The sequence below is a fragment of the Callospermophilus lateralis genome, chromosome 5, assembly GCF_048772815.1.
Source record: "Callospermophilus lateralis isolate mCalLat2 chromosome 5, mCalLat2.hap1, whole genome shotgun sequence".
Classification (NCBI taxonomy): Eukaryota; Metazoa; Chordata; class Mammalia; order Rodentia; family Sciuridae; genus Callospermophilus; species Callospermophilus lateralis.
In genome coordinates, this window is record NC_135309.1 from 56,265,614 (window position 1) to 56,409,792 (window position 144,179).

General features: G+C 34.4%; 1 protein-coding gene across 4 annotated transcripts; it reads right to left on the reverse strand.

The window, feature by feature from the left end:
• Positions 1-7,512: 7,512 nt before the first annotated feature.
• Positions 7,513-85,076, reverse strand: Cep120 (centrosomal protein 120). Of its 4 annotated transcripts, XM_076856677.1 has the most exons (21): positions 84,929-85,076; positions 84,598-84,674; positions 79,902-80,058; positions 77,276-77,390; positions 74,373-74,514; positions 58,977-59,125; positions 55,479-55,676; positions 53,016-53,243; positions 51,594-51,810; positions 50,011-50,188; positions 46,858-47,007; positions 45,835-46,017; positions 41,564-41,660; positions 41,317-41,469; positions 40,529-40,618; positions 33,270-33,362; positions 32,181-32,342; positions 28,712-28,834; positions 22,390-22,488; positions 14,218-14,363; positions 7,513-9,320 (listed from the first exon to the last, which is right to left on the reverse strand). In XM_076856677.1, exons 2-21 carry the CDS (start codon positions 84,644-84,646, stop codon positions 9,086-9,088), a joined length of 2,964 nt encoding a protein of 987 aa, XP_076712792.1. In that variant the 5' UTR covers positions 84,647-84,674; positions 84,929-85,076; the 3' UTR covers positions 7,513-9,085. The 4 variants fall into 4 exon arrangements, with proteins under 4 accessions (XP_076712792.1, XP_076712793.1, XP_076712794.1 ...); XM_076856678.1 differs by lacking the exons at positions 84,598-84,674; positions 84,929-85,076 and adding an exon at positions 84,259-84,321; XM_076856679.1 differs by lacking the exons at positions 84,598-84,674; positions 84,929-85,076 and adding an exon at positions 82,695-82,766.
• Between the last annotated feature and the right edge of the window lie 59,103 nt (positions 85,077-144,179).

Sequence of the window (144,179 nt, forward strand, 5' to 3'; positions counted from 1 at the left end):
GAAGATAGAAGTAAAAAATTAAAGTAAGAGTGAAAGATGGAATAATACAGTTTGGATGTTAGTGGAAGAAAATGAAGAGAATCAAGGGAAACAGGTAAGTGAGAAAAAATATATATATAAAGTAAATATTTTAAAAAATTAAAGATAGAAAACAGTAAAAATAAAAGAATACAAAAGAAAACAAATATACTATTCAGACAACTCAGTCCTGAATAAGCTGATGCTTGAAAAAAAATAATTGGTTACAAAAATGGTAGACGTGTAAGAGAAAAAAGAAAAAGAAAATAAATGATCTTGATGATAAATTGAACAATTGGTTCTGTTGTAGTTCAAAAGTTTCTTGCTTCCCTTCTTAGCAGTTAGGTGGAGTTGTCTGTAGTATGATGCTTGCTCCACCCTCAGGCTGGGGTTGCCAGGGTGAGAAGGTTAATCCTGGAGGTGGAAGGCAGGGTTTAGGCTTAGGTGGGCTCCAGTCTCTTTGCTAAATGCTAGTTGGTCTGGAGATTTTAAGTCAGCACACCTCCAGGGTCCAGCAAATTGGCTCCTGTAGCTGCCAGCCCCTGCACCACAGCTACAAAATGGTTCCTTCTGCTGTCTTCTGCACACCACCGGGAGAGATGGTGGCCTATTTTCCATATAAGGATATTGTGTAGCAAAGCTTACTGTTTAGTCTGATGGTGACTCGGATCTCTAAACTCTTGTACCCCAACATGCACACCTCAGTCCTCCTGAAAATGATGGTTCCTTTAATTCCTGTATTGCTTTACTGCATTCACAGAGGGACCATTCTTGGTTGTGCCTTCAGCCACTGCTGTGGCTATGGGGCTGGGGATATTTTTCCTTATTTTATTATATCCAATCCTCTGAGTCCACAATCTGTTTTTGAGTTCCCCGTATTAAATTCCAGTAAATTACCCCCTAATTCTTGTTCATTCACCCACCTTGCTGAAAATCTGCCTGTCTGCTTTTCTTGGTTTCATGCCACAGAGCCGCCAGGAAAGCGACCTCTCTATTCTGCCAGCTTCCTCCTACCTCTATGGATTATACTTTTGGTATCAGGTAAGAAATCTTTGTCTAGACCAAAATCACAAAGGTTTTTTTCTTACATCTTTCTAGAAGTTTTATAGTTCTAGATTTTACATTTAGACTTATGAACCATATTAAGTTAACTGTTGCATTATACTGTGTAGATCAAAGTTCAGTCTTTGACTTACGGATATCAAATTTTTCCAGAATGATTTGTCAAAGACAATCGTTTCTCTATCAAATTGCTTTTAAGTCTTTATAAGGAAAACCCAAAGAAACAAACAAAAAAAAACCACCCAAACTCCTGTCCATATGTTGTCTTGATTACTGCAGCTTCATAAATCTCAGTAAGGCATTTCTTTCTGAAGATGTTTTATATCTCAATGTAAATTTTAGAACTGGGTTTTTAATTTTTACAAAAAGACATGCTGGGATTTTGACAGGGATTACATTGAATCTATAGGTCAATTTGGGGAGAAGTGACACCTGAACAATGTTGACTTTTGACATACGAATATGGTATGCTTCTCTAGTTATTTAGGTTTTAAATTTTTCCTAGCAATGTTTCATAGGTTTAAATGCCTAGGTCTTACTAATTTGCATGTTTAAATGTTGCATATTTTTAATGCTATTGATTGTTGATAGTATATATAAATAGGTGATCTTTGTGTTATCTTTCACACTGGTCTTGTGTTCTTCAACTATGTTAAATTAACTTATTAGTTCTATTAACTTTTTATAGATTCCACTGGATTTTTTTTTTTTTTTAGACAGGTTTATCCTCCAAACAAAGTTTTATATTCCTGCTTTTACAATCTATATGCCTTTCATTTCCCCCCCCTCTTTTCAATGGTTATTAACTACCAATGAAATATTGAATATAGTGATACAGACACTCCTGTACCATTCAAGGTGCAATTAGCTGTAGGGTTTGTTTTTGTTTTCATAGCTATACCTTACCAGGATAAAGATAATCCCTTTTATTCTTAGTTTGGTGGGAAATTTTTATACAAGATGAATGTTGGATTTTGTCAAATGCTTTTTCTCACCTGACTAATATCACTTGTCTTAGAATAAAACGCCAGAGGCACACTTTTTCTCTTTTGTGGTGCTGGGGATTGAAACCAGGACCTCATGCATGCTAGACAAGCACTACCACTGAGCCAGTTACTGAGGAGGCTGAAGCAGAAGGATCACAAGTTTAAACCTGGCCTTGGCAACTTATTGATCTCCTATATCCAGACAAAAATTAGAAAAGGTTGGGAATATAGTTTAGTGGTAGACTGCCCTGGGGCTCCATCTCTAGAACTGGAAGAACAAAACTGAACAAAGCAAAACCAAATCAAATCAGAGGCTGAGTAGTATATAAACAAGATATAACTTATTTTTTAGAGTCCTAGAGATGAGCAAGACTTGGTGTCTGGTGAAGGCCCACTCTGCTCATAGATGGAAGCTTTTAGCTGAGTCCTTACATGGAAGAGAAGGAAACTTTTTGTGTGACAATTCTGTTCCTGAGGCTCCACCTTCATGATCTAAGCCTCTCCCAAAGGCCCCACCTCCTAATACCATCACACTGGTGATTAGATTTTAATGTAAGTCGGCAGACCCATTCAGACTATAGGGTCACTGCCACCCAAAGTGGCTATTGCCACCCTTATGGAATACACTGGCTCCTGTGGATTTTTGTTTCGCTTTGTTTTCTATTTTGAGACAAGGTCTCACTAAACTGCTAAGGCTGATCACACTTGTGATCCTCCTGCCTCAGTCTTCCAGTGGCTGGAATTACAGTCATGCTCTACTACGACTGGTTGGCTCCTATGAATTTTAAGGCCACTTTAGAGTCCAAGTGGGTTTGCCTATAGCCACCTCCTTCCCCACCAGTCTTTGCTAGTCAACCTTCTAGAAGCATAGGTTAATAAACTGTTCTTTTTTAAAATTCTCTCATATTTTACCTCTGCAGTTTCAGGGTGATTAGCAACTAAAGACACAAAAATTGTTTCTTTGGTACAAACAGATTTGACAACACTTTTATTCTCAAATTTAGTATCTAAATTTACTGAGTTTGTGAAAGTCTCTTGACATAAAATAGATAACATGAATAATAATAGCTTTTAGTAATACTGAGATTAAAACTGTTTTGTCTATGCTGCATCATAGCTGAAACTATCATTGGAAAGGTAGAACAATAAGTGTGGTTAACATGAGGAGAAGGAAAATGCAGATTATATGTTCTTTTATTCATTCTTGCCTGGTCAATAAGTGAAAGTCAAATTCTGGTTTTCATTTGTTTCTGGTAAATACTTAGGAATACAAATGCAATTTTTTACTGGCAAAAAGAAAAAAGGTCTGTGGGCTAAATTACTTCTGAAAACTATTTACATAATGATTTTCTATTTGATACCTTTATTTTCTTTGTGCAAATTTTACAAATTTTAGTTAGTTATTTAAACAAACTTCTGCCAGAAACCAAGACAAGATCGTTAATCTCATCTGCCAACAGGGAAGCAACATAAGAAATTGAAATTTCCCTTCTTAAGGCAACAGTCAGGTAAATACATTAAGCAGTCTGCTAAACCATCTTCTCCAATCTAAGCAGGACAACTAAAGATATTTGCTGAATTTTAATGTCTCAAATTCTTGTTTTGACATCCCATCTTCAGGGCATCATGTTTTGTAAACAGTCTGAACTCAAGTAATACATTATCTCTTTGAGATTTAGAATTTCTCTCAAGAAAACATGTAAATTTTAGTAGCCAGATCACTTTCATCTTTGCAGATTACAGAAGTAGAAATGAAGCTAGTGCTTTAATAATGCTTTTAATTATGTCCAATCTATTTACTAACGTGAGAATTTGCTGAAGAATTGAATAATATATTGCTACCTAATAGGCATAAACTTTTACTCTCTCACTATTGGATCAACATCCACTAAACCGTGCAATGATGTCAAAGTAGGATTTTGCAGCATATTTTGTTTGCCTTAGCCAACTTTTAATCTAAACTATTGGAGGAAAGTCAGCACTCATCCAATATGTCTGCATGCTTTTGACTAGTTAACATGTTAAGAAAGGGCTGTGTTGTCCAACTATTAGATAAGCTTTCTGGCAAAGAAAAAATATTTGTCTATGAATCTGTGGGTGAAATGTTTCCAAAAAGAAATTATAAATGGCTCCTATTTTAGGTCTCTTCTATTATGAATGACAGGTTTAACATTCTTAGAACCTTAAGAATATAATGACTACGTCTTTAAAAGCCTCTAGGGATTACTGTACATTAACGAATCAGAGTCAGTAAATTATCTACAAATTAATCTTTCTAAACAGATTTGCACCCTTTTCAATTTGAAAGCTAACTTCTGAGTCTCCACTTAAGCAACTCATATCTGAAGAGTCTACATCTGTAAAAACATTTCTAATGAAAACACTGACAACCCCCAGAGAAGCAAATAAAATGAGATTTAAGTATATAACAGCTTTTCCACAGTTACATTCCTAACAATAGTGGATTCTAATTTGATGCCAAACAGAGGTTATATAACAAAATCAGAGAGCATGAGCAATCTAGTTCTTTTGATCTCAGTGAAAAATTGAGGTACTTAAGTAGTTCTGTCTCTATTTTCCCATTTTCATCAAGATGGATGAGTTACATCTTTGTCTTCCAAATCATGGAAGCAGAGGGTCTACTGGTTACCAAGAAATATCACTGTTCTCTAGAGCAGGTAACAGAAAAAGAACACTGTAGAGTATGGGTTGCCAGGGCAATACTGTAACTGCCAAAATACAAATATCAAAGATGGATTTTAATTTTCATGTCACAATTAAAAATTACTCAACCCAGATTTCAGTCAACGTTCTCAAATACACTAACAATGCCACAACCAACAGTGGCACTACCTACCACCAACAAAAGATACTAAGCCTCATTTAATTTCAGACTTGGTTAAAGGTGCTACACACATGTAATGAAGCATCTTTGACACCATCTTCAGGTTGGCCTGACAGGCAACCCTTTGTACAGAAAATATTCAGCATGAAAATGCTGGGTAGGCAGAGTTGAGGCAAGGTTTAAATCGACTTTCTTTCCCATTGTGGTAAAACATACAATGTTAAAGTTATTTTTTAACCATGTTAAGTGTGTAATTCAGTGGCCTTAAGTACAAACAGTGTTTTGCAGCCAGTTCTATCCATAACCCAGAACATTTTCATCATCCCAGACAATCAGTACCCACTAAGCAGTAACTCCCCGACTCCTCACCCGCTGGTAACCTCTATTCCATTTTCTGTCTCTATGAATTTAAAGCAAAATGTTTGAAAAAAGCAAGATAATCTAACAGAACCCCTTACATTCAAAAAGATGTGACCAGTCATAACACAAATTCATAAACCTATCAGTGAGGCCAGGAAGTCTATTTGTCCTAGCACCCCAGTCATCAAAAATTTTTGTCTATTTTGACAGGCAAACCATAGATGATCTTTTATTTATTTCTTTATGAATTTACTAGATACTGTCATACCTGTTTGGGTTTTGCATACACTGATTCAACAGCGTCAGGATTAAAAATTGTCCAAAAGACATTGTGTCCATAATTGAATGTACATGCACTTTTTTCTTGTCATTATTCCTTAAATGATGCAGTATAACTATTTACATAGCATTTACACTGTATTAGGTATTATAAGTTTCTTTTTAAGAGATGACTTAAAATACATGGGAGGATGTAAGTTATATGAAAATACTGCATCATTTTATATAATGGACTTGATCATTTGTGGACTAATCCCCCATGAACACTGAGGGACAACTGTACTGAGTGCCTACACGTGGCAGGCACTATCTTAGTTCTAGCATACAGCACAAAGCAAGACTTGGTCTCTGCCCTCACAGGACTTGCGTTCTGGTCAACTGTTTCCTATTACCCACAAACTCTCTAAAATGTGGAAAAAGTATGCAATTTTGATAAGATACCAATGGCATGGCATTTGCTTTGTATCAGCAATACATTTCCAGCATCAGATGTCTCAGAAATGTTACAGCAGAAGCTTATCTACTTTTCACTATTATTTTTGACCAACACTTTTGTAGGTGATAGATAAAACAGTTGAGCCTATTTTTAATTGATGGTACATGTTATGACCTTATGTTGGCCTTGTGGATCTATTTAATTCAACATCTGAAAATCATATAAATTTAAAAATATGAAAAAGTTATATAAAATATTATATAGTATAGAAACTAGTAAAATTATACTTTTCTTTTGGATTCCTTTTTATATGAAATGTCTAAAATAGGCAAACCCATAGAGACAGAAAGTAGCTTAGTGGTTACTAGAAACAGAAGTAGGAAAAATGGGGAGTTACTGCTAATGAGTACAGAGGATTTATTTTGGGGTGATGAAAATATTTTAGTGGTAATAGTGATAATAGTGAACAACCTAGTGAACATACAAAAAAATGAAAGTATACAAAAATACTTAAAATAGTGATTTTAAGTGGTATATAAATTATAACAACTTTTTAAAAAAATCATATTAAGTAGCCAGTGAACTAGACATGATAGTAGTGAAACCATGTTTTTAAAGTCCACATATAAGCTACCAGATGGCCTGACCTATAGACTGTAAGAACCAGGTGAGTGCATTCTGAATTGGCTGCAGACAACTAATATGTACTAGAACGGTCTGTGAACTCAGATTCAGGCTGGGAAGTATCTGCATGGGGCAATATGTAGGGGAGAAAAATTGTCTCATTAGGCTAGACTGCCGCCTCCTCAGTTTATGCAGAGCCCCTATATATTTTTAAACCATACACAAACACCCACATCTGCTTGCAGCAACATTGAACTCAAATCCAGACAGAAATTGGTGGATATCCTGTAAAAGGAACTCTTAGTTTAATGTGGACATAGCACTGTTTACACTTTGCAGACATGATACACCTCCTCCCATGTAGTACATGCCAGCCTTAGATGTGGTAACTTACAGATTTTATTTATTTATTTTTATGTGGTGCTGAGGATCGAACCCAGGGCCTCCCATGTGCTAGGCGAGTGCTTTACCACTGAGCCACAATCCCAGCCCCAACTTACAGATTTTATACATGAAAAATAATCATTGAAATTTTAAAGGCGAATTTTATTTACCTTAAAATATATGATAAAAGGTCTCCTGTTACATGTAGTACTTAAGAAATTTGTTTACCACCTACCTATCCAGTGTGGGTCATACTTGTTAACACTCAGGCATTGACAGCAATTTGGTGTAAAATTGCAAAATGCCACTTACAACTAGAATGGCTATCGCTGGAAAACTGCAAAAGGTTTTTATAAATTTCAGACACTCCTAATTTTAAGACATATAATAAGTATCTGTAATGTAATTACTTAAGAATAAACAAAAATATAGTGAGTTGAAACAGGAACAGCTACGCACTTTTCCCAGTGTATTTAGAAACAAAATCAAGACTACTCAAGAGTTTAAAGGTGCATACAATTATGATTTTATTTGTTAAATTACAATAGCCAAAAGATGGCTTTACAGAAGGCAAAATAAACCACACGTACACTTTAGAAAAGTCCTTTTTGTTTCTTTAAAATCTAAGGCCCCCTCTAGTGTTTGAAAAGTTATAAGCATCACACAATACAAACGAAGGGTAAATATTCAACAGTATTTACCAAGACCTTTCAAAACAAAAAATACTTTTGTTCCATTTATGTGGCCCAAAAATCAATGAGAGAAAATATCTAACCATAATTAATATTTCAAATTCCTGCTATGATTAATTGATTCATTATTCTCTCATTCAGTAACTTCTTTTATTTATGGCTGGGTTGTTTTTAGAATATTAATACACTGTTAAAAAGGGGGAAAAATCTAATATGCATAGGGACTTTAATTTCTCAAACAAGAAATGTACTTTGTTGAAATCACAGAAAAGTAATGTTATCAAATGGCTGATTCTGCTTTTACTGAATATTGGTAAATAATATATACTTCCTAGAGTATATACTTATTATCTGACAATCAGAATTTTTAAACTACTTATTTTAAGACCCAACCTAATCTGTGAATTTGCTAGCAAATCTTTTCAGTACTGTGTAAAAGAAGGTGGACAGTGTTGCTTTGAGGACATATGTTGGCTCTGAAGAATATGATGTAAAGGAACTCTTAAAAATTTATACAGACATGACACTACATAAATCCAATGCCTTAATCTCATGTGCTTTTGAAAAACTGATTAAAATTAGAGGGAGTAAAAAATAGTTTAGTTTCACTGTTTTTATAGCTAAAATATTTGTGTCTGTTTCCATATTCTATTAGAGAAGACTTAACAGCTCATATTTCTATCCCTGGAAAATAAAATCTCTAACAAAAGAAAATAGTGCATTCTTAGCAGGAGACTGACAGAGAAAAAAACTATTACTTCATGTTCTTAGATGTTGAATACACTGAAAACTTGAAAATTCAATAGTTCAAACAAGTTTAATCGTTATTAACTGTATTTAAACAAATGAATAATGTCACCCAATATGTCATATGGTTTCTCGGCACTGATACCACTTGTTTTCAAATTTGTCATTTGCAGATATTACAAGTTAAGAAAAAATGGTCATCTAAAATGACCTACATTTACAAATGCCTCAACTTTTAAGATATTTACATTCAAATTGGAACAGGACACAGCATTGTTAAAGTGCAATGTATACTCTTTTGGCGCATTATGAAAAAATATATATATAAAACTGGAAATTACTGCAGTCATTTCTCCAAGAACAAACTTAGTGAAAAGCTGTTTTGAAAGTTAGCCATCAGATTATAAACTGAGAAACACTGAAAAGTCATTTAAAATGACTATATAAAATGCAATTACAAATAAAACCAGTGCGGGAGAGGTAGCATAAAGTTAGTTAAACCAAATAAATACTATACAGTAACATACAAAAATTATGCTTATAAAAATTGAAAATAGCATTTTAAAATACCAATTTTCCTCACTTTTGAGGATTTTACAATGAAATTAAAATTTAGAACTGGAGTCTATTTATAAAGATTTTCCAAATGTTATTAATTACTGGCATTGTTTTTAGCCAGAACCTCTCTGATCTGTCGGTCGAGTTCACTTATTATTCGATCTTCATGATTATACACACCTGTTCTCATCAAAGTATCCCTTTCTTCTATTAGACGAGTCAAATAATCATCCAAACCTTCTTCCAGCATAGAGCCATGTGGAACATCCATTTTTCCACTTGCAATCTCTTTGGAATCCTGGTACTGTTTTTGTTCTTGTTGTCTTAACCTGAGAAGTCAAGAACAAATGCTACTCTAGAAGGCAAAAAATAGTTTTGATTTCCTTAACAGCACTATTTAAAAACAAGATGATTCAATGATAAAGCTTTAGTAATAATTTTAGAAAGAAAACAAAAATCAATGTATCAGCCGGGGTGGAGGCGCATACCTATAATCCTATTGGTTTGGGAGGCTGAGGCAGGAGAATCTCAGGTTCAAAGCCAGCCTCAGCAAAAAGCAAGACGTTAAGCACTCAGTGAGACACTGTCTCTAAATAAAATACAAAACAGGGTTGGGGATGTGGCTCAGTGATCAAGTGCTCCTGAGTTCAATCCTCGGTATCAAAAAAAAAAAAAAAGAAAAGAAAAGAAAAAAAAAACCAATGTATCATTTGGCTAGTCAGAGTTAACATATTTATAAAAGGCAGTTTAAAAAAACAAGTTTTTTGAATTATAAAATACAAAATTCTAGAAATCTTACAGCTGTATAAAAAACAATCTGCAACAATCTCATCAAAAGATAATCAAAATAAGTAACATTTTTCTGTATTTTTACTTTTAAAAATGTACATATGTACTTTAAAAATGTTTTCTAAAAAATTAACAACATATATGCAATGATGTATACTATTTTCCCCTTATTTTTATAGTGAATGTTTTTCTACATCATTAAGTTTTCTTCTAAATGGCTTAATAATGTTCCATCATCTAGATGTACCTTTAATCATCCTTTATTATCTTTAGATTGTAATTAAAGCTTTGTTGTTTGAATATTAAATTTTTTTCTAAATCCAATCAACAAAGTTATTTATACCAAACAGTTTTGGTGGATACAGCCATGAATCAAGAAGAAAAGGCCATACTATCATTGAGCTTATATTTAATTACTCAGAAAGTTAAATTCTATAAATGTCAGATTCAAAGGACATATACACTTGAAAGTTCTATATGGATGTCTTCAAGTTATGTTTTTAATGACTTCATTTGGAGATGAGAACAGGAAGCAGATGCTGCTCTAGAATCTAGGTATTTCCAATAGAATACTGTTGATCACATTGCCTTGAAAATGGGGAGATAATTATAAACCAAATTTGGGTATGGGATATATTTTAATTTAGAATGTGTAGTTAAGATTTACTTTATAATTCTCTAATAATTGGCTACAGAAGGTTGTAATTTCAACTATTCCTAAAATCCATCTTGATAAGATAAAGCAGTTGAATTTAAGTCTCTGCTGTGATACGATCTTCAGAATAAATAAGCCTAAAAGAAGCAAACCCACTTCTGAATTTGCACAAGGGGTTGAGGGGAGGGAGGAAAAACCAGTGAGGAGTGAATTCTGCTCTAAAAGAGCAAGAAGACTGGACTCCAGAGGACATGACAATGGGCAACAACTCTGAAACATGCAAATCCTACAGTTCCTCAGGAAAGAAAAGGAAACTGAAGTATACAGTCCAAGGACACTAAATATCTTCATTTGTTCTCACAGAAAAAGTCTAAATAGGGAGAGGCACTGTTAATAAATGGTTAATGAGATACTGGTACTAATTTTTTTTCCACTGATTTTGAGCAATGCATGTGGATGGGTAAGGGTAGACATCTGAACAGTTGTTTCCTCTATCTGAATTCTTATAGCCACCTTTGAGAAAGGAGTTCTTTAGGCAAATTAACAACACCCAATGCCACACTATGTACCACAAAATTTAACCACTTAACACTTCTGTTTATGCATAAAGGACAAATGCAATTTTTACAAAACTGATAGATTATCTCTATCAAATATTACTACAATGAAAAAAAACACAAATCATCAGTCATGATCATAATGGAATTTTAGAACTTTGTAGCTCAAGAAACCATGAAAATTGGAAACTTGGATAACATTTCTGACAAATGTGCTATGTCTGGATTCCACTCACATACTTCCTGCCACAAAGAACCTTCTGCTTTGCAGACCTGCTCTGTTCGAAAGTTCCTTCTTGTATTGAACTTAGCATTTTCCTTTATACTTTTATTCTGCCCAAGAGGAAAATCCTACTTACCTCTTTCTAAATGGTAGCCTTCCAGATAATTGCCTAATAGTTCTCGTCTCCAAGTTCAGTACCCCTCACTCTTCTAACCAACTGGATGACATTACATGAAACTGCTTGCTACCCTGGCAACATTCCACTGGAAGATTTCTAGGTAGCTGATTTCCTTGAGAGTGTGTGTTACATTGGTAAACACCTTAAAGAGGATTTTTGCAGTGAATACTGAACACTATTTCTCTTACTGACCTTTGGCAGCCAAGTCACACTGTTAGTAGTGGCCACTTAAATCCCCCAGGCTTCCTCATATGAACTGTTTTACTGTCTTGCCTATCATTTAGGTGATTTTTCTTTTAATGTGTAAAAAGACTCAAGTCTCTAATATATTTAAATTGTTAATTTCCCTGTATCCAAATTTATGAAGACATTAGTAATATTTAATTTGTTATGATTTTCAAACTTGATAGGCAAAAATGATACCTTCATGTAAGCCATTAAAACAGTGCTTAGCACATAGCAGTTTTTTGGTTCCATATTATACATGACATTGAAGCTTTGGAAACAAGGATTATGTTATAGTTCATTAATCTACAGCATCTTCCAAGTCTACAACATTGTAGACACCAAATAAATATTTGTTAACAAATCTATGCCAAAGACCATTGCACTATTTTCCCCATGAACATAGCTGTATCAAATCTACTTAGCTCTCGTATTGCCATTCATAGCACTAACACTTTAAAATTATTTTTGTGTGACTATTTCAAGATTATTGCTAACATTGACTAAAAGGAGTTTTAAAATATAAGACATTTCCAATTTAATTATTAACATCAGTGATATAATAGCTCTTATTTATTGAGCACTTACTGTGTGTCAGGAGCTGTTTTAAGTGCTTTATGTATGCTTGTCTCACTTTTTAAATCTTTAAGACAATACTTCGAGGAATCTATAATCCCCATTAAAGATGAAAGAAAGTAAATACTTAAATAACCCTTTCAAGGTCATGAAGCTAGTAAATCTTAAAGCCAGAGTTCAAATCTTATTCAAGAGACAGTATTTTTAACTACTATTCTACACTGTTATTCTCTGTAGTATCATTTCATCTTAATCACAACTTTAACAGCATTTCATGTTTAAAAAAAAGTTACTTAGCAGCAGCACAAAAACTATTTACAGTAGCTACCCCTTATTCACTGTTTCAGCTATCCATGGTCAATAATAGTCGGAAAATATTAAATGCAAGAGCCCAGAAATAAGTAATTCATAAGTTTTAAACTGCATACTATTCTGAGTAGCATGATAAAATCTCAGGCTATCCAGTTCATCTTGTCTAGGGACATGAATCATCCCTTAGTTCAGTTTTATTTACTACCTGCATGTTACTATCCTTCCTAGCTGTCAGACCCACCATCATGGTAACCCAGTATCTATGTTCAGTGATTGCTACCACAGTTCTCATGCGATCTACCTCACTTCATCTCATCACGTAGGCACCGCGTCACCTCACATCATCACAAGAAGGATGAGTATAGTACAACAAGACACTTTGAGAATGAGATCACATTCACATAACTTTCATTATGGTATGCTATCACAATTGTTTTATTAGCTATTGTTAATCTCTTTACTAATTTATATACCTTACTGTAAATATGCATAGTACAAAACCCTACATATACTATTTTTTCTATCTGCTGCTTTAGGCATTTCCAGTGGGTGTGTCCTGGGATGTACATCACTTGGATAAGGGTACACTACTATATAGTCTCCCCTTCTACCCCATGTAGCTGTATAGTCAGTTTTTCTAGAGGGCAATTTGTGTAGGGGATGCGTTTTAGCTTAATCTATCTATCTATCTAGTACATTTATTTATTTATTTTAATATTTATTTTTTAGTTTTAGGTGGACACGATATCTTTTTTTAACGAGGTGCTGAGGATCGAACCCAGGGCCTCACGCATGCCAGGCGAGTGCGCTACCACTTGAGTGAGCCACATCCCGAGACCCATAGTGCATTTATGTTACAACACAGCACACTTTGTTGGCTTGGACTGCCAAAGCAAAATACCATTAGACTGAGTAGTGTCAAAAACAAATTTATTTTCTCATACTTCTAGACTAGAGTTTAGAAATCCAAGATCAAATTGTCAGCATGGTTAGTTTCTAGGGGGCCACTTTCTTGCTTTGTCTTCATATAATACCAGGAGAGGGGGAGAAAAAGATCAAGCAAGCTCTCTAGTGTCTCTTCTTATCAGAGCATTAATTCCATTATGAGAGCCCCATCTCTAAATTCCATCAAATAGGAGGCTTAGGGCTTCAACATGTGAATTTTGGGAGACACACTTATATACACATGTATTTGATAAAAAGTATCTATCCCATATCTTTACATGTAAAAAATGCAATCACTACAGAAGTGGGTTCAGGGGTTTATTCAGAAGATAAATGAATAAATATCAATTTCAAAGGGTGAACTCTAAGTGTCAAGCTTATAGGGCTCAATCTGAACCACTGTTGTTCTCTTTTATTCAACAAATATTTATTTGATGTCTACAATGTTATAGACTTGAAAGATGTAAAACATTTGTGAATTATAACACCATCCTTGCCTTCCAAAAATTTGCCACCATATATATCATTGAAACCAAAGAAATGCTATGTACTATACACTGTTTTGGTGACTTACCATTTTTGCGTGTCACTTTGAAGACCATACAAAATTTTATCTTACCAATGTCTTAATACACTTTATGTAGGATCTACTTTACTCTTGAGGAATCTAAAGTTATTTGTTTCCTGGACTGAATGACCCAATTAAAAAGTTATCCTATTAGAACTTTTGTTTTTGTAAGAGAAAAATAATCTTTTAATCATATACCTGTTCAATTCATTTCTTATATCCAACAATTCTTGTCGTTCAGTTTTTACCGTATCTTTTTCCTCAGCAGCCAGGTACCGCAGTCTCATCTGTTCCAATTCCTCTTGCTGTTTTTTAAGACGAGCCATTTGAGTTTCTTGTTCTCGCTTGAAAGAAACAAAGAAAGAAGCCAGACACCTAATATCAGGAATATATATATTTCATGTGACTTTCACTTGTGATTATAAACCAATTTGAGAATAATGCATGATGCAGTCATTCATTGCCAACTCTGAGTCATATACAATCTAGAAATGCTCAAGTTCTTTCTAAATACCCTTGTATTTCTTTTTGTTATCGTAATAATTCATGGCTCAGTTGGTGAATGAGGTTAGCTGAATATCATAAATAAACAGGAGTTGAATTGCTACAGGGACCAGTGGTAAGATCAGTATCTTAGAAATGGTTAATCATACAAAGATGTACCTAAAAAAATTTAATAACTGTCCCTGATCATTAATTCCAGTCCCATTTCAGTTAATATGGCTTTCTACTCTTTTCTCGAGGCTCATACGGAAATCTATATACATAGATTTTTTCTTTTTAAACAAAAATGGAATGAAACAATATAACTCATCTTGTATTTTTTTTAAAAAAATTAATAATTCTTCCAGATGACTAGATAAAATATTTAATAAATATGTAACATTCCACAGAATGGATAGTCCATGACTTATTCCACCCATCTCTTAATAACAAACTTTCAGTACTACAAAAAATGATGCAATAAAATACTCTATCATATAACATAGTTAGATCATAAACCTACATATTTCTTTAGAGACAAGTGCTTTTCCCTCTTAAATCTCAGGAAGGAGGGCTGGGTCAATAGGTATGGCTCATATATTTTTTAGAAAATTTATTTACTGAATTATAACAAAGAACAGCCAGAGCACAAGTGTATGTTTTGCTAATTTTTCACAAAATGAGCCACTCACAAAATCACCATCCAAATGAAGAGAAGGCCAGAAGTCCCTCTGTGGTTTTCCTCCCTGCAACTCATCTCTCACACCTTCCCAAAGATAATTACTACCTTAATGCTAACATCACAAGTTTTGACTGCTTTGAGTTTTATATTGAATTATACCATATATATTACTTTGTGTTGGGCTATTTTCACTTAACATTGTTTTAAATTCATTTCTATTGTTCAGTACAATTGATATTCACAGTATTATGTAGCATTCCATTGATTAAATATATAATTTATTCACTGTACTGCTTAAGGACATTTGGGAAGTTTCCAGTTTTGAATTACAAATAATACTGATGTGAAGATCACAATATGTGTTTTTTGATACACATGTTGTCTGCATTTCAGATTGGGTACATACCTAGATTCAAACTTGTGGGACAGAAGGCATGAAAATTTCAGCATTAGTGTATATTGCCACATTGTCTCCAAAGTAGTCATGCCAATTAATATTTTCTATGAATGTTCAGGTGCTCCCTACTTTTGCCAACACTTGGTAATGTCTCTCTCTCTCCTTTTTTTTTTTTTTTTTCCATTTATGTAGTGGTAGCTCACTGAGATTTTATCTTACATTTTTTCAAAGACCATTGAGATTGAACTCATTTTAGTAATTTTAATGGCATTTGAATATCTTTGTTTATAAAGTTCCTATACGAATGTCTGGCACTTTCCCTACTTGGTTGTCTATTTTGTGTTCTTTTCTGAGGCACTCGGGACAGAACTGAGAGCCTTGTACATTCTAGGCAAGTACTCCTAACACTAAGAATATACACTACTGGTGGAAATTGTTTTCCAAAATGGTTGAGCCAATTTTCAGTCAGCGAATATTAAGTGAAATTTAAAAAGTGAACATATGCTATTTCCAGCAATTTTTAAAAAATATAAACACTTTAACTCATATAAGAAATATTCAGTGTTGTCTTAATATAAAAAAGCCTAGAAACATGTGCATTAAAAGAAGGCTGAATGAAATGTAGTATAATTAAACAGAATGATTCCAGAAAGATTAAAAACATGCATAATTTTGCATCAGTTACAGTATACTTTTAATATGTCTTGTATTATAAAATTAAAGGCAGATTTATAGTAAATACTAAATTAAGGATAGTGGTCACCTCTGCAAAGGAAGAAGACACAGTTGAGAAAGGCAACAGAGAGCTTCCAAAACATTCATAATGCTCTCTTGCTTTAATTAGAAGGTTGGTGGGGGAGGGCATAAGAATCCTGTCTTTGGAATGTATTTCTCTTAAGAAGTTAATTATATGAAAAGAAAGGGGGCTGGGGATGTGGCTCAAGCAGTAATGCGCTCGCCTGGCATGTGCGGGGTACAGGGTTTGATCCTCAGCACCACATAAAAATAAAAAAAAGATGTTGTGTCCACCGAAAACTGAAAAATAAATATTAAAAAAATTCTCTCTCTCTCTCTAAAAAAAAAAAAAAAAGAAAGGAAAATATCTGGACAAATATACAAGAAATTATTATCTCTGTCTGAAGAGGAGATAAGAGTTTTGGTGACTTTTATTATGGTGCTGCAAAATTTATACTTTAAAAAATGAGCAAGAAGAATGACTGCAAGCAGCAAATGGAATAAAAGTCAATTATTTATAAAAATTTTTTTCACAAAACTTGAAGCATTTTTATTCTAATACGCACACACAAAAATCTTTCAAGTACCCTGAATTTTTAATCAGGTATACAGTATTAATAATCATAATACATGCAAAAATTAGAGGTTAGTGAAAGAAACCCTCTCCAGGTGCTCTGGGTTAAAGGCTCCTCAATCAAGTGAGTATAATCTTTATTTTGCCTTGGCTGCCTATAAATCCAGAAAAGAGATGTAAACATACATACACTAGACTAAACAGCGGCTAAAAAGTGGCCACTACTTGCTCTCCCACTCACACATACCATGTAAGTCTGTGGGAAAAAACTTACAACTAAACTAAGGAACTCAAGTAAAGTTTTCTGAAAATAACCCAGAGCTGACAAGTCAGTAGGAGGGCCTGGATGGTTTCAAGACACAGTTTTTAACCAAGACTTGGACCTCCAACTGTTTTCTTAAACAAAGATTTACATCCTATCCTTGGCTAAATTACTTATAAATTAATCAAATTAATTACTCTGAGTGGATAAGCAGGAGGCTGGACAAGATAGTGCTGATGTCAGTCGATGAAGTCTGTGTTGTTTTAACTAAATATATCAGCTTAGTTTTAAACAGATCTACTGTGCACAAATATGGTAAAAGACCCACATCCTACCCAAAATCTTAGTTCTGTTTTCTGTCCTGGAAACAAACATACCTAGTTTTAATATACCTGACATAATAAAAAATATTACATTTTCTACAACAACAAATTCATATTTTATAACAATGATTCGTTTATTTTAAAAAGTAGTGGCTATTATTCTGCTTACAAAACCATATATTAATGTATCAGAAATGTTTTTTAGGTTAATATGTAACTAGTTAGAATGTATGGACTAATGCAGATAATCAACTCAGGTATTTGTAGATCAATTTAAGCACTTGTTTGATTTTAAAATATTTCTAAGTCCATTTTTATAAAGAAAGAAAACTAAACTGCCCTCTAAATGTCTAACAAGTAGAATTTTAACTTGGTCGCAAGATACCACACCCAGAATGTAAGGATATCATTTCCTTGTTTTCTAAATCAGGACTTATTTTATGTTATACTTATTTATATTTTACAGCTGCTGCTGTTCCAGTTACAAAAGAAAAGCTTCACAAAGCTTACAACTTGGAAACACAGACTTTTATGGTTATGAATCAGAAGGAAAATTTTTTCTAAATGATTAGAAGGTCATGATTTTTTAATTCACAAATTGACTATACTAGGTCACCTTTGAGTAATGAAAATCTCTGTTTAACAAACATTCTTTTGGCAACGGGCATCAAGAATTAGATCTTATTTCCAAGCTTTACCAGCTGGGTTTTGTCATTAACATTTATTAACAATCTAAGATATAGCTTTCACCCTCTAATCCGTATTACACAAATGTTTTGTATGGCCCTCCAGAGGGTTTTGATGTGACAAATTACTGGCAGAGATTATAGCCCCGTGGCTGTTCACTAGAGGCAATGTAAAATTAACATGGTACTAATCCAATTTAAACAAAAAGTTACACAAACAGTTCTATGAACAAAAGCAGACAGACAATTCCAATTTTATATGCAAACACAATAAATGTATTTTAATACAAAATATCTAGGGAAAAATTTAAGTAATTTACACACATATGAAATGTGCCAATTTGATGAAGTTATTAATTTAATTTTCCAAAAGCAGAGGCAGTACACAATTCATTCTGGAAATCCTAAGGTGCATTACTTTTCTCCTTAAATTAATGAATCCTAGTGACCTAAACACTTGTTTACAATGTTGTTTCTAAAGCAGGAATTTTGTGGGATAAGGAATAAAACTGATCCTTCAATGAGAAAACAATTAAAAACATTGAACTCAAAGACTGAAACTGTTACTGTTATTTTCTTCCATGGAGTTCTGGTATAAGTTTTGGAGAACCACTAATTTACATTGTTTTCTTTCCTTAATATATTTATTGTAACTGAGGAGAAAGAGGACATCTGAATTTTTGTGACATCCTCTCTCATTAGGAGCAAATAGCTAAAAATTACCAGTGATTTTTGAGCTAGAGGGTAAAAAATAAATAGAACAAATAAATAAAAATTGGACTAAAGGGAAAGATCTAGAAGATAACAAAATGTATAAGGATGCATATGTCAGAAAGGAGTTTTTGGCAGGGAGCCTTTCATACTAAATTTCCTTTTAAGAGAGACTACTACCTCAGTATCCCAGTGTAAAGTAAGCAAAGAGCCATGAATTTCAGTGATTCTACTCAAACATTATTTACTTATATTTTCAAAACTACCGCAGTGGTGAAACCAGTGTAATCTATAATATGTACATGTGAACAAGATTTAAAAATCTATTAAAGTAAAAAATTCTTGCATTGATATTTCTTAATAAGAAATATCAAATTATGAATGAAATTGTTCAATACTATTAATGATTATTCATTTCTCCAAAGGAAATACCTTAACACCTAATACTATTCAAACTATTTTAGTAATGCCTTATAATTAATTACCATTGTATTAGTCCTTTATTCACTACTCAACTTCAATAGCAGAGACTATCTTCTGCATCTTCCCTATCCACTCTGTATTAAAATTAGAAATTATTTCCTATGGTAAGTATTATTTCAAACATCTTCTCCTTAAGATGTTTGTCTTTTAGGTTTGAGTGGCAAATGAAGGGATAACTTACTTGTTTTTAATCACACATGCTAACACCATCCTATTATATTCTTGTTAAATAACAATCCTTCCAGCAGAGCTTTAAGTTCCAAATGGGAGACAACAGCTATATCCATCACATCAAGCACTGTGCAAGGTCCATGTGAGACTCTCAATAAGCACTTGTTGAATAAATGATGGAAGGAAATGAACAAAGGAATTACCTATATTTGTTCTTTAGACTTAATATATAGCCTTCTACATTCAAACATCAGGAAGTTCACCTAATGACACTCTTGCATATCTACACATTTAGACCCCAACATGTGTTTTTCTTCTTAAGTTTTCTGTAGAACATCTATCAAAACTACCATCCAAACTACTGTTATTACTCAAACTATATCCTACCTCATTTTCTTATCATATTGTAAAGCAACACCCCCTGTTCTCCATACATAGTATTGTTAATGCCTATCATTTCTTTGAACAGCTACTTGATGACAAAGTCCTCTAATATTTGTTCTGTCCATCAATATCCAAAAGCTACCATGACTTAGGTCCCCATGGACTAAAAGCAAGACCACTGCAAAACAGATTTATGGCTCTCTCTTCTTTAACAATAATTACCATTTATTGAACCCATACTATGTTATCAAACACTGTATTAACTGTTTTTAAAGACTGCTAATTTAACTCTGTGAACAACCTATGAGAAAATTTCATTGAGGAGACTAATTAGAGACAATAAGTAATCTAAGTCACAGAGCTAGAAAGAGACAAAGCCATAGTTCACCCCAGCTCTGAACTCTAGGGCCATGTTTTTAACTACTATACATGCTGCTTCTGATAGATTTTGTATCCTGTTACTTTCACAGCTGTTCTCATCCTACATTACCTTGGTCCTAATTCCAAAAGGACTCCTCCTGATTATACTAGATGTGACCTAAATATCTTAGCATCATGACATTATACTAGCTTCTCCCTTAAACTCACTTCAGTTTTCACTATCAGAGCTAACAGTGGATACCATTTTCCTTGATAAGATATGCCAACTCATGACTACTTATGCTTCAATATTCTTGTCAGAAATCTGTCTTCCATGGCTCCTATAGACCAAGACATGATATTATGAAAGAGAAAGGGCCTAGATTCTAGTTAATGACTTCAATCCTAGCTCTATCACATAGTATCTGTGTGATCTTATATAATTCCAGGTCTCAGTTTCTTCATTTATAAAATCAGAATAATAGTACCTGCTACATAAATCTTTGTCGTGATTACATTTAACACAGAGCATGTAGCCCTTAATAAATAAATACTAAATGCTCTACCATCATTATATTTACTGTCTCTAATTGCTATATTCTTCATTAGCTTTCCATATTTCTCCTTATATTTATATCCTTCCCCCTACTTTTCTAAGTCACATTCAATTTCTCTATTTAAATCCTAGCTACTCATCTCTTCAGGTCTATCTTAAATATCTCCTTGTCTACGAAACCATTCCTAAAATAAAGTACATTTAAATAAATGTACTTTTACCTCCCTGAGTACTCTTTAAGATTTTTCTCAGGGATCTTACTATTGGGCTGTAATGTTATAATTGTTTCTTCCTTAATATTAAATTCCAAGCTCCCTGAGGGAAAGATCTATGTCTTAATTATATCTTTATATCTACTACTTATACCTTTATATATATGACTGCCTTTAATACAAAAGGTCTTCCGTACTACACACATAATGCCCATTTTTAGTCTTGTCAGCATTAAAATAATATATGTTGAGCACCCTAAATCTTTAAAAACCAAACTTCAACCTGAAAAATTTTCAGAACTGAGATAATGCAGCTTGACAGTACTATATCTATATCTATCTATCTCTCTCTCTCTCTCTCTCTCTCTCTCTCTCTCTATATATATATATATATATATATATATATATATATATATATATTTTGTAGTATTTGATAGTTATAGAGACGTATTAAGAAAAATACAAACCTGAAAAACATTATATACCAAATGTCATTCAGAATAAAGTTAACATTAAAGAACAACAAATTTAGAATAAATTAATTAGTACCGATCCTTTAAAGTTTTAAGTTAAGTAAACTTGATTCAAAGTAAAAATATTGCTCACATTTTCTTTAACCTTATGTATTTGAAGAAATTATGCCTAAAATTAAGAAATTAAGATTACTTTCTTATGAAGCTAACAGTACTTGTTGTCTATTAGCAGGAAGAAAATAGTATATAAGAATAATTTAGGAAACTACTACCAATTAAACCCTTAAAATTAGCAAAATTTCCCTATGATCCTGTTTCTTAACCAAAGTACTGTAGGACTGATATTTTAAATATCTTGTAAGATTTGCAAAAATATTAAATGTAAGTTATCTTAAGTTGTCCCCTTCCCAAAAGCACTCCCAGAGAAAACATTAGGTAGTACTAAGGAGGAGTAAATCGAACTAAAAAAAGTATTCCCAATTTCTTCTGGAGATAAGCATAGTTGGCAATTAAAAATAAATAAGATTTAAAAGTTTCAGTTTATAGGCTTTTTCTTCCTTTGGAGATGACTCACATTCTCCCTTGAATGTGTATTCCTAGCTTCACCCTAAAAGCTTCTCTCTCTTGAAAGAGCCCACACTCTCCCTTGAAATGTGCCTCTGCTTTCCTAAATAAATCTCTATGTCTCTGAGGGGGAGGGGGGAGCTTCAGTTTTTAGTTATTGAGCACTTTAAATAAAAAAGCCCCCAATCTCAAAAAAAATAGTACTAGATATTCAAATGCAGACATCTGAACATAAAAGATGTTGCCAAACATACAAACTTGTAAAGAAATGAGAGGGAAAAAGACATAAAAAGAATAGGCTATAAACTACATACCTGTTTAAGTCTGGCAAGTTCTTTCAAAGCTCGTCCCCACTGCTGCTTGTAATGCAGTTTAGACTTGGTTGCAGATTCCAACTTTCTTTCAAGTTCAACCTAACAGTGATTAAAATCGTATCAAGTGAAACACTATACCACTGTGTACAATCACTGAAAGATAATATATACAAAGAGTCTGTCTTAAGAAAAGAGTTTATATAGTGTAACATACGACATCATCTAAAACTGTTACATAATTTACTATAAATATTATGGCACATGAACATTTTCTTGTTTAAAATATAGTCTTACTTTTATTGCCTTACAGCCTATACTAAAAAGAACTGAATTAGTTTTAACCTCCAGACGGTTACTATAAATGTATTTAAACATGTATATTACAATGAGTAAAAATTAGACTCATTTTTTAATATAAAAAGCAATCTAACTGTCCATATTCCAGTTTAGATAGCATTCTAAATCTTAGAAACCAAATATTCCTTTTGGATGCCTATTATTATGTGGAATTTGGTCTTATACTGAAGAGAGACAGTAGAGATTTTTTTTGTATTTTGGTAAAACCATCAACACTGGAAATAGTTAAATATTTTATCACAAAGCAATATTAAGAAAGAGTACAAAGTCAAAAAAATTTTAAGAATGTTAAACCCAAGAGTAAGAAAAATGTTCCTTAGTAACACACATAACTTTTATTTTCTATTTTTCCTCAAATATATAAAGAAAAACACTACAGTGATTCAATTTAAAAATATGGTTATTTATATTGCAGCAGGCAATCTGTTGTGCATGAACTGAAGCCAACTTGGCTAAGTTTTGGAATGTACTCACTCAGTGTTTCAAACCAAGTACCAAACAAATTCATGTAGCCAAAGAAAGTTTTACTATTAAGTGATAATGTAATAATCTGCTTGGATTTCAGTAAAACACTGTCACCCTGAACTGGTCAAATTTTTTTTATATTAAGTCTATTAGTTTTTTCCATACATACAACTCCTAATGTTTCACAAAAAACAAACAAAAATGCTATAAAAATTCCAATTTCATAAAATTCATATGAAAACAAAATGAAAGAAAAAGCAGACTGCCAAATTCCCTTCACAAAAAAGACCAGAACATTCTCTGCAGTAATATATGACTACATGAAGTCAAGGTCTTTTCTGCTTTACAAATCCTTAGTGCTTGGATTAGATGTGTTGACATTTCACAACTAGACTCAAGATTCTTAAGTTGAATAATATTGCTGAGATTATTGGGGATAATCTCTTCCACTTATGCCCCAAAGATTTATACACATGACTTGGTAATTTAACAACAGGCCACATCTCAGAAGAATAGAAAAAAATCTTTTTATAGCTGTGGGATAAGAGTAATATTTGAAAATAAAAGATCATGAATCTTAGACAAAGATCTAACATCCTGAATGGGTGCAAGGATGAATTCCAATAGACCACTTCCACCTGAAAAAATTTGTCTGGGTAGGCTACCAGTCTTATCATAAATATTTTAAAAATTCACATTTACATAGTTATTTATACTAACTTAAAACACATGTATGGCTGTACATATAACTTTTTTATTCTTGAATAAAATACCTGTAGCTAGCAAATCTGAGGCACAAACCTAATTAATTTCACCAAATCAGTGATTCCTAGCTTTTGCTTTTCTTTAAAGATATAGATGCCTCCGTGATTCTAAATATATGGCCCCAATTCCAGAAAAATGCCCATAACCAAAATTTTATACAATTTCAGAGCATTCAAAGATCTTGAATTAAGAACCCTATTGTAAACAGATTTGAGACTTCTGGAAGGCTTTGTTTTTATTTTTTTATTTAAGGTTTCCTTGGTCCATAACTGAGGTAATGTTCTCTTGAAAGGAAAATCTGGCTCAACACCTAGAGTCAATTTAGACATTACTAAAGACCAAATGCATAGGCCAGTATTTACTGGTTCCAACTTCCTTGTTGATATTTCCACAATTCCAGCTCTCTACTAGAGGTATGACATTGTTTTTGTCTCTCATTTTCTATTCCCAGGTCCAATCTGTCACAAGGAACTACAGATTTCTTTCTTGAAATATTTTCAAATTGTATTCCTGGATATTCCTACTGCCACTTAGCCTACACTTGTCTCAACTCATCTTGACTAAATGAGAAAGATTTCTTATTTCCCAGCTTCAAATCTACCTACAAATACTGCAAGCCACTATAAGATCAACTGTCTATTAAAAAATCTACTATAGTCACTATTTGTCTATGGTATTAAACACACTTTTCTGCCTAGGACTCAAGGTACATCAAAATATAATTTCCATACTAACTGTCCACCTTCTAAGTATTCCTTCAAACCCTCTACTCCAACCAGGAGTTGTACCTTCCCCATCCTATCTCTTCCTGAGCCTACCAATTGCTTTCCTTCTGTTTTTGCCTAAATCTTAAGGCTCAACTCAAATTTCTACCTCTACATGAGGTTGTCTTAAAACTACTAGATAAAAAACATCAAATAGTTTCTTTTATGAATTGCAGAGTTCTATAATATTCCTCTGTAATCTGATCATTCATGGTCATTTACTCTCCTTAGTCATCTCTCTAATTACATAACAAATTAAAGTAAATTTCCAAAAGAATAATACCCTTTCATTCTTTTTTATCTTTCCCATTTGCCTGAAGAGTGGGCATACAGTAGATAACAAATATTCTTGAATACACTACACAAATTTTAGACTAATTAAAAATCTTTACATTCTTTCAGTATGTTTTCTCTTTTCAACCTCATAATATTCTATTGTTATATGCGTTCCATATTTTTAAAAATCCCAATTATTTTCAAACTATGTAAAGAACAATTTCTAGGTAAAAGAAAAATCAAACTATTATTTACTTCTTATATTATCAAAGTAATCAAGAATTACATTTAGTAAAATTATATCTTTTTAAAATTTTTTTTAGTTGTAGATGACACAATCTTTATTTTTATTTATTTATTTTTATGTGGTGTTGAGGATCCAACTCAGGGCCTCATGCATGTGAGGCAAGTGCTCTACCACTGAGCCACAACCCCAGCCCCATAAAATTGTATCTTAATATTAATTAAGATACAATTAATTAATATTAATATTAAGATATAATTAATAAAATTGTATCTTAATATTAATATCTTAATTTATTTTAGACTCTTTCACTGAAATTGGGAATATTTGTGTTATATTAAAAAGAACAGGCAATCAGAAAAGAAAAAAGCTATCAATCAGACACAACTAGAAAGTACACAATAACTCAGATAGTTTTTCACTTAGGTCTTCTTTTTTGTGTTTTAATCTCTTTGTTACTATTTAAGAAATGAGATTCTGCCCTCTTCTGGCTCCAAAAAGATTTACAAAAAAAAAAAAAAAAAAAAATTCAGGAGTGTGGAAAAGTCTTGCTTTATAGGCATTATTAAGCATACTTGATGAATTAATTCATGAGGTCTAATGTAGAATTAGTTCAATCATGAATTTCTCTCTCAATAAGTTCATGGTACTGGTAACACTTTTAATATGTTTAATGATTTTTATCCTCTTAGTAAAAGAGTATAGTTAGAAAAAGAATTTTAATTTTAAGAATCATTTAAAATTTATTTCTATGGGGGATATTATATGCAGTTCATATTCAGGGATGACTATGTGGTCTCTGAAATTCCTCAAGATAAAGTAGGTATCAAAAAATATTTTCCATTTTATACATCTTGTAAGAACTGATGAGACAGTATCTAATAAGTACTTCAAATATTTCTGATGAATACTACAGGAAATACATCTTCATAAAGAAATTCTTTAATACTTGATTTTTTTTCAAAAGAGGGTGGGAAATATTGAGCTGGACTCAAGTTCACTGGTAGAAAAATACAGACAGCCAAAAATAAAGGAAGCAGTTGTCCAAAATATGTAAGAAAAAAAATCTACCAGTTTTGCAATTAAATGAATGTGGGAATTAAAAGATCCAAAGACAACTTGGCCGCTGATCGGATGCAGAAACTTTAAGTTCAGAAACACTAGTAGAAAATAGCAGGGAAGGTGACCGACTTTAGTTTTGGACATTCTGGGTTATCTTATAGAGTTCTGACCTCAAAGGGTTCAATAGATTGAAACTATTTTCCTAACAATTCTAGGACATTAGCTATCTTTTCCACTTACATTCTTTTATGAGTATACAGTGGAGTTTTCTAGAGGCTATATGTTGTATAATATAACAACAGATTGAATACAGAGCAGAAATAACAATTCAGCTGTCTTCTATTATCCAGATAACTAAAAAGATCAATAAAAAGGTAAAACAATGTCACTCTTCCCACAAGCTTTTGTTTTAGAAAATAATTATTCTAAATGAAAATGATCTATGCTGCTAAAACGGTTTTTTTTAGATGAATAAATATTTTTAAACAATTCTAAATTTTAATTTTTAATACAGTAGATACCAACAAATACAAATTGCTTTGGAATCATCAATATTTTTTAATTATTAGCTATCTGTCAGTAGGTAAATTTTTTTTTTCTTAAGATGTATAATGGATCCTCAGTGCAAAAAGTTTGAGGACTGCAGTTCTAAGGCATTCATGAAAAGATTTTGAGTAGACAATTCAGAGATAGGTCTTGTCCTCTTATACATATTTTCTACATGCTAGTTGAATCTTCTTTTTAAGTATAAAGATCAAGTTACTCTCCTACTTAAAACTCTTCAATGGTATTCTCATTATTTAAGTTTTATGTTTGTAAGTAAAAAATAAACAATATTCTAGGTTCTGTGTTATTTTGCAACTCTAAACTCATTTGATTCTTTTACCAACCTTATTAACACAATTTTAAAAGTATGGAAAAAAGTACAGAGAAGTAAAAGAATTTGCCCAAGGTGACACAGTTACCAAGGTGGCAGAACCAGATTGATGCAAATCTCTACTGAATTAAAAACAAAACTTATACTTCCCATGCCTTTACAACAAGTATTTTAAATCTCACTCTGTACACTAACTGTCCCCACCCCCAGTCCCCCACACTTTAGGCTGGACTTCTTCTTCACTCAATCCAGGATAAGTCTCACCCCAATGTCTTTGCAGGTGCTCACTGGACACACTTCCCATACCTCTTTACTGGCTTCTCCTCTTCTCACAGATCAACATATATACCTTGTGAAAACCTAGGTTGTCTGTTGAACATTACACATTTTTAAATGCCTAGAGCCCATGTGTGGGAAAACCCAAATACAAATTAATGGTAGAATCTGGCTTCTAACCACGGAAAACAAAATAGGATCAATCCCTTCATCCAAATACAGCTAGAATGCAGGTTCCATGAATACTCCTATCTAGGACACGGAATCTAGAGAGTAGTAATATACAGAATATTCACAATGGCAACCACAAAAAGGTTTCAGGAAGCAGTATGACCTTGTAACATTGGTATTCTTTATGCTTGAATATAGCCCTTGCTGCTCTGCCACTGACTTATTTTTAAAATGGACATGTTTCTTTCTCCTTTTCTCTCCCTGCTCCTTCCTAATCTCTCCCCCCTCACTAATCTCAGGGGAAACAGGATTGCCTTTCTTCCTCATCCTACACAAAGTTATCTATCCTTTAGCACACACACACCACAGGAATGAAGTAATTTAGACTTTGTGGATGGTACCAGAAGATCTCAGAAATTACTATCTCCCAAATTAACAAGTGACTTACAACTCTCAACAGAGAACACTTGGAATGTAACCTTTAAATTAACTCTTTATAAGCCCCCTGCTCCCCTAGATGGGAGAATCACAGTCTCTGGGACAGGAATCCTCTGTGCATCTCCTTTGCTACCAAAGCAATAAACCTTCTTTTTCCTTTTTCTCAAAACTAGTCCTCATTATTGGATTGTCTGTGGGGATAAGGACCAAGCTTTTGGTAACAACATTAGAATGAGAAGATTCAGGATTCCGTGACGAGAGAGTGATCGCAATTCCTAACAGGGGCATCCTAAGCAGACCATTTGAGACAGGAAAGATACTGACTGTGACTTGCTTCTTCTAGTTCCTGCCCATATTGTGAGACTTGTTCTTCATTCACTTGACAGTTTGTGAATTTCTTTATTTCTAAAGTTAGTGCTGCTTGCAATCAAATATTCTAATTAGCATAAGCTATAACCTATGTAAACCAACAAATTAAATTACTAACAATATCACATGCCTTGAATTCACTGATGTGTTATTTCATATTAGAACAATACAGTGAAACATTACATTGTATACACACATATTATTCACCAATTTTATAAACTGATTACTTGGATTAGTGTCAAATATTGATATGGGTACCTTTTCCAAGGTGAGAAGATTTATTTCAGACTGTAGATGAATTTCTGGTTTGTTGCTTTGCTGATCCTTGAACTGTTGAAAGTCTTTCTCCAAAATCTTATACTTATTTTCAGCATCATTAAGCTGTATTTAAGATAAAGTATTTGTAGCCACTTAAAGACAATCATAAGCAAAGTTTAATATTATAGAATTCAATAATATTATAGAGTTCAAGTGTCTTTTTCTCCTTATTCTAAAGCATATCCAGAGTATAAAATTTGGAAAATACATAAAATATAAGGAGGACAATGAACATCTTCAATAATTAAAAAAAACTGTATATCAACAGATTAAAAACTTTTTATAAGTAAAAAATTAAGAATCAGAGGGCTAAATAACTGAAGCAATGCCAAAGAGCTAGTGAACTAATCAGTAGTGAAGGCAAAAATAGAATTCAGATCATTTCATTCCCCAGAATAAGACTATAACAAAAGCAGTCAATACTTGTAAATTAATAGAGAGGTAGTAGTGCCTTAGCACTACAATTTCCCTATGAACAGTTTCAAAAATATGTTTAAAAAATTGAGGGTATAAAGATGTTCTCTTAAAATCTGAGGTTTTTTTTAAAATCTTTTTTAAAGCATTCCCCCCCTTTTTTTTAACCTTTATTTTTTAAATTTATTTTTATGTGGTGCTGAGGATGAAGCCAGTGCCTCACACACGATGCTAGGTTCTACCACTGAGCCACAACCCCATCTCAAATCTGAGGTCTTATAATTAAATGTAAATAATGATCATTAAAGTCATTTTGGGGAACAAACTAAATGACTCCATCATTAGATATAACCTATTATTTCTTTCTTCAGACTTAAGACACAACAGACATTGAAATACTGAGAAAATGTGTAGCAAAAATGGAACTTAAATCATCACTGATAAAATGTTCTTATCAGGACATATCCAGTATCTTTAGGTAATGAGTTGTTCCATACATGAATAGTTTCCATGTAACTGAAGTTTAACTCTTTCAACATCAAAAGTTGAATAGAAACATTATAAAGTATCTCCCTCATTTTTTTGTTTTAAACAAAAAACATAATAAACTTAATACTGCATTTGGTAGTTTCTTCACCATTCAGTGGTATTATCATAAATAGCTGTTGTTACTATCAGGTTGTAAATCAACAAACTATTAAAGCATGTTGGGTTCTTTTCCTGTTGCTAAGTAGTTCACCAATTACAATTATTTTGAGTTCTGGTACCTGCTTTTTTCCACTTAAATACAGATACTTTAACTTCAATAGCTCTCACTGATAAGTGTGTTTTAACTGACTCTTCTACCTGTCTATTTAGAATTGCATATTTAATATGTTACCTAATCAGAGTGATATCCTAAAAAGTTTTCCTTATACGTAAGATGTGAAATGTGAAATGTATATAGTCCTGGACTTGACAATTTGAACATCCTGGAAATTTCCTGTTTACCCCCTCACTCTTAGAATACTGATTCGAGAACAGGTGTGCCCTGAGTAATTTTTCCACAATATCAGTTCTTTCTATGAAGGATCCTCTTACAAAAAATGTAAACTAATTATACCTGTCTTGGACAGGGCACAGATGTACTTTCCAAGGACTTTCCTGATGATTCTAATATATAGTAAGAGCTTTTGTTCTAGACAGTTAAACATTCCTGATAAGTAGAAGAGAAGCATTACTGGTGAATCCCATAACAGCTGCCCACTTTTACAACTTTTTCACCTTTTAAATTAGAACTCCAAAGTAACAATCACATTCATATTTACAACTACGTAAATAATGTGTCTATAACTGATTCTGAGCTGCTATGGAAACTACTCTTCATGCTAGAATGTACTGAAGACTTTAAAGGCATCCCTCATACATACTAATTTTTACTGAAAATTTCCAAGAAATATAAAACTTAATTTTCAATAGCTTAGGCTTTTTCTCTATAAATATTTATTGAGTTCCTGTCTCTGGTGACAACTGACCTGGATTCCAGGCATACATCTATAAATCAAAACTGTTTTTATGGAGCAAATAATCTGACAGTGATTAAATTATCATACTTATGAAAATCAGATCTGATATATAATAAAAAAATAGGAAAGTAATATTCCATTAGAACATATAACAAAAACTTGACCTAGATTGGGGAGTAGGAGTCAGTGAAAATTTTTTGGGATAAGTGATACTTTAGATGAAATCTAGAGTTCACGGGGCCCAGAAAAAGCAGCACACATAAATATCTTACCAGGGAAGTAAGGATAGCATGCTTCAGACACTGACAGAAGATCAGTGTGGCGAGAAAGAACACAACAGAATTGAAAATTTAGTAGATGAGATTCAAGACAGGTTGGTACAAACTATGCAGATACTTGTGGGGCAACGTAATGATTCTGATCTTTATTCTATGAATAGAAAGGAAACACTGAAAGGTTTTTAAAAAGAAGGGTTTTATCATCCCCAAATTTCAAAACTATTCTGGCTGTCACATAAGATTAGATGAGCCCATCTCTGAAATACAGAACTCTTATAGGAAGAAGGTCAGGTATAAATGGGAAGATCATGTAGGGTTTAAAACATCCTTTAAGACATCCAAAAAATAATGTAGTATATGAGACTCAAGGGTATAGGAAAGGTTTTGAATATAAATATAAACGCCCCAAATGTACCTACAGATTGTCTCTTAAGTCAGATTATTTAGTAGAAAGTAAGTCCCGAGCTTGGACAATGTTCAACATTTAATAACTAGATAAAGAAAGATCAGCCTGAGAAACAGCTTTAAGGGACACCAGAAAAGTGGAGGAAAATAGAGTGGTGGTACAGAAGTCAGGAAGAGAACATATAAAAATAAGGACAGTAGTGTTGATCATGTTACTAAGTTTTAATAAGATGAGAAATGAGACATGCCCACTAAACTTAGTGACTCAGCCACCAGTGACTTCTCTGACAAATGGGGACAGAAAGCAAAGTGGGATGCGTTAAGAGGTTAGGAAATGGAGAGGACACAGACAATTTATGAAGTCTGATTCTCAACTAAACTCTGTCCAGTGCCACATTAATATCTACATTTACTAAGAGGAGATTTATCAGAAAATAATTTTATATTAGAAGTCACCCTAAAATACAGTAGTTCCTCAGAAAGTTATAAAGTCAGGAAAAGTCTTCCAATATAGTCTTAGCTTTAACTCAGAAAAACAAGATCTAGGGCTGGGGATATGTAGCTTAGTGGTAAGAGCTTGCCTGGTGTGTGTGAGGTCCTGGGGTTCAACCCCTAGCACTACCAAAAAAAAAAAAAAAGAAGAAGAAGAAGAGGAAGAGGATGAGGAAGGAGGAGGAGGAGGAGAAAAACAAGATCCAACTTAAAGTAAATCTGAATCACAGTGTAATAAATATGATAAATAGCTCAAACCACAGTAAATGGTATCATTAGTGAGCTAATAAACGCTAAGTGTAAGATGATCACAACCTGCTGTTGAAGTCGGTGCTTATCCTCTTCTAGCTGCTTGATCTTTAACCTTTCCAGCTCTACCTGGTGAATACAATCTTCTTTGGCCCTTCGGACACAGTCCTGAAGTTCTTGCATGTTCCGTTCACGTTCTGATTGTAGTTCCTTTTTCTCTCTTTGAAGCTAAAAACAAAAGCATCTCTAAGAGGCTAGCCTGTTGGAAGCTGCATTATACTGTTGGACAGTCTATTATCCATATATTTAGTCAAATGTTCAGAATATTTATAAATCATCTCTTTTAGTTATCAATTAATGTTTATACTGATTTTATAATTTTTGATCATCATTTAATACTAGTAAGTAAATAAAAAACCCTTATACAATTTGTATAAATTCAGCTGACAAGGCCCTAATCACTTACAATTCCCACTGGAATAAAGTCCTATTTTATTATATAAACAAATGTGCTCAAATTTAATTTCCTTTATTAACAACTTCAGACTCCCTGCCTAATCACTCAGAGGATATATTTAAAATTAAACAACTAAATCATAGGAAATTACAGAAACTATATAATGGCAAGGTTAGGGTAATTTGCTAAGAAAATTTTAAGAAACATAATGGTTAGAGAAGGGACACGGGAGAAAATTCTAATCATTTTTAAAGGGTAAAACTTAGTTAAGATCTAAGAAAAGCTAATTTAGCATAATACTAACACAAGCTCTCATGCTTCCTTGGGATATAATCTTTAATGGACAATAAAGAGGAAAATTCCCTTCTCTCTGGAAAAAAATTAGAATTATATGCTCCCATTTTATGCTACATTTTCTTTTTCTAGGCAGTGTAACCTTCTACATAATTTTAATCAAAAACCTTCAATATTGAAGAAGTCAGCCAAAGTTGAGTAAAATAGTTAACTAGTTCAAGTCACACTTTTGTATCAGTTCCTAACATTCTAACATATCAAACATTCTTTACCTAGGTGAAGTTTTCCCCACAATGTCTGAAGAACAATTTCCATGAAATATAGTAAGTATAGAGCAAAAATAAGTAAATGGTATGAATTTCATAGACTATGAAATAAGAATATATGATAGATGAATGAAATACCTCTGTTTCTGCACTGGCAAGCTGTTGTTCTCGCTTTTCTAAGTCAATTAGGGTTTTTTGAAGTTTTCCTTCTAAAATACTATATTCAGCCACCTAAAATATAGTTAGAGAAAAGTTACCTTAACACTCTCTCCACATTCAAAGCACACACAAATTCAAAAATACTTATCGTTTCACTGAAATACAATCTGAAAATAGGAAATAGTCAAACTACAGGAACCAATCCAAAGCAGAAATTTCTTCTACCCTAAGAAGGGGAGACCATCTTGTTTATGTTTGCATATCTACAGTGGTATTCAGTTTCACAAGGAAGCCCACTCTTCTACTGGGCAAAACCAGACTACTAGTAAAATCTTGTGCTCAGTCAAAACCTAATTCCTTAAAATCTTCTAGTGTTCCTTTGAAGCCCTCTCAGTCACATATACTCTCTTGTCTTAGAATTAATCCATTTGCTAGTGAGATCAGCTAGTGAGGTACACAAGTTAGTTATATTCATTCAAATCTGACTTTTTATTACATTCTAGTCAAAGTTCCTGATTAGGCCCCTGGACTAATACCAATTTCTTTAGAGATAAAGACTACCTTTAAGGAAAGTCCTGTTCAGGATAAGAGGCCTACCTGCTTGACCTATACAGGATGCAGGATTCTCCTGGTTTTTCTTCAATTTGGGCTGATCACTTTTTATGAGAATTTTCAAAACCAATTTTTCTCCTCTTTTAATAACTAGTCTCCAGGTCTAAAGCCCCATCCTGATCTTCTCTTTCTAGTTGACAATAAATCCCTGATTTGACACTCCTTAGAAGCCTACCCTTTAATCCTATTTTTCTATCCTTGGAAAGAGAAAAGAAAATGTTTCATCACACATTTGAGCATGGGGACAGCCATCATACATCTCTTCCTAGTTTTTTTTTTTGTTGTTGTTCTTTTCCAAGATAAATACAAGTTTCAACAATTATTCATAGGTTATAATTTCTACATTATCTACTATCTTGAATTTAATGTAGAGTTGAGGTTCTTTTTTTGGGGGGGGGAGGGGTAGGGGGGTACCAGGGATTGAGCTCAGGGTCACTCAACCAATAAGTGACATCCCCAGCCCTATTCTATATTTTATTTACAGACAGGGTCTCACTGAGTTGCTTAGTGCTTAGCTGTTGCTGAGGCTGGCTTTGAACTTGAGATCCTCCTGCCTCAGCCTCCTAAACTGCTAGGATTACAGGCATGCACTTGTGTGCCCAACTTCAAAGTTCTCTACTAAGTCCTAAATGTGATATCCAGATGTAACATCACTAGTTTAGAGACCAAAGACCATGTATTGCTAAAGACTAGGTTGACCCTTATGCATGGTGGCATACACCTGCAATCCCAGTGAATCGGTAGGCTGAGGCAGGAGTTCTGCAAGTTTGAGGCCAGCCTCAGCAAATTAGCAAAGCATTATCTATGCAACTTAGTGAAACCCTGTTTGTTTCAAAATAAAAAATAAAAAGGGCTGGGGATGTAGCTCAGTAGTAAAGTGCCCCTGGGTTTGATCCCTTGTACAAGATAAAAAAAAAAAAAAAAAAAGACTAGGACAACCAAAGTCTATTGACTTATCTAAAATTGCCTTTGCTAATTAAAGATCTCAGTTACACTGTTAATTAATATCAAAAAGTTCCTAGTGCTTGTTTGTAAATCTGGCATAAGCACAAGCACACTCATTGTCCAAATGACGCTTAAACTAACTGCAGAATGTGACACCTTCATTTAATGATTTAGGCCTAATAAACCAAAGCATCAGGATTATTTCTATATTAACTCTGTGAACTCTACCTAAAAATATGTTAAGCACGTCTTCCATTCTTCACCAAATCATTAATACAAATACCTAAATATTTGTTTTCAGAGTTTTGTCTCAGGATGCCTTCTCTTGCACAATATAACCTCACGGATCTCATCTTCCTACTATCATCACATATACCAAGAACCTCCAAATTACATTACAAAATCAAACCTCCCTCCTGAATTTCAGGTTTATAGACCTAAATACCTGTTGAATATATCAATATTTTTCTTGTATCTTGAACTCAAAAATGTATAAAAACCTGAAGTTATAATCTTTTTAACTAATATTTATTGTATATCTAGGATATGTAGGGCAAAATAAAATTGAGTGGAAATGATATTCTAAAAATGATATTCTCAGGGAATACTATATGTAAGTGTGTAAATATTTAATATAAGTTTAATAATATGCTATTAAAAATAAATCAGAGTTGAGAGGACAGTTATAGAGGGAGAGAAGAGGGACACTACTTTAGATAAGGTACAGAGAAGACCTCACTGAGATTATTCTAAGCAGATATCAAAATTATCTTTGAAGGAAGAGAATCCATACATCCTGATGAGAGGGGTGGCTTAGCATGTTTGAAGAATTACAAGGAAGCCAGTAACAAGACTAACTGGAGATGGAAAAGGAAGCTAGGATACAGATCATATAAGGCCTTGGAGGTCCTGGTAAGAACTCTTTTAAGTTTTATTGTGAAGTGTGAATGTCAGTAGGATGAGTTTTGAACAGAGGAGTATATAATTCTGTCTTAAATTCTAAAAGCTGTACTCTTGGGCCAGGATAGATAAAATAAGGTATAGGGGCCAGGAATAAATGAGAGCTACCAATATTAAAAAGTTAACTAGTATTCTTAGGAGCAAGGCCATGATGGCTTAAACTAGGGAAACAGTGATGGAGGTGATTGTAAATGGTTACTTTGCACAATACATTCTGAATGTGAAGCCAACAGAATTTGCTAACAAACTAAATGTTCAATAAAATAGTCAAAAGTTACTTGGTTTGTAGCCTAAACAGTTAACTACAAGTTTTGTCATTTATTAAGATGGAGAATCAATAGGAGCAAATATTCAGAGGACATAAGATAAAAACTTTAATTTTAGACATATTAAATTTGAGATGCATACTAGACAGCAAACTAGCAATATAGTGAAGGCAGTCATGTAATGAGCTGCATAGTTCAGGAAAGAAGCTGGAGATGGAAGCAGAGGGGAGGGGGTAGGTGTGTATAATGTATATGATTTGACGTATGCAATGCTGATAGAGTGGATCAGATCTCAAGACAGAAAAGAAGGGATTCAAGGACTGTTCTCCAGAGCAAAACAATATTTAGAAGTTGTATCTAACATGAAAATTGGGAAGGGGAGATAAGTCAGCAGAATATAGGAGAGTACAATCAAGAAAGACAAGTAGAGGAAGCATTTAAGAAAGGAAGAGATGAAACTGGATGTTGTTTGGTAAGAGAAAAATTGTGTGAACTGATTAGAGAATGAATTCACTGAAGAAGAAAGGATTGTAGAGCAGCACCAAAGACCCCTTAGTTAGGCTTGAGGATGTAAACCATTAACATCATCTCTTTCCCACCCATTCCTTCTTCTCTATAATCCTATAGCTGTTATCTTACAGCCTTCATTTTCATTTATAAATAGTTCTCCCATTTTCCCAGAATTTAGTTTCACATTCCTTTGTTCCATCTACTATTCTTTCATCAGAATGACTGTTTGAAATAAAAAATGTGATCATGTCATTTCTTTATATAAAAATTTTCATTAAAAAACAAAGTTTCTTAAATCGCTACCTTTCTCAAGGTAGCGATCATCATCTGAACCACTGAATATGAAAAATGAAGTAATTATCTTCTCTTGTCTTCTAAAACAGTCTACCAGCCTAGATGCACAAGAGAAAGTTAATTCATTACCAACAACATATGCCTAAGGACATGAGAGTTTCATTCTCTCAGAGAACCCTGGCTGGAAAAAGCCTATATAGGATCTAAACTCTTTGAAGTAGAAAATAAGATCATTCAGATCTTTACCCTTCAACCTGTCCTCCCCTCTCCCCACATCCAACTACACACTATTTTCTAAATGCAGACCCTATTTCAAACTTTTCTGCCTTTGTTCAAGGGAATGTCTCTATTTGGAATGCCCTTTGGGTCCACTTGGTGATATCTACTAAATTTCACCAAAGTGAAAACACGATCTTAAACACTTAAGTCATATGCTCCCTTATGTATGAATGATGTCTTCCTCCTTTGTGAGTACATGATAACTATCTTTAGTCACATGTAAGAGTTAAACACTATCTCAGCTGTTTCAAAAGGCAGAACAGGAACCAAGTGGGCATATAACTCCTTCAGGTAAACTTTCAAAACATTAATGAAGTAAAACATTGTCTCAAAAAAACCGTAGTTGAAAAAAATAAAAATAAATTAATAGAAAGGGTTCAATCATTATGGACATAAACAAATGTTATAGTGAGAGTCTCACAGAATTTGGCTTCAAAAAATTTCATCACACTGAAGAAAAAATTGTTTCTCCCTATTGACTTGAATTTTAAAGACCACATCATATGTTAACACGTCCTAGTTCACAATATTCTTTCAATATAGGGCACTTTAAGATAAAATATTCAATAAAGTACTTAGTCTCAAAATGCACTTAAGTTAAAAGAACATGGTAAATTCAAATCTACCTTTTCAATGACTAATATCAATTAGTTCAATTATTTATTAAGCAAGCATCATGTTTTCTGACTAGAGTTACTAATGGGCCAGGAGATCAGTAATTCAAGTTGAAATGGTCAAAATAGTTATATACAAGGAAACCAAATAAAAACTTCAACTAAAAAGATCATTTTGTCATTATTACCAAAATGACAATGAACTTGCCTTTTAAACTTCTTTTTTTTATTGCAACAAAAAGTCCAATTATGGCTTTTGACAAATAGTAGCAATTTTATTAACTTTTCAAATTGGTTTATCATTTGACTTTTACAAACCTCAATACAAAAAAAAATTTAATATAGAAAAAAATGATTCAAGAATCAACCTGCTTAAGCTTATGAAGACAAACAACAATAAGTATTGGCGAGGATGTGGGGAAAAAGGTACACTCATACATTGCTGGTGGGACTGCAAACTGGTGCAGCCAATTTGGAAAGCAGTATGGAGATTTCTTGGAAAACTCGGAATGGAACCACCATTTGGTCCTTCTTCTCGGACTATACCCAAAGAACTTAAAAACAGTATACTACAGGGACATAGCCACATCAATGTTTATAGCAGCACAATTCACAATAGTTAAAAACTGTGGAGCCAACCTAGATGTCCTTCAGTGAATGAATGGATTAAAAAAAATGTGGCATACATACACAATGGAATTTTACTCAGCATTAAAAAAGAACAAAACCATGGCATTTGCAGGTAAATAGATGGTGTTGGAGAAGATAATGCTAAGTGAAGTCAGCCAATCCAAAAAAAAAAAGTGCTGAATGATTTCTCTGATATAAGGAGGTTGACACATAGTGGGGTAGAGAGGGAGAGCGTGGGAGGAATAGATGAATTCTAGAGAGGGAAGAGGGATAGGAGGGTAAGGAAGAGGGCAGGGGATTAGCAAGGATGGTGGAATGTGATGGACATCAATATACAAAGTACATGTTATGAAGACTTGAATTGGGTGTCAACATACTATATATACAAACAGAGATACAAAAATTGCGGTATATATGTGTATTAAGAATTGTAATGCAAAAAAAAAAGTAGAGGGAAGTGAAAGGAGGGGAAGGCAGGGGATGTGGGGATAAGAAAGGTAGTAGAATAAAACAGACATTATTGCTTTATGTATATATGTGACTGTATGACCAACATGATCCTACAATATGCATACTCAGAAAAATGAGAAATTATATCCCATCTATGTATGATATATCAAAGTATATAAGTATATTCTACTGACATGTTTAACTAATTTAAACAAATAAAAAATTAATTAAAAAAAAGAAATTAAAAGAGACCAATAGGATAGAGGAAAAAGGATTGGAGTGAGGTAAGAAGAGAGGATAGTGGGGTACTGGAAAGTGAAATTGATCAAATTGCATTTTTTATGTATGCAAAAATATGTCACAATGATACCCATCATTCTGTATAACAAATATGTACCAATAAAATTTGTGAAAATTCCAAAAAATAAAAGAATTAACCTGCTTAGTTTTTAAAGGATAGTGAAAATTTCAAAACATTAAAATATTGTCTAGTTCCCTTTGATTTAATTAGTATAACATGAGTTCTGTACCTATTATTTAATATGAAACTCATATTTATATTAATTATAATTAATCATAATTATAATTATAATTAAATATGATGAAACTCATATTAAGTAATAAGTAACTAGTCTAGTATTTAAAATATATGTGAGGGATTTTAATTCTCATTTTTGTTATCTAAACATTACCTTAAAATGGAGTTTCTGAGGTAGTCTTCTCTTCTTTTAGCTTTTTTCAAATTTTGTTATTCAAATTTCTAATGACTGAGAATTAAGTTAGAAAAAGCTGAAATGATATTTTGAAAGTCAAAGGCCCAGAGGACTCTGTTTCCCCAAGAGTTCTCCTCTATAAACCCAGATTGAACAATAGGCAGCACAGGACTATGATCCCTAAGAGACAGGGAGGCAAACCCTACAATAATTATAGTTTACTGTCTGGGGGCAGTTTCTGGACTGAAGCTCAAGAAAGGGCAACACCAGCCATCTTGCTGAATAGAGGAAAGACTAGAGACTGCAAAGGCAGAGGCAACTGGAATTTGTGAGAAGAGAGAGATGCAGAGAGAGTAAGCAAAGGGGACCTGCAGAGTCATCCCCTGAAACCTGAGGTCGTATGCTGATTAACCACTTATGAGAGTATTTTTGAAATCTTAATGTTAAAATATTTGAAAAAAGTCTCACTGTCAGGGTGTTTCATTAAATAACTTGAGTGTAAATGGACAAATACTGAACTTCTGCTACTGGCATAAGATTGGACAGTCTGACAATATCCTTTTTTAAGATGTGGTTTAGTTCATGATTTGTTTCTAAAAATAGCTCAAAAGTTTTAGAGGCTTTTAATTAACTTTCAAGTTATAATATAATTTTTACATACACTTTTAAATGTGCTATTTTCTTTTTCATAAAGAGGCATGCTTTTTCTCTAAAGTATTCATTTTATACAATTTATATGTTTTTTTGAATTGGTAGTACCTATGTAAATTTCAAAATCCAAAAAGTACAAACATCTTACAGTGAAAAGCCTCCCTCCTGCCCTAACATATTCATTAATTTCTTCCATGTCAACACATACCAAGGATAATTAATTTATTCCTTTCAAATATTTTCCTTAATGTAGATGCAAGATATTATCACTAACATTCTTACTTCTCCCCTTCAATTGTTATTGAAATTATTACCTTTTTTTTCACTAGTGATTCTCTTTCTCGGTCTCTTTTTTTCCATTCCTCTGCAAGAGCCTGCATATGAGCCAGTTCTTTCTGCTTTAGCTACAAAAAGAAAAATCAAGTCACCTCAATAACCTCCAAATATTTAAATGAATCAATTGTTTTAAGTTAACTAATACTAATCAATAATTTATTCATTTATTTTTGCCACAGGCATTTTATATATTATTAAAAAAACAAGCCAAGAGCAGAGGTGCATGCCTGTAATTCCAATGGCTCAGGAGGCTAAGGCAGGAGGATATGAGCTCAAATCCTGCCTCAGCAAAAGCAAGGTGCTAAGCAACTCAATGAGATCTACAAAATAGGGCCAGGGATGTGGCTCAGTGGTCAAGTGCCCCTGAGTTCAATTTACTGGGGATTTACTGATATGGATATTACTGCTTAAGACATGTAATATCCATATCAGTAAAGTATAAAGAAACATGAGTTCTGTTTCCTAACCCTTGTCTGGAGACTGAAGGTACCACATTCTGGGTATATTAAATAAGAATTTGAGATTAAAGGAATAACTGTAATTCTTAACTTTGCCCAACAATAACAGACAAAATTGAGATACATCCTTCTGAGTAGCTTCTGCCAAACTGTTCAACTATGTTTTTATTCTCAAACTTTCTGTAAAGAGTAGGACATTGTTGGCATTCAAATAAACTATGAAACATCAAGAGAAAATCCTGCCTTAAAAAGAGAAAAATATACTAGGCACACAAAAATACATTTTTAAGTAAAATTTACAAAGCAACCTGATTTTCAAAAATGTCTTCTTGCATCTCCTTCCACATTTCTAGCTCAAGTGCTGCTTTATATTCTAAGGTTTCACGTGGCTCTGTCTGGATCTCTGAATTACAAGGTGCTGGAGGAAGAGAAGATGGCTTCTGTTGTACAGCAGATAAAACCTAAAGTATGAATGAAAAGCACATTTCAACAAACAAAAGTATAAATATCAGATCTCTTTCAAGGAGTAACATGACAACACTCAATTATATTTACCTGAGATGAATCAGAGACAAAAATTTCACGCATTTTTACTAGTCCATAATCTTCTAGAGTCACTGTGTAAGACAGATCTACTATTCTATTATTTGATCTACAAATGAAACAAGAAATATTTTTAACTTTGTGAACACTTTCGTATAACTTTTCTTTTTATTACCCCAGAGCTGTAGTGTTGAGGAATAAGTAACATTTCTTAAACCCAACTCTATTCCTGCTGAAACTGCAGCAGCCTCTAAGAGCTTTAAGATCTTCTGTATTTGTGATTTTACTGGATCATCACACATCCTACTAAATACCTACCTATATTACTATAAAATGACTTAAACAAATGCACACTGTTATTGAAAAATTGAATATAAAAGACAAAATTTTAATAAATCTTATTGTCCACTGTAGATATATATACAAACATATACACTAACAGTTCGTCCTTTTTTCCTATTTTCACATGTCATAAACCTTAATTCAAAAATGTGTGATTTTTACTTTTATTTTAGGATCAAACCCAAGACCTTGCACATTCTACAACTGAGCTACGTCCCCAGCTACAACTTTTGTATTCTAAGGTTTCATGTGGCTTTGTCTGGATCTCTGAAGGACAAGGTGCTAGAGGGTTTTTAAAGATGGGTTTGTGGGTTTTACTGCCTAAATGAATTTATGCAGTACAATATATTTAATAGTTCTCCTATTCTTTTTTTTTTTTTAATATTTTTTAGTAGTTGATGGACCTTTATTTCTTTGTATGTGGTGCTGAGAATTGAACCCAGTGCGTCACACATGCTAGACAAGCGCGCTACCACTGAGCCACAACCCCAGCCCATCCTATTCTTGATTATATAATTTACTCTGAAATCTTCTGTCTACTTTTCCTGGGATATACACATTCATATAAATCTTTTTTTTTTTTTTTTTTTTTCACTACTGGGTTTTGAACTCAGGGACATTCTATCAGTAACTGACATCCCCAGCCCTTTTTATTTTTGAGACAAGTTTTGCTGTTACAGAGGCTGGCCTCAAACTTGTGATCCTTCTGCTTCAGCCTCCCAAGTAGTTGAGATCACAGGAATGCACCACCACACAGAGCATGTACAAATCTTTTACAGGATATAATCACTATTTATTCTAGGTTAATTTCCAGAAGTATATATTATTTGGGCCATAATGAGTTCTCCTCTGTATTAAAGAGCTATGGATAATATTTATCATTAAATAATAAAAAATAAGGCAACACATTAAAGAGAAATAAATTGTTGCTTTTAGGTACTAGGAATTGAACCCAGGGGTACTTAATCACTGAGTCACATCACCAGCCCTTTTCATTTTTTATTTTACTTTATTTTTTTGTGGTACTGGTGATTGTACCAAGGGCCTTGTACATGCGAGGTAAACACTCTACCAACTGAGCTATATCCCCAGTCCCTTAATTTTTATTTTGAGATAGGGTCTCACTAAGTTGCTTAGGGCTTCACTAGTTTGCTAAGGCTGGCTTTGAACTTGCTGAGATCCTCCTACCTCAGCCTCCCAACTCACTAGGATTACAGGTGTGCACCACCACGGCAGGCTGAAAAATAAAACTAATAATCAAAACACATGGTTTTTCCCTAACTCAAACATACCAGTCCAAAGAAAACTTTAATGAATCTCATACAATTAGAATTCTTAATTAGCCAACTTTTAAATTTTCTTCTCACAAATCTTAGAAAAAATGAATAAAGTAAAATGAACCACTATTGTATCTGAGAGAAACTCCTGAGCATATCTGAAGTTCTCACTTAGGTAAATTTGCAAAAACTTCTCTGTCTACAAAGCAGGACAATAAAAGCAATATTCAAAACAGGCAGACAACATTACAATAGCTACTATTATTAAAAGAACACTAATTTTTAAAAGAGATTTTTCAGTAATAGGACTCAAAACAAATAGAACTGTTAACCAACTATTTGATTCTCCAAGACACCTGTTCCACACCTTCCAAGTGAATAAGATTTTGCTAAATCTTTCAGTCTCTGGAAGTAGCTACAGATGGGAAGATATAAAAAAAGAAATTTCAAGATCTCAGATTTTTACAGTCTTATTTCCTTTTTCTTTCTCATTATGCTTTAAAAACAAAGAAAAATAGTGTACAATGTTAAGCTGAATGTAATTTTTTATTAATTAAAAAAATAATTCAACAAATATGTTGATTAAAGTATGTGAAATAATCAAGTTTTTTATTTTGGTAATGAAGTTCAGGGCAAAAAAAAAAATTACTTTGTGGTTCTGGGGATTGAACTCAGGCCTTCACACATGCTAGCTATAGAGCTAAATATCCTCAGGCTTATTTTAAAAACTGCCTCTGACAAGAGGAGGAAATAAAACAGATACAAATAGTAAAAGAAGTCATCAAATGACCAGCTTGCAGATAATAGGATCCTATACTTAAAAGGTCAAAAAAAAACTCCACCAGAAGACTTATAAAGCTAATAAAGAAATCCAGCAAAAGAGCAGGAGATCAAATGAAAACAGAAAATAACAATATCTTTTCTATACACCAATAATAAACCTGCTGAAAAAAAAAATTCAGGAAAATAATTATATGCACAATATCCTCAAACAATAAACCCAAACAAATATTTAAAAAAAACCAAAACCTAGGAATAAATCTAACCAAAAAGATAAAAGACAACAATGAGGAAAATCAGAAAACACTGAGAAAAGAAATAGGAGAAGACACTAGAAAACAGAAAGACCTCCTATGTTAATGGAGAAGCAGAATTAATATTGTTTAAATGGCCATATTGCCAGACATGGTAGTACACACCTGTAATCCCAGCAGTTGGGAAGAAGCCCTGGGTTCATTCCCCAGTACCAAAAAAAAAAAAAAAAAAGGCCATATTACCAAAAACGATCTTCAAAGCAATCCCCATCAAAATACCAATGATATTCTTTAGAAAACTAGAAAAAAAAAGAATTTCTAAGATTCATATAAAAGAATTAAAGACCCAAAATAGCTAAAGCAATTCTGAACATAAAGAACAATGATGCAGACATCACAGTACTAGCCAGAATATGTAAAGATCTCAAAAAAAAAAAAAAAAAACCCCAAATAACCCAAGAAATAAATTAGCAAATGGACTAGATATTTCTCAAAAAAATTCAAATGGCCAACAAATATATGAAAAAATGTTCAAGATCTTTAGCAATTAGGGAAATGCAAATCAAAACTACACTGAGATTTCATCTCACTACAGTAAGAATGGCAATCATCAACAATACAAGCAATAAATGCTGGCAAGCATATGGGAAAAAGGAACATTTATACATTGCTGGTAGGACTATAAAATGTAAAACTATGGAAATCTTTAGGGAGCTTCCCTAAAAGACTAGAAACAAAACTGCTATATGAACCAATTACACCTCTTGTTGGCATTTTCCAAAGGAAAGTCAGCATACTACAGCAATGCATGCATACCTATGCTAATAGCAGCACAATTTACAATAGCCAAGTTATAGAACCAGCCTAGGTGTCCATCAACAAATGAATGGATAAAGAAAATTTGGGACATGTATACAACAGAGTTTTATTTAGCCATAAAGAAGAAAAAATTATGTCATTTGCTGAAAAATGGATGGTACTGAAGAGCATCATGTTGAATGAAATAAACCAGACTCAAAAAAAGTAAAGGGTCATATGTTCTCTCTCACATGTATAAGCTAGAGAAAAGAAAAAAAAAAAAAAAAGAAAGAAAAGAAAAAGAAGAAGAAACCTCATGAACATATAAAGGATACTAGCAGAGTTGACAAAGGGGATCCAGAGGAAGGCAGAGAAAAGTGAGGCATGGGGAATGAAATTTATCAAGTTACATTTTGTGCATGTAAGAATGAATCCCACTCATTTATAATCATAAAAAATTAATAAAAATGAATAAATCTGAAAAAAATCACCTCTAAGTGCTAACATATGTAATATCCTCAAAATACTGTACACATACATTATAAACTCAACCTTAAATAACAAAATAAAATTCTGAATTTAAAACTTTAAAGAGAGGGAAAATGTAGCAGTCTCAATAAGAATTAGACTACTATAGTAGTGAAGAATTTTTAATTTTGTGAAGGAAAATGAGCAATAGGAAAGCTAAGCAATCAAGTAAATACATAACCCACAAGTCAAAGAAAAAAAGATGAGCAAAAAGAGGATATGAAAGGATAAAGTTGTGGCCCGTTAACCGTAAACATCACATGAATAAAAGGAAAGTAAAAATCAATTGTGTGAGATGCATTACCCTTGTGCTGCTATAATAGGCACACTTTCACTGTAAGTTTGACGCCAACACTGTTCACCATTAGAACCTAAAAAACGAGTTTTTTCTGAAGACAAGATGTTAGAAAGTTGGATTCTTGCGATTCCCAGGAGTAAATCTTTACTCATTTTATCCTTGTGCCATAATTCAACCAGCAATGGAATCCTAAAGAAGAGAGAAACATGAGTTCATACCTATCAATTCTAAAGTCTTTTCTGAACTAAAATTATAAATGCCCTTAATGTAATCAAAGATGTTTTGTTCCCTGAAAAGTCATCTAACACAATTGTTAAATTAAAGGCTCCATTCCACAAGTAACAAATATGAAGTACAATTATGTTTTCTATTAGGCAATAAAGAAAACTCTTTCACACACTAACCCAAAATGGTTAGATATTGTATCTATCCTTCATTCTTCCTGTAAAAATAGTGTATAAATTTGGATTGTGAAACTCAGAAAATAAGGATTTCATAGATCTCATTTTTTCACAAATTTCAGATAACTAGATTATAAACCTCCAAAAAAGCAAATAAAACACTATATTTATTCAGTGACTCATTAATCTAAGTAAATAACTAAGAGTACTTAGTTATTTATCAAAGTTATTTATCAAACTAAGTATTCTTTGTTATTTATCAAAGTTCTTAGTTATTTAACAAAGTTCAAATATCTAAATTCAAGCAAATAAGATATGAAAATCTGAAAACGAGGCCCTAGGCAACTGAGTGAGACTGCCTCAAAATAAAAATAAAAAAGGGCTGGGGATGTAGCTCAATGGTAAAGCACCCTAGGGGTTCAACCCTCAGTATCAAATAAATAAATAGACCAACCAACAGTATAAAAGTGATGTAGAAGCACAAATGTCACAAAAATTATCTGTGTGTCTCTTGATTCTCAAATGCATAAACTTCTATGGATTTAAATCTATATAAATTCCTTTCTTTGATAAGATACAAATTTTCTAGAGTTGACTTTTCAATAAGAAAATGCAGTGTATACACTACCTTAAGAAGGTATCTTGCAGCTGATAAGGCATAGTTGCAAAATCAAATGCACAATAAGACTGGGGAAGAAAAACTTCCATGTTTTTCCGAACTTCTACAGGAGGATTAGTCATAATAGGAGCTGCACTTCCAAAGAAAGGGTATGAATACCTAGAATTTTAAAAATATAAAGTCTTACTGTATAATCTACAGATAACACTTATAGTTTGATTGAAAAATATAATATGAATACTTAGAGAAAGCAGAATTTTTTAAAATTAAAAAATAGTAGGAATATGGAGTTCCCATTTGCCTTAAGTTCCTTGTGGGCATGCATCCTTTTTCATCTCTGCATTTCCAGGAACAAACAAGCAGTTTGTCATTTAATAAACACTCAGGAAATGCTTGCAAATTTTAATTTCTAAACCTACTTTTCTTCATATAATTATGTCCTGGTCTTTTTTGGGCTAAAAAGCCTTTAGTCAACTGCAAAAGGGATACATTAATAGTAATTTATCTTTGAACAGAGAATCAGGATAAAAACAACTCAACTTATGGATAAATCAACAAGTGACCTAACACTATTCTTCCTCTTGTCACAAAACCATACTATGCTAAGCCAGGGGTGGTAGTGCAAGCCTTTCATCCTAGCTACTCAAGAAGCTGAGACTGGAGGATCTCAGGTTTGAGGCCAGCCTCAGTGACTTAGCAAGACCCTGTCACAAAACAAAGGACTGGGGTGTAGCTCAGAGACAGAATACTCGTGGGTTCATTCCCTAGTACTCTAAGAATGGCTGAATACCAAACAAATAAAACCACACTAGGTTAAAAGTAAGAATGCCTGAAAATACTCTGCATTTAAAGCTAAATATGATATTATAATTTTATCCTGTATGTTGTTACTCATACATGAAAGTAAAATTTAAACCTTACTAGAAAAAAAATTACTTTTCATACAAAAAGATCCTGTGCATTCACACAATTCTTATATAATTATATTCCCTGAAGTCAATTCACCTCAGAGAGTTCATACCCTAGATTTTCAACTACTACACCACTCTATAGGTATAGGATCTAGTGATTAAAGAATAAAAAAAAAAATCCAGATTGAAGAAAGTCCTGCAGATTAAACATTTTGAAAAACCAATCTTACTTCATAAGTTCTACTACACAGTTGCAAACCACAATTTCATAGTAATGCAGAGCATGACAAAACATGTATCAAAAAATTAAATGGTAATTTACAAAGTGCCTTAAAATGAATCAAAGACTGAACAAGCATCTAGTGAATTTACATAGAGTAAAAAATGGGTTGTAGCTATTTACTTCCTGCTTAGAATATTATTTCTCCTATACCAAGTGAATGACTACTCTCCCTTATATTTTGACTTATCTGTGAATCTGTCTTCTGACTAAATTGCTCTGTTCATGTGGCTCTTTTTATGTACCTATAATACCAGGTGCACTGTTGGCATATTATAGGCACTTTATAATTAAACAAATGGTCCTGATCACAAGAATAAAAGCAAAAATTAACATTAGTGCTTTCACAGTGGATTTGTACAATGCTCACTGTCATAGCATTTAATTTTGTGCCTGTTTCTATGCTCCTAGTCATATTCCTAAACAGGCATACAAAGAACAGATGAGTTCTCAGTGATAGGACTGAATAGAAAAAAAGACAAACTAGAAAACAAGTAATGACGTGGATACCCATAATTCCAATAACTCAGGGGGTTGAAGCAAGAAGATCATAAGTTCAAGGCCAGCCTGGGCAATTTAGCAAGGTCCTAAGCAACTTAGCAACACTCTGACTCAAAATAGAAAATAAAAAAGACTGGGAGTATAGCTTAGTGGTAAAACATCCCTGGGTTCAATCCCAGCACCAATAATTAATTAATTAATTAATTAATTAATTCTATTTCTAAAATAGAGAAAACAAACTCTTTGACAAAAGCTATCTTGAGAGAATTCTTCTCAGTCTTCAATTCCAAATAAAAAATCTTAGTAACAATGGTCAGCATTTAACATGTAAACTGCAGAATCTATGCTGAGATGGAAAAAAAGCTTTCATTCTATTCTATGAATTCTTTTCACAATCCAAGCTATGCCCCTTTGATTCCATCTATTATTCATGCCAAATTATGGAGGATTTGAAAACAAATTGAGAAGGAATCAAGTAATTGAAAAACCTGATACAAGTATGGTTGCTTTATGCTCTTAAAAAGCACGTACGGGGGCTGGGGCTGAGGCTGGGGCTCAGCGGCATAGCACTCACCTAATACATTCGAGGCGCTGGTTTTGATTCTTAGCACCACATAAGAATAAATAAATAAAATAAAGATTTTAAAAATTGTATTTTTTTTAAAGCATGTACGCCTCAAATAACAGCAGGAAGGAATAGGTAGTTGCTGAGATTTGTAGGTATGGCAGTTCAAGATGACTGATAGATCTCACTTCACTTACAGAAAGACAATAATTATATTTCAAATGCTAATGCTTGCTACAAAGAAATTTATAAGGAAACACTACTACAAACAATTCTCGTATTACATTTAATTTATACCTCAGTCACAAAACCTATGAAAATGTAACATTATTAGAAACAAAATATTGCAGGCTTGGATGTAGCTCAGTGGTAAAGAGCACTTGCCTAGGATGTGAAGGACCTTGGGTTTGATCCCCAGTAGCATAAAACAAAACAAGAAAACTGTAAAGTCATTTATTTAGCTAACTAATTACATATATTGTGAGTACATTTCACTTCCAGCTCACTAAGGGTGGTTTTTAGATTAGACCTATGAAAGACAGATAGGAATAAAACTCTCACTATAACATAACTTTATAGAAAAATCAGATACTATACTACCATTATTTTTTCAAGGAAACAAATAAAACCAAGCCAAATGAAACTTTAAATTTCATTTGCCATTCTATTTAAAATGGCACCATCAATAAATTATCAATACCTACATATTACACCAGAACAGGTAAGACTGTTACCTCTCACACAACCAAAGTCACTCTGGTTTAAGTTTAAAAATCATTAGAATACAGCTTTATCCCCCCCTACACTGATTTAACAAAAGTTATAATTTCTTTCATAACATTTTTCTCCCTACAACTCCCCAAACAGAGAAAATGCATTCCTCCTCAAACAAAATTAATTCACACCTTAATATACAGTTGATTGGGAAACCAGTTTCCAAGCCATGGACACTCCTTAAGTCTATTGAAAAGCAAAAATGATGTGATGTTGCTGGAACAGCAATCTTCTGTCCTGAAGCTGTTTCTGAAGCATTGGTTATAGCCACTGGCTGGGTCATTGGAACAGGTACACAAGAACTAATGCCTAAAATGAACATAAAATTAAGGAAAAAAATGTTGTTCAGATCATTTAAAGCTATCATCTCATTTACCTTCAAGCAAAGAATCTGACTATTTTGTTTTATGAACATATGAATTGAGGTGTAAGTATCTTAAAAGTGGCTTACCCAAAATTACTTAAGCTTTTATTTCCCATTCTAGGATTATACTAAGAAAGAGCTTGCTCTAAACAAATGTTGCAGAACATTAAAACACACAGAACTGAAGCAGTAATGACTGACTGCCGCCTAGAAAGCACCAACTTATTTCTAACAGGTAGCTGCAAAGAAATGAGCATTTGAAGGGTGCTACTTGAGATTTACTACGTATATAAAATCACATCATTTTTTACAATGCAGTTGTAATTATTTTAGACTTGAGCTGGGGTTGTAGCTAGAGCACTTGCCTAGCATATGTGAGGCACTGAGTCTGATTCTCAGCATCACATATAAATAAAAAATTTTTTAAAAATATTTTTTTAAAAAAAGCTAAAACTTGAAATGACAGAAATATCTAATCTATTATGGACAGTGATGTTTAATGAGTGGTCCAAGTCATATAGCTACTTGGTAAGAGCTAAACCATATACCCAAGACTCTGAACTTCTAATCCACCACAGCTTGTATTACTAATGGTAACTGTAGACCCTTATGCAATGGATGGAAAAATTTTATAAAACTAGATACATGTATTCTCAGATCCTGTCTTTATAATCAAAAAGTTTATGGGAGGGCTGGGGTTATGGCTCAGTGGTAGGGCACTCACCTAGCGAGGCCCTGGGTTTGATCCTTAGCACCACATAAAAATAAATAAATAAAATAAAGGTACTGTGTCCAACTACAACTAAAAAATAAATTTAAAAAAAAAAAACAGTTTACTTAAGAGGTGGTGAAAGGCTCTTTTCTCTAAAAATTCCAGTGAATAAGAGTTTTAACACTATAAAAATCTACTTGAAAGAACAATATTCTTTAATTTCTTTTGAGTAGGTAATTTTCCAATATGAAAGTAAAATGAAAAATTCTCTTAATTTAGCAAACTATTACAAAGTTAAATAGATTGCAATTACTTTATTTTTATTTGTTCTTTTCAGATACACATGACAGTAGAGTGTACTCTGAGGTTGCATTACTTTAAATTAAAATTTTTGATATTACCACATATTATTAATGATTATTTAAGAATTCCACAATTTGGGGATGGGAATGTTGCTCGCACTAGAGTAACTGCCTAGCATGTGCAAGGCCAGAGATTCAATCTCCAGCACTACAAAAACGAACAAACTCAAACCTCCACAATTTTCACTGGAAAACCATGAAAGTTCTCACAGCAATATACTGATAACATGACCATAAAATACAACACCTAAAAGTTGTGTGAAAATAATATCTTACTCTTCAGATGTGGTTTTATATCCTTATCATACTGTAAGCTTTCCACTTCACTTTCTGTTGCATCATCTTTGGTTGGAGGGGTCTGGTTGTGAGGTGAAACAGGGGATCTGCATGGTGATTTTGGTCCAGTAAGTGTCTTCTCCTTTATAGGGGTTAAAACTCTCTTCTTTGAATGCTCTGATTCATGTCCACTCTGGGTCTTTAATTCAATTAAAGACTAGAAACAATTTTTAAACAAAGTATAATTTGCAAAATAGTTTCCTTCATAATAAAGCCTTGTTTAAAAGTATATATACATATAAATATATAAATGAGCTTCCTTTCAAAATTTGGATATTCCTAGTCTATTTTTCTTCACAATTAGCAAATTTCCTTATAGTATCTAAGACCAGAAAAAGGAGGACAAACAGAAGGAAATATAATATCCAGAGCTGAGTAACAAATGCATTCTAATGGGTAAGAAGAGATATTTGAGAATAAAATTCAGGCCTGGATGATCCTGGGAATAATTATTTCTACCAAGGCAGTATAATGGAGGGCTACACCCTTAAGGAGGAAAAAAATGTCTAGTATGGTTTTCTTTCCTTTGCTCCACTCCCCTCTGAAAATGTCTGTATGTGCATACAAATAAGTATACTCTTTTCCCTTACTATATAAACCCTTAGAAAACATAAAAATAATTTTAGCTCTAGTGAGTTAAATGTGTATTTAACTCATTTCAGTTTTTCTATCTTTAATTTACAACCTACAAATAGATTGATTCTTTGAAAGACTGACATTAAAGTTGATTCAGTGGATAGCTACAACTAAAAAAAATACATTCAAATAAATGCCCACCTCTGTTGTAGAAAGTGCCTACAATACCGGGACTACAAAGCTCTAAAAAATCAGTATCAACAAAAAAGATGGGCTGGGGATGTGGCTCAAGCGGTAGCGCGCTCGCCTGGCATGCGTGCGGCCCGGGTTCGATCCTCAGCACCACATACAAACAAAGATGTTGTGTCCTCCGAGAACTAAAAAATAAATATTAAAAAATTCTCTCTCTCTCTCTCTCTCTCTCTCTCTCTTTAAAAAAAAAAAAAAAAAAAAAAAAAAAGACACCTCTAATGCATATTCACAGAACCCAAGTCTCAATATGTTCTCTTTTACCAGATTTTCCTTTCTGTTATAGCAAATGGATATGCTGGTTGGGGGCAAATGATTCTCAATAGGAACCAAAGGCCAAGAAGGCTCTAAAAAAGTTACTTATAAAGTAGAAGCCACTACACTTTTCTGAAAGGTTTATTCAGAAAGCACGTATCATATCACGTAGGCCACTAATTCAGAACAAAAGTATTCTTATGCCAGTTAACTCTTTTCAGATTTAACTTTTATCATCATGAATGACATTGGAGAAGCTGGGGGAATGGGATCACTACTTGCCTGTGAATCGATGCCTTCTCTCTGCAGAGCCACAGATACTCCCACAGTTGGGGCTAGCTCCAGAGGAATAGGTGCCAGTTTTTGTTTGGCTCGGTTTGGAGGGTCAAGGGTAAAAGCACCCTCAATTGTAACTGGGTGATGGTTGATTTCTGTACTGCCTTTTTTCAGTAGGCCACTTAAAGGTATTTCTGTACTTCCAAGTGACTGGTCTCCACAGCAGAGATGGATCTAATATGAACAGGAAAAACAAAATGGGGATTTAACTGTCTCCTTTCTCCTAACTACCATATAAACAAAAAGTTAATGCAAAAGCCAGGAGCAGTGGCACATGCCTGTAATCCCAACAGGTCAGGAGACTAAGTCAGGAGGATCACAAGTTCAAAGCCAGCCTCAGCAAAAGCAAGGCACTAAGCAACTCAGTGAGATACAAAATAAGGCTGGGGATTTGGCCCAGTACCCCTGAGTTCAATCCCCAGTACCAAAAAAAAAAAAAAAAAAAGAGTAATAAAAGTTAATGCAGGTTAACTCTTCATGAAGTAATGAATTCTCACAAGATTGTTAAAACTGGTCATAAAGTGAATACACCACAGTGAATCCCACATCATGTACAACCACAAGGATGGGGTCCTAATTAGAATAAGGTATATTCCATGCTTGCATAAATATATCAAAATGGATTTTACTGCCATATATAACGAAAAAGAACCAATAAAAAATAAAAATAAATTTAAAAACATGATAAAACATAAACTTTACTAGTAACTCAGTAACAATTATTATCTCTTTCATTTCTTCTTTTAATTATGGTTACTTTAGTATTTGATTATCCTACTTTACTCATGCAAATTATATAGTAAAAATGTGTATGTGAATTTAAATAGAAAACAGATACTTCAAATACTTTTTTCCTATTTCTACTTTAACTTAAGATAAAGTTCTAAAAAATAAGGCATCAGATCAAGCTTGATTTGAAATTTAAAAATCTCAAATAATTTTGTTTTTCTTCACTTCTAAAATAACTTAAGTGATTCTTTTTCTTTTTTCTTGCTTTTTGAACTTTTATTTTATAAAACAGATGACTGAATAGTTAAAGGTAAAAGAATACCTCAAGGATAGAAGGTATTGTTGATCAATGAAAGCTAATCAAAAGTTCAAAATTATCACCTTTTGAAAACTGCAAAATAAATAGACTGTCCTTGGTACATGTTGTATAACTATTCTTTTCCCTTACTATATTAAACCCTTGGAAAACAGAATTCTGAAGAGAAATAAGCAATTACTACATAAAAATATTTTTAATATCAGCAATGATAAAGTTAAGAGACTTAAGAATTAGTCTTTTGGGGTTTTTTGTTTTTTGGGGTTTTTTTGGTACTGGGGATTGAACTCACGGGTTGTTGATTACTGAGCTAAATCCCCAGCCTTATTTTGTATTTTATTCAGAGATAGGGTCTCACCAAGTTCCTTAGCACCTACCTTTTGCTAAGGCTGGCTTTGAACTTGGGATCCTCCTATCTCAGCTTCCCAAGTTGCTGGGATACAGGCGTGTGCCAACACGCCCAGCTCTGAATTAGTCTTAATGTTAGTAGGTGTACTATTTAAAGGAACAAAGTATTTTCATAACTTAAATGTCCTCTATTAAAAGCAAATTAATATATAAGTCAATACATTTGATAAGGATTGATATAGTAGATAAAGAACAAGATTTCAACTGCTTTATCCTGAATCTCATTATTTTATATAGTCTTCCATTTTCTAGATGCCTTGGGTTTAGCAGAATCATTTTTAAAATTTAGTACTACTGCTAGACACAGTGGCACATGCCTAGAGTCCCAGCAACTTCAGAGGCTGAGGCAAAAGGATCCCAAGTTCCAAGTTTGAGATCAGTCTCAGCAACTTAGCAAGACCCTGAGCAATTTAGCAAGACACTGTCTCAAAATGAAAAATAAAAAGGGCTGGGGAGGGTGCTCAGTAGTAAAGCAATCCTGGGTTTCATCTCCAGTCCCCCACCCCAATTCTTTTTTAATTTAGTAGTACTAAAATTTCTTAATTCCTCTTCTTACCTCCTGCCCAAAATGCAAGCAAAATCTAATGACTGAAATTACTTTAAATTATCTCTGATTTTAATAGCATTAAAGTAAATTCTGAAATCCAAATAAAGTGATAACACTGCAGCGCACACCTGTCATCTCCACTAATAATAAAAGAAATCTTGCTTGTGGCCATAGTTCTAGGCTCTAGGTACAGCTTTTTACTATACTGAAAATATATACACTCTTCCCTCAATAAGTAATTAATTGTTATCTCCTAAAATTCTGGAGTAACTATAATTTCAATGACATCATAACTTAGATAATACCTAAAAAATTAAAATATATGGCAGAAATACTATACTACTGAATAGGATAGGAAATGCTTTAAAAACCATCTGCAGAAAAAAAAACATTTGTTTGTAGTGCTTACCTGTAATTTAGACTGAAGAGTCAGATAAACACGAAGTATTTCTATACTGCTACGTATGCGAACAGATGCTCTCTCTGGCTCAAAGTTTGGGTTGATCAAATCGTTGAAGGGTTCATTTGTAACATCATTTCCCAGCAAAGAATAGTAAAAGAAAAACTCAGGCTGCCTTTCTGGAAGTTTCATGGTACATGGAATTAACTAAACATTAAGGGGGGAAAAAAAGAATTATTTTTAAACTTTCAACATGTGTCTGACACTCCTAAAATATTTACTAAAATGTTGATTTTTTAATAAAGTCTTAAATTACCCATTTAAAAATTCTAAATCTCTGCCAAATTATTAATTTCTACTAATTTTTAAAGGATCATCTTAGAAAAGCAAAGACTTAATGACTTCTAGTAGATTTAGGCTGTTTTAAAGTTTTCATTTTTTTCAACTAATCCATGAATGAATGTGTTGAAAGTTCTTTCTAGAAGAAAGGTCAAATATTTTAAACTAAACTTTCTTTATTTTCATTTACTTTATTTCATCTTATTCTATTCCACCAATAGAGGCTCCACTTATAAGAAAATATTTTTTTTTAAATCTTAATTCAGGTTATTTAAAATATAACACTTTACACTAGGTCTCTGAATTAAAAAACAAAAAACAGATCTATGAATTAACAGCTACAAAAAATATATATACCTTTTGTTCTAGGAGTGTTATTTTTAGAGTTGCTAGTTTCATGGCAACAGATGACTAAAAGATGTGATTCCTGTCCTATAAAGTATAAAATATCTGCAGACAGATTCCAATCTTCACTAGAACAATGTTAAATAATCAACTATAAATATTTAATGTATCCATCAAAAGGAGATGACTTTAAATAGGTGGCATACAGTATGGCTACTAAATGATAATATGACATAAAAATTACCTAAGATATTACTTGGTTTAAAAAGTTACTGTATAGTTCATACAGTTTGTGAAAATAACAACTTATAGTAGCAGAATGTGTTTGTGTGTGTGGATGTGTATATGGAGGGAAGGAGAGGGAGAAAGGGAAATAGAGAACTTAGCACAACTATCACTTATAACACATATAAACACAAATTCTGGATTCAGACCTCAACCCCCAATTCTGTCTGGTTCCATCAATAACTTGTTGCAAAACCTTAAAATTACTTAATTCCTCTGTGCTTCCATTTTCTTTTTGTTGGAAGGTTTATAAGAGATAATACAAGTTCCATGCTAATTGTTATTATATGAAAATGGAAAAATATTTGGGGATAAATGCATTGCCCATAACAATGATTAGAGACTTATTTTCTTCCATAATCAGAAAGAAATAAAAATGTTAAGAAACAAAGGTGGCCTTTATATATTTCATAGTACAATTAACTTTAATTCCCACTATGAAAAAGATTCTTTTAAAAATTTTTTATTACCTTGGAATATAGAGACTATGGCAGTTTTTAGCCTTACTTTACATACTTAAGAAAGAAGTAAGGTTATCACCATCCATTCTTGCTGCAAACTCAACCCTCTATTCTACTACATATAATTTTTTTAAGTAACATGTTCTCAGTCACTGCTTTGCATCTGAAAAGGTATGTTTATCTCTATATGCTTTCTCACATTGCCTTTGTCTCAGCTGAGAAGAAAAAAAACTAAGTGGCTAGTTTTATCCCAGACAACAATAATGTAACCATTAAGCAGCCAAATTCCCAAATTTTCCCCTGCTCCCAGCCTCAGGAAACCATTAATAGACTTTTATTATACATATTTATATTTATATATTTTAGTTGTCAATGAGCCTTTATTTTATTTATTATATGTAGTGCTGAGAATCAAACCGAGTGCCTCACACATGCTAGGCAAGCACTCTGCTACTGAGCCACAACCCCAGCCCCAACTAATTTGCTTTTGGTCACTAGGAATTTTTGCCTTTATTCTGGATATTCACATAAGGTAGACTCCTAATCATCTGACATGTGGACAACAGTGTCCTGATGCAATTAATAAAAAAAGACAATGGACCTTCCTCACAATCAAAGTGGCACATTAAGCTGAAGCAATCCACAGCAGAACTTTATGAGAAGAAAAATAAAGAAACGGATGGAAAAAAAAAAAGTACATGTGTCAATGAAGAAATGACAATACCAAATGAGAGGAAAAAGAGTAAACATCCAAAGAATGCATGTATTAAAAATCCTTTTAGTAGTGGCCATGAATTTAGTGTGACAAACATGCTTCCTGAGAAGAACTGTAACTAAGCAATTTTGAAAGTTAAATAAAAATGCAATCACCAATTGCATATTTCACCTGTGAATGTAGATTATGTGGGCATTTTGTAGTTTTAAGAAAATAAATAATGGGCTGGGGTTGTGGCTCAGCAGTAGAGCGCTCACCTGGCACATGCGAGGCCCTGGGTTCAGCACTACATATAAATAAAATAAAGGTACTGTGTTCAACTACAACTAAAAAATAAATATCTTTAAAAAAGAAAGTAAATAATAAAAATTTTAGTCATAAGCCAAATTCCCAACTTAAAATATATTAATTTATTTCAGGTGCTATAAACCAACACAATGTCAAGAAAAGTACACTTGTTCATAAGAAGGGCAAAAGAAAAATAGTTAATTTTGTATTAAGTCAATCTACCACAAGCATCCTGGCATATTCCTGCTGAGTGTGTCAAGACTGCAAGACCCTGACCAGTCTTACCTAAGCTGCTTCCCATGGATATAGCTGGTAGCCCAGGGAAATAAGGTAACACATCTTCCTGGACTAAGACCAGGACTGCTTACCACTTATAATAATGGTGGTGCATTCCCCAAAATCATTTTCCTCAGCTGTGACAAAAATCAATGTGTGCCTCTCTGTATTACCCCCATGGGACTTCGGGTAAAGGGAACTGAAGAAAATGTAGCTACATTCTTGTTGCTTGCTTGCTTTAAGGTAATAAAGTCCTTTGATTTTTAACCCAAGAATCTAATATCTTTTGCCGGCATCCATGAAAGTAACAGGATAATTTGTTAGCTTATAAGCAAGGTAAAAAATAATCCCAGACATGACAAGCATTAAATACTAATGAGACAAAGTGTTCCTGACCCTGCACATGTCTCCAGCTAGCACATTATTTAAAAAGTAAATTTAAATGGATTCTGCTGTTAGGTGTAAGTAAAAAGAACCAATAAATTTTTTTAAATTTTCAAATAAAAAAAAGCAAATTTTTTTTAATTTTGTCAATACTTACAATGACATACAATACAATGGCAAACAATGTATACTGATGATCATTTTCTAAATCTAATATATCTTATTGTAACAAGATATTGAAATCTATTCTTTTCCAAAAGCAAAAATGTTTTATGAAATGAAAAAAAAAAAACATTTGTTTAACATGTTTTAAAAGACTACTTGCAAATCTTTTTAACACCTAAAGGTAGGATTTTTAAAATAAAATGGCTTTTCAAATTCTGCACAAATCACTAATCTCAGGGAACATCTCACCTGCTCCAACTGGGTGGCAAACGCTATGGTCACTGACAGAATAAAGGAGTCAGTACAATACTCTGCTGGTCCAATCTGATGGTACCCTCCCTCTTCATTCAGCACTGCTACAATGTCCTTCGGGTCAAGTCCAGACAGGCTAGCAGGTACTTTACAAAGAAAAACACGATTAAACTTTGCCATAAATCATTATAAGATTTTAAAAGCTGATTATATTTTTAAATTTACTTGGCAATTTTCATGGATACAGTTAATATCTCAAATAGTTTTCTTTAATTTCTTATAAACTTTCCAAAGAAACCTTATTTTTTCATTATTTTTATTGGTTCATAATAGTTAATAATATTAGGGTGCATTTTGATATAATTATAAATGCATGGAATATAATTTACTCCAATTCAGTCCCCAGTATTACCCTTCCCTCCCCACCACCATTTCCTGTCCTCTATTCTAGTGATCTTTATTTACATTTTTAAAATTAGTATCTGTGGATATACATAATGGTGAGTTTCACTGTAGTATATTCATATACATACACTGGAAAATTAGTTCATGTTCATTCCAACATTTTTCCCTTATCCTGTCCCTCCCCCTTCCCCCAAAATCCCCTTCTTCTACACTCTTGATTTTTCTTTTGCCAGAATTCCTGCCCACCCCACTTGGTGAAGGCAATCCCCCACTCACTGTCTTGACAGGGTCACAGTGAGAAAAAGTGTTGGCAAAGCCGCTCTCCCACTGTCTTGACAGGGTCACAGTGAGGATGAATGCTGGCAAAGCCACGCTGGTTGGTGGGTAACCGAAACCATGAGACCCTTTTTTATGTAATTGGGACTTTGCATTTTCATGCTTATGTTTCTCACAGGAGGCATGAGTATGTTAAATGCCAAACAAATTAAATTTCAGATGGCTAGAACAGAACAGGTAGTTCATGCCTTGGAGGCCGTTCTACCCACCCCTCAGCATATCAAGGACAAAGTAAAAGGCTATTCTTCTATCTTAGTACATTGTGGACAAACCTAATAACGGACAACAATCATCCTCTGAAAAACAAACTCTTTGAGAACTAGTGCACCTTGACTGAAAAACAAATTCTTTGAGAACTAGTGTACCTTGACTGAGAAACAAAGAAACTCTTCGAGAAAGCAGCTCAACCAGTTTTATGAGAATAAATTTAGGAATCAATTAAAATAGGTTTATAAGACACAGTTTTAGAATAATGTTAAAAATATTATTTTATTTAGATTCTTAAGTTTAGAAATTCTTAAGTCTTTAAGTTGTATAGGTTTCTGATATGTTTTAAGGATGATTCATAAACTTTAGGATATTTTAAATATAAGATTTAAAGGGACTTTTTTGGATGGGAATTTTAGATTAAAAATAAAGTACAAGTGTACTTTAGGTTAATGATTGGCTAGGAGACTTAGAGTCTGGTTACGTAGTTTGGCATTAGTTAATAAGGAAATAACATATCTTGGGAAAAATAGTAAATCTTGGGAAAATCTGAAGGATGTAAATTGGTGACATGTTTTATTGATGATTCTGTACTTTGATGATTGTATGGCTGGGGGTCATATCCTGGAAGAATGTAGATCGGTGTGCTCTCAATCATGGTTAAGGAAATGTCATGTCTTGGCAAAGTTTTAAATTATATAATCAATGACGTACTGTGAATCTATAATGATGAGAAAAATTGTAATAAAAAGGGGACCCAGAGAAAGCAGCTTTAGCTCTCTCTCTGAAGATTGCTCAAACGGAACAACTCCTGTTTCATCATTTCGCCGACGCCACTCCTCCTTCAGGACTCCCTGGACCCTGCTGGGGCTGGACCCCGGCACCCCCTCCCTTATTTTAGAATATCTTTGACATAACAAAGATTCAACCTTTGACTTTCTGGGTCAGATTTATTTCATGTAGCATTATGGTCATCAGTTTCATCCATTTACCAGCCAATGACATAATTTCATTCTTTTTAATGGCTCAGTAATACTCCATTGAGTACATATACCATATTTTCTTTATCCATTCATCCTTTCACCCCCATTGAAAGGCACCTAGGTTGGTTCCATAGTTTGGCTATTGTGAGTTGTGCTGCTATAAATACTGATGTGGCTGTGTCCCTGTACTATGCTGATTTGAGAGATTTGGGAAATATACTAAGGAATGAGATAGCTGGGTCATGTGATGGTTCCATTCCTAGTTTTTTGAGGAACCTCCATACTGCCTTCCAGACTGGTTACACTAATTTGCAGTCCTACCAACAATGAATGAGTGTATTTTTCCTCCACATTCTCGCTAACACTTGGCTGGCCTTGAACTTGTGATCCCTTCTGCCTTAGCCTCTTTACATTTTTTAAATTTTGTGGAGAATTACATCTATTGATTGCTATATGCTGAACCAACCTTGCATCTCTGGAATGAAACCCACTTGATTATGATGCACTAATTTTTTAATGGGTTTTTGTATGGCTTGCCAATATTTTATTAAGAATTTTGCATCTATGTTCATCTGGGATATAAGCCTGAGACTTTCTTTCCTTGATGTGTTTTTGGAGTGTTTTTTGTTTTTTTCTTTCTTGAGAATACTTTGTTAGTTTCCATGTGGTTTTGATTTGCATTTCCCTAATTGCTAGAGATGATTAACATTTTTTCATTAATTTATTGGCCATTTGTATTTCTTCTTTTGAAAAGTATGTGTTTAGTTCTTTTGCCCATTTATTGAGTTATTTGCTTTTTTGGTGTTAAGTTTTTTGAGTTCTTTATATATTCTGAATATATCTGAGGAGCAGGTGGCAAAGATCTTCTCCCATTCTGGAGGCTCCCTCTTCACACTTGTTTCCTTTGCTGTGCAGAAGCTTTTTAAGTATGATGGCAACCCACTTACTGATTTTTAGTTTTATTTCTTGTGTTTTAGAGGTCTTGTTCAGGAAGTTGGTTCCGGTGCTGATGTGTTGTAATGGTAGACCTACATTTTCTTCTGGTAGTTGGAGAGTTTCTGGTCTAATTCCTGGATCTTGAATCCACTTTGAGTTGACTTTTGTGCAGGATGAAAAATAGGGGTCCAGCTTCATTCTCCTACATATGGATAACCAGTTTTTCCAATACCATTTGGTAAAATTACTATACTTTTCTCCAGCATATGTTTTGGGAACCTTTGGTATCAGATAACTATATTTGCTTCTATTCTATTCCACTGTTTGGTGCCCGTACCATGATATTTTTGTTACTATGGTTCTGTAGTATAATATGGGGTCTAGCATTGTGATGCCTCCAGCATTGCTCTTTTTGCTCAGGACTGCCTTGGCTATTTGGGTCTTATTTTCCCAAATGAATTTTAGTAATGATTTTTTACATTCTGTGGACAATGTCATTGGTATTTTGATGGGAAATGCATTGAAGCTGTATAATGCTTTTGTTAGTATAGCCATTCTGACAATATTAATTCTGCCTATCTAACAACATGAGAGGTCTTTTCATCTTTTAAGGTCATCTTCAATTTCTTTCTTCAGTATTCTAAAGTTTTCATTGTAGAAGTCCTTTACATTCTTTGTTAGATTAATTCTCAGGTATTATTATTTTTTTTTAGGTTATTGTGAATGGGATAGTTTTCCAATTTCTTGTTTAGCAGATTAATGGAGTAAAGGAAAACAACTGATTTATGTATGTTGATCTTATATCCTGCTGCTTTACTAAATTTGTTTATCAGCTTTAGAAGTCTTTTGGGTCCTCTAAATATAGGATCATGTCATCTGCAAACATATAATTTGACCTCTTTTCCTATTTGTATTCCTTTAATTTCCTTCTCTTACCTTATTGCTCTGGCTAAAGTGTCAAGGACTATGCTGAATAGGAGTAGTAAGAAAGAGCATCCTTGTCTTTTTCCTGTTTTTTTAAAGGAAATGCTTTCAATTTTTTCTCCGTTCAATCTGATGTTATATTGGCCTTGCTTGGGTTTGTCATTTATAGCCTTCACAATGTTGAAGTTAAGTTCCTTCTATCCCTAGCTTCTCTAGTGTTTTAAACATAAATGGGTGCTATACTTTGTCCAATGCTTTTTCTGCAACCATTAAGATAATCATGTTAATTCTTGTCCTTAAGTCTATAATGTGGAGAATTACATCTATGCTGAACCAACCTTGCATCTCTGGAATGAAACCCACTTGATTATGAAGCACTAATTTTTTAATGGGTTTTTGTATGGTTTGCCAATATTTTATTAAGAATCTTGCATCTACGTTCATCAGGGATATCGGCCTGAGACTTTCTTTCCTTGATGTGTTTTTGTCTGGTTTTGATATCAGGATGACATAAGCTTCATAGAATAAAGCAGTGTTTCCTTCTTGAAAAAACCTTATTTAATTTTATTCTTTCTGTGCATAAACCATATTCTGAAATAATATTTTAAATATTTTAAAGAACTTCAATTTCATAAACCACACACAAAGGTATATAACATAAGTTTCCTAATGAACCTAAATTGAAAAGAAAAGAATAAGCTAGATTTGGCTAAGAAGAGAAAGGTGACTGAAAAACAGAATATGAGAGTGAAAAATACGTTCTAGATGGAGGAACAATATGTACAAAGACACAGAAGCAAGAGAAAGCATGTAGTTAAAGAATCACAAGATATAATGTGCTGGATTAGGAAAGTGAGTACTGATGTATAAAAAGAGTGGCTGGAGAGACAAGCAGAAGCTATACTATGAAGGGTTTTCCTGAATGTTACATCAAAACATGGAAAGTTTTTATAAAAATAAAGGGAAAACCACAAAATAGTTTTGAGAAGAGACTAATATAATCAAATAGGCCTCAGTATGAAAAGACTACACTGGTCAAGAGTTTTTCAAATTGATTTAAAGAAAAAGACATACAACTAAAAGAACAAACACTATCCAATGTTGGGGAAAATGCAGGAAAATGGACACTCTCAACCAGCATATACTAGTACAACCTATTGGAAGGGTAATGTATCAGTGATTATCAAAATTATATATATATATATATATATTCATATTCCATAACAAGCAATCCCTCTTGTAGAGTTAATTCTAGGAACATGTGCTTACTGCAGCATAGCTGAAAATAGTAAGTGTTAAAAATAGGGCTGGGGATGTGGCTCAAGCGGTAGTGCGCTCGCCTGTCATGTGCGGGGCACTGGGTTCGATCCTCAGCACCACACAAAAATAAAATAAAGATGTTGTATCCACCGAAAACTAAAAAAATAAAAAATAAAAAAATTCTCTCTCTTTAAAAAAAAAACAAACATAATGGCCAATGTGATAGTTTAAGAGGTAGGGTCTTTTAAGAGGCGATTAGGTCAGGATGGCTTTTTCCCATGAATGGGATTAAAAACCTTTTTAAAAAGGTCTTCTCTTGCCTTTTGGCCTTCTGCCATGCGAAGATATGTTTAAAAGGCCCTCACCATATGCCAGTGCTTTGATTCTGGATTTTCCAGCCTCCAGAACTCTGAGAAATAAATTTCTGTTCTTTATAAATTACCCAATCTGTGGAATTGTAACAACACAAAAAGGAATAAAGATAAATGTATGTATGTATTTATTAGAGACATACATAGGTACATACATTCCCTAATTTTGGTTATGGGATCTTGACTTCTAAAAACTGTTTGCTAAAAGGAAAGAGGGCTCCATAGATAAATAGTTGAATACCCAACTGACACAGGAAACACACAAAATAGCCTAGAATAATCTCCTGTGTCAGAAAATATAAAAAAGCTCAAAGAATAATGAAAACAGTCAAAAGGGGAAAAGCAGCTTGAAAGGGCTGCCCCAAACTGGGACACAGATAAGAAATAAAATGATAAATAAAAAAGAAAACTATAAATCCATACTGTTATAAATAAATTAATAAAGTAAAGTTCTATTGAGGATTGGGGTATTTTCATAACTTCACAATTTTGCCTACAAAAGATTTATTAACTACAAAGGAAAAAAGTATAAGTTTATAGTTGAGAACACTGACACACATATTAACCAAGTAATCAAAGTGAGCACCATCAGTAACAGGACCAATAAAATTGTGCATTACCTAATAAGATGCAATGAGAAAAACATGATATTCTTGCCAAAGACATGTAACCTAAATCTCAAATCAGATAAATTCAAGTCAAGGGACATTCTGGAAATTAACTAGCCATATCTTCAAAATTTGAAGTTCATTAAAAGATGAAGGATCTATTACAGATTCAAGCAGAATATACAGCCATGACAATTAAATGAAATACCAGATTCTAAACTAAATCCTCATCCTAAAAATGACATTACTGATACAACTAGTAAAATGTAAGTGAATTATACAGTAGTAATATATCAATGTTTCATTAATGTAATAAGGTTACATGGTGTTAATGTTTCAAAGTTAATTTCCCAATTTTGATGGACATATCATGATTATGTAGGAGAAATGTATGAATGTTGTAACGAACATGTCTGGCTTTCAGTAAAAAACTACAAAGCATACTAAAAGCCAAAAAAAAAAAGAAAAAGGTCTAAAAAGACTAAATAAGCATCAGACCTAAAGTTACATATGACAGGAATATTAGAATTATCAGAACAGGAATTTTTTTAAAAATATGATTAATACGTTAAGGCTTTACTGGAAAAGGCAGACAAAATACAGAGACAGATAAAGTAGGCAAAGATAAAATGTGTAACAAAGAGAAATGCAAGAAATCAAAAATACAACAGAAATGAAGAATACTTTTGATGTGTTCTTTAGTGACTAGACATGACTCAACAAAGAATCTCAGAACTTGAGGATATGACAAGAGAAACTTCCCAAACTGGAAATCAAAGAGATAAATATTGAGGGAAAAAAAAAAAGAGAGAGAGAAAGAGAGAGAGAGGAGAACACACATCCAAGAACTGTATGACAATTTTAAAAGGCACAACACACATATGACAGAAATACTAGAAAAAGAATAAACAGAAAGAAACAGAAGCAATATTAAAGCATCTGAGAATTTCCCCAAATTGATGCCAAACACCAAGTCCTCAATTTAGGAAGCTAACAGAACACCAAGGAGGAAGAAAAAAATATATAAAATAAAACAAAAACAAATAAAAAAGAATCTGAACCCCTCCAGCTTGGCATGTCCTACTCAAATATCAGAAAGAATCTTGATAGAAGCTAACCTTACAAGAAAACCTAGAGGAGCAGAGGTAAGAATTCTATCCAACTTTTCGGAAACCATGCAAACAAGAAGAGAGTGGAACAAAACAGTTAGGGCAATGAAAGAAAATTTCACCAACCTTGAATTCTATATATGGTAAAATTAGCCTTCTAAAGTGAAAAGAAAATACTTTCTCAGACACACAAAAATTGAAGGACTTTATTGCCAACAGACATGCCATGCAAGAAATGTTAAAAAGAAGTTCTTAAGCCTGGTGCAGTGGCACATGCATGTTGTAATCCCAGCAGGTAGGAAGGCTGAGGCGGAGGATAGCAAGTTCAAAGCCAGTCTCAGCAATTCAGAGAGACCCTGTCTCAAAATAATTTTTTTTTTTTAAATGCTGAAGGTGTGACTCAGGGTTAAATGCTTCAGCTTCAATTCCTGTAACTAAAAAAAACAAAAGTTGTTCTTAAGAGACAGGGAAAATGACAAGGATCAGCAGAATCTTGGACCAACAAAAAGAAATGATAAGCTTTAGAAATAAATGATGATAAAATAAAAATATTTTTATTCTTGATTCATTTTGTTTATTCAAAATAAAATATAATCCTAGCAACAATTTACTCAATTATGTATGGTTACATGTTTATGTATATACTTACAAAGACATGACATTACACCAAAGACACAAAGGGATAGGAGAGAAGGATTAGTTTTGTTTTGTGGCTATAAGTTACTTGAACTACCCACCAAGTGGGTAAGATGAAAATAGATTTGGACTAGTCATAAATCCAATGACAACAAGTGAAAAGAGTTCATAAAAAATTAATTAAAATAAAAGAAGTATAAGTGATACACTAAGAAAGGAGAGAAAATTAAATTGTATAAAATTAAAGCCAAAAAAGGAAGAGAAAGAGTAAAGACAAAACTGAAACCAGGGTAATAAATCAAACACACAACAAACGTGGTCAATATTTAAACCAACTGTACCAGTAATCTCTTTGAATGTCAATGGTCTAAATGCACCAATTAAAAATAGATGGTCATGGGCTGGGGTTGTAGCTCAGTGGTAGAGTGCTTGCCTAGCATGTGTGGGGTACTGGGTTAAATTCTTAGCACCACATATACATAAATAAATAAAGGTTCATCAATTACTAATAAAATTAAAAAAAAATAGATGGTCACAATAGATTAAAAAATAATGCCCAATTATATATTGTCCACTTTAGGGTTGGGGTTGTGGCTCAGTGGCAGAGCACTTGCCTAGCATGTGTGAGGCACTGGGTTCAATTCTCAGCACCACATATCAATAAATAAAATAAAGGTCCACTGACAACTAAAAAAAATTATTTTTTTAAAGAGAGAGGGAGAGAGAGAGAGAATTTTAATATTTATTTATTTTTTTTTTTTAGTATTTGGCGGACACAACATCTTTGTTTGTATGTGGTGCTGAGGATCGAACCTAGCCCGCACGCATGCCAGGCGAACTCGCTACCGCTTGAGCCACATCCCCAGCACCGCCCCCCAAAAAAATTATTAAAAAAAAAAAAGAAATCCACTTTAAATACAAAGATAAATTAGATTAACTATAAAGTAACTGAGAAAGATATATCATGTTAACACTAATAAAAATAAAATGAAGTGTTTATATTAATTTCACACAAAGCAGACTTCAAACCAAGCAAAGTTATCAGGGACAAACAGGGACACTGCATGATAATAAAGGGATTCCTTCTTCAAGACATAACAATCTTGAATATGTATGCACCTAATACTACAGCATCAAAAATATGTGACAAAAAACTGACAAAAATGCAAAGAGAAACAGTTGAATCCACTAACATAGCTGGAGTTTTATTAAACACCACACTCTCATAAATGGACACATCCAAAAAATACAAAATCAGGAAAAACATAGGTGAACTTATCAACTCCAAAAATCTAGTGGACATAATGAATATCTACAGATGACTTCATCAACCCATAACCAAATACACATTCTTCTCAAGCTCACATGAAATACTCACCAAGACAGACAATATTCTGGGCCATAATATATACTTTAACAAATTCAAAAGAATACAAGTCATACAATGTCTGCTCTTAGACTACACAGAGTTAAACCAGAAATCAATAACAAAAAAGATAGCTGAAAAATCCCCAAATAATTGGATTAAACAACATAATTCTAAATAACACACAAGTCAAAGAAGAAATCAAGAAATATAAAAATATCTTGAACTAAATGAAAATGAAAACACAATTCATTAAGAGTTGTAGGATGCAATATTATATGTATTCCATCCATTCAATACATATAATAGAAAAGAAGATCTTAAACCACTCATCTAAGCTTCCACCTTAGAAAATTAGAAAAAGAATGGCAAATTAAGACCAAAGACTATAGTAGAAAGTAATAAAAAAAAAAAATCACAACAAATCAATGAAATTGACAGAAAATCAAGAGAAAAATCACCAAAACAAAAGCTGATTGTCTAAAAAGATTAAAATTAATAGCCTCTGGCCAGGCTGAATAAGGAAGAAAAAAGATGAAAGGACACATATTACTAATATCAGAAATGAAAAATAGGACATTACTACAAATCCTATGGATGTTAAAAGGAAAATATAGAATGCTATGAACAAGTCCATGTACACAAATGTGAAAATCCAGATGAAAGAAACAACATGCTAAAACTCACACAAAAAGAAACAAATTGAACAGGACTAACAACATGAGAGAAACTGAACCAATAATTTACAGCCTTCCAAAATAGAAAACAGGTCCATATAGGTTATACTGGTGAATTCAACCAAAAATTTAAGGAAGAAACGATACCAATTCTCTACAATCTCTTCCAGAAAATGCAAACTGAAAAACTATTTCCTAACTCATACTACAAAAAAATAAAAAAAAAAACAGAGAGAGAAACTTCAGACCAATATTCTAGACTCTCTATTCTGCTCCATCATTAGATTTGTTAATTCCACAGTCTGTTTTTAAAAATATTTTTTAGTTGTCAATGGACCTTCATTTTATTTATTTATATGCAGTGGTGAGAATCGAACCCAGTGCCTCACACATGGTAGGCAAGCACTTTACCACTGAATCACCACCCTAGCCCCAATTCTCACAGTCTTGATTACTATAACTTTATAGTAAGTAACACTTGAAGTCAGATAGTTCTGTGTTGCATTGGTTGTTCTATGTCTTTTACCTCTCAATATACAACTTTAGAATTAGTTTGTCAGTATTAAAATAATTTGCTTCTCTTTTTATTAGGTTTACAGTGGATCTATAAATCAAGTTGGGAAGAACGGACTAATAGGAAATATTGAATCTTTCTCTCCATGAATCTCTCTATTTATTTAGTCCCTTGATTTTTTAATCAGAATTTTGTCTTTTTCTTCATACAAATCTTGTATACATCTTGTTAGATTTATAGCTATGTACTTCATTTTTTGGCAGATATTAATGTAAATCGTAACATTTTTATTTTGTTTATTGTGCTGTATAGGGAAGCCGTTGACTTTCATGTTAACTTCCTATCCTGCCATTTCCTATAAACTCTTATTAGCTACAGAATGATTTCTCTTTTTTTGGTCAGATCTTTTTTAAATTTTCTAGTTTTTTGTTTTTCTTTTTTATTTTTGAGACAGGTTCTCAACAAGTTGCTTAGGGACTGAGGATGATCTTGAACTTGTGATCTGCCTACCTCAGCCTCCCGAGCTGCTAGGCTTAAATGTGTGCACCACCCTGCCCAGCTTCATCAAGTCTTTCCATGTGCTGATTTCCTACCTAATGTCATTTAAAGAAAAGGCTATTTTATTTCTTTTTAATCTGGGTACTTTTATTTCCTTTTCTGGTTCTATTATACGAGCAAGGACTTCCAAGTAAGATATTGAAAAGGAGAAATGGGAGGATATTTGTGTCATACCTGATCTTAGTGAAACCTAGTATGATATTAGCTGTAGGTTTTTTATTGATATTCTTTATTAAATTGAGGAATTTTCCCTGTGATTCTAGTTTAGAGAGTTTTGTTTGTTTTCACTATCATGAATTGGTGTTAGGTCTTGTCATATGTGCTTTCTGCATGTATTGATATGATTGTGTGATTTTTCTTCTTCAGTTTATTGATGTCATGAATTACAATAGTTGATTTAAAAAAAAATTTTTTTAGTTGTATATGGACACAATACCTTTATTTGTTTATTTTTATGTGGTGCTGAAGATTGAACCCAGTGCATCACATATACTAGGCAAGCACTCTACCACTGAGCCACAACCCCAGCCCCTACAATAATTGATTTTTGATAGTAAAAGTAAACCTTGTGTGCCTGAGATAAATCCCACTTGATCATGATACATATTTTTTTAATCCATGTTGGATTCAATATGCTAATATTTTGTTGAAGATTTTTGCATATATGCTTCACATGCACATAAACACAATCAACTGATTTTTGACAAAGGAGCAAAGATAATACAATGGCTAAACAATGGGATATCCAGATACAAAAAAAATGAAACATAGACAGATCTACACCCTTCACAAAAATTAATTTAAAATCAAAGACCTAAACGTAAAATTCAAAAACCATACAACTCCTGGAAGATAACATAAGAGAAACCTACATGGCCTTGGATATGGCAATAATTTTTCAGATATACCAACAATGGCACAATCTATGAGTGATATAACTGATCAGCTACACTTCATTAAAACTAAAAAGTTAGGCTCTGTGAAAGACAATGTCAGGAGATTAAAAAGACAAGCCACAGACTGAGAAAATATATATGCCAAAGACACATTTGATAAGACAGCCAAAATATACAAAGAACCTATAAAACTCAATAATAACATAAACAAGTGGATTAAAAATTGGACCAAAGGGGCTGGGATTGTGGTTCAGTGACAGAGCGCTTGCCTTGCACGTATGAGGCACTGGGTTCAATCCTCAGCACCACATAAAAATAAATAATGAAATAAAGGTATTGTGTCCATCTAAAAAAAAATTTTTAATTGGACCTAAGACCTGAAAACACACCTAATGAAAGAAGATATACAGATGGCAGGTAAGCATATATAAATATGCTCACCATTATATATCATTAAGAAATGCAAATTAAAACATCAATAAGATAGCACTGTACACCTCTTATAATGGCCAAAATTGAATACACTAACAAGAGTGAATATTGGCTAGATTATGGAGCAACAGGAACTATCATTGATTGATGCTGGAAAGGCAAGATGATACAGCTACTTTGGAAGACAGTTTAGGGATTTCTTAAACATAATCTTACCACATAATTCAGCAATCAAACTATCTGGTAAATACCCAAATGAACTGAAAACATATTCACACAAAAAAAACTGCAAACAAATATTTATAGCAGCTTTATTCAAAACTTCGAAAGTTAGAAGCAACAAGAATTTCCTTTAGTAATCAAAAGGATATACAAACTGTGGTTTATATAGACAATGTTATTCAGCCCTAAAAATTTTTTAAAAAATGAGTTATCAAGCTCTACAAAGACATGGAGGAACCTTATATGAGCTTAAGTTATTGAAGTTACTAAATTAAAGGAGCCACTCTGAAAAAGACTACATACTATGTGATTCCAAATATATGATATTCTGAAAGAGGCAAAATTTTGGAGATAGTAACAAAAGATCAGTAACTAACAGTCTATTTTCTCTTGCTTTAATTAAACACTTTGGAGACTAAATAATTTATAAAGAAATTTATTTTTTATTGTTCTGGTAGCTAGAAAAATCAGAGGGTGAGTAGCCTTATTGAATAAAGACCTTCTTACTAATAAGGACTCTATAGAGTCCCAGGGTGGTACAGGGCATCATATGGTAAGGGAGCTCATGGCAGCCAAACTGGCTTTTATAATAGACCTACTCCCCTGAAACCCATGAACATGTTATCCATTAACAGAATTATACCATTCATAATGGCAAGACCCTCATGACATAATCAGATCCCAAAGATACCAACATATGAATTTTGGGGGATACAACCAAACCATTGCCAGGGACTTGGTGAATGGAAGGGGTGAACAGACAGAGCACAGAGCACAGCGTAGTAAAACTATTCTGCATGATACTATGATGGATACACGACATTAACACATTTATTAAAACCTATAGACTGTACAACACCAAGAGTGAATTCAAATGTAAACTATGTATTTTTGGTGATAATGATGTGCCAATGTAGGCACATCAATTGTAAAAACAACACTCTGGTACTAAGTTGACAGATGTTGACCTATAAGGGGCAGGAAATACATGGAACTCTCTCTATTCTCTAATTTTGCTATAAAACTAAAACTTCTCTTTAAAAAAATTATAAATTAAAAAGAAAAATATATGAAGGTTTTGTTAAACTACAGTTGAATTAGTGAACAGAATAGCATGGGCATTTTGGAGGCTTTCCTGCATTCATCCTAGAAAGAAAATTTTCCTAAATTGTGAATTTCTAAAAATATAACATTCTTCTTTGTTTTACTATATATCAAATAAGGAAAAGAAAAGTTTTTTGTGTTTCTAAGAATTGTAAACAAGAGCTAAGGGCAACAAATGCCACATGTGTAAATGGTGAAGGCATTCCTGCACCCGCTGTCTGACAGGGTCACAGTGTGGGGGATGCTGCAACAAGGCCACACCATCTGAAAAATGGAACCATTAGGAATGTTAAGTGTTTTGTTTATGATACTCATGATATGGATAACAGGGCATACGTCAATCAATAATAAAAGTACGTATTGCCTGAGATTGCAGGAAAATTCCCAGAATGAGACTAAGGATACAATTGAGACATGCGATGAGGTGCATTTCAGTCTCTCTCAGGATACAAACAATGGTGTTATTCTTCAAGCTTAAACAACAAGAAATATTTATCCCATGGTTAACAATTTACACTAGCTCCCCTCCCAACCCCATCCTAAAGCCACAACCTGTACAACAGCCTAGCTACAGAAAAACAATTGCTGTGCAAACAGTACAAGGACCACCGTATGTAGCTTATGGTACCCCCCTAGAAGACAAGAGGCTAATAAAAATACATTCTTGCAACCAATAGACCCTCCTTTGCTTTATGCAGAAACTTCAGATGAAAATGGAAAACACATAGTTAATATAAATGACAAATGAGTTGAGGTGTAAAGCCTGCCCTTTAGTTAAAGATTACAAAGACATAAGAATTGGTGTGCTTTGACCAAGGGTCAAGGAAGTTCTTTAAGAAAGTAGTTGAATAGGTCATATGAAAAAAAGGAAATTACCATGGAAATTAAAAATAGAATAATGTAAAATTAACATAGATATATTTTAGAGGCACTTCAGAGTAGTAGGCTTTTAAATAATAGACTTTCACTACTTTAAATGTGTTTTGCTGTGATTTTAGTTTAGAAGTAAGAAAGCTTACCAATAATCATAAGTATGCTTTAAAGTTAAAGGTTAATGAAATAATTATAGGTATGCTTTAAAGTTAGAAGTGAATAATAAGTCAGGAGTCAGGTAGTCTAGTTGTGTTGCCTAGCAACTAGTGATTGAGGTAAAAAACCTAAAAGCATAATCATGATTGGCTAAGGTTACAGAAAAATATTTTAAACATACTTTAATATCTTAGATAATCAATGTGTGTCAGAAAAGATTGTAACTCTTGAAAATTATGTAAATCAAAAAAGTTTCGGGCTTTGAAGCTATCCATTAACTACCTGAAAAAAAACACCTGTAGATAAAAATAAAGGTTCCTCCAGGGGCAGCAGAGATTTCTTCTGAAGACTGCTCTTTTTTTTTATTTTTTTTTTTAAAGAGAGGAGAGAGAGAGAGAGAGAGAGAGAGAGAGAGAGAAAGAGGGAATTTTTTTAATATTTATTTTTCAGTTTTTGGCGGACACAACATCTTTGTATGTGGTGCTGAGGATTGAACCAGGGCCACAGGCATGCCAGGCAAGCGTGCTACCGCTTGAGCCACATCCCCAGCCCCATGAAGACTGCTCTTAACTTACAACCTGTCGTCCAGACTCTTCTTTCGCCAACGCCACTCCTCCTTCAGGACCCCTGAAACCCACTCCCCCCCCACACCCGGGGCTAGATCTCAGCATGCAACAATATTTGATGCACTAGAATAAAATCAGCTTATACCACCCTATGATGGTCCCACTTGCCCCCATCCCCCTGTGACCCCTCCCACCAAAAGTTCTAGTCCATAGTTTAACTTCTCATAGAATGCCTTGTAAGATTATGCACAAACCTTTTCCATCTCGAGGTGGGGCTCCTTTTGCTTTAAAACTATCCACTGGTGCCTTTGTATCAGTCTCCAAAGCGATGCTTATCTGTATCTCAGACTTGAACTTGGTATATTTATTACTCAGTAACTGGTACCATTTTGGTGCCTAATGAATAACCAACAAAGCAGAAAACATCTTTAATAGCTAACAGAGGAAAATACTTATTAGAAATGTTCCTTAAGGGTTAAGTAAGAGCTGGGTACAGTAGCACAAGCCTGTATTCCTAACTATTTGGGAAGAGGAGACAGGAGGATGGGGCATTTAAGGCCAATCTGGGCAACACAGCAACATCCTACTCAAAACAAAAAAATCCATTTGTGTTCAATGAACCAAAGAGCATTCTGCTGTCATGTATAACTGATTAGAATAAATAAATAAGTAAATAAATTTGAAAAAAGAAAATAATAATAATATTAATAATAAAAGAAAAGGTAAATTTCCTAGGCTTTTTTTTAGCACTTTTCTCCTCTTTAGAAAAAAATTTGTTTCACATTGTCTTCAAAAGGAAATTATTCTTACTTAGGAAGTCAGCAACTGAATTTCCCTTTGAAAAAAACTACTTAAAAGTTTTGATTATCTTCTTTGCTTGAATTCTTATGCTTCAACAGATAAAGTATTAAAGGAAGAAACATAATATTATTTATTTCTATCTTTAGCCTTGTATCTCAATCTCACTTAGTCCTTTATATAACAAAAGACTTAATTTTCTGTTCCATAACTCCTCCTGTTTCATACTGTTTATTGTATCTCTTCTTCCTGCCACATTGCTACTTTGATCTGCTTATATCAAATAAGGGAAAAAAATCCTTACTGTTAATAAAAAAGACATTTACAAAATACTAAAGTAAAGGCCTAATCCTAGTGTTCTCATTATTAACTATGTGCTTGACTGATATTAAAACAAACAAAACAGGCTTCTCACAGAATAAAAGAATCTTAAATTACCTAAAAATCTCCCCTAAAGCAAGATCAGAAATTCTAGTACCAAAACCAGCCTGAAAAATGTCATAGCTCAGAACAATGCTTACCAATTATTGCAGTAGTCAGCAGGGGTACCATTTCAGCACTAGGAAACAACATTCTTACTCTGAACATTGTTATAAAAAGGCATAGTAAACTGGTGCTTACACTGATCAATCCAAAATTGGCTATTTTATATCCAAATTATGTTTGATAAGAAAAACAGGATTAACTAGGCCATAAATTGTTTTAAAAACCTACAACCTAGTTTCTTAAAGATAAAAATGCATAACATAGTTTGTTGCTATATTTACAGATATTTTCTAATTCTAAATATAAACCTTACAATTATTTTTTAATCACTTCTAGAATTTACATTTTTCTAATATACAACTCAGAACAACAAATCTGAATTTTTCTATGTTTAGTTTTACTTGTAGAGCATCAATTCATTTTGATCTTCAAATATTTTACTAGCCAAATTCCAATATTTCTGCTAACAGAAGAGATTAAGCAAGAATTTGGTTTCTATAAAACGAATACAATTTTCAGCCATTTCCCCTTAACTTTGATGATAAATATGTGGACAAACTAAAAAAACAACATAAAGGGATGAGGAAAATCAAGAGCACTTAAGAGGCATGATCTCTTTCCTTAGCCACCTTCTTCCTAAGAGAGTTTATTTTCACTTAAAAAGCATTTTAAAATTTCAGTTCTTTATGAATGATTCCAAATTTGAGCTGGGCCCACTGCTTCATTTGCAAATATCATGGCTATCAGCGGCAAAAATGTTAAAAACAAAAATTTGTCTTCACAGAATGTGATCTTAAGAATGAAGGGGGAAAAAAGAATGGAAGAGTTTAAAGTGAAAGAGAAAATTTTTTAAATGTTTATTTTTCTTAAACTGTGACTAAACAAAAACATCCAAAAAATAAAAACCTGAAATTTTCTAAAATCAATCACATACAAAAAGATTGGAGAACACATAAAAAGACCTAAGAAACATGTTCAATAATAAAAAGCACTAACTTTCTAAAAAGTATTGCCTTAGGGAGAAGAGGTACTGGTTGTTTATTTCAATAAAGTTAACTTACTCTGACTTAGGACAAGTTACTTTACCTCTTGGTACTCAGTTTCCTCATTTATAATATGGGGAAAATAATGTCAAAGGATTGTTCTGATGTTACCATTTAAAATACTATAAAAATTTCCTGGCACGTTAAAAAAAAAAAAAATTCTATTACTTGTAGATAATGAGGGACATAAGAATTATTTATAGCAGCCTGAAAGAGACTAATAAAGATGATAATTTAAACTGAAAATAACTTAAGTAAATACACTTAATGTTACATAACCAATACCACTACCCCTGGTAAGAATTTGCAAGGAACAAGAAGCAGGGAAACCAATTAGAAAGTTATTATGAAAGCCAAAATGAGAAATTATGGTGGCTTAAATTGGGGTGGCAGTAGTAAAAATGCAAAATAGTAGATCAAGAGGGAAAAAAAAAAAAACAACTGGAAAGTGTCAAGGAAGACATATATATATGTCTAAGTTATACATCTTGAAGGAATGTGGTGATGAGTCACCGAAGCAAGGAACCCTGGAACAGGACAACCTTTGAAATGAAAGCTCAGGAGGTGAAAATGTTAAGCTTAAAGTAAGAGCTACTTGCATATAGTTTTGAGCTTAAAGACAAGTTTGAGAAATTTAGTTCAAAGAGATGATTAAAAGGTTGAAAAATTTCTAAGTCAAATTTATAAGCTAAAACACAAGAACTGTAACACTACTAGCTCAAGGACATAATTCATGGCCTTGTATGGTCTAGTACACCATGTTCTTTTTGTTAATCCATATCTTTTCAAAGTAATCAACTGTCTACCATATACCATCAAAAGGGCAATACCTGTTTTGTTTCTTGAGCAGTTCTTAAGTCCAGAACAATATAACCTATAGTTTCCTTGGCTGAAGATAAAGGATCCAGGGCAAAACACTGGAGTTTGATAGGTGTACGCTGTAGCCTGTAACATAACAATTTATGTGATTTTTTTTTTCCTGTAATGTAAAATTTACTTTTAAAAAATAAAAACTATTTTAAAAACAAAACAAAAAAATTTATGTGATAATACATTGGGTTTTTTTTTCTTAATATTGAACTGACTTCCTATTAGCCTTGAAAAGATTATCTATTATTATCCAGATAATTATAATTTATTAGGCCAGGTATATCTATTTATTTATTTATATATACATATATATATATATATATACACACACACACACACACACACTATTTATTTATTTATATATACATATATATATATATATATATATATACACACACACACGCACACACACACACACACATATATACATATATACTTTTTATGTATATCTCTGTGTGGGTGTATATGTATTTAAACATATACATATTTATCATGTATATCTGTGTCTCTCTGTGTATATTTGTATACACACACACACACGCTTTTGTGTGTATGTGAATGATGACGGTACTGTGGATTGAACCCAGGAATGCTCTATCACGGAGTTACATCCCCAGTCCTTTTATTTTTAGGAGGGACCTCACTAAGTTACCCAGACTAGCCTTGAACTTTTGATCCTCCTGCTTCAGTCTCCTAAGTCACTGGGATTACAGGTCTGCACCACTATGCCCTGCTCTATTCTTTATTTTTTTTAAAGTTTTCAACTGAAAAGAACTATTATTATACTTATATAATTAATATAAACTATTAATTATACTTATATAAACCAACTAATATATACAACATCAAAATTTTAGTCACTTATCCAAGAGATTATCATTCTAGGTCAATGTTTCTTAAGCTTCTGTAATGTATGATACCTTCTGAAAGTCAAAAATTATCATGAATCTTCAGAACTAATTTTAAATTTTCTTTCTCATACCCCATTGTCAAATACAAAATAATATACATACATGCTTACAGCTTTTTTATTGCTAAAAATAGTAAACACTATAAAATCAAACTACTAAATTTTAAATCAATTAAAAAGTTAACACAACATATGACAATAGTCTGTAGCCATTATATTGATTGCTATAGCATGAGCTCTTTTTCAGTCTGGAACCCCTAGACTTGCTCAAAAGTGAACAGATTTTATCATCACTTTTGTCTGGTAGAAATACTATTTAATGACTGCACTTTAAATTCAATTTATCTCCAGTCAGCAGGGGTTGGTGGTGCATGCCTGTAATCCCAGGGACTCAAGTGGCTGAGGTAGGAAGATTGCAAGTTCGAGGTCAGCCTCAGCAATTTAATGAGGCCCTTAGCAACTTGGTGAGACTCTGTCTTAAAATAAAAAATAAAGGGGCTGGGGGGATGAGGTTCAAGTGCTTACTCTTGAAAAAGGGCCCCTGGGTTCAATCCCAATAAATAAACAAACAAACATCTCTGGTACTTTCTCAACCTACAACAATCAAACTGGTAATACTTGGTGCTAGCACAATTACAAATGTGGATCCTGACATCTCACAGAACTCTTGACTAAGCAGATATCCTAGATGCTGTGAAAGGATATACAACATTTTTATTTTCTCTAAGAACTTAATATCTCTTTTTAAAATATTTTTTTAGATGTTGAGGGACCTTTATTTTATTCATTTATTTATATGCAGTGCTGAGAATTGAACCCAGTCTCACACATGCTAGGCAAGCACTCTACCACTGAGGCACAACCCCAGCCCCTTAATATCCCTTTAAATAAATCCATGGACTGATCTAGTAAATAGAGTAAATGATCTAGTAAATGATCTAGTAAAAAGTAAATATATTTCTCCTTGCTTTCCTTTTACTGTTAACTTTCTATTTTGACAAGATTTAGTACTGAGAAAGAACAAGTATTGAAGTGATTGTGCTTCCCAGAAGAAAATATATTTTCAGTTCTTTAATGAAGTATTGCTGTTCTTGACTGTTTCTGGTCAGAGTTCATGAAAGAATAAGATGCTATAACCTTAAGTTCATTTTATACACTTAACAAAGTGTCTACAATCAAATATAAAATTAATTAAAAAGAACCCCTTATATCATTTCTTTCACAATTTTTATTGGATCAGGTAAATACATAAAAAACTAATAAGCTATGATGAACTCCAACTAATATTTGGAGGGCATTATTAAGGTACTTCCAGAATATCTAATTCCTCACACATTAGAAGGGAAAAAGCTAAGTTTAATGTAGTGGTTAAAAGCCTAGGCTCTGGAGATTGCTTGGCTGGGATCTACCATTATCCAACTGACAAACTCTGGGCAAATTATTTAACCTCTCAGGCCTCAGTTTCCTCATCTATAACACTGGAGAAATAATAATGTCAACTTCATATAGTTCTTCTAATATGTAAATGAGTTATTATTGCAAATTATGATGAACCTTTCTTGGTACATTACAAAACAATAGACATGATTATTATTATAACCTAGTAAGATACATATTTCTTAAGAATCTGAAAGAGACAGACAAAGATGCTAACTTAAATTGAAAATAACAGTTACCTGTGTTGATGAAGTACTTTCCTATCAATTTCCCATGCTAACTCAGTGGCAAACTCTGGCTGGTCAGTATGGTCCACAGGATCAGTAGCCAGCTGTTCTCCATCAAACTTTGCTTCTACTACAAGCATATGCTTTGGACGTTTGGGGAAATGGCGACCTGAAGAGAAAAGACTACACAGATTAATTGGAAGTGTACAAAAATCAAATAAGATCATTTAGCATATGTTTTTAAAATTGACATATGTTAAGGGTGGCTGACTTATACATTTGCAAAAACTATCTCAATAATACATAAACTCTTTCATAACTCATAAGAAACGTGAATCAAATTAAAAGCTATAACTTACAAATTAGTGTTTCTCAAACATTAATGTGCTTATAAATCACCTGGGGATCATGTTAAAATGTACACTTGTTGCCAAAACTCAGTCCTTGTCCCCAATTCCAATTCAATAATGAGGACAGTTTTGAGAAACAGGGAACTGAACGTTTATTACTTCACTAGCAAAGGAGAAACACAGGGACTCCTGTCCCAAAGGCTGTGATTCTGTCCATCAGCAAGAACAGAGGACTTTTTTAAAGAGGTGACTTAAAGGCTACATTCCATGTGTTCTCTGTCTGAAGTTGTAATTCACTTGTTGATTTGGGAGACAGCCATTTCTGAGATCTTCTGGTTCCATCCCCAAAATCCGGATCACTTCATTCCTATGGTGTGTGTGTGTGTGTGTGTGTGTGTGTGTACTCAAGGACAGATAACTCTGCCTAGGATGGGGAAGAAAGGTAATCCTGTTTCCCCTGAGATTAGAAATGGGGAGAGTTTAGGAAGGAGCAGGGAGAGAAGAAGAGAAAGAAAGATGTCCATTTTAAAAATAAGTTGCACTGGGAGAGCAGCAAGGGTTATATTCAAAGCATTAAGTGGACCACCATCAGAGACTCTGGTTGAGTTGGTCTAGTTGGGCCTGAGAACCTGCATTTCTAACAGGATCCTGGATAACCTCGATGTTGCGTTGGTTCACACTTTGAGTAGTAATGATCTCAACAACATTTAGAATTTAAGACTTATATAACTATAACACTACTATATAAGTACTTTATAAAGAAGTCATCTGAAGAGTTGAAAAATAAGCAAAACCAAATTTAAAATTTGTTTTTATTTTCCTGTGTCTTAATTTTCCTGTCAACTCATTTAAGAATAATCACGAAATTAGCTAAAGCAAAATAAGCACTGGTATTCATTCTATTCTCAAGGACTACATTTATTATCAGGAAATATTTAAAAATTTTATCTACACATCAATTTCATTTGCACTGCCTTACCTCATTTCTTCCTTTACTGAAGGCATATTCAGAGCCAGATATCAAATAGCAGGCTGAAAAAAAAGTAAAATAGAATACCTGCCTTCAAGGAAATGAAGGTCTCAAATGAGAGTTTAAACAAACTTTTAACACTCAAACCAGGAAGCTGAAGAATCCAAGGAAAAACCTTAAGAATCTCAAAGTAGGGCTGGGGTTGTGGCTCAGTGATAGAGCATTTGCCTAGCATGTGAGGCACTGGGTTCAATTCTCAACACCACATATATATAAATGAATAAAATAAAGATTTATCAACATCTAAAAAAAATTTTTAAAAAAAGAATCTACACTAGGTCAAGTAGTCCTCTTGTTTATAGTCTACTATAAATAAATCCTTATTGCTACTCATCCTGGCTTGAGCTGCCTGGTTAGGAGGGATTAAGTTGCCTAGAAGGACCTGGATTATAAACCTGTGCAGTTCAGCCGAAGGCTCTCTGTTGAGACTCCTTATTAGGCCTCTTTAACACATGTGGCCTGGTTCTTCTGATTAGCACTCAGAGGCATCTCTCTGGACCTCATTTTCTGTTACTCTAAAAGATCATTATGTTTCCCAAATGAAATGAACTTCATATACATTAAATAACTTACATGTTCCATCAGACTATCATACTAATAATCTCCAATAAGCTTGAGAACAAAGAATATTCAGTGGAACAGAAAGATGCCTGCCTCATCCCTCAATGTATTTGTTTCAGAAACATTGCCTTTCATCCATGGGATCTGGCTTAAATATTTCTCGTGGTAGAAATTCAATTATTTTGTTTTGAAAAATGACATTTCTAAAATTGTAGCCAAGAAACTACAAGCAGTTCAATTAAGGGCAGAGAATACATAAAATTGAAAAGGTAGGCAAAAGTTCTACCACATAGTGCCATGTTTGCTATACTAAGAAGTATAGATACTATCCTTCAGGACACTGAAGAATTTTAAGACAGATTTGCATATCAGAAAGATAATTGCCAAGAATCAAGAGACTGTAGATGTTTCTGGAAAAGAAGGAAACAAGTCCTTAATCTAGGTACCCACCGTGGAAATCATTCATTCAAAAGCTTGTATGTACCGTCTATTATTATTTAGAAAATAAAATCAATTAACAATTGGTGGTCATTTGGAAGTTAGGAATGGGAAAGGAATCAAGGATGATTTAAGATTTGAGCTACAGTGTGGCTAGGAAGAACAGAAATATAAACACAAAACAGGAACTATTTCGTAAGGAAGATCACATAATAGTTTTATATGTGTTTGTAGTAACAACCTGACATCCCTGACTCCAAGTTATCTTCCAAAACTGAACTTAAAGCAATTTCCTGCTTAGAACTATATGCTGCCAAACTATTTCTTGGAATATTAATTCTAAATTCCTTGGTTTTCAAGATCCTTCAAAGTCTATGCCTGCTAGCTATACAAGTATTTCTTACCATGATATTCATAAATATTCACCTTCCTTATCCCTGTTCTTCTTGCTGTCTTCTTCAACAATCCTCCCACTGTGTTCATGCTCATGTTGGCCTGGTTGTCCAGTCTCCTGGAATGACTCTTCTACCCTCACCTACCTAGAGCTTACTTATTACTCAAGGCACTACTACTACCTTCATCTACTACTTCTACCTTCAAACTTATATTTACAGTCCATATCACATGCTTTATTTTAATAACAGTTTTACTGAGATAAAATTCACATATCCTATAGTTCACACATTTCAATTCAATTCATTGTATATTAGGATATTCATAGATATGTGCAAATACTATCACAGTCAATCTTAGAATATTTATGTCCCTCAAAAAAAAACTTGTGTATCCTTTAATCATCATCCCCTAGTCCTCCTTTGGCCCATATCACATGTTCTTAATATAATATTATGTTCAAACATATTATATCCTGCACATTAACTTGATATCCCCAAGTAGATAGGTCATCCTCAAGGGGAAGGAATTATATTACATTTGTTTCCTAAAGCACAGGGCACAGTTTTAAGTCTAAAAGTTTTTGTTAAACAAATGACAAGGCAATTTCAGTCCCATGTTTTTAAACAGTAATCTAACAGTTAATATTGTCCCAACATTTTATAGCTTTTGGTCCCTCTACTGTTCCAAACTCAAAAATTACATTTTCACTGTTTCCTGGTCTCTGACCCCTAAAAGAGAATCAGGCTGCTACAAAATACCCTCTTGTGAAGAATAAAAATATCCAGGCACACCTCTGGTTCAGCTCTCAAGGAGTCTAAAATAGGATGATTGCAAGTTCAAGGCCAGCCTCAAAATGAGCAATGCCCTAAGCAATTTGGTAAAAACTTGTATTCAAAATAAAAAGGGTAGGGGTGTAGAGCTCAGTGGTTAAGCCTCTCTGTATTCAATCCCAGACTTTCCCCCCACCAAAAAAAAAAAAAAAAAAAGATTTTTGTTATCATGATATACATAACCTGTCCCAATTTACCTATAAACTCCTAGGTCCTCCACTTGCAATCTGCTTTCCAACCACACTGAATTTAAGCAGCATTTATTAAATGAATTTAAGGAGGGCAAAACATACCTTGTTTTTCCATAATGTAAGTGCTCTTTGCTCTTTCCTTGACTCAGAATGCTCACCCTTACTTTTCTCACCTGTCAAAATCTTAAACATCTCTTACAGATAAGTCTTAAATCAAAATATGCCACCTCCTCCGGTATACCTTCCCCCAGCTTCCCCAGAGGTGGACATTCCCATTTCCACATCTCAAAGAATTATGTGACATAGTCTCCATTATACACTTTGAGCTTTTAGACCCAGAACTATCTTATTCATGCATTGCCAGCCCGGTATCTAGCATTCAATGAGTCTCCAATAAACAACTGTCATTCATTCAACAAACAAAACTTAAAGAACATGTAATATGCCGTCTTAACAACGATAATCCCTCAGGTTCTCAATCAAGACTTGTAAAGGCACAGTCTCTGCAATAATTATGAAAAGGTAGGAAGCCTATATTCACATCAATGGCAAAGTTCTTACAAATGGCATTACCTGGAGACTGCTGAACAGAACATGCTTTCCAGGCACGCTTTCTCCTCATATATAAAAGCCATCGACAAGCTGCTTCCGATGGAAATCGGTTTTTTCTACATTCTCTGGGGCTACGACTAGTCTGGCTAAATATCACTTATCTCTAATAGCTCTCATACTCTCGAGAGATTTTTAAATCAATTGCCTACTAGACTTTGCTACGTACAACTTTGAGCAAGTCTTTGGGGACCACAAAAGCAAAGATGAAAAGGTTCTTAAGGTTAACAAATCCTCGGTCCCACACTACTCTTTTTGAATTCAGGAAGCAGCAGTTGCAAAAGCAAGTGGGAAGCCGCTCACCTTCTAGGATGGACACGACGATGAGCAGTTGGTCGGACTTGGAGACCATGGTCGCTGTTGGCGGCCGGGGGCGGGGTCTGCTAGGAGCAAGAGGGTCCGGGTGAGTTGCGGGTAGTCGACGACCCCGGGAAGGGCCCCCACTACTCGCCCGTGTCCCGGGCGCCAGGACCCCGCTCCGCGGCCCGGACGCGCCGCCGCCGGCAGCGCGCCGGGATCCCCTGCCCCAGGTCGCCAGCCCAGGACCTGACCCTGCCCTGACTTGAGGGAAATTCTGCTCTGCAGTCCCGCCCGGCCCAGTCTGCAGGTAGAGGCGAACCCGCCGCCCCGGGACCTTTTGCCGCCTCCTTAGCCGCTTTTCAAACGCCCGGGCAGCCTCAGCGGACGCCACCGCGCCCCTCTTCCGCCTAGCAACCGGGCCCGCAGGCCCAGTGCCTGGGGAAGCTGGAGGACAAAGGGCGATAGAGACCAAGGCAGTCGAGGATAGAACGCCCCTCGTCCCGCTTCACCTCCCGCCCTTTAACGTTCTGTTGCAGAACCCTAGGGAAAAGACTGGCTTACTGACTCACAGCGCCCCCTGCTAGCGAGATGGAGAGAGGCGGGCAATTTGATAAGAACGAGCTGCGCAGGCGCACTACTGCTGTGAATGCTTCCTGATGTTACGTAGGGCACTTTAAGTAGTGTGAGGGAAGCGTATGCTCTCCTTTATGCCGCAGCCACAATGGCAGAAATATTTCTGTGGGAATTAAAATTTTAAAACTAGCTGTTTTTCAGGCAATGATGTTAACTCTGCCTAAAAAGCTAAATCAGAGAAAAATGACTTAACCCTGAACTCTTAAAATCTTTAAATAACCCTCTCAGGCCTCCTCAAGCTTCTGCCCTTTGAAAATAGTGTTAATACGGTAGCTACTGTAACCTTTGGCGTTGACGTCAACTCTCCGAGAATTTCCTGTACCTTAGAAATCTCCTTAAAAACAAAAACATTGTCACGTGGGCAAGAAAATTAAAGGTATAGGTTCCACCCCCTGACCACAAGGCAACTAGCAAAATCAAGACCAAAAATTAAGGCGTGGAAATACTGTCTGCTCCAGCTTTCTTAAATGGTCCTGGGAAAACTGGATAGCCATCTGTAGAAAAATGAAACTGGATCCCTGTCTCTCACCTTGCACAAAACTCAAATTGATCAAAAACTAAGGAATTAGACTAGAAATGCTAGAAAGAAACTGCTAGAAGAAAACATAGGGTCAACACTCCATCATATAAGTATTGGCACTCGCTGCCTTATGAAGACCCGCAAAGAACAAAAGAATAAAACCAAGAATTAGTAAGTGGGATGCCATCAAACTAAAAACCTATTGCACAGCAAAGACACCTTTAAAAACAGAGAGAGCCTACAGAATGGGAGAAAATCTTGGCCAGCTACTCTTCTGATAGGTAATTAATAACCAGAATAAACAAATTACTCAATACCAAAAAAACCAATAACACAATCAACAAATGGGCAAAAGAACTAAACAAACTTCTCAGAAGAGGAACTACAGATGACCATTAAATATATTTTAAAAAATTTGGCATCTCTAGCAATCAGGAAAATGCAAATCAAAACCACACTAAGATTTCATCTCACTCCAGTTAGAGTGGCAATGATCAAGAATACTAACAACAATAAATATTGGAGAGGTTGTGGGGGAAAAGGTACACTTGTGCATTGTTACTGTGAAAGCAGTAAGGAAATTCCTCAGAAAACAAGGCATGGAACCACCATATGATCCAGCTACTCCACTCTTCAGTATTTTCACCAAAATACAAAATCGGCATACTACAGTAATACAGCCACTCAATATTTATGGCAACAGAATTGACAGTAGCTAAATTATGGAATCAACCCAGATGCCTGTCAATAGAAGAATGGATTAAGAAATTGTGGTGTGTGTGTGTGTGTGTGTGTGTGTGTGTGTACACAATGGAAAAAGAATGAAATTATGGCATCTGCTGATAAATGGATGGAAATGTGGAATACCACACTAAGTGAGAAAAGCCAAACTCAGAAACTCAAAGGTCAAATTTTTTCTCACATACGTGGAAACTAGAGTAAAATAAAGGAGAGAAAGATCATATAGAACCAATTGAATATAAATTAATAGACAAGCCTAAAGTCTAGAGGAATAGAGAAAAGAGAATGGGAGACTGTGGGTGGAGGTGAGGATCATTTACTGACTTTGAATTCCATGTATGTATGAGTTTGTCCAGATGAACTCAAAAACTATGATGTATAACTATAAAGCTCTAATAGAAGAGAGGAAGAGGAAGAGGAAGAAGAAGAAGAAAGAAGAAAGAAGGAACAAAGAAGGGCTCAGTGATACACACCCGTAATCCCAGCGGCTTGGGAGGCTGAGACAGAAGGATCAGGAGTTCAAAGCCAGCCTCAGCAAAAGTGAGGCACTAAGCAACTCAGTGTGATCTTTTCTCTAAATAAAATACAAAATAGGGGTGGGGATGTGGCTCAATGGTTGAGTGTACCTGAGTTCAATCCCTGGTACTCATCCACAAAAAAAGCATATATGGGCTGATTGAGGATGTGGCTCAGTTGTAGAATGCTTGCTTGCCTGGTGTGCAAGATTAGAAACATTTTTAAGGTTAGCTGGCTTAAAATCTAAAAAATCAAATTGAAATCTAATTGGCTGTAGCTACTGTGGATTATTTTTTTTAAAGAGAGAGAGAGAATTTTTTTAATATCTATTTTTTTAGTTATCGGCAGACACAACATCTTTTGTTTGTATGTGGTACTGAGGATTGAACCCGGGCCGCACGCATGCCAGGCGAGCGCGCTACCGCTTGAGCCACATCCCCAGCCCTGTGGATTATTTTTAACATTAAATTCTGTAATTATTCTGTGTCAGTATGTACCTTTAAAATATAAAGACTTGAAATATCTTAAAACATTACTTAACCACAATTCCATTCTTACACCGAAATTAACACTATTCCTTAATACCAATAAATATGTACTGTTCAAACTTCTCTGATTGTCTAATAATTGTTTTCACAGAGAAAATATATGAAGTAGCTGAGTTAAGGAAGCAAGAGATGGTGCCTTCAAGTCTATTCTCTACTACTGCTTTCTTGTACTAGAAACCTAGATGTGGTTGTTTTGAGAACAAATATTTCCGGGGCTTGTTATTTTCTTCTCCTGCTTCTTTTTTTTCTCATCTTTGTGCCCCCGAAAAAGAGACTGGCTATATTACTTCTAAGGTCCTTTCAGGGTCCTTTAGCTTTCCCCAAATGAGGTACTATTCAATATAAAATCAATATAATGATCTACTTTGGGTTCATCATTGAACAATGTATTTTTTTATGTTTTGTAGTTGTAGATGGACAGCATGCCTTTATTTTATTTGTTTACTTTTATATGGTGCTGCAGATCGAACCCAGTGTCTCACGTGCGAGGCAAGTGCTCTGTCACTGAGCTTCAGCCCAGCCCCCAATGTCTTTCTTTTGCCAAAGATATCAAGTGTGCTTAAATAGGTAGAATAGTATAATCAGCCTCCACGTACCCAGAACCCAGCTTCAATAATCATCAACTTAACACCAGTCACCTTCATCAATTGCATTATTTTGAAGGAAATCCCTAACGACATCATATTAATTCGGATCTTTTAATATGTACCTCTTAAAGATTTTAAAATTTTAAAATATTAAGTATTTGACCAAGATTCCATCATTATACCTAAAAATTAACCATAATTCCTTAACATAGCATATTGTTCAAATTTCTCTAATTGTTTAATAATTATTTGGGGTTGGTTTGTTCAAAACAAGCTCTGAAACACAATGCATTTGCTTGACATCTCTCTTGTCTCTTTTAACCTATAGATATTTTTTCCCCTTGTAGTTCTTTATTGAAGAAACCGTATCCTTAGAGTTTGCCAAATTTCGTTGACACAATAGCAGTGTTATTTCACATAACCTCTGCTGAGATAGCTAATCAACATGTCCATATTGGTAAAATTTAGATAAGACTAGGAAATAAATTAACAACAAGGAAAGTACAAAGAGTGGTACAAAACAGTGCTTTGCATTAAAACTGTAGACAGAGGGAGGCCCAAGCAATGAGACCAAAAGTTTCTAATGGAAAAGTACCCCAGAAGATCAGGGTTGGGGCTTTGCCATTTACAAGCTGGGTGACCTTAGGCAAATCACTTTATCTCTTTCGTCCCTGGAGCTCTAAAATAATAGCATACTTCTTAATTCAGGGCTTAAATGTAGTAAATGATTTTGAGTTATCTCTTTATATGAATAATCTCAGGCCTTAAGTAGTAACTACAAAAGAACCAAGAGTGCTTATCGATACATCTTGCTGTTTTGCTTTAGGATATCCAATTTAAAACCTAGATTACAAACCATTACAGCACACTAGAGAATAATCATAAATCATAAAAATCTGATGAATCATTAAAATAAGATGGTACAGCGCTTGCATAGAATGTGTGAGGCCATGGGTTCATTCCCAGCACCACTGAAAAACAAAAACAAAAAAATATGAATTAAGAAACTTTTTCACATAGTAAAATTTTGACATGGTTCCCTTTATACAGATTTCCTTCCCAAACAACATTATTTCTAAAATCATCTCTTCAGAGGTACTGAAAAGTCATCAACTTAATTTGCATGGTGTTTTTTTATAGACTGTACAAAATTAATTATTTTAAATTTCCCATCTAGAAATGGAATTAAAATTCTATCATCATCTATATCTGTTATTCATAATCTAATTTCATTTCATATGCTATATTAAGCATCAGTAACTTCAGTTCTAGCATAAATCTTCACATTTTAGCTTAAACTCATAAGGGAAAATTTTATTATGGGTTTATAAAGTACCAATTATTGTTTCAAAATACATAAGAAAACTAATAATATATGTAATTTTTATCTATTAGATGATGTGAGATTCATTGCCCTATAAACCTATAAGCATGAAAATTCAAACTGAATTCATTCAGTCAACATAATAGCTAATCATATTAGAACTATTTCTATAAGAACAAAACAAAGCATTTAGATTCCTTTTAAGCTTTTCTTTTTCTGTAGCTATTTCACCTTTTGGAGAAACAATTTACTTTGTATTGCCGCTATATTTTTTTTTGCTTATCAACAAATTCTGCCCAAGTGTAATGGTATGCGCCTACAATCCCAGCAGCTCCGGAGGCTGAGAGAGGAGGATCACAACTTCCAGGCCAGTTCAGCAACTTAGCATGACCCTGTCTCAAAATAAAAAATAAAAAAGGCTGAGGACGTGGCTCAGTGGTTAAGCACCCTTGGGTTCAATCCCTGACATGAAAAAAATAAATAAAAGAAAAAGAAGACAAAGAGAGAGAGAGAGAGAAAGAAACAGCATCCATGGCCAACCACTGAGATACCTACCATGCATTGGACTGTGCTTATATGCTTCTTTTCCCTGTATGTACTCAGACTCATACACATGTTTAGTAAAATTTAAAGCAAAGCCCCAGGGCAAACAAAATTATCATATTTATTGAATAACTGCTGTTTGTAAATCCTATTCCAGACTCGGATCTTCAAGAAGTGCTTAGAAAACAGCTTCTCTTTAAAAGGAAGAATAAGAGTAAAACTTGTAAGTAATACTTACTGCTTAGTACCAAGATAACTTAGCCCTTTCAATCCAGGATCTGATATAATTAAACTTGACAATTAATTTGGGTGCCTTTAATCTCTTGAGGAAGAGCCATGAACATCTATTGTAAGAGAGACAGTATCAAAAAGTCATACACAGCTGAATTCCCAGTTCCATGACTTATTGTGACTTGGCCGAGTATTTACTCTCTGAGCCTTATTTTTTAAAAAAAAATCTATAAAATAGTTTTAATAGTCCTTAACTCATATGGTTTCTGTGAGGATTAATTGGGATTGTTTCTGTGAGGGTCCTAGGCCATGATGAAATCTCTGACTGTAGTAGCTGTTTTTATTGTTATTGGAGAGGGACCATTTGTTTTGGTATTAGTTAAAGTAGTCAGATTCTTTGTATTCCCTCACCTTGGCCTATACTTACACCCTAGAAGTTATATTCCCTAAATAGCCCCTCTTCCTGACTTTCATGAAAGACTACAGTAGAGCCTCCCAAAGTCAAACACACCTGCAGGTCAGACAGGTGCTAGAAAAAAGTGATGTGGGCTGGGCAGGATCTGTGCAGGATCTGTGTAGAAGTGGAAGACCACATCTTCCTAAGGGGCAACCCTTCTCTACTGCAGCTCCCAGGCAGTGAAAGCCATGATTTCTGAATTTTTATACAAAGCTAGAAGTACAGATTGCCATATGAACTCACCAGCTTTTAATGCTGGTAAAAGAATTTCAGTTTTAAAAACAATGCTCCATACAGGTGAGTATCCTTAGCCCAAGTTCACTGAGGTAGTTATAGTAAGTGTTACTGAAGGGTGGAAAAAAGAGAGCAGTTAGGAAAAGAGAAAGCATTGCCTAAAACTGGGAAGAAAAGGGAAGAAAGAGAGTGTGGGGAGACTTCTATTCTACTTTGTGGCAGAACCATGGGGAGAGGCCAGAACAGCTACCAGACCCATGGAATATCTACCAAAGTGAGATCTTGGGGCACAATTTTTCATCCTTGGCACAGATTCCTATGCCTTAGTTTGACACAGAGTCAACAAACTCAATAGACTTCAAGAAATCAGGTTGGCTTGGATATTGGAAAGCTTATGAGTGACCAGCAAAGCAAAACCTGGCAAGGTCTCCTCCATATTTGTTCTATTTGAGAACGCCAGAACCTTTGAACAATACTATGCGTGTGGAGGGGAAACCCCAGTGATGATCAAGATTAAATTTTCTGTTAACTGGAGCTTGGAATTGAGAACATATAGCTAGGCCAGGAAACTAGAGTAGAAATAGAGCACATTACTATTGTGGAGTAACAATGTTAATCAAAGGTAATGAATGGTAACTATTAAAAGTTTGGTTTTTATTTAAAACAAATATGAAACCATGATATGGATACAGTAAACATTTGCATGATTTTTAGAGATGAAATATAATACCTTAATGGAATTTCTTTGATTACATCTTCAATCTTCACCCTACCAAACCCTGTCTGTGTCAAACCTGCCCTCTTCGGAAGGGGTCACTTGGTGGGCCTTTAAGAAGCTCATCACCTACATTCTTAAGCCAGATTCATATTTAAAGCTGTTTAGAATAGTCAAAGGAAATAATAGTATGTCTAACAGGAAATGATATCTTATGTCCACATGATAATCCATGGGGTTGGAGAAGATTGAAATTATTATCCTAATTGCATGTTGAAATCAATCATTGTTTTATATTGTTCGCATAGACATTATAGTTATTCCAGATGTATTCTTGGGGTGTTAATGATCACTAAGAGGCCCCTTATAATTGCTGAGGATGGTAACAAAATATTTATGCTCTATAAATTGTTAGAGGTGTTACTTTTTTTTTTTTTAACAAAGAAAATGTTCGAGATAGAACTGAACACAAGGCAAAACCAGTGATTTTTAAGTTTTTGGCTAAAATGTTCATCATCAACATTGACTGGCTTATCATAACGTTAACCAGAAACATATACTATTCCAAAAATTGGTAAATGTAAATTCTATGACGTTAAAAATGTTTTATTTATTATCATATATCTTTAAGTGTCTTGAATAAATTTGTAGTAAAGACTTTGTAAATTCTTATCTGATAAATAAAAAAGCTAAATTTACAATGTTAGAAATATTGCTTCACTAGTGATAGACAGTAATACCAATATAATGCTTATATGTGTAGAGTAATAATTAGATGCAGATCAAAAAATGTTACTGTGAGATAGGATCATTCCAACTGCTTGTGAGAAAATCACCAGCCATTCTCTGATACATTGATGAAAACACTGTAATCAGTTTAATTTCAGAAGTTTTTAATAACATCAGAAGAAATTGTTTATTGAACTAGAAGAGAAGAAAGTTGATAGTGGTGCTTTGGGAAAAGGCTTGAAGGTTAAGATGGCCATTAACAGATGATGTTGTAGGGATGTCAGGAATGAGGGCGAGGAGGTGAACTTCGTAAAGTACTGTATGTCTATTCTACAAATATTAAGAGGGAACAAGGAAAAATTGAAGGAAAATAGGAAACAGAGAGAGATATAATATTAAACTTCTGTGTTACTTTAGTGTTCTTCCTTGGCTGTCCCACAAGAAGCCTGACAATCAAAGAGGATCACTCCATTAGGGAGCAAGCTGGGGACTGGAAGAAAAGAAAGCAAGCAAAAAAGGGAAATTAAAGATTTTGACTTCTGCAGATTTTAAACCAATACCCATGGATACAATGAGAAATATTTTATAAATAGATCTCTTAAAGGTAAGTATTCATCAGTTAATTCTAATAATTCTTATTTATGTAAATGAACATTATATAAAGACATAGGATACTATAAGTGTCTGCCATCCAGTGTTTATGAACAAATTGTTATCACTATCAAGGAATATCAACACACCAAAATTATGTCTAATCAGCAAAGTCAAGTTAAAAATATATTTTATTATTTGTTATTTTCCTGTTGGAAAATTTTAGCATTGTTTAGATACAGTGCATCTCAAACCTTTATTGAAATTAACATGTCATTATGCTGCTAGCACAAGGGCCAATGAAATACAGTCTATTAATCAAGTTCCATTGAGGGGAACTTGTTTGTTTTACTCTCTATCCCCAGGATCTATGATAGGGTTGTGACACGATAGGCATTAGATATATTTATTGGGTGAGTGGAAAAACAATAATAGATTTTAATTCTTAAAAGGACAAGAAACCTAACTTGACATGATAGGTTTGTGTAATATCCTCTATTACAAATTTATCAAAATAGTAAATCATTTTTAGGAACAGTCACTTCTTCAAAATGTTACAGTATAATTTTGTTATTTTTGGATAGTAGCTTTCCACTTTTGTCAAACTCTTAGGCTTCAATTTTTTGAATGTAGAAATTAGAAGTTTTTAAAGCCTATCTATTTTTTAAAAACTGGACCAACAGAACCATCTGGCAAGATTCCCAAGAGTTTCTTCAAATTTCAAATACCAAAATCCACATAGCTATCTATCCTGAAAAAAAAAAAAAATTGACCTCTGAGCTTACACGAGGGAATGGAATAAATTTATCGTATATCTATTTTCAGTAGTGTTCACTGGTAATTTTTTTTTTTAATTAAAGTAAGCTTCCAAGTTTCAGGAAAGCTGAGCAGACTTTTAAGGGCTTGAATTTGCTTCCATTTAAAGGGTATTAAGTGGTATAACAAATGCATCTCTCAATGGACCCAGTTATCCCATCCAAATCGTCAGCTGAACACACTTCTAAGAGTAGCGCTCAGGGAGCACTCATTTTACACACTTAGCCAGGTAGTCAGGTTTCTCTTCTTAATCCTTTCCCTCAGAATGTTTCTGCCATGATCAATTAGCTCTCTCCCTTCCCAGCCTGGTTCTCATGAGTCTGGGTCCCTAATGTTTGCATTTTGATACGAAAAGGTGGAACTTCATAGCAATTTATTGTATTCATTAACGTCAAATGCATCTAAATCAAGCATACTTTAATCTGATACCTGATAGAAAGACAAAATTATTCAAATAGTTTTCCTCTCCCCATCAATCCCTTAGATAAATCAACCATAGCTATTTTCGAAGACAATAACATAGTCAGATATATTTACTTCCATTAAAATTTCACTCATTGAGATTAACTTGTTTGCAAAATCTTCCTACCAAAACAAAATTCTCATTGAATTGAAATATTTTAGATTTCTGAATGTAGAAACCACAAATTGGCTCATATTATTTGTTTAGCTCTTATCAGATACTACTTTTCATTCTAAAATCTCCAACATGAAACTCTACATACAAAAAGAAAAGAATTGACTTAGTGCATTTTCCCTTAATTTAAGAGCTTTCTCTTTTGGTGTAGCTATTTTTTTTTTCCTGCTCTCTTCAACGAAATTGAAACCAATTTAAATCTAGATGATCAATATTCAGCTAGCTTGAATACTTTATTCTCTCTGTAGCCACGTGCTATTATAATATGTAAGAATGTATGAATCTAGGAAATTAAATATAAGTAAATAATGGAAGATGGCTGGGAAAATGCTTATGGATCTAAAGTCTGCAAAATAAATACTGCTGAGTTTAAAGGAGAGAAAGTAGAAACTCCAAAATAAGCATGTTTGAAGGGCAGACGATTTTCTATCAAAGTGCAACACAGATGTTCAAAATTATCTTGGAACCTAAGTAATTTAAATAAAAACACACACTTTCAACGCAGTTGCATTTCTCTCAGAAAATCTTATGATTACCTTACATCTGTTTTTCTACACCTTTTTTTGTTTGTTTGTTTTGTTTTTGTTTTTGGTACCAGGGATTGAACCCAGGGGCACTTAACCTCTGAGCTACATCCCCAGCCCACTTTATTTTTTATTTTGAGACAGGGTCCCATAAGTTGCTTAGGGCCTCACTAGGCTGCTGAGGCTAACTTTGAACTCAGATTCCACCTACTTCAGCCTCCCAAGCTTCTGGAATTATAGATGTGCGTCAATTTGCCCAGCAATTTCTAATCTTTTTAAAAAGGAACTCTGGGGCTAAGGTGGCTCAGTGTTAAAATACTTGTCTAGCAAGCATGAGGCCTTGGGTTCTTTCCCTAATACTATAAAAATAAATAAATAAGGAACTCATCTTTATCTTCATAGTTTTACTTCTATGCTTCTATTTTTATAAATTAATGTTGTCATTTTTAAGTATTTCAATAAACTTTAAGGAATGAATGATTCAAAAGGTTCCACTTAAAAGCACAGATATTATTCTCTAGTTGTTAGAATTATTGAAATATTTATTCAATGTATTTCTTCAATTTGATGATGTAATACATAAATTATTCACAAAGAAATGTATTTTAATTACTTCTTATCAGCATTGATATTTTAAGATTAGATCACAAGGACATTACAGGTAAAATGTAGTTTAAGCACAAATCCTATTGTTGAGATTTGCTTTAAGATCTTTGGCATTTTGTGATTGCTGAAAGCCTTTATCTCCTATAACCTAACCATATAAGTATGCTGTATTTAATGGAAATCTTTAGAATTAATATTTAAGATGCTATTTAAAGCAATTAACTTAAATTGATAGTTATACAGACTAAGACAACTTCTCTTTCCCTCATCATTCCTACCTAAGAAGAAAAAGAGTTCACACAAAAATCATGGTGTGATATGATAAACCTGTATTTTGAAGAATACTTCAATATTATCTATTATCAGTATTAGTATTCTGGTGACTGAAAGAAAGGAAAAAATTTTACCCCACCTGACTTACAGAATAAGGAAATGTTTGCCCTTGATACTTAAGAAGTAGGAAGGCTGTAGGCTTGGTGCAGTCCCTGCAGGTCCCTTATTTGTGCCCTCCTCTTTGAGTTGTTTCATTGTGGGGTTGGCTTCCTCACTGGGGAGAGTGAGGGAATTTCACACTGGCCCTTATGCTCATTTCTGACCTAATCTGATGGCCAGGGGAATGCCAGAGCAGACTCACCTAACCCTAATTTCTAAACTAGTCATTAGGGCAGGGGGTTGAGATTACCCTTAACTTAATCAGACCCAGCTCTGAAGCTGGAGATGAAGTCACCATACCCTAAGGTACATAGGTTGTGGAGACAGGAAGAATGTTAGGATACAATGAGGGAGGTGGGGAGGGGGGTTGGAGGCTGAACCTCATTAACAATGTTTTGCAGAATTTAGTAAAGTTTTTTTTAAATCAGTAGAAACTTGTGATTTTGATCTAAATATGCAATAAAAAGCAACAAAATATTGCAGAACAGTAATTATCAAAGTAGGGGATATCAGAAACATCTGTATTTTTATTCAAGTGAAATTCCCCTCCTCATTTAGATTTGTAACTAAATGGGAGTTCCTTCTCCCATTGAAAAGTAGTCATAGAAACCTTGTTAGATCCTTCAGGAATGACAGGGTTAAAAATATTGAGAACTATTGCCATAGAAAATGCTTTGTAATGTAAAAGACCAAAATAAATGACTGGAAAGGAAAAAATAATGTATCTGGAGATTGATATTTCATCCTGGTTTCAGTCTCTTTTCACATGTTCTGTGATAAAAGGTATTGTTTTTTAAATCACTTCAAGAAAAAAAAAATTAGTAAACCTGGTGCTAAGGAAATCAACCAGATCTGTTATGCTTTGTTGACCCTGAACCACACCTCAGATGGTTTCATTTGGTGGGGAACAGCTCAGTGCTAACAGGCTGTCTTTTCCTTACAGGAGAGCAAAAGACATTCCTCAAAAGCCATGGCTTACAGTTGGCTCCATTTGGGGTGGTAAGGACTTCAACCTCAAAATATTTGAATATTTTTTTTCATGAACTATTTTACTTTTTTTTTTCAAATTTTAAAATATAAATCCCATGTAAAAAAAATTAAGAACAGGTAGAAAATTATAAAGAATACAATTTAAAAACCTTTATCCTCCAGCTAAAGGACTATTGATAATATGATAGCATTGTCTTCCAATTATGTATGAATCAATTATATATTTGTATAATGTTTTTAAATATTAGTGTTTAGCTGGGCATGGTGGCACACACCTGTTTAATCCCAATGACTTGGGAGGCTGAGCACGAGGATCACAATTTCAAAGCCAATCTCTGCAACTTAGGCTCTAAGCAACTTGGCGAGACACTCTCTTAAAATAAAAAATAAAAGGGCTGGAGATGTAGCTCAGTGGTGAAGTGCCCCTGGGTTCAATCTCCAGTACCAAAAATAAATAAATAATAAAAAAATATTTTTTTTTTACCAGAAACCCTGTTTTGCATCCTGCTCTTTTCATTGAAATTACCATTAGCATTTCCCCCTTATGTTAATAGTTTTTCTAAGACCATGACACAGTTACACAGATATTATAGATTGTTTGACCAATCTTGAGCGATATTTTACTCTTTGAGGTAAAATATTTTATAACTCCAGAATATCCAACACAAACAGAATCCTAGCCCCCTGTTTGAGATATCCAAGCCCTGAAGTTTGCAATCAATGAGAAATCCACCAGAGGAGAAAGGAATGAAACTCCAAATTGTAAAACGAAAGTGTGACAAAGAAATCAGCTTGGGGAAGAATTATGAGTCAGGTTTGAGATTTCCTGGGTTTTTCAATCTAAGGCAAAAATGTTGTTTTGTCTGTATGTGTTGACTTGAAAGGGTAAAGTTTTTAAACTACAAAGCGTAAGTTAAAATGTAAAGGATAAGATTAAGATTTGTTTCAAGTTCTGTGAAGTTTTTAAAGTTCTGTTAAGTTGCAATTTCCTGAAGTGAAATTAAGTTCTGTTTTCCTGGAACCTGCAATTCATATAAAAGCTAAAAACAAACCCCTCCCAGAAACCGTGCAGTCCAGCACGGACACACTTCAGGGCCCAGACCAATCAGTTTGAATGTGTACCCCACTGTAGGAATGACCAATCACCCCCGCCCGACCTGTTCCTGCCAATGAATGTGCTAATCATGTCTCAGAGTTGTTGTTCAATTTTCCCGTGCCTCATGATGATTTGTTCTGATGTATGCAAAGCCCCCGCCCTCCTCAAAAAGTGTACTTAAGCACTGCTTAACCTCAGCTCTGGGCTCTGGGCTGCTCTCCCTACTTGAGTGAGCACGGAGCCCCAGCACGCTGGATTGGATCCTCAATAAACCCCTTTTGCTATTGCATGAGTTGGTCACTTGGTGGTTTCTTCCTCCGACGTTCGCCGGACCCTTACAGACTCTAAATTGTTTATTAACTGCTCCTTTATTAAGATGAGGGCCTTACTAATGTTAGGGTTAGTACTGAAGTCAAAGAAGAAGGATGCAGAAAGTAAAGTCGTGCCCTGGGGGTAGATCTTTGCTGAGATGCTCCTTGTGGCAGTTTTCAGAATTAAAGTGGAAGGCAGTTCCTCTCCGCTTTGCCTCCTCATAGGCTCCTGTGGAAAAGGCACATCACCTGGGGAAGTAGAACATGGCTCTGGGAAACAAGCCTTGACCACAGTACTGAGAGTGGTAGCTCAGGGAGGAAATAGAAGTGACATTGCTCCAAAGAGTCCCCCTTACTGCATAATTCAAGACCAGTATTTCTGCTTACCCTGTATAGTAGAAAAGCATTTCTTAGACTTCACATCCTTTCTAAAGCACCTTCATAATTTTGCCATACCTGCTTCCCACCTGTGCTATCATTAATATTTTCTTTTGAATTGAATTATTTTAACATAAATCTTTCATATTAAATAAAATCATACTACTTACTATTTTAATTGGAAAACAGTATCACTTAACACAAATGGAAATGCAAGTTAACTTAATGAATAAAAAAATAAAGAGAACAATAATAAGAACAAATTAGTTGAGGCTACATGTTGTTGATTTCCAAAGGCTCTTGAGCTTTCAGCCTGATTTCTGTTTGTTTAAGAAAAGGAAAGTGTTCAAATGATGTTTTCCTTAATATGTTAATGTGTTGAATTACAGCAATTGATTTTCTAGCATTTATTTATTTATTATTTATATATAACAGTGGAATTAATTACAATTCTTATTACATATATAAAACACAATTTTTCATATCTCTGGTTGTATAAATAGTATATTCACACCAATCCGTGTCTTCATACATGTACTTTAGATAATAATGATCATTAATTACCCCATGCCCCCTCTCTTTCCCTCCCACCCCTCTGTCCTATCTAGAGTTCATCTATTCCTCCGAAGCTCCCTCTCCCTATCCCAGTATACTTTTTGCCCAAGAATTCTCTATGGTCTCATGGCAAGGGACAGCTAAAAGTCAAACAAGAAATCTTCCAGCTTTTTGGTTCAAGGAATCGAGAAATAGACTTGCAAAGAAGAGAAATCCTGGGAAAGAATAAGTAATAAAAGCCTCCAAATCTACATATACTCTCACCCAAAGCCTTGACCAACTGTTGAACTGCATATACATGGGAAAGATTCTAGGGAGATCAATGATAAATAGCAGCTATAAGACTAAAAGATCTGGGCAAGATTTTAAATGTTGTCTATTCTATGGAACACAGTTTGGAGTTTGAGCTCAGCCAAGTTAACTACTTGCATAAGCAAAAATAAACATTCTTCAAAGGAAAAAAAAAAAAGAAAAAAGAAAAGGAAAGAAGGGGTGGGGGCAGGAATTAGCAAGTGTTAAAAGCATTACTGACAAACCCAAGACTGTCCAAGGACTTCTTCAGAATTGCAAGGAAATTAAATCACTTTCACTATGTGGTTCAGTGTTATTTATATCACCTAACTTCCTGTCTAGTGGTGAACACCCCTCTGCAACCAGAAGAGGCTGCCCTATGTAAAGGGAGAGGGAGCAGCCCCGGGTATTGTCCTAGGACAGCCTTAAGAGCTATTCAGGAATTGAGGAGTTACCTCACTCTATAACTGAATACTATATTGGTCAGGCTGTGCTCACACATCTGGTGAACTCTCCTGTTATGGAATGGATTGTGTGTCCCCAAAATTCTTGTGTTAAAATCCTAATGCCCAGTACCTCGGACTGTGACTATTTGGAGAAAGAGACTTTGAAAAGAGGTAATGAAATAAAAATGAGGTCATTAGGATGGTCCCTAATCCAGTATGTGTAGTGTTCTTAAAAGAGATTAAGACACAGAAGGAAGAGACATGACGAAAATCTATAAATCAAAAATCTATAAACAAGAGAAATCTTAGAAGAAAACAAGCCTCTGGCACCTTGATCATGAACCTCTAACCACCAGAATTGTAAGAAAATTAATTTCTGTTGTTTAAGCCCCTCAGTCTGTGGCACTTTGTAATGGCAGTCCTAGCTAAAACATGTGCATGAAACAAAATTCAGAAGAGACAGATTTTGTATAATTGCTTTGGTCTGGTTCCTGAAATGTTCTGGAGGCTCTAAAATCTACAGTTGAAAAACCAGCCTCTACCTCAGAGCAAAGCCTGTCCAAGGAAGGGACATGATCTTTGTCCTTGGAAAGACCCACATATCACTCCTAGGCACATTCCCACCCTGCTAAGTTGTTTATCTACAAATAATAGGAGAGATCTGCTGCGCCAGGTGTCCCTGACTCAGTCAGGCTAGGTGGGGATCCATAGCAGCCCCCTAGCAGCCACCAATCAGCATGAGACAGGGAAATACCTGAGATGCCAGATGACCCTCCCAGTAGTTTATGGTGGTTGATAACATGTTGGGAAACCATGTAGTTCAGCATGAACACCCCTCTTGGCTTAAACCAATCAGTTCAAATGAATCCCCGTCTTGTAGTAACCAATCACCCCTACCCAACTTGTTCCCACCAGTGAATGTGCTAATCATGTTTTAGAGTTGTTATTTGATTTTCCCGCAGTGTGAGATGATTTGCTAAGAGATGCTATGATGTATGTGAAGTCCCTGCCTTCTCCAAAGAATGTATAAAACTGCTGCAAACCCTGGGCTGGGGCCTCTCAGTGTGACCAGTTGCTGTGTGTGCACGTGCAAACAGAACGGAGCTAGCTAGCAATAAACACCTCTTTGTTGCTTACATCGAACTTGGATCTCTGGTGGTCTTTTGGGGGTCCCGAATTCGAGTATAACACAGTCTGTGTGGAGATTGTTTGGACTTGGTGTCTTGGTGGTAATGAGTATTTCTAAGGCCCTTAATGGGAATTCTGTATGGAGGGACACCCATTACTACATACAAAAGGCAGTTGTTCAAGTCAAGTGATTAAAGGCAATCCTGTTGGCATCAAAATGTAGGAACTTTAGTAATGGAAGCAACCCAGGGTTAAAAATGGAACCATGAATTTTACTGATAATGCCTTCAAAGGTGTGGCCCTTGCCACAAAAAATGCTTATCAAAAAATGATGCCCTCAGAAAACCATAAAATTAACCATTATTGAGATGTTAATTGGTTTGTTTCCACCTGATAAAACATCTGCCCCATTTTGCAAACTGAAAAGTGAGACCAGTCCAGGAACCTTGAGGGGTAGTTTGCCGTCTACAGCAGTAGCAAGCTTCTGACATGGAACCTGAACTCTCCAGAAATGTCTCCCTCTAGCTTCCTTTGAATTGGAAGGACAGTCCAGTTAATAGTTTTGTCAATAACACAAGCAAAGACTTATCTATACTCTGTTACTTGAAATTCCTTGAGAACTGAGATAGTGCAGGACAATACCTTGGAGATGCTGCTGCATGACCTAGGTGGTACAGCGGTGCAGGAAGAAATATCCACTCCGGCTCATGCCTGGGCTAGAGCCCTTCACACAAATCTGTAATTATGTTAGTCATTTTTCTTTTTAATTGTTGTTTGTTTTTCTTACTAAGCCCTACTGAGGCCAAGAATTATATTGTTGACTACATTTTACTCAGCATCTAGCAGGGTTTGTGAAACATTATAAGATCAATAAAATGTTTTTGAAGCAATGACTAGGAGCTAAAGGCATAAGCTTTGGATATAGAACAACTAGATATAAATCCCTGTCATGTCACTCACAAGTTTTGTGACCTTGGGCAAGTAACTTAACCTTACTAGGCCTCAATTTCCTAATTAGTAAAATGGTTTTAGTAATAACTACTTCATAGTGTTCTTTAAGGATTCAAAGAACTAGCATAGCATCTGGCATAAAAGTCTCTACTAATATTAATATCATTATAATAATTTGCTCTAAGACAACAGAAAAACTAAATGTTTCTTTTAATTGACAGTGAATGGACTATTGTTTGGGTAAAAGGAGATAATGTATGTCAGTGCATTTTCTATCTTTTTCACTGAATGCTATATAGATTCCCATTTAAAAAAATATTTTACCACCAAAACACATAGTTGGGAATACATATGATGTTTGGCTGCAGTAGTTATCCACAGTGTTAGTTGCAGAGCAGGCTGAACAAATGTTAGCTGCAGGGTGGGCTGAACAATGGACCCTCACCCTCTCCCATCTGGTTCCTTATCGCTTGTTTGCCTCAAGGCTGAACACTCAATCCCACTCACGGTTGAACACTCGACCCCCACCTGTCTGGTGCCAGGGAAACCCACTAGTGACTCTGCCCTGTCTGCCTGAAGGCAGAAGATGACACCCTTAGCAACTACTGTAAGGATCCAATCACTGTACACCAACAAGGCAGCCTGAGACCCAAAGACCCATTAGATTTTGGCTATAAAAACTCTCTCCTGCCCCCCCTCGTTTTCGCTCCCCCCCCCTTTCTTCTCTTTCATATCTCTCTCTCTATCTCTCTCTCTCTCTTACTTTGCTCTCTCCCTCTCTCTTCTCTCTTTCCCTGCTCTCTCTCTCTCTCTCTCTTACTTTGCTCTCTCCCTCTCTCTTCTCTCTTTCCTCGCTCTCTCTCTCTCTCTCTCTCTCTCTTTCTTCTCCTTACCTTTTAATAAACACTGCCGCAATAAAGATTTCTTGGTCACTCCGAGTGTCGTGATCACTTTCCTTTCACAAATTTTAATTTTAGAATCTTAGTGTTCAAATACAGTCAACCTATTTTATGCATAATCTATTCACAGTTCATTATGTAGACCAATCCAAACATTCATTAACAGCGTTCTATTATAGACTGGAAATGTAACTCAGTGATGGAAAGCAAGTTTAACGTGTGCAAAGTTCTGGGTTCAATCCCCAGCAAACACACACACACACACTATTACAGGATTAAAAGTATTTTAGCAAATGAAGACTATTTGCTGCGGTACACACCTATGATTCCAGAAACTCAGGAGGCTGAGATAAGAGGATTAAAAGTTCAAGGGCAACCTGAACAATTTAGTGAGATCCTGCCTCAAAATAAAAAATACATACTTCAGTGTTGGGTACCTCTGGGTTCACTCTCCAGTACTTAAAGGAAAAAAAAAAAAGACTACTATGCATTTAACAAAGCATTCTGTGTCTTTACTATTAAAGGTTATTTATGATAATATAAAAGGTAATAGGATAATGACATTAATACAAATAATTAGGAAAGTTTCAAATTATTACTGATTTATATAAACACCTAATGAAATCCTTTTGTAAAGAAAAATGCATGCTGCAAATCTTTTAATCATCTGGAAGCAAATGATACTTTGGAATCATTGTAAAGGGTTGTAGTTAAAAAGGAAGCCTTACAAAATTTGAAGTGCTAGTGTAGTTCTAGAGTTATATGTAATGACATCCAAGTTCCCATTTTGATTGTTATTTTTACAGAAAAAAATAAAGATTTTTATAAAAACATGATTTTATCTAGGAATCAAACTGTTACAAAGTGTCATCTTTATACTTTTGATTATTTATCATATATGGGTCAAAAAAATTTATGTTCAGCCATGATAGGAAATTCACACCCACATAGACAACCACACTGTACATACAAACACATAATCACCTATTTTGAGTGGAGATTCATTATACTTCATGACAACTACCAACCATGTCTTTGTTTTCAAATAAGTTCTCTCAGAATTCCCAGAGTTTATAATATTTCTTCAAGGCACTGCTTTATTTTAAATAAATTGTGTCACACACTTGTAGATATTTTTAGCTCACTTTCTTAAAGCCTCACAAAGCAGTAGAAACAAATATTCATCATATATGCTATGATGGAATACAAGAATGTGAGATAAAGCCCCTGCTCAGAAGGAGTTTACGATCTAATTCGAATTATCCTCATAAAACAAGGAGTAAATGTATAAAGAAGACAGGATGTTATACACATAAAAGTCACATTTTATTCTGATTTGATACAAAGGCTTGACACCTTCCACCTTATCTGTAGGAGGAAGAAAAAATTCACGCTTTATTTTTAATTTTGCATTACTTGTGTCTTGACCTGGATTCTATGCCTTCTAAGAGCAGAGTATACTTTGTGTCACAGACATACACATTCAGTAAAGAGATCATTCCTTCTACTCAAGGGAGGAGAAGAAAGCCAAATTATAGAATATGTTTTCTTTCTTCTTTTTATACATCCTAAATTTTAAGAAATTCTGTTTTAAATCTGTTTATTGGTGACCTAGAATTGGAGCCTAAATATTTATTCACTGTTTTTATACATAAAATACCTGAATCCTCAATGAATTAAAAAAAAATTTATTGTATGTATTGGAAATAAACCAACACAAAATTAATAAAATATATACACAATGGCAGTAAATCTACATATGTTATATCTGATCTCTCTATATTTCTGTTCTGGAAAAGAAGGGAGGGAGGAACCTACTTATTTTCTAGGTTCTGAGAGAATTAGGAGAGCTTCTCTTTGCCTGAACATAACGTTCTTTAAAGCCCCCTGGAGGAAGGCAAAACCTGGAGATGGGTTGGGTAGGTGTCTGAATTCATGATGTTCTCCAGGAAACAATGGAAAAGCACTAATTTGGGGTGGCTTGCTCTCCCCAGAGTGATTTGGAGTACTTAATTAGAGTATAACTGGGGACACAGGTGGCTCCACATTTTCACAAAGGAGCATGCTGTTGTGCTAATTTGCTTCCTTTCTTTTCTGTAAGTGACAAAGACAGTAGACATCATCTACTGCCATTTTAGAGTGCAGCAAAAGAATTCATGTTATAAATTCAAGATGTTACTAAAAACTAAAAACACTACACACGCATATAGAAATTAATTTTGTATATTCTTTGGTTTGCTTTGATTTTCACTGACAAATAATCCATTCTATCAGATAATGACTATCAAAAATAACTCATCTTGAAAAGATCTTTTGAGAATAAACAGAGGAGTGTTTTGAATCATTCTGTCCTAGCAATATTTTTTTCTCAGGAGAATTCTAGTAATTTGCCATCCAGGAATAGGATTTAAAATTGGGGCTTCCGAATATAAATGGTATAATAGATTTTTAAGTCAATGTAAAAAAACATGCTGTATAGAAATATGGGAAAATTATAAAGTTCATACAAATGGCCAACAGGTAAACAAAAATATGCCAAAGATTTGTATATATATGAATATAAACTATTTGTAAGTTTTGGAAATACATGGTTTGACTCAGGCTAGAAGCTCTATCTATCTATCTATCTATCTATCTATCTATCTATCTATCCCCCTCCCCACACTGCCCCGGGGATTGAACCCATGCTTTATCAGTGAGCTACATCCCCAGTCCTTTATTCCTTTATTTTTTATATTGAGACTGGGTCTCACTAAATTGCTGAGTTGGCCTCAAACTTATGATCTTCCTGCCTCAGCCTCCTAAGTTGCTGGAATTACAGGCATGTGCCACCATGTCTGGCAAGCTTAAGATTTAAAGAAATGTAAAAATGTAAAAAGATAAAATTTTCACCTATAGGTATTTTTGTTGTTCTGTGTATTTATCATTACTTTGGTTTAGTGAGTTGGTTAGGAAATGCAGACTCTTCATTCAAAATAAAGTTGGTATTTAGTATTAAGAATTGAAATCAGGAGCTAGGGATGTGGCTCAAACCTTAGCGCGCTCGCCTGGCATGCTGCGGCCTGGGTTCAATCCTCAGCACCACATACAAATAAAGATGTTGTGTCCGCCGAAAACTAAAAAAAAATAAATAAATATTTTTAAAAATTCTCTCTCTCTCTCTCTTTTTTAAAAATATTTTATATATTTATTTTTTAGTTTTCGGCGGATACAACATCTTTGTTTGTATGTGGTGCTGAGGATCGAACCCGGGCTGCACGCATGCCAGGCGAGCGCGCTACCACTTGAGCCACATCCCCAGCCCTCTCTCTCTCTCTTAAAAAAAAAAAAAAAAAAGAATTGAACTTAGGTCCTTGTACACACTAGATATGTGCTCTGTCACTGTGCTACATACTCAGCCCTAAATGAAGATTCTTTTGTAATGTTGGTTGGCGTATAGATTGGTACAAACATCTTGGGGGGAAACTTGGCAAAATATAGCAACCTCAGAAAAATACATAAGCTATAACCTAATTACACTATAGTACTAGTAATTTATGTCAAGGAAATAACAGAAATACTCAAGAATATTTTATAGGTATATAAAATTTGCATATCAAACCAAGAAATTAGAGTAATTTCTAATGAGCATAAAAAACACTAATGTTTGCTCGGTACAGGACTCATAAATTAGTTATGGTATAACCATGGAATGGTTATAAACTATTTGTAAGTTTTGGAAATACATGGTTTGACTCCATCAAACCATGTATTTTGCAGCCATCAAAATGATTATTGAGGTTAATATTTGACATGGAAAAATGTATAGAACACAATACAGATGTTACAAAACATATTATAATAAGACATATGTTGTGTTATCCTAATTTTATGAACCTATATGTTGAAATATGCCTGAAAGTATGCTACCCAAAATATTTGCAGTGATTATTTTTGTGGCGAAATTTGTGTCATTCTTTTAAAATAATATTGTGAATATGTTTCTGCAATTGCTTAAAAATATTACAATGAGCACATTTTACTTTTAGAGTTAAAACAAAAGGTAGTTGATCTGCCTTCATTTTTTAAAGTAACATTTCCTTTTTTATGATAGTGGGGACTCTTTTTTAAAAATTGGAAAACACCTCAGTTCCTTTACACTCTGCAGAGGAACATATGTATTATAATTATTCAGTATTTTTAGTAAGTCAGTGTGAGTCTTTTGTATTTGAAGCTTTGTCTGACTAAGAGTAACCAGTTAAACAGGTGTGCTAGGCGGGGTAGACCATCTGTTTTTCTTTGTAGAATTTTTTTTTTTTTTGAAGGGGATGAAAAAGGATTAAAAAAAATCTATCCTCATTGACTGAAAAGCTAGAAAAAGAAAATTAATACTTTCCCAACAATCCAGTAATACCTTCTGTTGTTATTTTCAGCAAATGTATATAGAAACTACCAACAACTATGCACAAAGTTTTGGAAATACATGCTTTGACTCAGGCAAGAGTCTCATTGTGTACTTGCTAAAAGGATGTTAATTAGTACCTGAGGCTAAAGTGGAAACAGCCATAAACATTAAGTTCTTTTCAGAAATTCCTACTTACTTCGATAAAAGCTTTGTTTTGTGCAAGAAAGGTTTGAGACTCTCTTGAGTCTGAAGTGAAGGAAGACACTTCCTGTTCTGTTTTATTATTCTCTTTTGTATGAAGAGAAAATTACATTTGAGTCTCTAACAGGGAAGTTGGTAAGATTTCACAAAAGTGAAATCTTTATCTCTGAAAGTTTTATTTATGTAGTGCTGGGTATTGAACCCACAGCCTACACGCTACTGCCAGGAAGTGCTTACCACTGGCTACATCCCCAGCCCTATATTTGTTCTTAAAAAGGACCACAGAGAACCAGGCATGGTGGTGTACACCCATAATCCCAGCAACTCAGAAGGCTAAGGTAGGAGGATCATAAGTTAGTGACCACCATCAGCAATTTAGCAAGGTCCTGCCTCAAAATTAAAAATTTTTAAAAAGTGTGGGAGATGTAGCTCCGAGATAGGATTTCCCTAGTTTTAATCCCTAGTACCAAAACAAACAAAAAAACCTTCCAACCTCCATATAAATGGTTATAGAAACTTTACTCACAATTAACTAGGTGAATGCATAAACTAACTGTGGTGCATCCATATAATGATAAAAAAAATAAGCTATCAAATTTAGAAAAGATAGGGGGAACCTTGAATGCATATCTTAAATGCACATCTGAAAAAGCTATATACTCTTATGATTTTAACTGCCTGACATATTGGATAAGGTGAAAGTATGGAAATGGTAAAAAGGTTGATGGTTGCCAGGCACTTGGGGTGGGTTAGGTAAGGAAGGAATGGATGGATAGGTGGACCACACAGTAGTTTTTAGGACAATGAAACTATTCTGTATGGATCTTAATGTTGGATACATGTCATTATGCATTTGTCAAAACCCCTAAAATGTACAACACAAAGAGGTTAACCCGGTTTTAAACTATGGACTCTAGCTAATAATAATGTATAAATATTGGTTCATCAAATGTACTGTGCTAATGACAGATGTAAAACATTGGAGATACTCTAGGCCTATGACTCAGCCCAGAAGGTTTTCTGGTGCAGGCCAATTGCTGCAGGGTGCAAGGCTCATCTAAGAGACAGCTTTGGTTTAGTGCTCTGCTTTGGTCTACCAAAATTTTGATTCAGATCCATGCTATAGCCTGAGACTTCTAACCAATGTTCTTTCCTTATTTCTTCATTTTCCATGAGGGTTTAGGCCCACACTGTGTTCTGTTGGCTCTCTCTGCCTACTGTTACTTCCTCCCCTTTATCCTTTACCTACTTCCCCTAATTTATTTTTTGCATATCTAATATCATTTGGTTTCTGCTTCTCAGGGGACCTGAACTACCACAAAAACCCTCCGACTTGTAGTCATTTTTAGCCTTGAAGTATGATTGTGCCAGTGAAGATTATAATGCTTACACCTTTGCTTTTGTAAATTTAACCCTGATATATATGAATTGCATAATTCTTTCTGTGAAGATAAATTTGCATGCCTTGTATAATTTTTAATTTGGGGAATAATTTGGGCTGGTTGTGGTTCATCATACAGTTTCAGAATAGACATTGAATCTTTGGAAGTTAAGTGTTTCTCTCCTTTTCATTGGTATGAGGAACAGAAGTATGAGAGAGATTTCAGTATTTGTTTTCTCACCTGTGCCACAAGGTGAGAAACAGCCCATCCATATAAAAATAAATTCCCTTAATTACAAAAGTCATACTTTTTAACATTTTTTAAAAGTTTTTAATTTTGAAACAATTGTAGATTCACAGCAAGTTATAATAATTGTACAGAGGTACACCATGTATATGCAATTCAGCTTCCACTCAATAGTAACAAAGAACATAGACTTTAAAAAAAATATATTTATTTTTTAGTTGTAGTTGGACACAATATCTTTATTTTATTTATTTGTATGTGGTGCTGAGGATCGAACCCAGGGCCTTGCACGTGCTAGGCAAGTGCTCTACCACTAAGGCACAACCCCACCCCAGAACATAGACTTTTTATACAACAAATGTTTCAAGCTCTAGTCAATGGCCAACTTATTTTTAGATAAGAAAATCAGATACTTTTCAATAATTTTAACAGTACTCTGAATCCACTCCACTCATCTAATAAATTTTGGCTTTTTGGCATGCATCAGAATCAGTTGGGGTGCATGTTAAAGATTAATGGATTTCCACCCTAGAATCTCAGATTCAGTACATTTAAGTTGGAGCCCTAGAAATTGCAGCTGTAATGAAGGGACCACACATTGAGAACAGAGAATGAAAACCACATCGCCTATAGCTGAAAAATTTCATATATTTAGAATATGAGGGGAAGCAACTCAGAACTAATTTGAGAGTGGAAACACAACTGGTAAAAGTAGTCATTTATTATCTTTATGTGTGACAGAAACATCTTAAGAACAACCAAGTCTGTCCAGGATAGGAAAGTTGTATCTTAAATTAAATTCCTGGAGAATGATTGTAATAAGAAAATTTATTTATTTTTTTATTGGTTGTTCAAAACATTACAAAGCTCTTGACATATCATATTTCATAATTTAGATTCAAGTAGGTTATGAACTCCCATTTTTACCCCAAATACAGATTGCAGAATCACATCGGTTACACATCCACATTTTTACATAATGCCATATTAGTAACTGTTGTATTCTGCTACCTTTCCTATCCTCTACTATCCCCCCTCCCCTCCCCTCCCATCTTCTCTCTCTACCCCATCTACTGTAATTCATTTCTCTCCTTGATTTTTTCCCATTCCCCTCACAACCTCTTATATGTAATTTTGTATAACAATGAGGGTCTCCTTCCGTTTCCATACAATTTCCCTTTTCTCTCCCTTTCCCTCCCACCTCATGTCTCTGTTTAATGTTAATCTTTTCCTCCTGCTCTTCCTCCCTGCTCTGTTCTTAGTTGCTCTCATTATATCAAAGAAGACATTTGGCATTTGTTTTTTAGGGATTGGCTAGCTTCACTTAGCATAATCTGCTCTAATGCTATCCATTTCCCTGCAAATTCCATGATTTGTCATTTTTTAGTGTTGCATAATACTCCATTGTGTATAAATGCCACATTTTTTTTATCCATTCATCTATTGAAGGGCATCTGGGTTGATTCCACAGTCTAGCTATTGTGAATTGTGCTGCTATGAACATCGATGTGGCAGTATCTCTGTAGTACGCTCTTTTAAGGTCTTCAGGGAATAGTCCGAGAAGGGCAATAGCTGGGTCAAATGGTGGTTCCATTCCCAACTTTCCCAGGAATCTCCATACTGCTTTCCAAATTGGCCGCACCAATTTGCAGTCCCACCAGCAATGTACAAGTGTACCCTTTTCCCCACATCCTCGCCAGCACTTGTTGTTGTTTGACTTCATAATGGCTGCCAATCTTACTAGAGTGAGATCGTATCTTAGGGTGGTTTTGATTTGCATTTCTCTGACTGCTAGAGATGGTGAGCATTTTTTCATGTACTTGTTGATTGATTGTATGTCCTCCTCTGAGAAGTGTCTGTTCAGGTCCTTGGCCCATTTGTTGATTGGGTTATTTGTTATCCTATTGTTTAATTTTTTGAGTTCTTTGTATACTCTGGATATTAGGGCTCTATCTGAAGTGTGAGGAATAAAAACTTGTTCCCATGATGTAGGCTCCCTATTTACTTCTCTTATTGTTTCTCTTGCTGAGAAAAACCTTTTTAGTTTAAGTAAGTCCCATTTGTTGATTCTAGTTATTAACTCTTGTGCTATGGGTGTCCTATTGAGGAATTTGGAGCCCGACCCCACAATATGTAGATCGGAGCCAACTTTTTCTTCTATCAGACGCAGAGTCTCTGATTTGATATCAAGCTCCTTGATCCATTTTGAGTTAACTTTTGTGCATGGAGAGAGAAGGGGATTCAGTTTCATTTTGTTGCATATGGATTTCCAGTTTTCCCAGCACCATTTGTTGAAGATGCTATCCTTCCTCCATTGCATGCTTTTAGCCCCTTTATCAAATATAAGATAGTTTTAACTTTGTGGATTAGTCTCTGTGTCCTCTATTCTGTACCATTGGTCTACCCGCCTATTTTGGTACCAGTACCATGCTGTTTTTGTTACTATTGCTCTGTAGTATAGTTTGAAATCTGGTATCTCTATGCCGCCTGATTCACACTTCCTGTTTAGAGTTGCTTTTGCTATTCTGGGTCTTTTATTTTTCCATATGAATTTCATGATTGCTTTCTCTATTTCTACAAGAAATGCCGTTGGGATTTTGATTGGCATTGCATTAAACCTATAGAGAACTTTTGGTAATATCACCATTTTGATGATGTTAGTTCTGCCTATCCATGAACAGGGTATATTTTTCCATCTTCTAAGATCTTCTTCTATTTCTCTCTTTAGGGTTCTGTAGTTTTCATTGTATAAATCTTTCACCTCTTTTGTTAGGTTGATTCCCAAGTATTTTATTTTTATTGAGGATATTGTGAATGGAGTGTTTTTCCTCATTTCTGTTTCAGAAGTTTTGTCGCTGATATACAGAAATGCCTTTGATTTATGCGTGTTGATTTTATATCCTGCCACTTTGCTGAATCCATTTATTAGTTCTAGTAGTTTTTTTGTAGACCCTTTTGGGTCTTCTAGGTATAGAATCATGTTATCCGCAAATAGTGATAATTTAAGTTCTTCTTTTCCTATTTTTATGCCTTTAATTTCTTTTGTCTGTCTAATTGCTCTGGTCAGTGTTTCGAGAACTCTATTGAATAGAAGTGGTGATAGAGGTCATCCCTGTCTTGTTCCAGATTTTAGAGGGAATGTCTTCAATTTTTCTCCATTCAGAATGATGCTAGTCTGAGGCTTAGCATAGATAGCTTTTACAATGTCGAGGTAAGTTCCTGTTATCCCTAGTTTTTCTAATGTTTTGAACATAAAGGGATGCTGTACTTTGTCAAATGCTTTTTCTGCGTCTATCGAGATGATCATATGGTTCTTATCTTTAAGTCTGTTGATGTGGTGAATAACATTTATTGATTTCTGTATATTGAACCATCCTTGCATCCCAGGGATGAATCCTACTTGATCATGGTGCACAATTTTTTTGATGTGTTTTTGTATCCGATTTGCCAGAATTTTATTGAGGATTTTTGCATTTAGGTTCATTAGAAATATTGGTCTGTAGTTTCTTTCTTTGAGGTGTCTTTGTCTGGTTTCAGAATCAGGGTGATGTTGGCCTCATAGAATGAATTTGGGAAGAGCTCCCTCTTTTTCTATTTCCTGAAATAACTTGAAAAGTATTGGTATTAATTCTTCTTTAAAGGTTTTGTAAAACTCCGCTGTATACCCATCTGGTCCTGGGCTTTTCTTGGTTGGTAGTCTTTTGATTGCTTCTTCTATTTCATCCATTGATATTGGTCTGTTCAAATTGTGTGTATCCTCCTGACTCAGTCTGGACAAATCAGATGACTTCAGAAATTTATCGATGTCTTCACTATCTTCTATTTTATTGGAATATAGGTTTTCAAAAAAATTTCTAATTGTCTTCTGTATTTCATCTGTTGTGATATTGCCTTTTTCATCCTGTATGTTAGTAATTTGAGTTCTTTCTCTTCTTCTCTTCGTTAGCATGGCTAAGGGTCTGTGGATCTTATTTATTTTTTCGAAGAACCAACTTTTAGTTTTGTCAATTTTTTCAATAGTTTCTTTTGTTTCAATTTCATTGATTTCCCCTCTGATTTTAATTATTTCTTGCCTTCTGCTACATTTGCTGTTGTTTTGCTCTTCCTTTTCTAGGGCTTTGAGATGAAGTGTGAGCTCATTTATTTGTTTTTTTTTTTTTTTCTTTTTTTGAGGAATGACCTCCAGGCGATGAATTTCCCTCTTAAAACTGCTTTCATTGTGTCCCATAGATTCCGATATGTTGTGTCTGTATTTTCATTTATCTCTAAGAATTGTTTGATTTCCTCCTTTATGTCTTCTGTAACCCATTGATCATTCAGTAACATATTGTTCATTTTCCATGTGACGTAGGATTTTTCCTTCCTTCTTTTATCATTGATTTCCAGTTTCATTCCATTATGATCAGATAAAATGCATGGTATTATCTCCACCCCTTTATATTTACTGAGGATTGCCGTAATAAGGAAATTTAAAACCTAACCCGGGGCTGGGGATATGGCTCAAGCGGTAGCCACTTGCCTGGCATGCGTGCGGCCCGGGTTCGATCCTGAGCACCACATACAAAGATGTTGTGTCTGACAAAAACTGAAAAATAAATATTAAAATTCTCTAAAAAAAATAAATAAATAAATGAAAAATAAAACCTAATCTGTTGAATTGCACTCTGCCTGAGAAAAAACAATATGGGTTAATATAGATTCTAGAAAAGGAAATACTCCAAAGTAAAATTTATGATTATTCGGCATTATCCAGAGAGAGAGCTCTTAGTAGTTGATAAAAATGGTCAATCTGTAGTGTAACCAGAAGGGGTCATACACATGACACTCACAATTGAGAACAAATAGTTATGTCTTTGTTACACTTCATTTGCAAATATCAGTGTCATTTATCTGGCAAACATATGATCTACTTAGAAATTGTACTTTTGATATATATGAACAAAAATAGTATTATGGACTATATGCATGTGAGTAGCATATGAGTTGTGTTTATCCTGTCTTAGAGCTGGGTCAACTCTAAAGACCCAGAGAATATAGCATTTTTGGACCTGCAAGTACGGGTACTTCTAAGGGCTTATTGTGATTGTCAACCTGGACACATCCCTCTACCTCCCATACATATGACAGTAAAACCACTGTTTATGCATCCTGAAAAATAATCCACTTTTAAACATATGGATTGTTAAACTTATTTTCCAAACTTCAGAGAAGACACCATGATGTTTGCATGGTAATTACCAATGCCAGTATGATCAAAAGCTGTGAGGATTCTGAGGTTTTTTGGTAGCTCACAAAATTATGCGGCCACAGTTTCCCCAATATTGGAAGAAAAGATAAGTCTCCTGGATCAGAGATGAAGGACAGCAATAGCAGGAGCCGGAGTGTCAGAAATTTTGTTCTGGTTCCCTGAACACCAACTCTCACAGGACAACACAAATGGGGCTGGATGACAGCTGTAACTCACTGTTGGTTGCGTTACAGGAAAAGACCCTGAGCTTGGAGGGCCAGACGATTTGATGCTGGGCAGGGAGGCACTGTCTTTGTCATCCTAGATATTTAAGCATGCCTGCCCACTGCTCCGGAGGCTGATACTGTGTCTTCTAGGACTGGAAGTGAACCTGCCCTTTACTCTGAAGGACAACACTTTCTCTGTTTTTTTCCACATCAGTTTACTGTAAAAACATCCTTGAGATTATCCAGAACAAAGAGCAGTTGCACTATGTGCAGAAATGTGAAAGGTACACGTAGAACTGTCTCCCAAAAAGCAGACTGTAAATTGCAACAATTATTAGTCCTGAAAACATTAACAGATTAATGGTTTTCTTCTAGAAATCTCATCCCTCCATGGTCCTATTCATATAAATTCAAATTAGATAAAACCTATTACCCCATCTAGTATTCTGTGTGGTTAAGTCCTATTTGTCATAAGATATACACATCCATTGTCTTTCAAATACTGTCTTTTTTTTCCTTTTAATATTTCTGCTTTTGTCATCATTACAATTTTCATAACGATCATTTGGTTTCTATTCTTCCCTCCATCAGAATTGTTAGAAATATTCTAATTCTGATTTATCTCTGCAAAATAAATCTACTAATCTAGAGTCATTCTTGAATCTTGGAAATTTCAAAAGGTTAGTAAAATGTTGTTTCATTATTACTGTGGTGGTTACAGTTTTCTTTTCCTTCTGCTTTGTGTGCCTTTGTTTATGTTATGCTACAAATACTTTTGATCCTTACTTGATAACTTGTACCAGACATGATGTCTCCTATCAGAGATCTAAGAATGCCTTGGGAAAGAAAATCTCTATTGTCTGTTTATGCTAATTGGAACATATTGTCTTGTTTTCTAACGAGATGCAGAAATCATTTCATCTTGTTTAATTTTTGAAAAAGGATTTACCATTTTATGCAGAATAAGAAATCGGTTATCTATTTAAGATATAACAGGTAATCTTAATAAAATTCCCTGTCACATCTGGTTAAACTCTATGAGAAAATCGTAAGAATCATTTCTAATTTTTGCAGCTGTAATTGTCTATGGCAGATTCATTTGATGTGGATATTAAATTTGTAGGGAATGGAGCACTCTTAACTTGAAGTCTGCTATTCTTTTATTATAAGCAGGCTGGCTCACTGTATGAATAAAAACAGTTTTAGCCTCTTCAGAAGCTCATTATTTTGAGGGGCAGGCTTTGGCTTGATAACTAGAACAGATTCTGGCACATGGCCAGCTTTGTCTCCTTTCTTCCAAGCATTCAGCGACTGACTACACCCAGAACCTTAATGTGGAAGTTGCATTAGGGATCGTCCACTTCCATTGATTTTGACCCCCTATGTGGTATAAATACAGAGCAAAAACAACAGATGACAGCGACAACAATCCCCCAAAGAAAAAAGTTTTCTTTGAGAAGTTTTGTCCTGTCTCCCCTTATGATAATGTCTTAGAATGTGTTCAAAAGACCCTGGTATGCCATCTGCATCACACCTGTGTTTGTGGTAAACTAGTAGCGGTTGGGAGCCAGCATTGGCTCAGCCTTGATTAGCTGAGGTGACTCCGCTAGTTGTTGGCAGTCAGGGTTAGGGCCCATGTCTCTCCTCACATGTGTGTTTCAATATCTTGCCTCATGAGACATTGAGCAGATGCTTTGGTGACCCTGGAGTGATCAGACCCCTGCTTCTATTTATGTCTGTGTTCTGGGCAGGACTTCACTTGATAAGCGAGTGAGCCCCAGACATAAAGTAGGCACTTTTCATTAATTCTTGAAGTGCATAAGGGTATTATTTAGTAAAATAGAGTTTGTTTTACTTAAAAGGGACCCTAGTGGCCTAAAAGGATATGTACCTCTAAGTACATTAATTCAGAACCGAGTGCATCTGATAAAGAAATTAAACAAATAATCCAAACATTTTTGTTTCCTCAAGAATTATTAAAGAATCTACATTTGTCACTTGATAAAAAATTTTGTCATGCTTTCTTCACAGTAGAATCTACATTTGTCACTTGATAAAAAATTTTGTCATGCTTTCTTCACAGTATTACCTCGGTGACTGTTAATGAATCACTAGGCTGGTTGCATATTCATTCATCTGTGTCACATATTGTATCGAGTGACAGGAGCTTAAGAACAAAGACAAATCAAATATTTCCTCAAGTCCCTCAACATCTAGAAAAGAATAAAAAATATATAAACAGAAAGTCATTTGACTTGAGTAGGAATATAAAATACAAAGCATGGTAAAATCTTTGCATTGTAAAATTCCTACTTTTACAACTAATGTAGAATCATACTATATTAAGATAATTATTGCTATTAATAGAAACCATAGCAAACAAATACAATTGGCTACTCGAAGTTAGCCAGCAATCTAGCTGTAAATCAACTACATTACAAAGTTTTTAGGACTAATTAATTTATAGTAAAAAGAAGAGCATTTACTCAGATTTATAAGGGCCAGATCATTTTCCTAAAATAAAATAGAAAATCTCTCTCTCTCTCTCTCTCTCTCTCTCTCACACACACACACACACACACACACACACATACACACACACACACACACACAATAAGACAGTGCTCTAAAGGGGTAGAGAGTGAGATATAGAGTTGGACTACCTGGGTGAGTATGATTTTGGGATTTACATTTATTTACTGTGTGATCTTAGGTAAGTCAGTTAACTTCTCTGAGCCTTAGTTTTCCCACTGGAAGAAAGATAATAATAGTACCTATATCACAAGGCTGATGATTTAGGACATGTGAGATGTTCAGAAGAAATGTTATTTATAGTGATTATTGCACATGGGCTCATATTCTCTGGTTAATTACTTTACCTGTTTTTGTAGGAATTGAGCTTCATTTCAAGTCTCACCATTTTTTTTTTCTGGGATTTCCCAGTTATGTTTCTCATGAGATCACAAAAACTCCTATTCTTTCAATTTGGGCTAGGCTACTTCTGGGCATCTTTTGACTCCCCTGCTTCTTGTTCTGTGACAAGGATGTCTAGCCACTCTAGGAGTGGCATCTCTAGACATTTCCAACACTGGATTCCCAGGAGTCGCACTGCACCAAAGCCAAGGTCTTTTCCACCCAGAGGGAGAAGAATACTTCCACTCTTGCCTCTGAGAGTGACATCCTACCACTTTCACCCCTTAGGAAAATTCACATTTATGCCTTATGTCTACTGCCCCTATCTCCTTAAGCTCCACACCTGAGGCTCTGGTTTATGAACCAGATATATTGGAGGCAGAAACTATTTCTTTGTCTTCTTTACCATCTCCCTATTCTGCAATGAGAAATCCTCCTGCAAAGGGATTCATGGAAGTCCTGCCCAGAGGTTTCTCAGAAGTGCTTGGATGGCCTTAACTCTCACCTCAAGCTCAGTCCAGGAGTCTAATTCTCTTTACGTGGCTGCAGAATATTGCTAAGAAAATTCTGATACTCTCTTTGAGCAACCTGTGTAGAGAATCTCATCTCAGTGTTCCCTTCTGCATTATTGTGTATTCCTCTGTTATTTTCAGTATATGTATTTTTTTCTGAATAAAGTAAAGCTTTCCGTAGGCTTTTGTGATTTTTGAGCATGATACTAAGTGAACGCAGGAAAAGCCTGATATGTGTGTGGTGCTGCTAAAACATTCCCAAGTGTGTATACTTCCTAAGCTTCCCATCGAAAATGCTAAATTTTTCCATTATATCAAAATTCAATGCTTTATCAGTTGAGAAAATCAGAGCTGACTTAATAATACTTGGAAGGCTTTTTCTTTGAGATTGAGAATGACACGCAGAAAGGGAAATGAATGTGCATTAAGCTCTGGGGTGGGGGAAATGAAGGTTTTCAAATAGTGGGGAATGCAAACTATTTTTATTCAGGGAATTCCTGATGAATAATGTTTATATACACAAATATGTATATCTGCTCTTTATACAGGCTCAGCAGAGTACAATTGGCTACAACTTGTGCATAATAATCTGAAGGCTAGCTGCAAAACCTTCTCTTCATCTCCCATTGATCTGTCACATACTGGTGATTAGGGATCCCTGGTTCATTGATGAACATACTGCCATACTTGTATTCACAGTTACTAATATGTCCTAAAGTATATATAACTCCAGTCGATGTCCCATCTGGTAGTGTTTCCAGTTTTGTGAATTTTATCTCTGAATCATCTTTAATAGAAAATGATGATGTTCTAAAGTATAGCAATAATTTGGACTGGAACTCTATCTCTGCTTTTAATAATATACAGTTTTATTTAACTGCAATGATCTGGGAATGTCGTCAGAATGTTTAATTTACATAGGAATTTTTATATATTTGTATTACAGCAACGTCTAACAGTGTGTCATTCAAGTATATTGCAGGAAAGGAGATGGATTAACCTGGTATGGAACAATTGAAAACAAAGGCTAAGGAAGGACCTTAAGAGTGGAGACACTTGTTTACCACCAAGGTCAGACTCTACAGATAGCCATAGCAGTGTGAAGCCAAAAAGTAATTTCTACAGGTGGAGAGGACCATTGTTCTTGTACAAACTTCAAAAGACTGCCATCAGCAGTCTGCAAATGTTTATGTTTATGTTTAAAAAGTAATCTGCATAGAAAACCCAGGGTGTTTATTTTAACATAAAACCAGAATGTATAATGTAGGAAAGAGATATTATTTATAAGTTTTAAAAGAAAGAAGAAACCAGGCCTGGTGACTCATGCTGTAATCCAGGCGGCTCAGAAGCTGAGACAGGAGGATTGTGAGTTCAAAGCCACCTTCAGAAAAATCAAGGAGCTAAGCAACTCAGTGAGACCCTGTCTCTAACTAAATTACAAAATAGGGCTGGGGATGTGGCTCAGTTGTCAAGTGCCCCCGAGTTCAATCCCCAGTACCCCTGCACCCCCCCACAAAAAAAGAAAGAATAAAGCTTATAAAGAAACCACTGAAGTGGCTGTGGTTTGGTTGTTTTGACCCCCGTGGATTTACGGGTAGGAAGCTTGGAACCCAGTGTGACAAAGTGAGAGGTGATGAGACCTTTATGATGTAGGGCTTAGTAGGAGGTAACAAGACTGGCCTATCATGTGATCTCTCTTCTCTCGTGAGCTCCTGCCACTGTGGTTCCATCCACCATAAGATGAAGTGGCTAAAGTATAGCAATCTCTCCAGAGTTGATGATTATGCTGTTTTGGACTTTCAGCTTCAAAAACTAAGCAAACCCTTTTTCCTTATAATTATCTACCCTTAGTAATAATGTCAGAGTAGCAAATAAATAAATAAATAGCAAAACAAATATACCAGTTATTCAGAGAATACAAATGTTTCTGTTTTAGTCATCTCCTTTAAGTCATAGTGACTATAAGAATTTTTGAGTAGTTTTTCATTGCTAAGATCTATAGTGCGTAAGCCAATATTTACTTAGTCTCCTGAAAATGACAGAACTAATAAACAGCTTAAAGGTTCACAATTTTAGAAAAGTTAACACCCTAGAACACCAAGCTATATTTGAGTATATGGAAAGGAGATAAATTATAATCCTTTTTAAAATCTCATGCAGCTAGAAACTGAGATACTGCACAGACCTGTAAACTTCATTATGGTATAACTAAGATGTCCATCAAGGTAATATACCCTCTGGCATTTATATTAAAGAGGGAGAAGAGGGAGAAGGAAAGGGAGGTGAAGCGACAAAATTCTATCCCTTAAAGTAAGCTCAGATATTTGCATTTAATGTTTTCTATTATCTGATGACTTGACAGCTGCAATGGAGGAGACTGATTCCAACTTCATTTAGTATTTATCTTAGATTATTCTTTGTTCCCAACCACAGACTCAACTGGAAGCACCTTACAAAGTATTCCATGGCATAAGCATGTGTTGAAGCCAACTGGCCACTTTGTATATGAATAAGTCCCACCAAATGAATAATTTATTTATTGAGGGTTTTTCCCCCTCAAAAGGCATAACAGATTTTTGCCTGTTTACACACACTCATTCAATTCATTCCAGTGACAAAGGCCAATCTTTTATCAGGTGATTACCTAGGGCATGAAGCACATGTATTATTACATGGACAGAGATTATTCTCCATGGAGCGAGAGGAGACCCATCTGGAGAGTGAACCCTTGACCTAAGACTCATAAATACACTGCTGTTGCCAACTGAACTAGTTAGTAAGGGATAAAGCATTTTCAATTGGAAAATAAACCTGCTTGCTCAATTCTGTCTGCTGAATATTATCATCAACACTTTTGTCCTAGTTTAAATAATTCTATCACTTTTGTACTTTGCTCAGAAAACTCTCATTTTCAGAGACTTAACAACCAAACACATTCGTGAACTGTGATCGGATTATTGTATTCTTGTTTGAAAAGAGTTTACAAAAGACATTTTGGAATAACGGGAGGAGTCACAAATAATTATATTTGGTGGATTACTATTATATGTATGAATTAGTGTTATATTAATGATTTATAATATATCATTATAAAAGCATAGTATATAATTTTACATGCAAATGTTCTTATTCTTAGAAATGCCACTGAATATTTAGTGGTAAAGCATGATATCTGTAACTTTTAAATAATACACAAACACACAGATATTGCAAATTAATAAGAAGGTGGTAGGTTTCTGGTTACTTATTATACCATTCTTTCAACTTTTCTATAGTTTTAAGAATTCCCAAAATAAAAAGTTGGGGAGTATAATTTATCTTTCCCATGTTAGGCCAGCTTGAAGAAAACACTCCAGGAAGCATCAAGGTTAAAAATTCAATATGGTAAAATAAGACGAGAAGTCCTCCCAAGTTAGGTTTCAGAGGAAAGCAGAGTTGAATTTATTCATTCATTCAACAAATATTTATTGAATTTTTACTCTGTGCCATATAATGTGGGTATAAAATAATCAAGAACTCCTCTAGGAATTTGTAATTCAATAATAAACACAATTGTCAATTCTATGTCCTACCTCTTTTCATTCCCTTCAACAACTATATGTAACCAGAATTTAATGCTCTGTAACTACTGCTGAAATCCTCCAGGTTTCATATTATATGTCACTTCCTGCAGGAAGATTTCTTTGACCTTCAAAGTCATTCCCTTGACAATACTATCTTCTCCTTCCCCTAGCTTTCAACTTATCAGACCATATTGTAACTGCCAACTTAACAGCCTAGGCAGTGCTTAAAAATTAGCATACTGTACTTTTCACTGCGAACTTTGGCAGTGCTGATAAGATAAGGATAATAATGTTGGCTGGAAATGCCAAATGGATATTGAAAGGGTGTTCAGTTCTTTGTATATGGGTAATCTGAAAGTAATGATTATTATTACAATATGTTGTCACAGGGAAATTGTCTAGTTAAGAATTCCAACAGAGACCAGAATGGTAATATATTAGCTGCCTTTTCTGTTTGGAATAATGATATCCTTAGGAACACATAGGAAGTCAAAATTTAATCTCAGTAGACCTGCCTAATATGCCTTTAAAACACACACACACACACACACACACACACACACACACACACATAAAATAAAATAGAATAAGTGAAAAACTTGTAACCTGCTTGTCAACCTCATAGTTTTATTTATTGAACTATTCAGTACAAAGCCTTTCCAGGTCCTCTGGCTCTAGCAATAATTCTAATTATAGGACACTTCATGCCTTACTGTGTATCTTGTTACTGAGTGCTCTCTTCTCTTTTTTTCTTTCTCTTTCCCCTTCTGTCATGGATTATTAATGATGACCAGCTGTGATTTATTAGCTGTCTTGCACAGTATTTCTTAAGTGTATCATTGACATTAGCTAATTGCCAATGCCATCACCCTGCCATAATCCCTGTCACACCGTTTTCCATTTAAACACTTGCTATTTTGCCTGACCTTCATTCATCACTGATCTCTTTTTAAAAACCAAATAAAATACAATGCTGTCTACTAGTCTCTATTTATAGGAGTGCTTTGATTCAGCACATTTAAAGTCTGAAGTTTGACTTCCAGGAAGCTCAAATATGCTACATGTTGTCATGCATGTACCTTTATTCTACTTAAAGCTTTAAAAAATCAACTAAGTTTACATAACATGCCAATTGCTAAACTGAAGTGGTAATTCATTCTCACTTAAAAAAAAAAAAAAGGAAGAGTCACCCTGATTTGTAGCCTGGATCTTATATTTAGAGTGTATGTGTCTGTCTACCCAGAATTTTGTTTTCTGACAATTCTAAATATCCATAGTTAATGATGTTGAGAATGACAAACTTGAAGATCTATAAGATTCTGAATATTACATTATAATCCATGCAATTTTATATGGAATGCATTTGGTTGTTAAGCCCTTTTGAAATGTAATGTGTGTGTAGTATTGGAGTACTAGGAAAATATTTATTTTTAGCTGTTGTCATTAGTCTCTTTTTCTTTACAGAGGTCTTGTGTGAACAAGTGGTTGCTACATACTCTAGGCACTTGCCTCTTTCTTATTTAGGTATATTTTTCTGTGTGGGAATGAGTGAGTTATTTTCAGAATCAAGGGAAAAAATATAATGCATAGATAGAAAAATTGTTTCTCTCCAATTATAACTCAGAGAGTCTGATAGTTAATTTTCCACCAACTACCCCTGTAGTTTAACAACAGTAAATGTGAACATTGCTTGTATTAACTTTAAGCAAAATTTCTATCCTATTTGTATACGCTCATGGTCCATCAGAGACTTGGCTCTTTTCCTTTGGGGGAACTGAGGTTCAAACTGTTCATGATCATGTATAAGCAATCATAGGACTTGGCCTTTAATCTTTTGTTTTCCTAATTAGTGATTATTTAGTAGGGCTTCTAGAAATCTATTCTTTTTATTATTCTATTTTATTATTAATATAGATATCACATTAGGTCTCCAGAACTTGTGCCTCTTAGAACTGAAAATTTGGATCCTTGGACCTGTATCTTTCAATTTCCCCCATGTACCCTCTCCTTAGCTCCTGACTATCACTGTTTTATTCTCTACTTCTATGAATGCAACCTTTTTAGGTATTTTAGATTTAGTGAGCTCATACAGTGTTTGTCTATGTCTATCTTATTTTATTTAGCATAATGCCCTCTGGCTTCATCCATATTGTTGCAAATAACAGGATTTCCTTTTTTTATGGTGGAATAATATTCTATCACATATATGTACCATAATTCCTTTGCCCATTCATTTGTTAATAGACTTTTAGGGTGATTCTATATCTTGGCTATTATGAATAATGCTGAAATGAACCTGGAGTTGCAGATATCTCTTCAGGATACTGATTTCATTTCCTTGGATATACTGTTACTATTTTTAATATTTGGAGGAAGCTCCATTCTTTTTTTCATAATAGTTATATCAATTTTTATTCCTGGTGATATATAAAAGTTCTTTTTTTCTTGACCCCTTTCACTGACACTTGCTATCTCTTCTGTATTTCAGAATAGCCATACTAACTAGGTTGAGATAATATCCCTGGTCATTAGTGATATGGAGCATTTTGTCATATACCTGTTTGCTGTTTGTATATCTTTTTTTTTAAGAGAGAGAGAGAGAGAGAATTTTTTAATATTTATTTTTCATTTTTCGGTGGACACAACATCTCTATTTTATTTTTATGTGGTGCTGAGGATGGAACCCAGCGCCCGGCGCATGCCAGGTGAGTGTGATACTGCTTGAGCCACATCCCCAGCCCCATGTATATCTTTTTTGATAAATATTTATTTGGAATTTGTGCCCATTTTAATTAGGTTATTTGTATTTTTGCTATTGAATTATATGAGTTTTTATATATTTTGGATGGTAACCTTTTATTGGATTTATGATTTGAAAATATTTTCTTGAAGCCTATAGGTTGCCTTTTCATTCTATTGATGAGTCCCTTGGATATTCAAAAGCTCTTTTGTTCCATGTGGTCTTATTTGTTTATATTTGCTTTCATTGCCCATGCTTTTGGGCTCATATTCAAAAAAAATAACTTTCAAGACCCGTGTCAATTAACTTTTCAAAACCCCATGTTTTCTTGTAGGAGTTTTATGGTTTCAGACCTTAAGTTTAAGCCTTCAACCCATTTCAAGTTAATTTTTGTTTATAGTGTAGTACCAAGGTCCAATTTCATTCTTTTGCATGTGGGTATGTAGTTTCCCCAGCATCACTTATTAAAGAGACTTTCTTTTTCCCATTTTTGTATCCTTGACATCTTTGTCAAAGATTATACCATTGGTTCCTGACTTACAATGTTTAAAATTTATGGTTTCTTGACATTACAAGGATGAAAAATCATGTTTATTCAGTAGAATCCATATATTGAATTTTGATATTTGATCTTTTCCTAGGCTAATATTTTGTGGTACAAGACTTTCTCACGGTGGTGGGTAGCACCAGTGAGCTGAAGCTCCCATTTGGCCACACCATCACAGGGAGAAACAATCAATACTCTTCAGTGTATTCTGTTGCTAAGCTATGATGTTTACTAGGTTAGGTCTTTTACTTATGATATTTTCAACATACAGTGGGTTTATCAGGAAATAATACCATCAACAATGTCCTCATCTCTATATGCATGAACTTATTTCTGGGCTCTCTACTGTCTTCCATTAGTCTATTATTTATTTTATGCTATATAAATACATTCTTTAATCTAAATGCCATTAATATATCCAGGAAAATTGAATTAAGACCAGCAACTCTTGCTGACTAATCCAAGAAAAGAACATGCAACTTTTTACAAAATTTTGGGTGTTGGGAAATTGAACCCGGGTTCTCTCATGCATGCTAAGCACTTGCTCTGATGCTAAACTCTATCTACAGTCCTGAAACATGGTCTTTAATTTAGATTTTATTATTTCAAAATAAACTTAATAATTCCAAAGTTGTTGATTAAAATTGTTACAGATTAAACAGAACCAAAATGGTTTGCTTGACTTTTTTGACTCAACGATTATTATGTCTTTTCTAGTAACAGAAATGTGGTTAAATTTAAACATTTAGTTGTATGTGTCAACTTTACTAGGTGAAGGATATCCAGAAGGTTTGTAAAATATTATTTCTGGATGCATCTGTGAGGGTGTTTCTGGAAGAGATTGGCATTTGAATAAGACTAAATGCAGATGATCTACCCTTACCATGGTTGTGTACCAATTTGTTGAGGGCCCAGGTAGAGCAAAAAGTAGGGAAAGTATGTATTTGCTTATTCTTCTGGAGCTGAGACATCCAACTTCTGTCCTTTGAAAAATATCTCCAGGTTCTCAAGTTGTGGATGGGGGACTTATACCAGTAACCCCATATCTCCCATCCAGGTTAGTAGGCCTTCAGCCTCTGACTGAGAGTTATATCATTGATTCTCTTTTTATTGAGACCACTGTTCTTGGTCTGAATTTCTTAGTAGCTTCCCTGGTCATTCAGTTTGCAGTGATATATCATGGGAAGTCCCAGCCTCCATAGTTACATGAACTAATTCTCATAATAAATCCATCACCTATCATTTATCTATTCATCTATTCCTCCATAAGTCTATGCATCCTATTCATTCTATTTCTCTGAAGAATCCTAATTAATAACAGAAGTTTTGCTTTGAATAGAAAGTTCAGAAAATAAAAAAGGGGAAAATATTAATTCATCTGTAATCTTTCTTGATTTCCAGAAATAACCTCTAATAATATTTTGAATTGTGTCTTTCCAATCATCTGTTTTACATCCTCATAGCACTAGACATTTCCTCCTTTGTAGTAATACTTATCATGCTTGAAATATTAGTTTAATGTTTTCTTTTCCTATAGACTATGATCTTTGGGAAGAAGGACTGCCCCTGCCTTATGCACTGCTGTACCCAAAGTGCCTAGTATAGTATCTGGCCCATAACAGGTAGTCAGCAAATATTGGCCTTAGATAGATGGCTGCTTTCTATGCACTTATATATGCATAGAAACTATGTAAAATAACATTTTACATACATTTTTGCTTCCAAAAATAGTACTTCATAGTACATGTAGCATGCATTTCAAATAAAAATCTGTTTCATGCATATTTTATTGTTTTATTTCTGGTGATACAATGATTGATATCTTACTCCACTTTACTTTGTAAAATAATAAATCTTCAAGTAAACACTTCACAACATTGTACATATTCCAAGCCAGATCACACTCATATAGTAAGAAATCAATAGAGGCAAGTGTGTATATCTAGCAGAAAACATTTATCTAAATATTGATAATGCTATAGTGGCTTTTCCAAATTTATTGTACAGCACCACATCTTTTTAATTTGTGACAGTTTTTACTAGGAAAGCACTCAAATTGCAATGCTCCCATGAGAATAACCGAATCTTTGTTTTTAAAGAAGATAAGGAACTAGAACAGAACAAACTGCTAGCCTACTCAGAGGAGAGGAAGTCTCCTAAGAAAATTTAAAACCAATGCAAATTTATAATAGGGACAGGTATTTTATTGTGGAAAAAACGGAAATATAATCTTATCCCATGCCCAGTAACTACATACTTCTGAGAATATCTGATGCCTGTATTCATTAAATTTGATGCCTGTATTCCTCTATAATTTCTCATAAGGTTGGCAAGAACTCATTCATCAACAAGTATGATCAGCATTTCTTTTTGACCCCTTTTTAAATTATAATCTACAGAAGTCACTGTGCTAGACACATTCTAATTGCTTTCATCTTCTTCACTTTTGGTATTTTATATTGGTTCTTCTCTTACCTATCTGGCCATGTTTTTCTTTTCTTTTCCTTCCTTCCTTTCTTCCTTCCTTTCTTTCTTTCTTTTTTTAAATTAGGCTGGTTGTTCTTTCTTTGTTCTGTAAATATTGGTGGTCTTCCATTTTCTCATACTATGAACTTTCTTCAGGCAGTCTCACACACTTTTATACTTTCTATTATAGAATTCCTCTAAACTGTCTAATATCCTGGTTATGTCTCCTTCCATTCTCTGAAATTTTTATTACTGAGTTTACTTTTCCTCTCTATCCCACGCTAGGCTTTCATCCTAGATTATGTGATATCCTGATGGTCTACCTAACATCTGCTTCACACATTTCCTGTGACCATTATCATCCCACCTCAGCCACCTACTCCAATGGTCATTCCTTAAAAATAACTAAGCATTCTGTGCTGGGACCAAATCTTCTTTTTCTCATTTCTTTTTAACTATACTCTCATAAGTTTTTCTAAGCCTCTCAGATCTCTTGTCCATTGACTTTTTAATCTGTCTTCTGGTAACACTTTGATTTCACTTCCTTTTTAATACAGCTTACTTACTATAATCCAATACTTCAATTCTCTTTCTAATATTTTAAACTCCTTTGCCCAATTGTTCATATGTTCTATCTCCTGGAATGCTACTAACCCTAAAGGAATCTATTTGTTTGCCTTTACTAAATCCACTCAGGCTCTGACATCTGCTGAGAAAATCCCGCATTATGCAAGTTGCCATAGATTCTTGACTATAACCTTCACACGACCTACAAAGATGTTTGTTACTTAGCCAACACTCCAGTTCTTCACCGTGGGTACTCCAAAATGTCCCATTATTCTCACAATCTGATTCAATCTGTATTAGTCAGGATTTACCAGAGGAACACAATCAAAAGAGGAGATATTGGGAAATAAAACTGACCAAATTACTGCTACGTTATGTTCACATACAAATATATGGCAACAAATCCCACCAAAATTTTACAGAGAGAGAGAGAGAGAGAGAGAGAGAGAGAGAGAGAGAGAGAAGGGGGCTGAGCCAAGAGTATGGATAACAGCATGTTAAGTCAATGGAAATGAGAAATGGTGATGTGTTAGAACAGAAAAACAAGAGGTGGTTAAGGGCATAGCTATCTTTGTTTATCATGCTAAGAATTTGAACCACTTTTCTAATAACAGATATTTTCAGCAACAGAGTGTATAATTTGCTTTGTTTTGTTTTTAAAAAGATATGCAAAACTAAGCTAAAGAACAAAAAAAGTTGCAAGAGACATTTCCAGAGAAGTCTTTTACTTTGTAATTAGACCAATAGAGGCAATTAGGACTAGGGAAAAACTTCATGGCTTCAAACCTACCTATATGTGCATCATCACTACTACATTTGGAAATAAAAGGACTAGTGCTGTAGTTCAGTGTCAGAGATGATGTTTTTCTGCCTCAATGAAGCAGAAAACAAAGATCAGAAGATGCAAGGCAATGGGTGAAATGGAGAAACTGACCAATACCCAGATGCTATCATGCTGGCTCCATTTTGTGGCTTTTTTCCCTAAAAGGTTCTCAGAATATCAAATGTATGCACATTCAAGTGTAATTCCAGAATTACTATCCATTTCTGTCTCTCAACAGAAAGAAAAGGGAGTAATAATGCCTACCACTGATGAAGGTGTGGGAAAATTAGCAACATATTCAGAGAATGAATCAGAAAACCTTTGTGCAGCCTGGCAGAAAGCATCAAAATTATTTTCTTAGGATGAATTCCATCTCTAGAAATTATTATAAAGAATGAATTACAGGGGGCTAGGGAATAATAGCTCAGGTGGTAGAGTGCCTGCCTTGCATGCACAATCCCCAGCATCACAAAAAAAGAACAAATTGCAAAAATATAGGAATGAACATATTCATAGCAGAGTTATTTATAGTAAAATATTTGGAAAAAATCCTTCATTTCAATTATTTGAGAAATAAATAAATCAAGTATGGTATATCCATCCATACATACAAGAAAATTTCATGGAGTTTTTTTTTTAATTGTCAACAGACCTTTACTTTATTTATTTATATGTGGTGCTGAGAAATTGAACCCAGTGCCTCACACATGCTAGGCAAGCGCTCTACCACTGAGCCACAGCTCCATCCCTCATGGAGATTTTCAAAAAGCCAAAAGCAAAGATATCAATTTATGTGTCAACATAGAAAGATACAAAGATATTAACAATTTAGGCAAAATATATTACCAAATGATATATATGGTATGTATGATTTCATATATAAAAACACCTATTTACTCACACATAAAAAAATCTGAAAAGAGACAGATTTTTAAAAATTGCAAGACAATATAATCAAGTGTTAAGTTCAAACTGTCTAGTTTGGTTTTGCTTGTTCATATTTTCATTGTATTTTCTAATTATTTCATTATTGATATATATCTTTTTTTAAGGAAAAAATATTTTTAATCTTAAAAATACAAAACTAAATAACTTGGGATAATATGTACCAATGTTCCTTTCCATCTGCATGTATAATGAGATATGTATTTAAAAAAAGGAAAATAAATTGAAAATTTGGAGCTATAAGAGTAAATGAAAAGATACTTCATTCTTAGGACACTACAGGTTTTTTTTTTCTTCTTTTTAATGTAATACTGTGCTCAAAGGTTTTCTAGAGACTTGAAAGTGTTAATGCACCTCTCTAAGTACCCAGTACAAAATAAGATACAACACATTGAAATGGTCTTTCAGAATTGAATAGATATCTCAATAAAATCCAACTAATGCAGCCTCTTCCAGAGTTGAGATTAAGAACACATTTTTTTGGTTTAATTTGTTATATATGACAACAGAATGCATTATAATTCATATTACACGTATAGAACACAATTTTTCAAATCTCTAGTTGTACACAAAGTAGAGTCATATCCTTCATGTCTTTATACATATACTTAGGGTAATAATGACCATTGCATTCCACCGTCTTTCCTATCCCTATCTCCCCTCTTTTCCCCTCCCTCCTCCTTTCCCCTTTGCCCTATTTAGAGTTCATTTAATCCTCCCCCCAGTCCCGCAGCATATTATGAATCATCATCCTTAAATCAGAGAAATCATTCAGCATTTGGGTTTTTTTTTGGATTGGCTAATTTCACTTAGCATTATATTCTCCAGCCCCATCCTTTTACCTGCAAATGCCATGATTTTATTCTCTTTTCATGCAGAATAATATTCCATTGCGTATATATGCTGCATTTTCTTTATCCATTCATCTACTGAAGGGCATCTGCATTGGTTCCAAAGTTTAGATATTGTGAATTGTTCTGCTATCAACATTGATGTGGCTGTGTCCCTGTAGTATGCTGTTTTTAAGTCTTCTGGGTATAAACCAAGACCTGGGATAACTGGGTCAAATGGTGGTTCCATTACCAGTTTTTCAAGCAATGTCCATACTGCTTTCCATATTGGCTGCACCAATTTGCAGTCCCATGAGCAATGTGTGAGTGTGCCTTTTTCCCCACATTCTTGCCAACACTTATTGTTGGTTGTTTTATTAATAGCTGCCATTCTGACTGGAGTGAGATGAAATCTTATAGTAGCTTTGATTTGCATTTCTCCAATTGCTAGAGATGTTAAACATTTTTTCATATATTTGTTGATTGATTGTATATCATCTTCTGAGAAGGGTCTATTCAGTTCCTTGGTCCATTTATTTATTGGGTTATTTGTTTTTTTGGTGTTAAGACTTTTTAGTTCTTTATATATTTTAGAGATTAGTGTTCTATCTGACTTGCATATGGTAAGAATTTGTTCCCAATTAGTAGGCTCTGTATTCACCTCACTGATTGTTTCTTTTGCTGAGAAGAAGCTTTTTAGTTTGAATCCATCCCATTTATTGATTAAGAACACATGTTTTTTTTAGAGTGGTTCTTGGTCCATATCAGATCATTCTTTTAGGAATTGAAATATTTCCATGATGGACTCAGTTTAATTTAGAACTCTTGAGAACTCAGTACATAATGTACCAGTGGAAGTGCCCTTTGCTTAGTATAATCACTGAAATAAATGATGAAAACTAATTATATAATAATATGATCAAGGGGGCATTCTGAACATCAGTCATTTAAAAAAGCCGAACATATGAAATAATGATAATATCAATAGTAAAAGTAAAATTATAGTTGCTATAAAGTAATGCAAATACACAGCTCTTAAGAGTCTGCTAAAATTGACACCAAAGAATGATATGAGGAAAAATGTTATCTTAGTTTGGGCTGCTATAACATATGCCACAGCCTGGGTGGCTTAAACAAAAAACATTTATTTCTCATGTTTCTGAGGCTGGAAGTCTGACATCAGGGTGCCAGCATAGTTAGGGTGTTGGTAGGGGGTCTAGTTATGGCCTCACATGGCCTTCCTTGATGCATGCCCTCAGGGAGATCATGTACCTCTTTTCCACATTCATGATTTCATTAAATGTAATTACTTTCCAAAACCCCACCTTCCAAATGCCATCACAGTGCGCTTCAACACAGGAATTTGGTTGAGGGGGGTGAGAGGGGCAGGGTGCAGGGATACAAACATTCAGTTCATAGCAAATGTCAACATAACTTACAAAAACAGCATGTCTTCTTAGTCATATTAAAGCTGGTTACATATTAACTGATGCCATTATTTTCATGGAGAAAAAAAAAAACGGATCAATTAAAGTTGGGTACTGAACCTGAATGCCTAGAAGCAAGGAGACATCAGAAAGCAAACTTGGCAATACCCACTTGATGGGTTCAGTGGCTAGGAGATGCTCAAACCCCAAGGCTGCTCTTTGGGTCCCTGTGGCATGTGATCTTACTTTGCAGGCTGATAAATCAAATTACTGCAGGATGATGTCATTAGGCATTTAAACACTACAATTCTCACTCTTCCTCTATCAACCATCACCACCCCTTTCTTTCATTCCATGTTCACTAAATAGCTTCTGATTGTGAAGTGCTTTCCCACGCAGATTTCCTGCAGGGAAGGAATGTGCTGCTGTTGCAGACTTAACAGTCCATGGCATCGCTACATTTCTCTTCTTAGCTAGTTGTCATTCTCATTTATACAAGCCACTCTTTTGAGCTCAGCCGATGTATTTTAGATATCTAGAAACTAAATATAGTCTAGGAATGCTAACCAAATAGGGTGAAATTTTCAGACTGTTTTACTCATTCATAGAATTTGGTTCCTTTCTGACAGCCTTCTCCTTCCTCCCAGATTCTGCCCTCCTTGTGGGTGATTTAAACATCCATATGGTTGTTTCACCAATGTTCAGCCTCTTGACTCTTTAACATGCACATATTCTATTAACATTTCTTTTATTCTGCTTTAGTCACCTGCTCCCATGGCCATACCCTGGATCTCATTACCACCTAAAACTGTTTTATGCTGCAGATCACTAATTCAGTTATTTGACTACAAAATTCCCTCTTACTAGCTTGATAGTTCATTTCTTTCATGTTCACTGCCTCTTCAGTTTCTTTAAGGAATCAGAGCAATACAGGTTTCTCATGGATTCTTGTTGTCATTTTCTAAAGTTTTTTTTAATTCAATCACACTTTTTTGTGATAAAAATACAAACATAAATTTTTTAAAAAAATATTTTTAGTTGTAGATGGGCACAATACCTTTATTTTGTTTATTTAGTTTTATGTGGTGCTGGGGATCGGACCCAGGACCTACACATGCTAGGCAAGCACTCTACCTCTGAGCTACAACTCCAGCCCTCTAAACATAAAATTTACCATTCTATTTTTAAGCATATAGTTTAGTGGAATTAGGTATATTCACATTGTTCAACCATACATCTTCAGAACTCTTGTCATCTTGCAAAACTGAAACTCCATGCCATTAAACCATAACTCCCCATTCCTTTCTCCCTTCAGTGCTTGGCAACTACCATTCTATTTTCTGTCTCTGTGAACTTGACTACTTAGGATATCTCATAAATGGAGTCATCTAGTGTTTGTCCTTTTATGATTGGCTTCTTTTGCTTAGCACAATGCCTCAAGTTTCATTTATGTGATACCATGTGGCAAAACTTCCATCATTTTTAAGGTTGAACAATATCCCATTGTGTGTACATGCCATCTTTTGTTAACCCATTCATCTGTTGATGGACACTTAAGTAGCTTTACCTATTGTAAATAATGCTGCTATGAAGATGGATGTACTCATTCATGTTTCTTGTTAAGCTGAGAGACTCTATAACTTAGTTGATTATGAACAAAACCAGTACTAAAATGATTCCTCAAATATTTGCCATATATCTTCCAACTTTACTTTTTCTGAAAATGGAAGCAATAATTCACATCTAACTTGTAATAGAACTTTTTTAACTAAGCTGTTTTTTACTTGTAAAATGATGTTCACTAATGGGGTATGCTATCAATGAATGCAAGTACTTGATTAATGCTGCCTAGCTAACCCGTGTTTATGGAACACCCAAAGATATGTGAAGTATCACACTCAGAAGGTGCAGACTAATAATACTGATACCAGTGGAGTGTCCAGTTGGGGTCCAGTTTCTTGGTGTCCTGAACAAAGAATTGAGCAAGGCTCACAAAGCAAGACACACAAAAGTAACAGGCAAAGCACAGATTTACTGGAAAGGGTAGGTAAAAGTAACACTCCATAAAGTATAGCAGCGTAGCTGAGCAAGAGAAAGTGGCTCTAGGCCCTCATTCTTGGGTAAGTCTTGCCCTATATGATGAGTTATGACTCTCTCTCCTTTCTGTATGAATTTGCTTGAAGACCTTGACCCATTTGTTCCCAATGTTCTTTTATTTTTTGCCTATTTAGAATACAGAAACTGTGGTAGGAATTGCTGTGGGAGATAAGCTATCATGGGTGGAGTTGTCATAGTAATGGGACCTATCCTAAACAGGGACATGATGACTCATTCATCTTATAATCCAGCTGGCATTTTTTTTTTTTGTATCCTGCCTGCCATCTTGATATCCCTAAATTCTTACTTCAATATGACTTTCAAATATAGTTCTTTGAAGGTTTTCTAAGTATTTGCATGGCCAACTCCTCTTGTTTAGGTACAGGGGAGAATTTTATTTTCCTATTCTCCCTGAAGTTAGGGAAGGCCAAGAGATGAGTTCTGCTGAATAAAATTTCAAAAAGAAGTGTATGTGTTCACCTCTTTTAGTGAAGCAGTGTGGGTTTGCTTCTATGCCAAGGCTCTCTCTTCTTCTGCTCATCAACTAAGGAGGTGACTTGTTTCAGGTGGCATAGATATAGGATGATAGAACTGCTAACAATCACTGAGTAGCTGCATGGAAGGCATTTGCCCTAGAGAGTTGCCCAGAACCTCAATAGACTTTTTGTTAAGCAATAAACAAACCATGGAAAATGGGATTCTTTGCTTTTGCAATGTAATCTCACCTATCCTGACTAATAGAATACTGAAGTATTTAAGTAAATTTTGGGTTGATACACATTTGTGAACCATGCTTCTATGAAAATGATATTGCTGATATAGATAAATTCCCCAAATATATTGACTTTTAAAAAATAAGGTACAGAATATAATGCATAGCATATTGCCATTTGTATAAAATATAAATAAACATACATGCAATGAATGCCTGTCCAGATACACAAAAACTTGGTAAGAATGGCTATTTCTGGAAATAGGAAAGGAGGACAAACTAGCTAGATATGAATTATTTTTCTCTGTCAGATTTTTTTCCCTCTATATGCAAAAGTTTTCTGGAAATAATTAAATAAGTAAATATTAAAAGCAGCAATGAAAGTGGAAATTAATCCAGTGTTCAGGTGATCAGAAAGTAAAGAATAAATTTGAGATATCAGGTGGATCCATAAGGGCAAGAATTTTTGCCTCTTTTGCTTGTTAATGGGAGGTGTGTACTAATTGAACAAAATATCAGTTCTCATTATGCTGAAAAAAATTTTCGTCCTTTGAAATTTTCATGTGTTCAGAAGTAGGTAATGTCTTTTGTATGTAATTAAATTTAATAAAATGATTCCCTTATTTTTGTTTCGGCATACTAAGATAGTGATACCCCATTTCAAAAAAAAATTTTAATTTAAAATAATAAAAAGAATATGTTTTAATAAAAGATAAATTCAGACAACAAAAAAACAATGATTTGGAGTTGGCCAAGAATTAAATGATTGTGAATGAAAGATATGTATGAGTTGATAGCTACTTAGAAAAAAAAGGTAAGCTGTTTTATAATTCAGAAATCACTTTATAGAAAATAATTTTGGCTTTAAGGTATGACAGCCTGTATATAGCTGTTCCTGAATTTTGTTTAGAGTGCTTTGATTAGAAGGATCCAGACCATAGCACTCATTTGTTTCAAGTTACCATATATTTTGCCTAATAGATCTGTTTTGATCTTTGTCTTGTGATTTGGTAGAATTTTGTACTGATAGAAATAACATTATTTACAGGAACAATTTTCCTACTTTTTCTAGAGAATTTTGAAGAAAAGGGAAGATTTTTTTTCAACCTTGTAGACCAATGGTAGTTCTATCATGAGTCATACAACATTTTCTAATTTCTCAACCATGAAAAAGGAAAATGAATTGCTTGGGGTGTGTGTGTGTGTGTGTGTGTGTATACAGCCCGTCTCTGCCTCCAAATAAAAGGTGAAGAGGTGATTAGAGTACTAAGGTAACTCAATGAAACTAAAGGGATCACCTTTCTTCTTCACAGGCAAAAGTAGCCCAGTGACCCAGAAAGGGATATGGGGGCATACCCTGGTGGCAGAGCTCTGCCTCCCAGCAACTATGCTCTGGGCATAGATGCAGGCAAGAACCTACCCGATTCTATTGAAGATTAGGTTTGCCAGTAGCTATTTTCTGGACTGAAATTAGGAGGCTTTAACTTTCTAAGCTGGCACTTATAATTCAGACTCCCTTCCCTGGCTCAGAAGGTTTCTGACTAGTGCCTGGTCCTGCATGGCCTCTTACCTTCAGACTGTTCACTCAGGCATCTTTTGTGGACACATTTCTCCTTCAGAATCTTTCCCCCTAACCCTTCAACTTTTTCTTCAGGTATTTTTTTAAATTTTGGATAGACACAATACCTTCATTTTATTTATTTATTTTTATGTGGTGCTGAGGATCAAACCCAGTGCCTCATACGTGCAAGGCAAGCACTCTACCAACTGAGCTACCACCCAATCCTTCAACTTTCATACTTATCCTTGTTTACCCAGCACCTGACTTCATTCATAATTTTTTTGTAGTCTTTGACACCCCTTGCCCATTATCATTTAAACTCACTCCTTTGATTATGCTACTTCTGACTGCTTAGGGAAAATATTTCACCTTGCTCTTCTCAGCCTATACCTCCTCCCAGGCTTCTGTAGGCAACACCTTGCAACATACCCTAATCCCTTAGAAGGAATCTAGACAAGCAAATAGGATATTTCAAGACAATGAATGTATCCAGGAAGTTATATAACTAGTCACCTCCAGTATGGGGAGGAAATATGACAGCTAACTTGTCATTGCACTTGTCAGTGTTATGTGATATTCTTGCCTCAGAAGCTAAACATGACTTCAACAAATTATAATATTGTCAAAATTCTTTTGCAGCACTAGAATTGTGTTGCATTGAAACAAGGCTGTTTTAAGCCTAAAATTCTTTCATAGAATCAGATAATTTTTTACAAAAAAGATTTTTCTTTTATTTCACTCCTAGGTTGACAATTATTTTTATAAATAGACCACACACTAATTATAATGACATTAGATGGTTGACTCTTTAAGTTGTCTTCTATATGTGTGTGTGAGGAGGGGAAGGCTTCCAGCATCTTAAGAGATTAGAGCAAAATTCTTCATTCTAAAATCCCCTCTGTTACAGAAACCACAAAAGCCAGATATCCCATCTTCACGCTCCTGGAAACTCTCATTCAGACATGTGACCAAGACTCTGTTCATGAGCAATTTTCCTGTAGAGATACAAGAACATTGGAAAATCATTCATGTGGTGTTTTATTTGAGAGATTTATCTTAAAAAGAACTTTTCTCATGCTCCATCCTCATCCAAACTAATTGCTCTAGACTTGTAATAATAATCAAGTCCAAACATGTTTTGGGGGAGATTACCAGAAGGAAATGTCCAATATGACAAAAGATTAGCATGATTAGGAGGAATCCTAGATATCCCGTGTGTAGCATCTATACACTGCCTCAGTCCCCTAACTTTTTACATTACATTTACCATGAATAGTTGGAATCCATTCCCTCAAACATCTGTGCAACAGGGACTTTACAAGTTTCTGTAGTGCCTTTATGTAAATCAGGAAAGGAAGTATCTTTCAAAATACTTCACCGATATTTGTCAGAATGTTGTTTTACTGAATTTATTAGAAAAAGAGACTTTGCTGATTTAAACCAAAAATTATCATAAAATATGCAAGCACAAGGTTCCATAATGTAAGCAGCACACCTTTTTTGTGGCAGACATGACCATCACCCCCTCCTTAGCCTGTTTTCCAATAGTATGTGGAAATCAAAGAGCTAGATTGAGGTCACTGCTTCTAACTTGGTAGAACCATAAGTTTTTTTTATCAGGTGAAAGAAATCTTTGAGTACCAAAATTCTAATTTAGCAGAGATTAAATAAAGAAGGGAAAAAAGATCATTAGGTTGAATAGAAAGAGGTTCTATTCCCATTTAATTTTTACACCCATATAATAGTTCTTTCTGTGTGCATTCATTCTGAATGTTTGTGTCTCTCCAACACTAATATGCTGAAACCTACCCACCAAAATGATGGTATGAAGAGTGAAGCTTTTGGGAGCTGACTTGGTACTCATATAAGCAAAAATTGAACAGATATGTGTTCTCTGTCCCTTACATGTGAGGACACAGAAAGAAGTTCCCAACTACGAAGCACAACAAAGTCTCATCAGACACTGAACCTGCTGACATATTGACCTTGGACTTCCCAACCTCCAGAACTGTGAGAAATAAGTTTCTGTTCTTTATAAATTACCCATTTTAAAGTATTTTGTTAGAATAACCTGAACTAAGACTCTATAGGTGAAAGAACACCAAATACTTGTCTCTGACTCAAAGCTTCCATGCTTTGGATATTTTAAGTTTGTCCGCAAAGGTTCAGTTATTGGAAGCTGGTTCCTCAGTAGAGTGGTGGAACCTATAAGAAACAGAGCCTGGTGGAAGGTTCTTGAGTTTGTGGGACTCTGTCTTGTTCCTTGACTCATGATGGGTTTTACTCTGTCACATGCTCTGCCATGATGTGCTGTTTTGCCACAGGCCTAATGCAGCAAGGCTAGTTGATCAGGGAGTAGAACTTTCAAAACTATGAGCCAAATCCTAATACCAGACCTTAAACTATATAAAAACGGGATGGTATTGGCACCAAAATAGACATGTAGACCAATGGTACAGAATAAAAGAGATAAACCCACATAAATATGGTTATTTCATACTAGACAAAGGTACCAAAAACCTACATTGAAGAAAAGATAGCCTCTTCAACAAATGATACTAGGAGAACTGGAAATCCATCTGCAGCAAAATGAAATTAAACCCCTATCTCTCACCATGCACAAAAATCACCCTGCACCTAATAGAAGAAAAAGTAGGACCAAATCTCTACCATGTTGGCTTCTTAGGAACTTCCTTAATCAGACTCCTAATACAAAAGGAGTAAAATCAAGAATCAATAAATGAGTTGGACTGAAACTAAAAAACTTCTTCTCAGCAAAGAAAACAATAACATGAAGAGAGAGCCTAAAGAATGGGATAAAATCTTTACCACATGCATGTCAAATAGAGTACTAATCTCCAGGATATATAAAGAACTCAAAAAACTAACATCAAAAACCCCAAATAACCCAATCAGTAAATGGGCAAAGGAACTGAACAAACACTTCACACAGGAAGAAATACAATCAATCAACAAACATGAAAAAATGTCCCTTATCTCTAGCAATTAGAGAAATGCAAATCAAAACTACTCTAAGATTTCATCTCACTCCAGTCAAAATGCAATTATCAAGAATACAAGTAAAGTTTTGGTGAGGATGTGGGGAAAAAGGTACACTCGAACATTGCTGAACTGAAAACTGGTGCAACCAATCTGGAAAGCAGTTTGGAGATTCCTCAGAAAACTTGGAATGAAACCACCATTTGACCCAGTTATCTCACTCCTCAGTTTAAACCCAAAGGACTTAAAATCAGCATATGACAGTGACACAGCCACATTAATATATATAGCAGCTCACAATAGCTAAACTATGAACCAAACCAGATGCCTTTCAACAGATGAATGGATCAAGAAAATGCAGTACATATACATAGTGGAATATTACTCCGCCTTAAAGGAGAATGAAATTATGGTATTTTCAGGTAAATGGATGGAGAAAGAGAATATCATGCTAAGTGAAATAAGCCAAACACCCAAATCCAAAGGCCAAATGTCTTCTCTGATAAGTGATACTAATCCATAATGGGGCGGAGGAATGAAGGAATTTTGGATTGTGCACAAGGGAGTGAGAGAAGGGGAGGCAAAGTGGGGATCAGAAGGATGGTGGAATGAGACAGACATTGTTACCCTAAATATATGTATGATTACACTACTAGTATGACTCTGCACCATGTTCAGTCAGAGGAAGGAGAAGTTGTGCTCAATTTGTGTACAATGTGCCAAAATGCATTCTGCTGCCATGTATAACTAATTAGAACAAATTTAAAAAAAACATTATGAGCCAAAATAAACATTTTCTCTTTATGAGTTAATCACCTCAAGTATTTTTTATAGTAATAGAAAGCTGAGTATGCAAAGATATAATGTCTTCTCTGATGGGTTTTGGCTTTACTTTAGGCTGATTAGTCCCTTCTACTTCCTGATTCTTTCCTTTTGCAACAGAAATGTTTATCCTGTCCCTATCCCACTATTGTATCTTAGAAGTATAAAACTTTTTTTTAAATAGGGGCTCACAGCTGAAACAGTTTGTCTTGCATCTCAGAGAAGACTTTTGACTTGGACTTAGCAAGATTTGGGGAATATTGGAGATGGAATGAGTGTATTTTTGATTCTGAGAGGGACATGAATCTTTGTGTCCAGGGATGGAATACTGTGGTTTGAGTTTGTCCCTGATTGTTCATGTGTTGGGATCTTGGTTCTTACAGAGACAATGTTGGGAGGTAGAATCTTTTTTAAAATATTTTTTATAAGTTGATGGACCTTTATTTTGTTCACTTATTTATATGTGGTGCTGAGAACCAAACCCAGAGCCTCACACATGCTAGGCAAGCGCTCTACCACTGGGTCACAAACCCAGCTCCGGGAGGTAGAATCTTTAAGAGATAGTGTTCGGTGAAATATTATTGCTGTCCCATCCCCTTGCTCTAGATTCTTGATTTGTGGTGTGATTTCTTCTTCCCACATCTCTGCTCCCATGGTGATGTCATCAGCTGTGAGATCCCTACATAGCCAAGCTAATAGACATTTTGTTCTTGAATCTTTAGAACTGTTAGCTAAATAACACCATTTTTCTTTATAAGATTAGTCTATTTTAGTTATTTGGTTACAGTAACAACAATGGACTAATTCAAGAGCACACATTGTGTCTACAGAAGAACACTCCAGCCTGGAAAGATATTGTTCCCAAGATACATAGCTGAATGTTCAATAGGCATGCTACGAAGGCAAATTCTTTCAAGTTTAAAGCATAGTATGCTTGTGATTCCACAGATATGAGCATATTGCTTTATTTTACTATAAAGTAAATGGATCAAAAGTAATATTCATTAAATCCATAGATGATGATGCTTATAGATACATCACATTTAGAAAAAGCAAATTTAAACTTAAAATAAATGTTCATTCCAATAATGATCCAAAACCTCCCCTTCATGAAAAAATTTAATCAACCTCATATCAAGCATCCATCTGGTTCCCATGGAGTTGATTATCACATTGGAGGTTCATGTCTGATCACTGCAGTTGTCAAGTTGGACACTCAGCAGTAGCAATACTAGTTGACCATTGATTAGGGGAAGTCCATAAACTTGAGCCCATGCATACTTAAATTTATCTCAGTGTGACAAATTTTTATAAGCTTATCAAACATAAGAGTATCTTTAAAAGTGCCCAACTTTATTGCAAATCTCTTTTACTTATTTTTTACCAGGACCAGATAGCAACCAAAAGCCATTCCCCAAAAGGAGAATTATTACTTGGCAGAGGAGATGTACTTCCATTCAAATACCTTAGGAACCTCTGCTGTGATGAATTTCCACAGGGTTTAGATGGTATTCCAAATTAGCTACAAAATCTTGTGACCTAGTGAATCCAACAGAATTCACTAGGTCACAAAAGTGAAGTAGCAGGGGCTGCCTGCAGTGATGCTTAGAACCTTTCCTAGTCCAAGGTTGTGTAGTCAAAGCTTGAAGTCATTGGGTTATTGTGTAAATGAATCAAAGACTCACATCCATATTGTTCGTTGCTTCCAAAATCCAATGAAGTCTATGAAGTGTTATGTTTCTTTCTGTAAGGGTACTGGGTGCAAGGTACAATAACTCATCCTTTGTATTGAAGAGGTTATCCCTATGGGCTTCAAACAGATGGAAGGCCCATCTAAAGTCACTGTTACTTTATAGTCCTGGGTATTATCAGCAGTATACAATAATGAGTGGACTAGCATGATGTCCTATGAAATGATGAGACAACAGAGTACTCTATAGACTAAATTATGGCGAAGAGCTCAAGAGTTGTAATCATTAGACAAATGTACTTACTACTTTTTCCTGCCAACTGAAAGTAAACTTCTTTTGATAAACTTTATTTTTTGAAATAGCATTTCTCAGATCAATAGAAACACACCCAGAATTCAATTTATTTGCTCTAGTAAAGAAATTATATCTGGATTGCCCACGATGATTTGAAAAACAAATTAAGTTTATGACAATCAGTTGGATGAGAGTGTTTATGAAACATAATCTGAGTCTAGGGTAAATTCTGCTTAGGTCAAACAAGCTACTTCTGTATCTTTTTAAGTCTTGCAAGATGGCATTTAACCTTGCATCTGTTCCCAACCTCTCTCATCTTCCTCTCCATTATAATATGGATTTTGATTTACTCTTCTGACAGGGAGGGAGAATTCTAAATTTTCTTTGGTTTTTCCTATCACAATAGGTATGACAACCATACAGATTATTATCAAAACCAGGAAATTTTTATAGTTAAAAAAGGAATTCTAGGGCTGGGAATGTAGCTCAGTGATAGGCCACTTACCTAGCATGTGCAAGACCTTGGGTTCTTCCCCAGCATTGCAAAATAAGTACATATACACATACATGCATATGTACATTAAATAAGGAAAAAAATGAAAAGGAATACTAGCAACAATTATGCTGGAAAATCAGACAAAACTGTCACTCCAGGAGTCAGGAATCCAGTGTGAGGATTTGGTCATTTGCTGAGGTTAACTATACTGATAATACATTTAGGACTCAGGAAAATAACCATTACATAAATTTAGGAACACATTGGACTTCCATGAGTCACAATTCTATACAATACCTGATCTCTTTAAGCCTCTGTTTTAACCAGTAAACCACCTTGATAATTTATCTTTACCACCTGAAATTATTATTAGCACAGAGCCTGTGGCCAATAATTCCTGAAAGGTCTGGGAATTTCCCTGTCCTCAATGCACAATTATTCTGGTAAAAAATTACAATTTTTTTGGTGGAAGTTTAGAAAGAGTATTTGTAATTACAGCATATTTTTTAAATGTATCCAGCCTTCTCTAGATGCTCAGGGATGTCCCTGCGTGGACCCAGGTCTGGGAATTAAGAGCTTGACTCTGTTGTGGTAGTTCAAGGCAGTCCTTCCAATCTAGAGAGCTGTTGAGTTATATTAGTCAAATAGGACCTCTATGGGCTGTTCCCCAGGGAATCTAATTAGAGACCTGGTGACAGTCAGGGTTAGTGAAATCAGGCACTTGTTTGATAATTCCCTCAGGAAAGCCACTACCAGGTCTTCAAAGAAGGCAGAAACAACCATATCCAAAAAGGGAAAAGAAGCTACCTGGTGAATCGTTCAGTTTCTTCCAAATATCCCTATTCCAGTTTTTAAAAATCCACTCTTTTTAGTAACTGCTTTAATTTTCACAAGACCAAAAACAACAACAAAACACTATGGATTCAATTAACAATAATCCTGAACACACTGTATTAAATTTTGAATTTGACTTTTGGCCATTTTAGCCTAGAAACATAAGAGATAAAATATTTTGTGTATATTTATTTTGGTTTTCAAAAGTAAGTCTATTGCCATTCACTAACTTCAAGCTGTCTGCTACCAAATGATGCAACTGTTCTACCAACCTTCCTTGATCTCCTTTTCCTAAGACTTATTGTACATACCAGGACCTTTAGAGAGTGAAAGGAGATGCTAATGAAAATTATGCTGGCATAAGAAGTATAAAATATCAGAGGAATCAAACATATAACAACTGTATTTATGCTCTCTATATTATCTTATGGCATTAACCATGAAGCTGCTCAAAATCTTATCTTCAATGGGCATTCATTGTAGGTTACCAGAAACAATAATTTAATTAAAATTTAATGACTGTATCACCAGAATAGCATGCTTTCATAACCGTTTAATTTTATTTTATTTAAGCCTATGCATATTAAATATAACAATCCCTGATTTCTTGTATTACTATTGAAGTCTCTTTCTTATAATTGCTTATCTT

Excerpts from the sequence above, each read along its gene's own strand:
- Cep120 (XM_076856677.1), bottom strand. The coding sequence starts at position 84,646 with ATGGTCTCCAAGTCCGACCAACTGCTCATCGTCGTGTCCATCCTAGAA. Across the intron at positions 46,018-46,857 it reads CTGCAAGATACCTTCTTAAG|GATTCCATTGCTGGTTGAAT; the intron begins GTAGTGTATACA and ends TCTCTTCTTTAG. Across the intron at positions 14,364-22,389 it reads AACTTGCCAGACTTAAACAG|CGAGAACAAGAAACTCAAAT; the intron begins GTATGTAGTTTA and ends GTTTCTTTCAAG.